Source organism: Amblyomma maculatum, chromosome 3 (assembly GCF_055883805.1).
Source record: "Amblyomma maculatum isolate TAMU_Amacu chromosome 3, ASM5588380v1, whole genome shotgun sequence".
Lineage (NCBI taxonomy): Eukaryota > Metazoa > Arthropoda > Arachnida > Ixodida > Ixodidae > Amblyomma > Amblyomma maculatum.
The window spans coordinates 25,016,347-25,128,207 of NC_139346.1; the positions used below are offsets into that span (position 1 = coordinate 25,016,347).

The 111,861-nt window shown below is 46.7% G+C and overlaps 2 protein-coding genes and 1 pseudogene across 2 annotated transcripts; 2 read left to right on the top strand and 1 right to left on the bottom strand.

Moving 5' to 3' along the window:
- Window positions 1-818: 818 nt before the first annotated feature.
- Window positions 819-2,037, bottom strand: LOC146194365 (uncharacterized; annotated as a pseudogene).
- Window positions 2,038-25,857: 23,820 nt separating this feature from the next.
- On the top strand, window positions 25,858-92,400 carry LOC146194366 (glutathione S-transferase 1-like). The gene is made up of 6 exons (XM_084597380.1): window positions 25,858-26,021; window positions 28,171-28,267; window positions 47,519-47,577; window positions 78,971-79,112; window positions 86,371-86,541; window positions 92,122-92,400. Exons 1-6 carry the CDS (start codon window positions 25,978-25,980, stop codon window positions 92,254-92,256), a joined length of 648 nt encoding a protein of 215 aa, XP_084453506.1. The 5' UTR covers window positions 25,858-25,977; the 3' UTR covers window positions 92,257-92,400.
- A 9,538-nt stretch (window positions 92,401-101,938) lies between these two features.
- On the top strand, window positions 101,939-110,111 carry LOC146194367 (uncharacterized). The gene is made up of 2 exons (XM_084597379.1): window positions 101,939-102,053; window positions 105,757-110,111. Exon 2 carries the CDS (start codon window positions 106,129-106,131, stop codon window positions 108,997-108,999), a length of 2,871 nt encoding a protein of 956 aa, XP_084453505.1. The 5' UTR covers window positions 101,939-102,053; window positions 105,757-106,128; the 3' UTR covers window positions 109,000-110,111.
- Window positions 110,112-111,861: the final 1,750 nt, after the last annotated feature.

A 111,861-nucleotide genomic window follows, 5' to 3' on the forward strand; every position in this document is an offset into this window, starting at 1 on the left:
CACTGACAACAAGATACAAAAGTATTGCCTCCTTTATATTCATGCAGTCCTTATATATAAGTTCGAGCGCGGAAGGCCTCAGACCCTTGTCAAATACTGGTGGGGGTCTCAGACCCCTGAGCCCTGGGTTAGATTTAAGCCCTGACGGGCACAGGCAAACAACCCGGAATTAACGCATTAAAGATATGTCAGGTGCGAACGACCTACGTGGAGCGACTAAACTTAAATGTACAACGGTACAACTTTATCACATAAAATGCCATCCTCGTACTCGGTGATTCCGAGGGATCAGAAAAGCCAATTTACTTGCTTTTTTTCTTGTTTTCTATCGCAGGAAGCGCTAATGTGAACGAATAAAAAAGGAAACATGCCTATGAGCCCAGTATTGCACAGAAATACACGATGTAAAGCAATCTATAGTCAGTTTTATCGTGGGAAATTAGCCCAGGACGAGCAGACACAAGGCCGTAGATCACACGTACGAGCTCTGATTTTCAACTCGCTTATTTACCAGATAGCAAAGCGCGAGAAATCGGAAAAACTAGCCTGAAAAGCCTGTGTGTTCTCCCCCCATGCATATTCCCTTTTTTTTAGCACCTCAACACGACCACCAGCCGATTTCGTCGCTTCTTTTTCCAACAGCGGCGCTCGAACTGACTGCGATGCGCCTCCCTCCTACGCCGCGCAGCGAAGCAGACAGCCAACTTTTCTCCTCCGGATGGATGGATGGGTAAGGCTGAACTCTGAATCGGGCGGCGGCGTCACAAGCCACCTAGCCATGAGTAGTAATAGAGTTTGGACCTATTCTTGCCTTGCTTTCAGCCACCTAATCTTCGTTTGGTTATTTGCACCCTTTTAAAGTCAATTTTTCCTCCATTATCCTTAAACCCCAATGCTTTGGCTAAATCTGCCCCATTGCCTTAAACTATATGACAGAGCCCTTTACAGAAAATTATTAAGTGTTCAGCCATTTCCTCATCCTCCGCACTCACCCTGCACAGCGTGTCTATCTCCTGGTACTTGACTCGGTACGTCTTAGTCCGCAATACTCCTGTCCTAGCCTCGAACAACAATGAGCTGCCCCTAGAATTATCGTAAATGTTTTCTTTGGCTATTTCCGGCTTGAAAGTTCTGTAGATTTCCAATGCTGATTTGGTCTCTATCCCTGTTTTCCACAGACCCCTCTCTGTTTCTTTAACCTTTTTCTTAATTGATTATTCCTGGCTGGTCCCCCTACTGCTGTCCAAATATTTGCTTGCCCATTTTCTTGTGCGCTTTCTCCATCTTGTGTCAACATTCCTCATGTAGAGGTAGCTGAAGACTTTTCTAGCCCACCGCTTTTCTCCCATTTTTCTCAATCGTTGCTCAGATGCTATCTTGCTGCCAGCTTCTCTGCTCTCAAAAGAAGACCATCCCAGGTCACCCTGCACACCTTGGTTTGGCGTATTCCCATGAGCTCCCAAAGCAAGCCTACCCACCCCGCGCTGCTTAATTTCCAACCGTGTTCGGACCTCTCATCTCATACACAGGACTGCATTGGCAAAAGTTTGACTAGGAGCCATCACCCCTTTCCAAATCCCTCGCACCACTTCATACCTATTGTAATTCCACAGTGCCTTGTTTTTCATGACGGCTGCGTTTCTGCTTCCCTTAGCTGCCAAATATTTTCCATGCTCCGTTAGATATTCAGCTCCATTATTTATCCACACCCCAAGATACTTGTACTTATCCACTACTTCCAGCATGTCCTCCTGTATCTTATGTTCGCCGGCCTCATTATGCATAAAAATTATGACTGCCGATTTTTCTTTGCTAAACGGCAGATCTAACTTATCTCCCTCTATACTGCAGATATCCATCAACTCCTGCAAATCTACCTTGTTGTCAGCCATCAGTACTATATCATCTGCATACATCAGTCCTGGTAATGACTTGGATAAATTCTCCTTGCTTGAGTAAGGAAAGGTTGAAGCCAAGTCCACTTCCCTCTAGTTTAGCCCCTAATCCTTGCAGGTACAGCATGAACAACATAGGGGACGGGACATGCTTGTCTAAGCCCCCGCTTTACCTCTACAGGCTTCAACACCTTTTTTTTCCATTTTATTAGCACCTGGTTATCCTTATAAATATCTTTTAAAAGACTGGTTACTCCACTTTCCACACCTAACACATCCAGAATTCTCCATAAGTCTTCTTGAAGTTCACTGTCATAGGCTCCTTTGATATCCAGAAAAGCTAGCCATAGGGGTCTGTGTTTCTTTTCTGCTGCCTCAATACACTGTGTCAATGAGAACAAATTGTCCTCTAACCTCCTTTGTTTCCGGAAACCATTCTGCTGCTCTCTACCCATGCCTGCAGTCTGTCCTTTATAATCGGCATCACCACCCTAGCTGTAGACCACTGATGTTACTGTTATGGGACGGTAGTTGCCTATGTCAGCTTTGTCTCCCTTTCCCTTATATATCATGCTCATCCTACTTAGTGTCCATTCATCAGGAACTTTGCCATCAATTAACATTTTGCTCACCACCTCTCTTAACGTTTCCTTAGACTTTGGGCCCAATGCCTTTAATAACATAATAGGGATACCATGTGGGCTTGCTGATGTGCTACTTGATACTCTCTTCTCGGCTCTTTCCCACTCTCTTTGTCCAATTGAAACAATTGCACTAACAGGTCTATCCTCCTCTACTAAGGCACCCACGACGATTCTTTGTTCTTTAAACTTTTCTGACATCATTAGTCGTGTATGTTCTATTTGCTTTCCCCTTCTGGCCGGATACCTTGATCTGATCGGATATTAGTATTCGACGGCAGCGCCGCGCGCGGCCAACCGCTCTTTTTTTTTTTTTTTGCCTCAGCGCCTCCCAGCGAAACGCGCCCCGCTCTTGCCACTACAAAGCCTTCTAGAACACTACAACCGGACTCTGCAATGTCTCTCCTCCTTTATCCTCCACATTTTCTATCTCCGCGACGCTCACGTACCTCGGGCCCTTAGCAACGCTGTTGCTAGTGGCTCGAGTTTTCATAGCAACAGCGATGCCGTTGCTAATGGCCCGACTTGGCTAACCCTAAATTTTGACGTCACTTCCGCCACACTTTCTCCAATGCATTGGGAATGGCAAGGGCCTCTCCTCAGTTGTTTTCTTCCTCCATGCCCGTGGGTGACCGTGGGAGGAGCTTCGCGGTGTCAACTTCAACCATTTATTTCGAAATAAGGAATGCGTCTAGGGCGCCCGAATTTCATAAATATAATAATAAGGTCCAGTATTATCTGCCAGACTACAATACTAATATCGTTACGCTGAAAGCCTTCGTGGAAAACGGGGCGTCGGGAACACCGTGTCAGCAGTCAGTCGTCTCGCGCGCGCCACTTCGTCCTTCTTCCCTAGCGCATCTTCATCTTTTCAGCTCGTTATATTTCCCGCCTGCGCAGCCGAAGCCCGCCTGGAGAGTTACGAGGTCTCACGAGAGTGGCAGGGCTTCAAGCGCGCAACATGTGATCAGTCTTTTTCGAACGACGGCCTGTTGTAGTGAGGCGCGTGCAAGCTCGTAGGTCACATCACTGATGCAGTTAATGATCACGTAAGGTCCACCGTAGTGAGCCAACAATTTCTGGTTAAGGCCACGCCTTCGTAGCGGTCGCCAAAGCCTGACAGCATCGCCCGGAGCGTAGGTAACGTGCCGACTGCGTTTATCGCAGCATTCCTTGGAGCGGTCCTGCGAAGCAGTGATCCGCAGGCGCGCCACTCGCCGAGCTTCTTCTGCGAGACATAGGGTTTCAGCGATTTTTATAGGGAGAACGGCAATATGATGTCCAGGGTGGTGGCCGGGCGTACAGAAGAAAGGGCTATAACCCGTAGTCTCATGAGTGGCTTTATTGAAGGCATATGTGGCAAAAGGCAGGGTGGTGTCCGCATGCTACGTATACATTGAAATCATATTTGTCAACGTCCTGTTTATGTGCTCTGTCAAACCGTTCGTTGGCGGGTGATAAGGTGTGGAGGGATGAAAATTCGTTGCATATAGACTCAGGAGCTCCTCGAGAACATCCGCCGTGAACTGACGGCCCACGTCACTTATCAGAACCCGTGGTGGTCCATGGCGTAAGATAACTGAGCGGAACAGAAACTGCGAAACTTGATGGGCTGTAGCTGATGAGATAGCCGCCGTTTCACAGAACCGAGTAAGATAATCGGCGCAAACGACAATACAGCGGTAGCCAAAGGAAGACTGGAAATGGACCCAGCATGATCGATGCCAACTTGCTCCACGCTGGGAGGTGGCGCAGGGTGCAACAGCCCAGTGGGAGCAACTGTAAGGTTTTTGTAGAATTGACAGTGTGTACAACTGGCCACATATTTGTCAATGGTCGATCGCACCTTCGGCCAATAAAAGCCGTGCACGGCGCGATGACCAGACGTCATTTCGAAACATCGAAATTTCGCGCAACAAATTTGAAACACGTGACTAATTCTGAGAACCCATCAGAGAAAAACATATGGCACCCAACGGCGGCCATGTGTGTCGAGAATAGGGCCCCTGGAACAATGTGTACGCAGAAGCGAGTGGATGCAATCATTCGAGACACGTCTCGGCGCATCATGGACGACGAGGAAAATGATAAGCCGTGCCCTGCGGCTTTGAGTATGCACGAACAGAACAAAACATTCGTGCCACTGCTTAGATTATTATTCTTGTTACAAATAAACTGATAAGGCCGCATGCCTGCCGCTGTTGGCAGCAACAAACAAAGCTTAGCGTAGTTCCCCCCCCCCCCCCCCCCCCCTATCCAATATGTTTTCATTTCATTTATTTCCTATCAGGGCTGTTCGGTGTTAGAGAGGAGTGGATTGTAAAAAAAAAGATAGAGTATGTGTACTAGGCAAGTTAATGAAGATGATGAAATACGGCAGATTTGAAGCCTTCTGGTACGGTGATGGACACGAAGGAGGCGGGAAAGTGGTTTTAGTCTGTGCTGTCATTGAAACAAAAGATTCAAAATCAAGATTAGTTTTACAGCTTGGCGCCAAATTTGAATATGCGGTAAATCCGGAATGAAAGATAAGTAGGAGTAATAAAAATTGATTGCTTCTGATTTTTATTGCTAAAATAAATGTGAAAAAGAGATAAAGAAATTTCACGGCGTAAAGAAAGATAAGGAAGGTTTAATGTTTTTTTTTTTCATAAGTGTTATGCTGGTAAAGCGAGAATAATTGGACAGAATGAAAAGAGCAGAGAAATTTCGGATGGATTCGATGGCTTGTATGAGTGATTTATGGCGGAATCCCAAGCAAAATAGGCGTACTAAGTTTCGGATGTACAAGATACTTGTATAGCAGTACTTTCAGGGTCATTGGAGCAAGGGAAGCCAAGCGTTCGGTTAGTAGTAAGATGTTCGACATGCGTTTCCCATGTGAGGTTATTATCAATCTATACGCCAAGGAGCTTATAATCAGAGACATACGTTAAAGTCCAGTCAATAAGAAAATAGGTGCATGAAGACTCCTATACTAGGCATTGCACAAAGCGAAAATGTTATCCGATTGAAGAGTGTGTAGTACATAAGAGGGGTTAGATATTTGCCGATATAATATGAAATCATCTGCGCTGTCTTATTGCGAGTCAATAGAATTACAAAGATTGTTAATCATATCATATTGTCACGTAGTGGTTACAAGGCCGTTGGCATCAAAAGAAGACACAGGCTTGATGGTATTGAAATTAACTCTTTATTGGGCTGACTCGCGCCCGCAAAAGAACTAAGCAACTCGGCGGCGGCGATAGCAACAAACGCGCTCGTCGATCGTCGAACAAAGAATGCCCGTCGCACTCGTCAACGCTCAATTCAAAGGCTGCTCAGAACAATGTAGATAACGTCGCAAACTGCTACTAGCACAACCTGGAACATTGCAGGAACATACGCAAGTGATCGGAATCTTCGAGACAGATCTCGGCGCATCTTTCGCGACAAAGAAAATGATAACGCATCGTATCGCGACAACGAGCATGAACAAACACGGGAAACAGAATTGATACGCGTGCCAGGATCACAGTGATAAGCCCGCATGCCGGCGGCTGTTAAAAAACAACAAATACAGTTTTGAAGGTTTCGCGGTATTACTCCCCCCTTAAAAAACATCGCCTCGATGTTCTAAAATAATCAAAGCAACTTAAATAGAAACATTACAAAGTTTACACACAACGGATTCTTTAACGCGCGTATTAAGGTTTCAGACGAACAACATGTACGATTTCTGGGCGCGCGCGTCGCCGTTGTGATGTTGTCGTACCGTCGGGAATGACTTCGTCAGCAATTTTTAGATCTATGTGCGTGCTTTCATTTAACTCAACTTGTCACTTCACCAACCAGACAAACAGCAGATTCGGCTAACACGCTAGATTTGATCCTAACGACCCATCCGGAACTTGTATCTCCCATTATATGTCTTCCAGGTATAAGTGATCATTCCATGCTGCACTTCGAGATAACAGTTTCATCTCCACGGGCCGTTTCGCGCCAGAAAGTCATTCGTGACTACAGTAAAGCAAACTTCAATGTTATCAACAAAAAACTAGGCAGGTATTTAGACACATATCTGGAAGGCTTCGAACTACGTAGCGTACAGGATAACTGGGAATTATTCAAGATAAAAGTGCAGGAACTCACCGAGGAACATGTGCCTGTTCGACGCATCTCATCTAATACTAATACTCCATGGTTTAACCGAACACTTAAACGTCTCTTGAATAAAAAGAAACGCCTTTTTCGTTCCGCAAAAGCAAGTAACCGAAGTGACCGCTGGGAAGCCTATTTTGCAGCAGAAGCCGATTACACGAAAGCTGTACATGGCACAAAAAATTTACTTTTTTAATACCACTTTGCCAAACATGCTATCAAGTAACCCAAAGAAATTCTGGAATGTTGTCAACCCTTCTAAGAATAATGCGATTTCACTTCAGGACGACTCTGGTGAGCCTCTCCACCCAGCAGAATGCCCCGTTGTGCTTAACAAAGTATTTTCACTCAGTTTTATCCCGTCTAATATGATTACGACATGCACTGTGCCGCGCAATAACTTTTGCTGTATGTTTCCTATTATAATTGATTCTGGTGGTATTGGGAAAATAATAGATTCATTAAAAATTTCTTCATCGTGTGGTGTCGACGGCATTAATTCAAAGTTCTTGAAACAAACTAAGATATACTCATCCCTTTATTTAGCAAAAATTTTTCAGCAGTCATTGCAGAATGAAACGCTGCCCTCGGACTGGAAAGTAGGGAAGGTGGTTCCCTTACACAAATCAGGTAACAAATATTCACCTTTGAACTACAGACCCATTTCACTAACAAGCATTCCCTGCAAACTAATGGAACATATTCTCTATTCTAACATATTCAACTTCCTGGAATCAAACTCATTTTTTACTTCGGCCCAGCATGGTTTCCGGCGAACTTATTCTTGTGAAACGCAACTCCTTCTCTTCTCACATTCCCTGCATGTAATTATCGATAAAAATTCACAGGCCGACTGCATATTTCTAGATTTTTCAAAGGCATTTGATAAGGTGAACCACAAACTACTCATGCTTAAGCTTTCTGCTCTAAACCTAGATCATAATGTTTTAGCCTGGCTTGAATGTTTTCTTGCTAATCGTTCACAATATGTAACGCTTAATGACTACGATTCCCCTTTAACTGAAGTAACATCAGGTGTCCCCCAAGGTTCTGTACTAGGCCCACTTCTTTTTTTGATATACATCAATGACTTGCCTAATTGCGTTTCTTCTAACATACACTTATACGCAGATGACTGTGTTTTATATCGTGAAATTTGCACCGAAGACGACAAACACTACCTTCAGACTGATCTCGATAACATTTCTCTTTGGTGTAAAAAATGGCAAATGCAACTAAACCCTCGCAAGTGTGCTTTAATGAGAGTTTCCAGACAAAATACTACTACCTCCGCTTACGCTTTGGATAATATTCAGATTGCACCTGTAACATCATACCGGTACTTGGGTGTTATCATCAGTTCGTCATTATCCTGGAAACCGCATATCGAACTAATTATTAGCAGCGCTAACCGCATGCTAGGGTATTTACGTCGTAACTTCATCAAAGCACCTGTCTCCTTAAAATTACTTCTTTATAAAACACTTGTTCTTCCTAAATTAGAATATGCCGCCCCCCTTTTGGACCCTCATCATGTCTCGCTTTGTACTTCACTGGAACTTGTTCAGAATAATGCAGTTCGTTTTATACTTTCTAATTTTAACCGGACCGCGAGTGTCACAGCTATGAAATCTAACTTTTCCTTACCGTCTCTCGCACAACGTAGAAAATTTTTACGCCTATGCTTTTTTCATAAAATTTATCATCACCAGTTACTGCACTCTCGTTTTATCACTACACCCCCCTATCGCTCTTCTCGTGTCGACCATCAACATAAGACTGGATCTATTTTTTGCCGTACTGACACTTTTTTGCATTCTTTCATTCCTCGCACATCGAAAGAGTGGAACCACCTTCCCGCTGCCGTGGCTTGTATACAGGATTATACTGCTTATCGTCAGTCTCTGATGACGATGCTTTTATCTGATGCGAATAGTTAGTTTCTTTGTTGCTTTGTTATTTTCTTAGTTTTTTATTACTTTTTTTTTCTGCTATGTTTGTTCAGTTTCTTGCGTTGCATTTGTTACAGTTGTTGTTTCCGTACTTTTTCGAATACTGTGTGTTGCTACATTTTAACTACGTTGTTGTGCCGCCTTTAACAAAAAATAATTTTTTTCTTGCGTTGTTTGCTTGCCCACTCCCCTCTGTAATGCCTCGGCTCTTGAGGGTGTCGAAAATAAATAAATAAATAGTCCAGTTGTCCCTCGCGGCGAAGGATTTTGTACGGCCCAAAGTATCGACGCAGCAGCTTTTCACTTAGTCCACGGCGGCGAATTGGAGTCCAAACCCTGAGTTGTACTCCTGGGTTGTACTCTGCGTGGCGTCGTCGTAAGTCGTATCGTCGGGTGTCGGTGCGCTGTTGGTCTTTAATACGCAGCCGTGCGAGTCGTCGGGCTTCCTCTGGACGCTGCAGGTTACGTGCTGCAGCATTGCGTCTAGCGTCGTCGTGGGCTCCCTGCCGTACACAAGCTTGAACGGGGCCGCTCTGGTCGTCTCCTGGACTGCCGTGAAGATCACGTACGGTAAGATGGCGTCCCAGGTCTTGTGTTCAGCGTCGACATACATGGCTATCATGTCCGCTATTGTTTTGTTCAGGCGCTCCGTAAGGCCATTGATCTGGGGATGGTACGCAGTTCGTCGATGGCTTGTATGACTGTATTCCAGGATGGCTTGCATCAACTGTGCCGTAAACGCCGTTCCCCTGTCCGTGATGAGCGCTTCCGGGGCGCCGTGTCGCAAGAGAACTTGTTCGACAAAAATTTGGCAACTTCTGCCGCGGTACCATTGGGCAGTGCTTTTGCTTCGCTGTAACGGGTAAAGTAGTCATTGGCCACGATAATCCACTTGTTACCCATAGACGAAGCTGAAAAGGGGCTGAGGAGATACATCCCAATTTTTTGGAAGGACAGGTCTGGGGGCGGAATCGGGTTCAGTAGTCCTGCTGGTCTGATCGGCGGTGTCCTGCGTCGTTGGCACTCGCGACATGTCTTCTTCGGCAGGCAGTCGCGGCCAGTAGTACTTCTCCTGGATTCGCCGCAACGTGCGCGCAAACCCGAGATGGCCTGCTGTGGGCTCGTCGTGCAACGCCTGCAGAATTTCCTGCCGGAGGTTTTTAGGCAGAACAAAAAGCTGCGCGGTCCTTTTGGGTGCGAAGTTCTTCACGACGAGGCCATTGCTTAACGCGAACAATGCTAAATGTAGCCTGAACACAGCAGAAGGGGAAGCGGTCTTTTCTTCTAAGTAATCGGCTAGCGCTTTCAGCTCAGGGTCTCATCGCTGTTGTTCAGCGAAACTGCTGGCGCCTACGGGTCCCAAAAAAGCGTCATCGTCGTCTTCTTTCGCGCCGGCGCATAAACGGGGGCTCGTGACAAGCAGTCTGCATCGGAGTGCTTGCGGCCTGACTTGTAGACGACTGTGATGTCGAAAGGCTCCATCGGGCAAGGTGGCCGGAGGGGTCTTTCAAGTTAGCCAGCCAGCAGAGCGCGTGGTGGTCGCTTATCATCTTGAATGGTCGACCGTAGAGGTATGGACAAAACCTAAAAGTTGCCCAGATGATTGCGAGGCACTCCTTCTCGGTCGTTGAGTAATTGACTTCGGCTTTTGTGAGGGACCTGCTAGTATAGGCGATTACGTTTTCCTGTCCGGCACTCTTCTGGACGAGAACGGCTCCTAGGCCCACACTGCTTGCGTCAGTATGAATTTCGGTCTGGCGTTTTCTAAGTTTCATCTAAGTGGCCAAGTACCGGAGGGGACTGCAGACGGCGCTTAAGTTCGTCGAAGGCTTCTTGCGGCGCTTCCCATTTAATAGGTACGCCAACCTTTGTGAGATGTGTCAACGGTTCGGCGATGCGCGAAAAGTCCCTGACAAATCGTCGATAATAAGCGCACAGCCCAAGGAACCTGCGCACGGCTTTCTTGTCAGCAGGCGGTGGAAATTGTGCGATTGCAGCTGTTTTCTCCGGGTCTGGCCGAACACCGTCCTTGTTAACGATGTGACCTAGGAACCGCCTTTCCTCGTAGGCGAAGTGGCACTTCTCTGGTTTTAAGGTAAAGTCACTATGATTTGATGGCTTCCAACACTGTCTGCAGCCGTTTCGGGGGGTCTTCAAAGTTTGACGAGAAGACAACATCATCCAAGTATAGCCCGCCAGCAGTGTCCATTACTCGTTGAAACATCGCTGGTGCAGAGCAGAGGCCAAATGGCATTACCTTGAACTCGAAAAGGCCGTCCGCTGTGATGAATGCGGTCTTCTAGCGATCTCTTTCGTCGACCTCAATTTGCCAATATCCGCTCTTCAGGTCCATCGATGAGAAGTACCTTGCACTGCAGAGCCGGTCCAGTGTGTCGTCGATGAGGGGAAGTGGGTAGACATCCTTCTTAATTATGCTATTCAAGCGGCGGTATCCGACGCAGAAGCGAAGTGTGCAGTCTTTCTTCTTCAACAAAACGACTGGTGCCGCCCAAGGGCTGCTCGATAGCTGGATCACGTAATCACGAAGCATTTCCTCAACTTGATCGCGTATGGCCTGGCGTTCTCGTGGCGATACACGGTAAGGGCTTTGACGTAGCGGTCGAGTGTTTTCGTCCGTGATGATGCGATGCTTTGCCAACGGAGTTTGACAACGGACCTTTGTATTTGGCCTTCCTGAACATAACCAGGGCGTACGACAACGTAAACAGGGAACTCCTGTGGAACATATTAAAAGAAGGTATAGGTTAGGAGATAAGAGTTCCTACAGGAAATATGCCGGGATATAACAAGGTAGAAAGTACATGGGAAGAGATAAGAAGTACGGACGCTGTCAAGGTATACATGCAAAGGATTAAGACAAGGTTGTCCTCTATCACCGCTGCTGTTCATGCTTTATACATAAGCCTGGAACACGGAGGTTGGTTGGTTGGTTTGGAGGGTTTAACGTCCCGAAGCAATTCAGGCTATGAGAGATGCCGTAGTGGAAGACTCCGGAAATTTCGACTACCTGGGGTTCTTTAACGTGCACTGACATCGCACAGCACATGGGTGCCTTTCTTTTCGCCTCCATCGAAAAGCAGCCGCCGAGGCCGGGATCCGATCCCGCATCCTTTGGAAACAGTAGTGGAACGCCGTAACCACTGCGCCACCCCGGCGGGATACAAGAACGTAACCTAGGTTTCAACCTGTCATATAGATTAGGTGGAAAGGCGGTAGAGCAACGTCTCCCCGGTTTAATATATGCAGACGATATTGTGCTGCTAGCTGAGAGTCAGGAAGAATTGCAAACTATAGTTAAGTATTTCGGAGACGAAGGGGATGCTCTAGGCTTGTTTTAGCGCAGTTAAGTCGGGTCTGATGATTTTCAATGGCTACGCTGATCAGGGTCTTAAAATACAAGGCCATGAAATACCCAGAGTAGCAGAATATAAACATCTCAAAGTATGAGTAAACGAAGGATTGGCATACACTGGAAAGCATGAGCAACCACTTAAGGTCAAAGGGCGCAGAAATGCCGGGATAATGAAGCATAGGGTATTGTGGGGATACAACAGGTATGAGTTACCAAGATACTTTGTTGGGCGAGTTGGTACTTATTCATTATTAATATAAACAGCGCGAACACGAAGACAAGGGACAAGAAACAAGAAAGCCACAGTACAAGCGTTTGTACTGCGGCTTTCTTGTTTCTTGTCCCTTGTCTTCGTGTTCGTGCTGTTTATATTAATAATGAACAGGTATGAGGTTTTGAGAGGTATTTGTAAAGGAATTATGGTGCCCGGGCTTCGGAAATGCGGTTTTGTGCCTAAAATCAGAGGTATAGTTGACATTAGAAACAAATCAGAGATCCGTTGGACGGTTAGCACTAGGTGCCCACAGCAAAACTACAAATGAGGCGGTACAGGGAGATATGGGCTGGGCATCTTTCGAAGTACGGGAAGCTCATAGTAAAATATTATATGAGGAACGCCTGAGGAAATTGGACAGTAACAGATGGGCGGCTAAAGTATTTAAATACCTGTACTTAAAAAGCGTTGACTCACAATGGAGGAAAAGAACTAGGAAACTAACCAGTAAGTATGCTGGTCACAAGGACGGAGAAATAAAGAGCGTTAAGCAACAGGTGAAAAACACGGAAGGTAAAAATTGGATAAATTCGATGGAAAAGAAACAGAGTGTAGAATTATACCGAAAGTGGAAAATGCAGATCAGGAAGGAAGCTTTCTTTGATAACTCAAGAGGCAGTGCCCCACTTTTTGAAGCTAGATCAGGGTGCCTCAGGACACGCAGCTACAAAATGAAATTTAACAATGAAGATGACGCATGTGCTGTATGCGGTAACTCCAGTGAAACAATTGACCATATTATATACTCCAATGTAGTGGTAACCATCCAGAAGTCGATGCAGGTGCAGTCGCTCTTCCTGAAGCTCTGGGGTTTAGAGATATCAGTGGTCGGGTGAATAAGCCGGCGGTGGAAGCTAGCAAAAAACGACTAGAAAATTGATGGCTTAAAAGCAGAAAAGTGACATAATGTTAGTAACGTCGAAACGAAATTCAATAAATAGAATGATGGTATAGTTACTAGGGCACCGTAGTATAGTTAACCAATCTAAAACAATAATTAAGATATAGGGAGAAAAATGAGCATGATAGCTACTGCTACCTCCCCGTTTCAAAGGGGCGCTCCTATATTCCATCCATCCATCGATAGACACCGGTGTCGATATAGTGGCGAACCGCTGTTGTACGTCCCAGCGAAGTTTGGTGGGAGTCGAAGGAGGCGCTTTATCGTTGGAGCAAGACGGCATGCTTGTCGCGCTGCGGTACAGGGGGCAGAGAGGTTGAAAATGTGAGATGGCGTCGAGTCCAATAGGAGGAATGAGAGCGGTAATATGAAGTGCTCTAGGGCCATCAAGAACAGAAGAGGCGTCGCCGGGATCAATGGCATCAACAGTGCTAAGCGATTCTCCTCCAAGTAAAGTCGCGGAAAAAGGAAACGGGTTGGCGACGTACAGAGCGCTAGTATCACCACAAATTGTGAGCGCGGCATGCGGAAGCAATGCCTATTTAAAGGGACAGAACACTGGAATTTAGGTCTCTATTTTTTTTTTTGCCGCAGTGGAAAGGTTGATGTCTAAAATGTTCGATTTCATAACGGTTTTGTTAGAAACGCTGTAGAAAATTTTTACCGAGAATTTTTCGATCAATGCATGCGCTCATTTTTATGTAGTCCGATGCTGGAAACCATGAGCAGCGACCGCGATGACGACTGGTGATCGACAAAAAAGACGTGCCGAAAAAAATATAACTTTCACTCGCCGCCAGACAGCAATCAGAGATTTTTTAGCGCAGAGTAGCGTCCTTTTCAGTTTCGCACTCAACGCTGTTGCGGCACAATAACGCACGCCCTCGTCGACGAAAGTTTTAATGGGCACTGTCATTGCTTCACTGCTGTAGCATCATCTAGTGGCAAAACTGAAAGCATACCTCTCGCGGTGCGCAAGCGGGGGTGGTTTTTATTTAAACACGCACTGGAAAGAGCGCAAAATATAATAAATTATGGCAAGCACTCCGCGAAGGAAAAAGAACAATGTGCCGTTACGAAAATCAGCGATATTTTGGTGACATGTAGTCACGTGGGGGGCTACATTGAAAGTACTGGGGTTTCTCCGCTAGATAGCGCCTCGGTTGTTTTTATGTGGTTTTCAATGGCAAATTAAAATTGTAAAGCCTCTTTTCTTTGATATTGTAGTGCTCGATCTGTACTGTATGAGGCAAGATCTTTTCATCTCCACCACAATCTCATGACATATTTTGGCCAGTGTTCTGTCCCTTTAAATAAGCACAACGATCAGAAGGTGTGTACATGACAGTAGCGTCAGCGAGGGCGGCAGACGTCACTAGGCACAATGACAGACTAGAAAGCAGGGACGCCAGTGTCAGCGGCGAGGATAGGCGCGGCGATAGAAAGAGTTGCTTCAACGATAGTGTCACAAAGTAGCAACAAATCAATGTGAGCACGGGCAAAGTCGTCATCGATGATGGTGTGAAGTTTAGACAAAAAGTCCCATCTGAAAATTACTTCATGAGAGGAGCGGACGGGAACAATGAATTCATTGGTGTGTTTAACGTCCCAAAGCAACTCGGGTTATGAGAGACGCCATATTGGAGGACTGCGGAAATTTCGACCACGCGGGGTTCTTTAACGTGCACTGACATCGTACAGCACATGGGCGCCTTGCTTCTTGCCGCGAGGGAAAAGCGGCCGCTGAGGCCAGGATTCGATCCCGCATCCTTGGGAACAGTAGTCGAGCGCCGTAACCACTGCGCCACCCCGGCGGGGCGATCCAATGGCGTAAGATATGCCTTGTATGATGAGCCGGGCGGTGCACGCATCCAGGGGTCGACTCTGTTCTGCGCTAGCTGTTCGCAGCGAAATATCTGGGAGCGTTGTCGTCACTTGCTTAAGTTTTCTGCACATATGGCGACTAATCACGGACACCACAGTACCAGTGTCAACAAAGGCATCAACAGGAACACCTTCGACGGAAACTTCAATAATATTGGCAGGGCTTCACACGGTTGCTGAGGGCGCAGTTCTTGCCTCCGGAACTTATCGTTGTGAATCTAGCGCACTAACCACTTCTGTATTATTTGTTTGTTCATGCTCGTTGTCGCAAGACGCGGCTTTATCATTTCTTTTGTTGCGGCAGATGATTTGAGATGTGTCTCGAAGGATTCCGGCCATGCGCATGTATTTCTACAATGTTCGCGGTTATGCTAGTCACTGTCCGAGGTTTTATCTAGGTGTTTCTACGCCGCTTTTAAATTGATCGATGACGAGTGAAACGGGCATTCTTAGTTCGATTAGCCCGTTTATTGCTGTCGACGCCGCCGATTGCTTAGTTCTTTTGCGTGCGCAAGTCAGCGCAATAAAGAGTTGATTCCCTTGAAGATCGTCTCCTCATATGTTGCCAACAGCATTTTCGCCACCACGTGACAATATGGTGTTCGGCTCCCTCGTCGTGCCTTGTGGTCATCTGGGTGGCGTCTCATGTCAGTCTCTCCTTCTTCGTGTCTCGTAATCGGGGCGGGGTGATAGTGCGATGGAACGGCGAGGTCACATCGGGTCCGGCAGGCTGGGGATAAGCCAAGAGATGCCTCCTAGACATTCTGCCAACAGCGCAAGAAGACGCAGGGCGCCGAAGCTTCGGGCAAGGATGAGATGAATTGCCTCGCACCTACACCAAATGTAATGTGGCGGATTAAGCATTTCACACTACAATAGATTTATTGACATGCTGCTGCTTCTAGAGCTGGCGTTTCTCAGAGCAGGCGCGAGCCTCTTCATCTTAGCCACTTTCTCGCCCTTGTCATCTTCGCGTTTTCCTCTTCTCGCAATTCCAACTATCCATCCTACAATAGATAAACATATGTTACGAAGTAGCGACGGGCAAAACTAATTTATTTACATGGTAGGGGTAGGTCTCAGAACAGTCAGCGAGCGACCTGATACTGTGAGGGCTCGTGCACGTGCACGAGGCCGCGGACGCCGGTCAGTGACTCAGGGACACTGCCAACCATGTCATGCCGGCGTCGAGTGGCCAGACTCTAGGCATATCTATATTTCGTATCATGGGACGAAAATCTCCATATATAGACAGCCACCGACTGCTCCCGACCTGTGAGAGGGCGAAATCCACGGGGAAGCTAACAAAGGCAGCCGGTGACCGCAGAAACCGGTAAACCCATGAAGATGGGGGCTTAAAAAAGGAAGCGAGCGAGAGAGCGGGGACATGATCGCCGGCAGCGGACGAGACTGTCGAACAGGAGACGAGCAGGGCAGAAGATGGGCTGCGCCACGACCTGCCAACCCGGGTTTAAGCCACCGCTCAAGTTCGGGCCCTGTCATCCTGCCTCCACGCCTTGCAGCTCATCTCCCCCTCCCGCCAGCTGGAGACAAGTAGCGGCAGCCCCAGGCATTCCACCACCAGGCTGTGACGAACATCCAGCCCTCCTTCGGGGTCCGCGCAGCACCACGCAGCCCAGTGACGACGAGCAGCAGCATTCGGCATTCCAGCCCTTCTTCGGAGCCAGTGCAGCACCACGCCAACGCAGCCCAGTGACGGCGAGCCGTAAGCGAGACTGAGCCAGCTGTTTTAATTAAATGTTTAAAATTATATCCCGGTCTGTTCCTCCATCTCCTCATACCCAGTGTGGACCCAGGACCACGTTAAGTAACTCGAGTGATCACATTTGTGTCAGAAGTGGGGTTCACACTTAATGGGGTCATGACAGCTAACATTTGAGCATAAACTGATTATTGCGTTTCATTCCACGCACGTTAAATTATAAATCTTCAACATTTGAACTCACTTCGTGCAGCAGATAGTTTTAAAATGAATTTTTACTATTAATATCGACATCAGCTTTCTGGTCTGGCAACCATTAGCCGCTGACGTGAATATCTCATCCCCACATGGAGGAAGAAAAAAACTAAGGAGAAGCCGTGACGTCACTTTTCGCGACGCCGGCCCGCAACCGGAAAATGCTCTGGCGTCACCTACACATGGGGAAGCTTTTCCCCTCATACTCCTCTGTGTGCCCTTCCCCGTCTGTGCGCTTCGCGCCATCCGACGCCGACGCCGCGAGCCATGCTGCCCCATAGCAACGCATACGCTGTTGCTATTCCCCCCATATCTAGGCTAAAAAAAGCACGTGGCTTCCGGCACGCTTTTCACAATGCATCTGGGATACATGGGGCCTCTCTTCAGTTTTTTCCTTCCTCCATGCATCCCCATGTCTTCCGATATTCGCGGTGTCGGCTGCGCTCTTGCATCGCCGTGGACGCTGGTCAGTGAGAGATTTTTTTTTTCTTCAACAAAAATATTTTATTCGCATATTCTTTTTTCTTTTACAAGCCTTCACTATAATCTGCGACCTTGGTGACGCTCGGACTTGTTTTCGACTTCGTCTAGAGATTGTCGAGGAGGCCGAAATCGATGGCCTCATGCTGTATTATTTAAAGGGACAGAACACTGGAATTTAGGTCTCGAATTTTTGATGCCTAAAATGTTCGATTCCATAACGGTTTTGTTAGAAACGCTGTAGAAAATTTTTACCGAGAATTTTTCGATCAATGCATGGGCCCGTTTTTATGCAGTCCGATGCTGGAAACCACGAGCAGCGACCGTAATGACGACTGGTGGTCGACAAAAAAGACGACCGAAAACAAATATAGCTTTCACTCGCCAGACAATAATCAGGCATTTTTTGCGTAGAGTAACGTCCTTTAGTTTCACACAATGCTGTTGCGACACAATAACACACGCCTCATTGATGAAAGTTTTAGTGGGCACAATCATCGCTTCATTCACAAAATCGCAAATACTGAAGCGCCATCTAGTGGCAACACCTGAACGCATACATCTCGCGGTGCGAGCTTCACAGATTCGCTCAGCTCCCACCAGTGGATGCACTTATTGCTACGCACCGAGCCAATCATGAAACTCGCCTGCGTCACACACCCAACGGGCATCGCCTCCTCACTCGAATCTTTGACGAAGCTAACCTACACTTGCCCATATTGTACCACCTTACAGCACCATGGACAGAAACATTGGTAACAGATTCAAAACCCCTTCCAACCAACACCAAAGGGCCAGGAAGAGATCACCGACAACCCCACATAATTGATACACAAGACCGGCACATCGGTCTCCGCATTTATACCGACGCCGCCCTATATCATGACGATGACACCGGCATCACGTTTGCAACCACCGCTTACTACCAAGAGGGTTCACAGCTGCACGCTACTAGCCACAGTGGTCGCAGGATACTGGTCCGCAACTGAACTCGAATTAACAGCCATCGACGAGGCCCTTCAACACTGCACCAAAGGAACAGATCGTTTCATCCACATCTACACCGACAGTCAAGAGGCTATAAAAACCCTGCAAGCCCGTTTTTACAAGACCTCAGTACAACACAGCATCAAAGAGCGCTGCCGATACCTGCGAGAGACCTCACAAGTCTCGGTACGAATTCATTGGACATCTGGACATCACGCACAAGGAACTGGGAACAGAATGGCCCACGAGGCCGCTGGCGCGCAGCTAGAGGAAGACCGCCGGCATAGCCTTGATGTGGGCCCGTCCAACTCGGACCACCCTTACTGTTCTCCCGTCTCCTTCATCATAGCGGACTCTGTCATAACGCGGCTTAAACATGAGCGGAGGGGTTTGTTGCGGGACCTTGTCCCCGGTATTACTCCTCCGATCCCTTCCGGCCTCTCTCGTCCAGCCCAAGTTCTAACTCACAAGGCGCGAGCCGGTGCAGCGTACACACCGGACATCCTGAGTCAATGGCGCCGAACCAAGATCAGCTGCCCCAACTGCCCTGCTGACTCCGTTGGCCTGCAGCACTTGGTCTGGACCTGTCCTGGCACGGCTGACCTCCGCGCACGCTACACATCTGCTCACCACATTCAGAGTTACGAAGACTGGACAGCCCCCAATACCAACGCCAAGCGCAAGCTTAGTGCCCTGCTAGACTTCATGTCGGAGTCTGGCGCCCTCAACCTCACCTAACCCACCCCCTTCCCCTCTAGGCCTCAGGTCATCATCATGAATAAAGGTTTATGAATGAATGAATGAATGAAGGGAGGGGTGGTTTTTATTTAGGACGCACTGGAGAGAGCGCAAAATATAACAAAATTATGACAAGCACTATTAGAAGAAAAAAGAACAGTGTGCAGTTACGAAAATCAGCGATATTTAACTGACATGTAGTCACGTGGGGTACTACACTGAATATAATAGGGTTTCTCCGCTAGATAGTGCCTCAGTCGTTTTTGTGCGCTTTTCAATTGCAAATTAAAATTGTAAAGCAGCTTTTCTTTGATGTTGTAGTGCTTAATATGTGCTATATGAGGCAACATCTTTTCATCTCCACCATAATCTCATGACAAATTTCGGCCTGTGTTCTGTCCCTTTAAGCAAACAATATTATTCTTACGGTATGAGAGTTAGCTTGTTGAGCAACGAAACGCTCCCGCATATAAAAAAGGCGCATATCCAACGTTTCCTTCCGCTGTGCGCACAGCGAAAATGGGGAGGGGTTAACGCTGTGGTGCTAATTGCTGAGCTACTGCCCGTCTCACTTTCGGTCCAAAACTAAGAGAAAGTTCCAAACAAGCATACGCTGACGCGACAACACACCTTACCACATTAGAGAAGCAGATAAAACATTTGAACGAAGCGGTATGCCTTGACATGCTGTTATATGCGCGTGTTAGTCAGCCGCAATTATATGCGGCTGCTAAAGAATTTTTTTTTGCAAGACTGGGTTCAACCTGCAGGGCTACGGCCAGCGCACGAAAGCATGCGCCGCCACCGCCGTTTCAGTCCCATCTTTGCAAAACCCACCGCGATTCGAATGCGCTTCATTGCCCGCACCGAACAAAAGCCTCCCACCTGCCGCCATCTCCGCGTCTCGCCTCCCACGCAGCTGCGCGCGCGAACGCGACTGACTCTCGATCCAAATGACGTCTCATTAGTGCTTCAACATAAACACAGTAAACATGCACCATTTAGTATTTAGTGTGTGAGCCCTAAACTCCCGCAGGATTGTGCCGATTCACGGATTACGACAGCGCCCCCAGCGCGTTTGCCCACCAGCGGCGCCGACAGCTGCCGGCTAGCGCTCGCCAGACAGTTGGGTCACATCGCCGCTTCCCGCTCAATGTGCACGCGCTTCGTGATGTAAGCAGACGTAGATTTGGGGTCACTAATGCCAGAACCACACTTCATGGACGCGTGCAACCGCTAAAGGTTGCGAATGCGCGCTCCGTACGTAATCGCCGAAACTTGAATCCCGCGTATTCGCGCTAGGCCTACACGTCGCGGAATGGGCCAGTAGTTCGACGCTAATATTACCGGCCAAGATCATTGCTGATGAGAAGGGGGAACATTTCCAGACCTTCAAATTTTTAGATTGGAACAGCAAAAAGATCCGGGCCTCACGACTCCTTACAACGCGCCTTGCAGACCCGTCGAGGTGCCAGCCGTTTTGTATACTCGATGGCGTCCTGAGGAAAAAGCTATTCTTCAGTGGGCCTACTGTGAGCCCTCCACGGATCTTCTTTCATCTGTATATACCATGATCTTCTTTCTCTTGTACATACCATCATCATCGTCCCGCGGCGCCGGCTCCGGCACGCGCTTGGGTTTTGTCCATCGGAATAAACGCCAGACACGGCATCCCTTGCCTTGCCGTCTCGACCTGGCCTTCTTCCACACTACGTTTACTACATGTTGTTCCCCAAAACTTCTGTTGGTCTGTTCTGCGCCGAGTATTGCACGACGATCCCACGTTTTGCGGTGACGTGAAAATGGCGTGAGCGTGAAAACGGATTTTTAGCAGCGGTATTCATGATGCATGGAGGGTATATATAAGTAATTGTGGAGGGAAAACAGAGGTATATGTGATAGAAAGCGAAGCACTTACGCTTGCATTACGAATGGGCTGAAATGAACCGCCCACTGTCAAGAGCCGACTCCTGAAATCTGATTGGCTGACATTGTGTGGCAGGAAATACGCCATGCATAAACATTTAATGATGACGTCAAAATGACATTTCATTCCGTGAGTGATCGGTGTTCTACCATTGCTGTAAATGACCAAAGTTGGGCGCCGCATTTTGAACCACTGATGCGGCCGCGAAATAAACATGGCGAATTCGACGTGCAGTGCAGGCAGCTGTTAGCTCACCGCAGTTTAGTAGAGAGATTGGTGGGCGGTGAAGTAAGCTGACACACCTTGTTGTAATTGCAGAAAGCACTGACACGACGTCATAACGGAACTTTTCAGCTGCGTCATCTTTTAGAGGAATAATAATGAAAACGTGGATTTACAGCCGCACGAGGGTCGTATAGCTACCCTCCCGTTGCAAATGCTTTGCTCTCATAGAGAAACCACTGATACGCGCCGTCGTTGCCAAGCGCAGCAATGTGGCCCGCTAACTCAAGCGGTTGATCTGCGCGAGACTGGGCATTTCAGAGAGCAACAGAAGGGGAAATTGGGCGAGTTGTAGGAATTGTTCATTATAATTTTGTGGGCGCTCTTTAACAAAGAGACAAAGAAAAGAAGAGAAATAAAAACGCCGGTTTCGTTTTTTCTTCTCTTTGTGTTAAACAGCGCCCACCAAACCATCATGAATTTTAGAGAGCACCACGATGCTTTCTAATTATCTGCCTGATCGGTTCTTGAGTACAACCTGAGGGGTCATATAATTCGATGGCTGTGCAGGAACTTCGCGCGACCGGCAGCGAGGGATCACCACAGACTTTCTTAAACGTCGGCCCTAAACACTGCCTTTTTTGCCTTGCACTATGCACTGTCGTGACGCTGGGGCTACGTCGACCCGGCCTTCACTTGGTAGCGTGCAGAGACTCGGGGTTGATGAAGGATTGAATCTTCGAAGTTGGTGAAATATGTACAAGCAGGTTTAATTGCACTTTGAGAAAACTTATTTACAAGATTATTTACAAGAAAAAGAAGGTTACATCAGCAAAATGGCAAGCGTTAAGAGTTCATAGCGAGAAGCGACTGGATGAGCCGTTTACCCAGGGCTCAGAGCGACATTTCGTGCTCTGCAACGTCCTTAAAACCCCCTATGTCCAGCCCCTCTCTGAAGATGCTGACCAACCAAATCCAGGGCACGCCCCTCAGATATCGGCATCCAATCGAACACATCACTGCACTGATGGTCTGAAGCACTGACTGGCCCGGCATTGTTTCGTTGGGCCTGGTCACTTGTTGGCGGGAAAAGCTTGGGAACGGCGAGGAGGTACATTTCTATTCTTCAGCCAAGAATCGATAGGCTGGTTCCGGCAAGTGGATTTACTTCTCAGAAACCCAAGTGCACGTGCGCGCCGCTTACTGCTCCCAGCATTGTCCCTTTCCGGCAATTGCAAATCTTTCCTGCATTCCCGGGAAATCCTCTAATGGCCGTAATCACCTTGCTCCTTTCTTGTCCTGTGCGTCAGCGGACGTGTCACTCTGTCGCCTCCTTTGGACAATAGGCATTCCTTACTTGACCATAGCGCTTCTGGACGGGAAGGGTGAACAATTGAACGAAAGCACTTCCGGCTATTTCCCGCAGGGGGACATTTCTTTGTGTTTTTCTAGACGTTCTCTTGACAGGGTCAATTTGGCATTTGCAGGGTGTCCACAAAGCAAAACAGGCTTACACAAAAGGATTCCTGGAAACAGGCTCACTTAGCGCCCTTGTACCAACAGCACATATCCACAGCACTTATCCATGCCCACAGGCGAACAATAGAGCGCGCAAGTGCGGATGATGCACGGTCGTAACAGCACTCACTGCAGTGTTAATGAATTGAACAGCCTTTCCACGATGGGCAAAGCAAGCAAAAATACTCACAGCTTCAATATTAATAAAGGAAAGTATGTTTCATGTACATGACACATGTTAGATTGCCACATGTGATGTGTTTCATATATAAAGTTTTAATATGCATGCGGGCTCACCATTTGCTTATTTTTTATTAAAAAAAAATAAGTACTCCGGAGCATGCACGCTATGACGATACGCTCTAATCATATGATGTAGTTGACTGGCAATTTGTTTTGATTGCTTTTTTAATACAACCTGAAAATAATCTCCCTTTATTGATTTCCATTTTACCGTTTTGATACGCGCGCGCAGCGTCGCTCTAGCTTCATACCACAATTTCCTCAGTGATCTTTCGCTTTCTTTCCTTATTCTCCGTTTATCCCCCTCTGCACGTGTGCGGTAAGCTGAGAATCGCCTAACTAACCTTCCTGCTATTCTGTTCTTCTGTTTCGCTCTCTTTCTCGAACATCTTTTGCGTTTCGCAAGAGCTTTTCGCACGCTAGCGCATGAAAATTTAACCGATTAGGTGTAAGGCCCAGCGTATGCCACTTCGTGTGTGTGTGTGTGTGTGTGTGTGTGCGTGTGTGTGTGTGTGTGTGGAAGACTTGCGAGCGTTGTCCTCACAGATGGACATCTTCGTCAGTGCTGCTACTTTGGAAATCTGTCGATTTCTTCTGCTTACGACCAAGTCCTTCAAAAATTTTAGTTCCTGCATTTAAAAGCCGCTAAGTGAATGTGAGAGGTCATAGGCGCTTATGAACAGCAATGCTGCTTTCCTATCCCATTTTGCACCGACCCACTGTGAATATTCCATTGCCGTTCTTGCTCTTCAGCTGAAACTCGCGCAGTCTTTCCGTGCGTAGCTGATGCCGAATGTTAATGACACACTAATACCGCAACGCCACAACATACTTCACTTGTCTCACTGCAACCCGAGGCTTCCGAATCACGGAATGCACCGCACTGTATCGGTTCCCGCAGGAGCACCGTCGTTTTTCATACTTGGCGCCAATATATATTAGCAGACGACAGCGCGCTTTTTTTCTGTCACTTCATTTCTCTTTTTCTTCAGAATGCGTAACCCGATTGTGTGCTTGCGTAACCAGGCACCGTCCTACAGCACACGTCACACGTACGTCACGATTTGAACAAAATGGCGAATTGTCGAGAATAGGGCCCTAGGTCTTTACCTAGATGTATCTTCGCCGACGTTAAATTGGGGGCCGACGAGTGCAACGGGCATTCGTATAGTTGGACGACCAACTATACGCTTCCTGCTATCGCAGCATTGTTGCTTCATTTAGTTTGCAGTCGCAAGTCCGCCAAATAAAAATTCTCTTCGGTTCCTGTCTACGGCCTTCTCACCACTACGCGACAGTATATGACTACGATGATACCTGCGTCAGGCAAGCAACGCTGTCTTTTGGTCCCACATGGAGTTGCACTTTTCAATAGGTTAATTAAGCCGCATATATATTACCTGTAGTTTAATAATTTAACGATTATTTGTTGCTCTGTTCACCAATAGTGCTGCCTTTCTTAATAAATCATGTGGTTGCTGTAGTCAGCACACGTGCCTGTCTTTTCTTGTCCTGCCTGCGAGCGCTGTTACGTAAAGCAAAACCCCCCATTCCTGAGCAGAACTGTAATCAGCCGCGAATCATTTTTTTTTCTAGGAAATATTTGTTTGTCTCTTCCATATTGTAGCCTCGCTTTAGCTGGATGAGGGCCGATGCGTCCACCGAGAAAAATGCCTCTGAGAAGCAAGCAAGAGAACACTTGGGGACTTCTACATACAAGAACATATCTCAACCCCCTACTCAAGAGTACCTAATGCAATACAAATAGACACGCAAAAACTGCAAAAACACAGCAAACATCGTTCACATGATCTGGGCATGCCGAAATATAACACAAACACGTCAGGAAGAAAGAGGCTCAGTTGGGACCCGAAAGCTCAGCTTGAACTGGCTGAAGCACGAGGTCCAATGGTCGGAGCAGCGGATGGATATTCCCATTTTGATCTGTTATAAAGTTACTTCAATCAATCAATCTGAGAGAGAGAGAAAAAAAGAGTGCATGCAGGCCATGTACTTGCACTTGATATATTCTGCACATTGTTCGGGGGCCTCGTCTATTGTTTCAGTACGGGCGACTTATTGAAGGCCAGCACAGATTTACATCACACTTAAGCAATACCTTTTCCGACCACTCTGATAAGCACTTTTACACTGAGCGTTTCGGCAATAAAACTAAAAAACCAAAAATGTATTTTATAGCTGGGGCAGCTTTTTACCCGGTGGCCTTGTGTGGCTGCTCCCTATGCAGGTGCCGTATATTCTGCTGCTCGATTCAAGACTTAAGGTAAGGGCAGTTCGTAGCTCGCTTCTGAAAAAAAAAAAAAACGGCCGTGCTTGCTAGGAGGATTCCAAAGAGAAAGCAGCGGTGCGTGCTTCAGGGTCCACAGCAAATAAAACTTGTTTACTCTCTCCTTGTTTGGTGCCATACTATCTGCATGAATGATGAATAGCCAAGAAAAACATTTGCTCTGGTCGCGCGTGTTGATCGCGTTCCGTTATGCTCTGACGGTATTCTTTGCGGCCATGGGAAGCTGCGCGCGACGTATGCTAAGCGACTTCTGGCGGCCGAAAGCTGTCTGCGCCTACTTTTCCGTTCGAAGGCGGAGTGGGTCGAATAGAATCGGAGTGAGGACGATAAGCGCGCCGCGTGGTTGCCTCAGCTATCAACAGCGCGCCCGGATGCTTCTCTCCAGAGCGGACGACATCCTGTTCCTGTCCCGCTTCGCCCTCAGGCGGTGTGTAAATCTTTCTCCATTGTGGCTGCCGCAGTTTAAGGGTTCGCTGTACGGGCGCCCACTGCGCATGTAGCTTCTGGTCAGAGATGTCTATCGTACTGCACCAGCTGAACGCCAGTCCGCCGTGCAGGTAAGTTCTTGTTCGCAATGTGCGCACAATCTCAGCTAGCCCGTGAAAGCAACTCAAATCTCTCCGTTTCTTGTCGAAAAAAAAAAAAAGCGTAAAAGATACGAAGAAATAACCTGTAGTTCTGTAGAAATGACAGAAATTTCTGTAGTTATGTACTAGTCCTGAAATACTGTTTGTAGTTCTGCAGTACTTTTCGGTTAATACACAAACTTCTGATGGCTTTTCTGTTTTTACAAGAGAAGGTAAAGAACTACACCCAAGTTGTGTGGCAACAGTTCTGTAGTTTTTCTCGGCTGCTTTTAATACGAACCCAGGTACCACAAACCACTGACGCAATTTTGGCAGTTCGGACCCGCATAGGAGAACGTCAACGCGCACCAATGGTTTCTGCTGCCCGCGAATGATGCAGAACATGCCTTCGGATGTTAGGTGCGCCTGCGTGGTACGGCAGCCGCTTCTTGTGGAACGCAATGAGGCTGAAGAGATGTTCGTCTGTGCGGCCGCGTTTTTACGAATAAGAGGTTACTTGCATTGGAAGTGGACCTCTTATTGCCCCGGAAAGGTGAAAGAAAGGCAACATGAGTATCACCACCACCGTTGGTTTCTAGACAACTACGACGATCACAGAACTGTTTTTGTGAACCGATTCGGTAGGCTTCCTTGCATTGCCGTCCTCTTCCAAAGGGCGATCATGAAGGTCTTGACGTCGCATGTTGGACAGGAGTAGCAGATAAATAAATAAATGTTTCCATTATTACGCCAAAATTTTTCAGCAACAGAAATGTACTTTGCTGCCAAAACAAATATCAGATTATACTGCCAGAGAGAAATCAAGGATAAATGCTCGCACAGAACAAAATTTTAGAAGGCGTCTGCAGTAGTATAGCAAGCTTCGTTCATGCATCCACTTTATTTTTACTCATCATGCATAGAACAGCAAAACGTTTCTGTTCGGTTCAAGAACCGATGCTTGCACCGAACCATTTTGTGATTAGTGATTTTTTTTAAGTCCCAAAGCGGCGCAGTAGCGAAGGGCGTCGGAAATTTCGACCACCTTGGATTCTTCGACGTGCCCTGACATCGCGCAGCTATGCGCCTAATTTTATCGAAAAGCAGCCGCCGTGGCCGCCATTTGATCACGCGTCTTTGGGCAGTCGACAGCCATAACCACTTAACCGCCGCGGCAGGGTGAGAAATTTTATTCATCATTTTTTCCAAGGGTGCAGTGGTAGTGAGGGCCTGAAATGACTTGCCTTGAATTTGTTCGCCCGAAGAAGGTGTAGGCAAACCGACCAATGATAGTTCGTTCTTCATTTCATGCTACCTGTAACTTAACAACCCTTCAGATGTTACCTGCCGCGCTGGTTTACGGCGCTCGACTTCTGTGGCCAATGATGCGGGATCGAATCCTGGCCGCTTTTCGGTAGAGGCGATAAGCAGGGCGCCCATGTGCTGTGCGATGTCAGTGTAAGCTAAAGAACCCCAAGTGGTCGAAATTTTCAGAGTTCTCCACTATGACGTCTATCATATCCACAGTTGCTTTGGGAATCCCACAAACCAAACCTTCAGATGTATTCGACTGCTGAACCCACTGACGCGGGATGAAATTCCATGAAAGCAAGCGTCAGTGTACGCTAGAAAAACCCCAGATGTTCGAAACTTCCGGAGTCTTACACTACGGCCTTCCTCATCACCTGAGTCGCTTTGGACATTAAGTCAAACAAAAGTCTGCTTTTTCTGTGCATTCAATATGTGTCTCGTTTGCATTCCTTAGGCCTAAGTTGCTGAAAGTTCGAGGGTTTCTTGCTTTGCACACCAGGTTAAGTTCACAAGTGTACGTCAGAATTTCGATGCACATCAAAAAGTTTGAGTACTCAGGGAGTTTTGGTCCGCATTTGTAGCGATGAAATTAACGTCTTCGCGGCCGTGGCTGACAATGGCCAAGCCTCAAATAAATGGCGCGCAAATAAGGGGGATTTTTAAAAGGAAAACTGCCCCTGCGTTGGCGGCCAGTGACTTGAACTCGTAGCCTTCCGAATCTTTCTTGACCAAAAAGGATAGCGCAGGTTGCTCGCTTTAAAAACTACGCACCACGCAAAACCAGTTTCTAGCCTCAGTTCCGGGATGACAAAGTTGATTCGGAATGCAGGGCTGTTCGCATCGTCGCCAGACTGGTCGGGATTGTGCTTGAGCTCAAAGATGTCAACTTGCTGGCTAAAGAACAGATGCAAGAGGCATTTCTGAAGGTGAGTACTACACGTGGTTAGTTTTAATATGTGATAATTTCGGTGACATCGCGACGTAACCCTACTACTACGAAATTGTGCGTCGTCTGACATTAAGCAGCATGCAGGAGCAGGATTGCCAGATAGAATATATAATGCAGGTAAAGATCGTAGACAACCCAACGAGGCTTGCGCTTTTCCACTCGAAACCGGCCTTATGGATCTCGACAATGCAGTGTAGAACCACTGCGTTGTGAAAACAATTTCTTAAACCAAATCTTTTATGAGGTAGTTCGAATGCAGCTGCTTAAAGGAAATCTCTAAGGAGAAAGGAGTTAGGAACCATTTGATAGTATTCATCATATGCGGGCCGCAATTCAATGCGAGAAGTATAGCCTTCAACGTTATTACCAATACCATAATGGTTGAACCGCTTATCCTGAATCTACAGGGACTTGAATATTTGAGGGCTGGGATTTAAAACATTCTTATGGAAAATCTACTACCCCCTTCGAGCTGAAATAACGTTCACAAAGTAGTAAAATATAGTCTACGTTATCTGATAAGTCAGTCAACATCGGTACTTGCCTAGATTTTCCGAAATCGAGAAAAAACTGCTCTCGGTGGCGTGCACAATTTTCGCAGAAGAGAGTCGAAAAGCTATTTTGACATGGTGCGTCATCTGTCGGGCAGCGAGGCGAGCGCGCCAACGGCCGGGATGGAGCTTGCCTCATTGCTCGACAGATGACGCACCATGTCGAAGCAGCGTTTCGACTCTCTTCTGCGAAAATTGTGCACGCCACCGAGAGCAGTTTTTTCTCGATTTCGGAAAATCTAGGCAAGTAACGATCTTGAATCACCTATCAGATAACGTAGACGATATTTTGATACTTTGTGAACATTATTTCGGCTCGAATTGGGTAGTAGATTTTGCATAGGAATTTTTTAAATCGCAGCCCCCAAATATTCAAGTCCCTGTACACGTAGTTTTCGAAGATTCCGGGGATTGATTTATTGCCTCTTCAGTTTTAGTAACGCAGTAGTCGACTAACCGCTTTTATAATGCACTTTAGAAGTATTGGCTCCTACTCATGGAACTTGTTTCTTGTTTAGCGTATATTTGCGCTTTCCCAGGACCCACAGAATAGAAATCCATTTTAGGTTTTATTACTCTTCTGCGTCTTCTCTCTTGCCGTTCATACCACCGCGAGCGCAAAAGTAAATAAAAATCCAACACTTGTGGAGTGCGCTCTCCATGCACGATATACGCGTGACACTGTGAATATTTCTTATCTTTGTGTTACTCTATGTGCAATTTTACTCTTCAATATGATGCGAAAGCGCAAGGAGCCCGGTGAGTCGGTTTGCCGCCATTGTTGGCGGGTTGCATTCGGTAGGTACTTCTTTTGTGTTTGTGGTGGCAACCATGACACGTGTGGAAAAATTAAGGCGTATGATTACACATGTCACAGGATACATGGTAGCTGTTCATAATGTAATGTCATGACAGTTAGGCTTGCGGACTTCTCCCAGAAACGTAGAGAAAGTGGTCACTGAGTCCACTATCGCGGGGGAGATTCCGGAGGAGCGGCCAGGGTCAAGGGGCAGCTTGAAGCGGACTTATTTATGGCGGCCGCCGCTCTTCAGAAGTGGCATGCAAACCCATGGGAACGGGCGATGCCGCCGGTTCGGTGCTTTCCGATTCTCGGAAAATGGCCCCAGAGTCGCGCATTGGCCGCGAGGCAGACAGACGGATCAGTTAGAAGGAACAGCGTAAGCGCAGTGGTTGTGGGATCGGCGCTAACTGCTCTGTTTCCTGCTTTGAGTGGAGAGAGTGCGCACGGCCATAAATCTCCGAAACGCGGCGAAGCACGGGCTGGGGAGAATGCGGGACAGAGGAAGCCGTTGACATGTCTTCTTGGAAAGGCGCTCGGTCGTACGTCCCTTTGAAACAGCCGCCCGCGCGCAACCGACCAAGGGCAGCGATGGAAATGTTTGGGCCTGTTTGCGTGGGTGTGTGTATTGGAAGGGCAGTCGCTGCCGTGTTTATCTTTGCCACTACTTGGCACCTCTTGCGTGAGCTGAAGGAAGATTTTGCAGAGAGCGTAAAACGGGATGTGTGCTGCTTAGTGCGTGCTTTGTGTTTTACTGAATATGCGTAAGAGAGAGGCACATATGTGGCACAGTGATTGGCCAGCCCATGTTAAAGCATTGCATGCTATTGGCCACAAACTTGCCCGTCTTTGATTGGTCTACGCACTAACTGGAAAATTTGGGAAAGTGAATTAAGAAGCATTTTGGGAAAGCGGATGAAGGAGCATTTTGGAGGCCCAAGTTCGGACGACGGGAGAGTTCAGACGGGTTGTCCGAGGAGGGAGACTAGCCTTACGTAGGTATCCAGGGACTCCGGCCTAAAATGTAGTAGAAGGCCAAGGCCTGACTGCTAGCCTCTGACCTCTGAGCGTCCACCCACATTACTTGTACGGTCTCCGAAGCGGAGGCCAACGTCTGCCGCGCTGCAACAGTCACCCATTACAGTTTAGCCTTTTATGTCATTATGTCGCCCCTGACGACATTGTAAAATATGATGTAAATAAATGTTTATGGTCCACAAGGAATGTTCTCACCTCCGCGCCGCAATGTGTCGCTGAGCCACGGACACAGCGGTGGTCACCAACACTACTCTGTGCGAAAGAAGGCAGAAGAAAAGTGGAAGAAATACTTGCCGTACAGCGAAGCCATTCGCTTCAAAAATAACTTTGACCAAGCGATAGTGTGGTCTCTAGCGATGAATATGTGTATGGCGAGACATACGACTACGCTTGGCAGGTGATTTGTTGTCACGACAAGCATTTAACGGCTCATCATATCTAACCTAGTGGTTACAGCTACTATATATAATGCAGTGCAGAAGAGTAGTATGTGTGAGTCATGTGGCAGTCATGAGCCGTAGTCATGCTGCAGGTCATGTTTGTGGGTTTAAGTCCCTAAGCGACTCAGGCTATGAGACGCCGTAGTGGAGGACTCCGGAAATTTCGACCACCTGGGGTTCTTTAACGTGCACTGAGAACGCATAGCACACGACGCCTTGCTTATCGCCTCCGTCGAAAGCGGCCACTGCGGCCGGCATTCAATCCCGCATCCTTGGGCGCAATAGTCGAGCGCCCTAACGACTGCACCGGCACGGCGGGGCCTGCAGGTCATGAGTGACTCAATAGACTTGTTTTAATCAATGAATCAATTAACACTGATTTCTCCATGCTGACGACGTATATGACGAGATAAAGAAGCGACACCTGATGACTGTATTATTTACACAGGTGGTTCAATTGCTTTTATAAGCTCAACCCACCCTCACTTGAACACCACTCCAACTTACCTTACGATACCAAATCAACTCTTGCCTTCGAACTGCAAGCTATCTTAAACGCCATAGAAGCGTTACATGCCGGCCCTACGTTTAAAAAAGTACACATAATGACTCACTCCAAAGAAGCTCAACACTATAGCCAAACGGGCGAGTTAGTGGAGCATATTGGATGGAAAAACAGCACAAAAGAAGAACACCACAGCAAAGAAACACAAGACGAGCTGTAGTATTCGTCTTTCGCGCTGTTTTCATCCAAAGAAGCCCTAAAGCATTTAAAGAAACACCATGACATTCTTAGAGTCGCACAGACTATACATGCTGCTTGTCACTGTTACCCAGTGACTACAATCATTCACTGGGTTCAAGGCAACACAAATTTGAATACCAATGCAGCAGACGTGCTTCTTCATGCAGCAGATGTGTCGCAACCTATTCATGATTCCTTGCCACCGGATTCACTTCTGACCCATTTGACATCATCAGCATCCGTCAGGAAGCGTACACGTGCTCTAATTCGCCCGCGTACATACCCCCTTCCCCCCAATCTAACAAGGGTGGAGGAGGTATCTCTGAGACGGCTGAGAGTTGGAGTGACTCTAACACCCGCCGTTCGACACCAGTGGCAAAGTCCTACAATTCCAGTTCCCGACAAATGCCTACACTATGAAGAGCCCGCTTGCGACACCACTGTCCGGCATCTGATATCAACATGCCCATGAACTTCGCATATGCGCAAGACCATTCTATAAAAAGCTGGACTTTGACCGACTAATGACTCTCATTTCCACTTATGGATAACAAACAGCATTTATGCACGCAGTTTGTGACTTCTAGCACATAGCTGCACTCCACACATTTCTGTGACTCTGCCGTGTGGCAAACTTAGCGCCATAAATAAATAAATAAAAACGGGCGGCCATAGAGATAAGGCTTAAATTTCATGGTTGCCCACACAACCGCAAGCAATTCCTATTCCGTAGTGGAACAGTTTGTCTCAGCGCGGGAGAGCGTGCGGCTGGCATACGAGATGATCTTTTCGACGCCAGCTTGGTGCTGAATGAGTACAGCGCCGAGGCCGATATTGCTGGCGTCGGTGTGTACTTCGGTGTCAGCGTCTTCATGAAAGTGCGCAAGAACAGGAGTTGTTTGCAGTCGCCTGCGCAGCTTCGCAAAAGCCTCTTGTTGCTCGGAACCCCACACGAACTGTGTATCATCGCGCGTGAGGCGAGTTAGTGGTGCGGCAACCTTGGAAAAATCTGCGATGAAGCGGCAGTAGTACGCGCCGAGACCCAGGAAGCGTTTCAGACTTCTCTTTATGGCAGGAACGGGAAATTTGGCGACAGCAGAAGTCTTGTCGGGGTCTGGCCTCACGCCAGCAGCGCTCACCAGATGACCGAGAAACTTCAACTCTTTGTAGCCAAAGTGGCACTTCTCGGGCTTGAGCCTCAGGTCAGCTGACCGGTGGGCATCTAATACTGCGCGCAGGCGTTCAAGGTATTTGCTAAAGGTTTCAGAGAACACGACAACGTCACTGAGATAAACTAAACAAACTTGCCATTTCAGGCCGGCGAGAACCGTGTCCATCATGCGCGGAAAAGTAGCCGGCGCTGAACATAGGCCGAAAGGAAGCACCTTAAACTTGTACAGTCCACGTGGGGTGACGAAGGCTGTTTTCTCGCGGTCCCGCTCATTGATCTCAATTTGCCCGTCATCATCATCATCATCAGCCTGACTATACCCACTGCAGGGCGAAGGCCTCTCCCATATTTCTCCACTTAACTCGGCTCTGTGCTAGCTGCATCCACTTGACCCCTGCGAACTTCTTAACCTCATCCGCCCACCTAACTTTCTGCCGCCCCCTGCTACGCTTTCCTTCCCTTGGAATCTAGTTTGTTACCCTAAGCGACCATCGGTTATCCTCTCTTCGCACTACATGTCTTGCCCATGTCCATTTCTTCTTAATTTCCACTAGTATGTCGGTAACCTGAGTTATTTCTCTGACCCACTCTGCACGCTTCCTATCTCTTGACGTTACCCCTACCATTTTTCGTTCCATAACCCTCTGGGTTGTCCTCAACTTAAGTAGAACTCTCTTGGTTAGCCTCCACGTTTCAGCCTCATAGGTGAGTACAGGTAAGATGCAACTGTTATATACTTTCCTCTTTAGCGATACCGGCAAGCTGCTAGTCATAATATGTGAGTGCTTGCCAAATGCGCTCAACCCCAATCTTATTCTTCTTGTTATTTCCTTTTCATGGTCCGGATCTGCGGTTACTACCTGTCCTAAGTAGACATATTCGCCTACTACTTCCAGTACTTCGCTACCTAATGTAGACTGCTGTTCCTTCCCGAGGCTGTTAAACATTACCTTAGTCTTCTGCATATTGATTTTCAAGCCTACCTTTCTACTTTTCCTGTCTAAGTCACCAATCATTATTTGCAGTTCATCCCCCGAGTAGCTTAGCAAGGCAATGTCATCAGCAAATCGCGGATTACTGAGGTATTCTCCATCTACCCTTATCCCTAACTGCTCCCATTCCAAGTCTCTGAATACTTCCTCTAAGCAAGCTGTGAATAGTACTGGGGAGATCGTGTCTCCCTGCCTAGCACCTTTCTTTATGGGAATTTTGTTACTTTATGCAGAACTATGGTTGCTGTGCAGCCACTATATATATCTTCCAGCACTTTCACGTACGGTTCGTCTACCCTCTGATTACGCAATGCCTGCATCACCGCCGAGGTTTCAACTGAGTCAAATGCTTTTTCGTAATCAATGAATGCTATGTATAAGGGCTGGTTTATTCCGAGAATTTTTCTATCACCTGGTTGATGGTATGGATATGATCGATAGTAGACAGGGGCGTAGCCAGGGGGAGGGCTTATGGGGCTTCAGCCCCCCACGAAATTTTTTCGTACTCTCATACAGCGCAGACCAAAACAACCACCAGAGCCGGAAATCAATCGTGACTTTGTCTCCAATATGTCTTTTTCCCGCTCAAAAAGAGATGTTGGCGGGAATAAAAAAGCGAAAGGTGCATTTAGTTTTCTGAAATCGTTCATCGGACCATACAAAGGAGACAAGCCATACTATCAGACAAGCTGACAAAGCACGCAGAGATGGAATGCGTGAAGAAGTAAAAACCTTAAAAAAATGCTAGGAGGGAGCGTGACGCCACATGCGCAATCTCCGCGGGCCAAACTCGCTCTTCTGATGCCGCGCTGTCTTCTCCTTCTCGGGCCTCTTGTTCGCACTGAATCTCGGCGTTTTTAGCCGCTATTTATGCTCCGGTGGAAAGTCTGTCAAAGTGGTCTGCTGATCGTAACACTTAGTTTGCTAGGGTGCAGATGCCACATTATAATCAAAGTTATAAGCACACTGGGGAGAATGCAGGCAACCATTTCATCTGCGGGTCCGTCAGGAAGACTACGTATTCAAATAATGTTAATTGTATGGCTGAAAAACTGTCTATGATGATTTTCAGTTCTGCATTTCCTAACTTAAGCAAGTAAAATTCATCTCAAACAATACACCCGTAGGATACTCGATGGAGTGAAAGCTCCGGGCGGTACTATTCTTCCGTGCAACCTATGCATCCCGGCATGCAGAATTTATGGCGCAGTTGAGCGCTGACATGTTAGTGATAGGTATCTCGATACGGAAGAGGCTGAGCAGCAGCGTCAGTCCCCTCGAAAAAAATTTCTGGCTACGCCACTGATAGTAGAGTACCGTTTCCGAAAACCTTCTTGATCCTTTGCTTGATTGTAGTCTAGGGTTGTCTTGATTCTATTAGGGATTACCTTAGCAAATACCATATACGTAACATACAGTAAGCTGATTGGTCTGTAATTTTTAAGGTCCTTAGAGTCCCCTTTCTTATGAATGAGGATAATGTTTGCATTCTTCCATGGTTCCGATACCGTCGATGACACCAGGCATTGCGTAACAGGGTGGCCAGCTTTTCTAACACGATATCGCCTCCGTCCTTCAGCAAATCTGTAGTTATCTGATCCTCTCCAGCTGATTTCCCCCTTTTCATAGTTTCTAATGTTTTCTTGACCTCGTCCTTCGTAACTGGTGGAACGTCTGTTTTTCCCTACCGTCAATCTCCTTACGGTCCTGACTACTTTGGCTACTGTAGAGATCTGTATAAAACTCCGCGGCTACTTTGACTATCTTGTCCATATTCGTGACGACCTTGCCCTCCTTGTCCCTTATCGCATACATCTGGTTTCTGCCTATGCCCAATTTCTTCTTTACCGCTTTAAGGCTTCCCCCGTTCTTTACAGCATGCTCAAGTTTCCCCATGTTATACTTCCTTATATCGGCCACCTTGCGCTTATTGATTAGCTTTGATATCCAGGCACATGCTCGCCCAATGTCCATATACTTGTCACACGAACCACTTGGTGTACATTTACGAGCACTTACAAGACACCGTTTTCATCCACTCAGCAAGATTCTGGATGAGAGGCCGGACTGCAGTTTTACAAGTGCACTCCGCTGCCATCAGTCGCATGTACCGACAGGATATGCCCTCCCATATCGTCCCACCCAACCACCATGGACGATGGATACACCTTTGGTGCACCTTCGTGTTCCCGGAATACTAAAGAAATCAATGGTACCAATTAGTGAACTCAAACAACTTACTCTGGCATATATCTGGTCAGAATATCCCAATTATATTCACGTATACACCGATGGATCTGTGTCAGCACAGGCATCCGCTGCAGCTGTGGTCATACCAGCTCAGAAAACGACTCTGCATTTCCTTTGGGGACATACCTCTACATCAACCGCTGCCGAACTTGTAGCCATTCGGGAATCTATTAGTTACATATGTGGGGAACCACCTCAAAAATGGTGTATATTCACAGACTCGAAGACTGCATTACAAATTTTGGAAAACTTCTTACGCCACACTGCCTATCAGTCCCTGGCACTAAACATTATGGAGCTCATCACATTTGCCCAGCTGCAAGGCCACATGATAATGTTTCAATGGATCCCTGCCCACTGCGGCCTCCATGGGAATGAGCAGGCCGATGTTGAAGGGAAAAGCGCACTCATCAATGGCTTCCAAACAGCTTTGCCTTTTACAAGATCGGATACGACGTGTCTTCTGAAAAGTTGTATGAATATTGCTACAGCAGCTTACTGGGCTCATCCAGACGCCCGACACATCCGTCTAAGAGGGCTCGATCGAACATTTAAATTTAATTTTCCGCGTGATATTCCGCGTCATCAGGCATGCTTGATACATAGACTTCGTTTAAACGTGGCTTTCACGCGCAAGTACTTACATTTAATTGGGCAGATGGACTCACCGGAATGTTCAACTTGTGGCATCCCAGAGACTGTGGACCATGTATAATTAGTGTGCCCAGCGTATGCGAACGAAAGAAATGTGCTAGCTGCTTCCTTGAAGCGTTTGGACAAGAGGCCTCTGTCGGAGGAACTGCTGCTGGGCGCTTGGCAGGACAAGGGGAAGGGCGTCCAGGCGGTGCGTGCTCTTTGCCGTTATTTGAGCACCAGCGGACTTGATTCGCGCTTGTTAAGCAAGCTGCTGTGTCTGTATATATATTTCATATGCCTTCTCCTACATCGTCACCCATCATGACCTTCTTTCTTCTCTCCTTCCCCTTCCCCAGTGCAGAGTAGCAGGCCAGATTTGAATTATTCGGGCCAACCTCTCTGCCTTTTCCTATCTATCTATCTATCTATCTATCTATCTATCTATCTATCTATCTATCTATCTATCTATCTATCTGTCTGTCTGTCTGTCTGTCTGTCTGTCTGTCTGTCTGTCTGTCTGTCTGTCTGTCTGTCTGTCTGTCTGTCTGTCTGTCTGTCTGTCTGTCTGTCTGTCTGTCTGTCTGTCTGTCTGTCTGTCTGTCTGTCTGTCTGTCTGTCTGTCTGTCTGTCTGTCTGTCTGTCTGTCTGTCTGTCTGTCTGTCTGTCTGTCTGTCTGTCTGTCTGTCTGTCTGTCTGTCTGTCTGTCTGTCTGTCTGTCTGTCTGTCTGTCTGTCTGTCTGTCTGTCTGTCTGTCTGTCTGTCTGTCTGTCTGTCTGTCTGTCTGTCTGTCTGTCTGTCTGTCTGTCTGTCTGTCTGTCTGTCTGTCTGTCTGTCTGTCTGTCTGTCTGTCTGTCTGTCTGTCTGTCTGTCTGTCTGTCTGTCTGTCTGTCTGTCTGTCTGTCTGTCTGTCTGTCTGTCTGTCTGTCTGTCTGTCTGTCTGTCTGTCTGTCTGTCTGTCTGTCTGTCTGTCTGTCTGTCTGTCTGTCTGTCTGTCTGTCTGTCTGTCTGTCTGTCTGTCTGTCTATCTATCTATCTATCTATCTATCTATCTATCTATCTATCTATCTATCTATCTATCTATCTATCTATCTATCTATCTATCTATCTATCTATCTATCTATCTATCTATCTATCTATCTATCTATCTATCTATCTATCTATCTATCTATCTATCTATCTATCTATCTATCTATCTATCTATCTATCTATCTATCTATCTATCTATCTATCTATCTATCTATCTATCTATCTATCTATCTATCTATCTATCTATCTATCTATCTATCTATCTATCTATCTATCTATCTATCTATCTATCTATCTATCTATCTATCTATCTATCTATCTATCTATCTATCTATCTATCTATCTATCTATCTATCTATCTATCTATCTATCTATCTATCTATCTATCTATCTATCTATCTATCTATCTATCTATCTATCTATCTATCTATCTATCTATCTATCTATCTATCTATCTATCTATCTATCTATCTATCTATCTATCTATCTATCTATCTATCTATCTATCTATCTATCTATCTATCTATCTATCTATCTATCTATCTATCTATCTATCTATCTATCTATCTATCTATCTATCTATCTATCTATCTATCTATCTATCTATCTATCTATCTATCTATCTATCTATCTATCTATCTATCTATCTATCTATCTATCTATCTATCTATCTATCTATCTATCTATCTATCTATCTATCTATCTATCTATCTATCTATCTATCTATCTATCTATCTATCTATCTATCTATCTATCTATCTATCTATCTATCTATCTATCTATCTATCTATCTATCTATCTATCTATCTATCTATCTATCTATCTATCTATCTATCTATCTATCTATCTATCTATCTATCTATCTATCTATCTATCTATCTATCTATCTATCTATCTATCTATCTATCTATCTATCTATCTATCTATCTATCTATCTATCTATCTATCTATCTATCTATCTATCTATCTATCTATCTATCTATCTATCTATCTATCTATCTATCTATCTATCTATCTATCTATCTATCTATCTATCTATCTATCTATCTATCTATCTATCTATCTATCTATCTATCTATCTATCTATCTATCTATCTATCTATCTATCTATCTATCTATCTATCTATCTATCTATCTATCTATCTATCTATCTATCTATCTATCTATCTATCTATCTATCTATCTATCTATCTATCTATCTATCTATCTATCTATCTATCTATCTATCTATCTATCTATCTATCTATCTATCTATCTATCTATCTATCTATCTATCTATCTATCTATCTATTCAATCTGGTCTGTTGGATTGGAAGCTTTCATACTCTGGCGTTTCTTAATCAAATCTTTCGTCTCCTTAAACAGCTTACCGATGTCCTCTCTAACTATCCTACCGCCTACTTCTACCGCACATTCAGTAATGATAGCTCTGAAATTATTGTTCATTGCTTCAGGGTAATGTCGCCATTCTCGTTTAGAGCTGAATATCTATTCTGTAGCGAGATCCTGAGCTCTTCTGCCCTCCCCCTCACCGCTAATTCGTTGATGGGTTTCTTTCTTACTAATTTGTTGCGTTCCTTTTTCAGAATTAGGCTAATTCGGGACCTCACCATGCTGTGGTTACTGCATCGCACTTTCCCGATTACCTCTACATCTTGCATAATGGAGGGGGTTGAACGCATTATAAAGTCTTCATTTTTCATTTTAGTCTCCCCGCTAGGATTTTTCCATGTCCATTTCCGTTTCTTCCGTTTGCTGAAGAAGGTATTCATGATTTTTAAGTTATTTCGCTCTGCAAACTCAACTAGTAACCCCCCCCCCCCCCCCTGCTATTCTTAGAAGCAATGCCATAGTCACCTACTGCCTGGCCTCCTGCCTGCTTTTTCCCTACCTTGGCAGTGAAGTCACCCATTAGTACAGTATACTGCGTCTTTACTTTTCGCATTGCCGATTCTGCATCTTCGTAGAAGCTTTCAACTGCCTGGTCATCATAACTACATGTGGGTGCGTAGGCCTGTACAACCTTCAGTTTATATCTCTTATTAAGCCTAATAATGATGCCTGCCACCCTCTCATTAATACTATAGAATTCATCTATATTACCCGCTATATACTTATTGACAAGGAAACCCGTTGTCGCCTCTACTAGTTGTAGTAGAGGAAACTAGTTGTCGCCTCTCTGGTAAACTTCGATAACACAGTACATGCCCATCCTTCAGTACAGTATATGCCTCATTCGGCCTCCTAACCTCACTAAGCCCTATGATATCACATTTCATACCCTCTAGTTCCTCTAACAGCACTGCTAAATTAGCTTCACTAGCTAGGGTTCTAGCGTTAAACGTTGCCAGGGTCAGTTTCCAATGGCGGCCTGTCCAGCAGAGCCAGGTATTCTAGCACCCCCTGCTGCGTCACAGGTCTGAGCGCCGCCATGGTCAGTTGTTCCGCAGCCGCTGGTGACTGAGGGCCGGGGTTTTATGGAGCTTATCATAGGAGGTTGCGGCCAATTACTTCACCAGGGTGGCCAACTCCTGTTCTGGTGAGGGAGTGTGTTGCCGGAGGTGTTCACCGGCATCAGGTGAACACCTGCGGCATCAGGTGAACACAGGTGAATCTGTCAGTACCCGGTCTTTAAGTCTATTGTGGAGAAGTACTGGGCACGACGAAGCCTGTCGAGCGAATCGTCGATACGGGGAAGCGGGTAGATGTCTTTTTTAGTGATGTCGTTCAACTTTCGATGATCAACACAGAAGCGAAGGGTCCCATCCTTTTTCTTTACCGGCATGACTGGGGACGACCACGGGCTGTTGGACGGTTGTATGACGCCATCACAAAGCGTCTCCTGAACCTGTGTCTGAATCGCTTCACGTTCCGTCGTTGAGATACGGTACGGCTGCTGGCGGATAGGGCGGGCGTCGGCGGGATTAATGATTCGGTGTTTAACAAGAGGCATTTGCCGTACGTTCGATGAGGTACCGAAACAAGCACCGTATTCTAGTAGGAGAGCTCGTAGGTCACGCTTCTGTGTTTCCGAGAGGTCCGGACTAATGTCAAAATGGTCAAGGGGCGGGTGCACAGTGCTAACAGCTGCAAATGTAAAACATTCAAAAACATCCGCTAAAGAGTCGGCGAATGCGATGGAAGTAGCAGAAAAAAGATTCCGGGGTTCGTTGGTGAAATTAGTCACCAGGAGCTCAGCCCGGCCGTCGCGGAGGTGAATGAGGCTGCGCGCTGTACAGATGCCGTGGGTGAGCCAAAGAGACTGGTTGCCTTCTGCGACAGCAGGCCCGTCACGCTGGTCGTCACAGGTAACAGGCACAAAAATACTGGCGCGCGGCGGAATCAAAACGCTCTCGGCGGAAATTCGAAGGGTGGCGCGGCGTTGGCGATTATCGATGTCAGTATCAGAAGCTTTCTTGGTCGAAAATGTCACTGTACGCTTCCGGAGGTCGATAATAGCTCCATACTCCCGGAGAAAATCAACACCATGGATACAGTCACGGGAGCAGTCAGGTTTAACGAGGAAGCTGACAGCGAACGTGGAGCTGTGAATTTGAACTCTTGCCGCGTACACGCCGCTCAGAGTTACGACATGTCCACAAGCGGTGAGAATCTGCGTGTCAGACAATGGAGTCATTACTTTTTAAGCAGTGCCGCTAACTTCCAACTTAAAATTGAATAATCAGCGCCAGTGTGCACCAATGCGCTAACCTTATAGCCGTCGATAACCATGGGTATGTCCAGCGAGAATCGATCTTCAAGCGTCGGAACTGTCGTCGGTGCCGTAAACTCTTGGTCGCCCAGAGGTCTCGTTGTCGGAGGGTCTTCGTTACGTCGATTGCAAGCGGCCTCACCCCCGAAGGTCGCTGTGTTTAGTTTTCCCGACGGGGACGTGGCTACCGTCGCTGCGCCATCCAAGAGGATCTGTACTGCGGCGATGGTCGGTGTGGAGACGGGGAGCGTGACTGCCGCTGGGAAGTTGACACCATGCGCTGCTGGGCTAAGTAGTCCTCAATCTCACGTGGTCGCTAGCCTAATGGAGGGCGGCGCATGTCGATGGGGAATCGTGTAGTCCCAGCTGTCGATACAGATACAGATACAGATGATCTGGTTCCCCGCAATGGCAGCACAGGCTTTGACGATTTGGGGCGCGCCACAGGTCCGCCTTCGGCTGGGGAGGTCGTCGGTTGTCGATGCACGGCTTAGTTCGTGCGGAATAGAGTGAGCCTTGATCGGGCGGCTGTAATGGCGTCGTAGTAGGCGCAGGGCGTCGCAACATATCTGCACACGTTCGACGATGGTACTACGCGTGGAAAAATGTGGCGGATCAGCAGGCGGTACCGAAGGCCTCATTTGCTTGAAGCTCTTCGCGGACACTGCCAGCTATAGAATCTACCATCGGCCGAAAAGCTTCTGGAGCTCTTCTCTTAAAACATAGCGAATGATGTCGCGTAGATTCTCGGTGGGCCCGAAGGCTGAAAGCGGCTCCGCAACCGAAGCGGTGAGTACCGGCCTGTCGTAAGTGATAGATCGCTGCTGGAGCACCCGTTTCATTGTGTCAGCTTCCGCAAGAAACCCGGCAACCGTGATCGGTGGATTACGCAAGAGACCAGCAAACAGTTGTTCTTTAACATCAGGTGGCAGACCATTCTGTCTTCAGGCATGGCCGGGTCGGATCGTCGGAAGAGCCGGGTCATGTCCTCCTCATACGCGGTTGAAGTCTCGTTCGTCATCTTCATACGAGACTCTAAAGCTCTTTCTGCGCGTTCTCACCGATCCGCACTGGTATAAGTCTCAAGGATGCGCTGGCAGAACTCACGCAGAACTCAACTTCCAGGCTGAAGAAGACGTTTCTAAGCTTGGCGGCGTCGTCCGAATGATTAAATGAGACGACCCGTTCAAACTGGATGAGCCAGTCTTGGACGTCTTCATTCTGACTGCCGTGGAAGGGCTGAGGCACTCGCGGGTTCTGCAAGGTGTAGTAACCTGGAGCTTGCATGGAAGGTCGTGGGGCGGCTGTGGTGCTGAACTCCAACGGCCCGTGCTCAGGGGGTAGGCCTTGATTCCCCTGTCTAGCACGGTGCACAGGGGTGTCGACTCGCACAGAAGTTGAGTCCTGGGCGTGCGGAGGTTTACGGGACATATACTGGGATCGATACCCAGCACCACCACCAAAATATGTCACGGAAAACAGGTATACGCTTGAACTAAAAAGACAGGCGAGGCTTTATCAACAAGCAGCGTTCCGCCGACAGCGCGTGAACCCGCTTCAATGTCCGTTTCTTTCAGGCGCCACCTGAGAACACCAGGTGGTATTATCTTCGTGATAGGACAATTTACATGTCAACTGATCAAGGTGATACACACCTACACCTCGTGGCGTTCCTCAGGGAAGAAGTTTAAGTTCAACCCTCTTCAAAATGTCTTCTTGGTTTGAACAGTTTCTTGCCACCTATTGTTGAAATCTCTCTCTACCCAGATGACATCTGTGTATGGTGTACCGGGCGAAACAGGCACATTGTGCATGCTTGATTACAGAGAGAGGTTTTCACTGTATTACTCTAAAATAAGCGAGGTCTTGTGATACCTCCAGAAAAGTGCGCATCAATTTCATTTTCACGACGTGATCTTTCCCATTACGTGCTGAAAGTTGCTAGCACCTTTCTAGCACCTACCAAACATTTCTAGGTGTGACCTTTGATAAGTCTCTTTCGTGTTCACCACACGTTCAAAAACTTAAGATCAAACGCTCCTCATACGTGTCTATATTTAGTATTATTTCAGCAAAGATTTTTCTTAGGACTTTATGGAGCACTTTGTGAAGGCCTTCTGCGCTATAGTCTCCCTGTTCTTCAAAGCCTCTCGCAAGCAAGTATAAAACTGATTGAAGCCATACAAGCAAAAGCTATGAGAGTCTGCCTCGGTCTTCCAAAGAACACCTCCACAATGGGTACTCTGGCGGAGAGAAAACGTCTATCTGTAATCATGCTGATACCAGGGGCGCTGCTTCGTGCCCAGCTGCGCTTTGTACCTGAGCCTACACATCCATTTTCAGGGCAAAGTATGACAACATTCTCCCATCTACTTCCTGCGCAACATCAACGCGCAGTCCCGTAATCTTTCCTAGGTTTCATCATCATCATCATCATCATCATCATCATCATCATCATCATCCTCAGCCTGACTATACTGACTGCAAGGCGAAGGCCTCTCCCATATTCCTCCAATTCAAGGTTTGCTTCATGGCAAATTTGAACGACTATACGTGGCATCAAAAGTAAGCTCACACCCTAGAACACGCATTTAAATACTTCACCCTTGAGCACATTTATGCATGCGACAGTCAACATTGCTAAACCTATACTGATGGCTCTTTTACAGCTGTTTCTTCATCAATTAGCGTCTGGATACCATCAATGCATGCCGCAATCTCGACAACACCCAGTCACAGCACTTAAGCTATGGCTACTGAATTAACAGCTCTTGGAGAGGCTATTATATATATTCTATAACAACCCCCTGCAGCATGGGTTATCTTCAGTGATTGTCGCGCTGTACTATAATTGCTTAAGTCATCAAGAATTCAGGAACAGCTCGTCATTGACTTAAATAACCTGCACACTGAGGCCTGCGAGCTGCGTCACCGCATTGTGCTACAGCAGTTACCTGCTCACTTCGGCATCGCTGGCGATGACTACGCCGACGCCGCTGCAAAACTAGTACCCTAAGGGTAATTAAGAATAATTCCAATTCCATTCTCACGAAGAGATGAAGCAAGACTTGTAGCCACTGAACGATGGCATTTGCGGTGCTCTCTGGGGTGTTACCTGGACAATGAACGCCGACCTGTACATCGAATAGATCCCGCTAGCTTCTTTCAAATTCGACACAATTTGAGCAGACGCCATCGTAACTGCCTGCACTGAATTCGCTTGAATGCGTCGTGCACACACTATTTCTTACATAAAATTGGTATAGCCAGCAGCCCTCTGTGCTCTACATGTTATGTGTGACGATTTCGTACATTTAGTAACTTCCAAAGGTTCATTGCACATCGCAGGACATTGCGTAATATTTTAGGCTTATAGCTAAAGGCACAGCTCTGCGCCTTAAACACGTCCTCTGTCCTTGGTGTGATTGGTCTTCGGCTGCGCGAGCCAGAGCCGTTAATAACTTTTCTTAAGGACACAGGCTTGAAAAGACCTTTTGAAACTCATCTGTGTGTGAAAGTGTGTGTCCCGATTATTTTTTTTCATTCATTTGTCCTTCCCCTCTTTGTCACCCTTATCACCTTAGGCTTAGCACCTTAGCACCTTCAGGCTTAGCACCAGACAGACATCTGCTACCATTAAAATCTCTCTCTATCATGAGCATTTCAAAATTTTATATCTGGTTCACGCCTTCAACATAGAAACAGTTTTGACGGAAGAGGAAGATGAGGAGGAAAGGCAGGGAGGTTAATCAGTAAAAGCAACCACTGGGGGAAGGGGATGAGTGGATATAAAAGTTGTGAGAGAGGAATAGTTGAAGTTAGTACAGTCACATAACAGACACGCCACATCACATCACGTCACAGTCATGTCATAGCAAACTCATAGTCATTCGATTAGGCCTGTGGTTCTCATAAAGCGGAGCAGTGCCTGGGAGGCCTTCACCGCAGACGATTGCCGTGGCCAGGGACCTAAAATCTTAATTTCACTCAATGGGCGTCCATCTAGATGCTCCAGCGTACGGCACAGACACTGCCTTTCCTCACTGTATATCCGGCACACACAAAGAATGTGGTCTATAGACTCGTCGCATCCACAGTTTGTACATGCAGGGCTGTTTGCCATGCCTATCATAAAAGAATACGAGTTTGTGAACGCTACACCAACCCACAGGCGGCACAGCAAAGTTTCTTCGCGTCGGGGTAGGCCAGGTGGAAGGCGGAGCTTCAGGTCATGGTCCAAAGATTTTAAGCGGCAGTTCGCAAACTGGGCAGAATTCCACAAGGAGAGTGTGTGTTCCCGCGCAAGTGCGCGAAGCCTGCCCGCTGCGTCTGCCCCGGAAAAGGGAATCGGCACGCAATCGTCGTCTTGGTGGGCTGTTCGTGCGACTTCGTCCGCCCGAAGATTGCCCGCTATGCCGCTGTGTCCTGGAAGCCACTGGAAGATGATGTCATGTCCTCCATTAATTGCACAGTGATGAATTTGTCGTATTTCCGCAACGAGTTGTTCATGAGCTCCACGGTGAAAAGCCGCTTTTAAGGCTTGCAGTGCTGCTTTTGAATCTGCGAAAATAGACCACCGCTGGGGGCTCTGCTGACTGATATGCCTAATTGCGACACGAAGAGCGGTTAGTTTTGCAGCTGTTGAAGAAGTCTGGTGAATTGTTCTAACTTTTATTTTTGTATTAATTGAGGGTATGACCATGGAGCCTGAAGAACACGGCATTCACTGAACCATCGGTGTAGACGTGCAAACGATTTACATGGTACTCATGGAAGTATTCAAGAGTGATTTGTTTTAGTTCTGTCGTCGATAGCTCGACCTTCTTCCTGATCCCGGGTATTGAAAGAAGCACGTGTGGTTTATGCAGGCTCCATAGTGGAGAGGACGGTCTAGATGCGGGTGTAAACTGGGACGGCAATATAGCGCGATGCGCATCGACGGTCTTTGTAAACGATGTACGCGGCCTGGTAATAGGAAGACTGGCCAAATGATGACAGGGAACCCGAGAGACGTGTCGGAAATGTGCCCTCAGGGAGTCAACTGTTAGGTAGGTAGATATGGGATGGTCCTGTGCAATTAAAATGGTAGCAGCCGTAGAGGCACATTTCGGCAATCCCAGGCAGGTTCGCAGAGCTTGAGCTTGAACGCTCTGTAGAATTCCTAAGTTGGTTTCCTTGATATTTCCAAGTGCAGGTAAGCTGTACGAAGAAATCCCATAAATATTGCACGGTACAGTTGGAGCATCGACCGCACGACGCTCCCCATGATTTTCCCCCAATAAAGGCAAGTACGTGAGCAATTGCTGTCAGCCTCTTTTTCATGCATGAAATATGGGGAGTCCACGATATCAGTCAGCAGAGCCCCCAGCGGTGGTCTATTTTCACAGATTCAAAAGCAGCCCTGCAAGCCTTAAAAGCGGCTCTTCGCCGTGGAGCTCATGCACAACTCGTTGCAGAAATACGACAAATTCGTATGGGGAGTAGTGTTGACGGTGCTACAAGTAAATGAACTTGCTGAGCTGCTCCCGAGTGTAAAATTAATGGTTCTGAAATTGTCCATTTTCTACCCTATTCAGCGGTATTATCTCGGAGAGAAAATCTTTGTTACACGAAAAGTTACAGTATAATTAAGGACTTTGAAATGCGAAGTATTCTTAGACATGTACCCAAGTATGTCGTATTTTGTTCCTAGGGACGTGGTACCCAGAGTTTGCCAGCGACTGACGCATACCTGTAAAATATGCAAACATTTACAAGGGCGGTATCATATATAGTGTTTATTTTTGATGTTGATTGCTCAGAAATAACTGAAACATGCTCTTTTTTATCAGGCCCATTTTAGCTCACTGGCTGCTTTCTTTGTTTCAGCTGAACCCAATGCACACCATACCAACTCTTCAAGACGATACTTTTGTTCTTTGGGAAAGGTAAGATGCTGATGCCAGACTCACAGCAGGTAAACATCCAAGAACACTGGTGCTACAATGAGGTATTGGCTAGTAGATACGAACTAATATTAATGCGCGTCAGGAACATAGTAACCACATTGGGTGGCAAACAGTGCACTAGAACATGATAGTGTTACGTGATAGGGATGAGGCTGTAGGTAGCAATCGAAGACGGTGGCATTTCACTTAAATAAACTTTTCATTGCGCTGACTTGCGCCCGCAAAGGACTGAGTAATTCGGCGTCAGCGATAGCAGGAAGCGTACTCGTCGGTCGTCGAAGTACACCCCTGGCACTCGCCAGTGCTCAATTTAAGGCGGGAGGCCATTTTTTCAAAAAAAAAAAAGAACAAGGAACATTGGGACAAAGTGTTAAAAAGTGCTTCACTACATGATCAGCTTCGGGCTGTCCAGGAGGCCCGCGCGGCGGCGGAGAGCTTCGGGCTCTCTGTGCTGACGTGGGAGATGCCCTCTACACCTGGCGCCTTGCCGAGTGTCCTTCAGGACCCCTACTGTGGGAAATAAAGTTTTACCAAACCAAACCAATATCAAGCACACAGAAGAACTTAGTGGTCATTATTAAAGATGCACTTTTTGTATTTAATCAGACAGTTCAAAAAAAAAAGAAAGAAAACTGCTTTACCTTTGTAGCACAAAAATGTGATAAGTACGCATACCACGTCAGCAATCACAACTCTTATACACCTTTCTACAACAAAGATTACGATTGCTGTTATATACTGTTTGCTGTTATATACGCGGCGGAGAGGGTGAAGCGCGGCCTCTACTCTACAGATCACGTGGCAGCCTCCTTCCCCCTCTTTCCCTCGATCGGCTGCTGTGGCAAGAAAGCGCGCGCTGCGTGTGTGTTGGTTGGGTGGGGTTTCGGGGAGAGTGAGTGCGTGTGTGGTGGGAGGATATTTTTGCAGGTCCTGAGTGCGAAATCACATGACACAAAAGTGACGTAGGGTCTATGTCATTTCTGCCCGCCCTACGGGCGTTCAATATATATATTTTTTTTCGTTTTACTGGAGCGAGTGAGAGGGTGGCTGCAAGCTGTTAAGTCCAATGCGCGGGAAGGATGCAAGGAGCCGCTTGGTCGTCGGAGCGGCGCTGCTGGAGGATGGGCGGCAAGCAAAGTACACAGCAGCACACATGCACGCTTTCTGAAAGGATGAAAGGAGAAGCGGGCAGGCTAGCCAACGTAGACAGCGTAGTTACAAACTTGTGACGGCTTGGAGCTGCCCTCGGCAAACCACAGAGCAGTCCTATAGTTTATGTTTTCCTAGCAGTTAGGTATGGGCTGATTTTTGGCCTGAACGGCAGCTTAGGTAGCGCTAAAGATTTGACTTTTTCTGTGTGCGCGTATAGTTCTCAATGGGATGTTTTTGCATCTTGTGTTGCGCCTCTCATGGGAAACAACTATAGAGACGAAAAATTGTCTGCCCATAAGTTAAGCAACATACTGTATAATTTCACAACTTAATTCCAAACATCAACATTTACGCGCCTTTGGAAGATGTTCTCAATCTTAACAGTTATTTCTTTTCTGCCACTACAAAAATGCATCTTTGTGGGCGCGCGTGTGTGCAGATAACCCATGCTCAGGTACTCAGTATATGTGCGGCCCCGCATACGGTCAGTGCCTTCAAGTTTTCATTACAATGAGGTAAGCAAACACACGATCCGTGCAGCGCGCTGCGAAGACGCGGACTCACGACTCCGAGTCCCTGCGTCGCCTCGAATACCAGCCACCCGGTCAAACCAACGGAAGAAAAAGAATGAAAGCAAAACATTGCGAACGCACAGAACCGGCGCTCACTGCAGTCATTGGTTTGAAACCGCGCTGTCTACGTTGCCTAGCCTGCCCGCTTCTCCTTTCATCATTTCAGAAAGCGTGCGTGTGGGCTGCTGTGTGCTTTCTTTGCTGACAGGACGTAGGCTAGGCGCTCCCCCTCTACCAGTTCGAAGCCCCGCTCCGACGGTCAAGTGCCTCCTTTCATCTTTCCCGCGCATTGGACTTAACGCCACCTAGCTTACAGCCACCATCTCGCTCCCTCCAGTAAAACGAAAAAAAAAAAAAATTAACACCCATAGGGCGCGCAACAGTGACGAAGCCCTACGTCACTTTTGTGTCACGTGATTGCGCACGCAGGATCTGCGAAAACAGCCTCCCGTGTGGTGTGTGCAACGAGCTCGAAAGTGCGGGCCGGACGGGCGAAGTGAACGGACGCGTCCAAGAAGAGACGACAGATTGCTCAGGTGAACACTGAGTTGCTTGAACGTGCCCGCGTGACCGAGGAAGCCATTAAACGGTTTACCCTTTGGTCCTCGGTGTTCGCGTTGTTCTTGGGGCCACCACTGTGGTCTGAGCTAGCGGAGAGTTGTTTGCTCTGAGAGAGGAGCCGCAGCCCCGTAGAGAAGCCCAGAATACATAGAGGTGTTTGCTGTTCAATGAACCTAAATAATTACCATAAAATCAAGTGTTGTTTATAATGACAATTACCAGAAAGGGGTTTCAGTAAGGCATGCTTTTAAATCAAATGCAACAAGAAAAAAAGTTATGGTGAATTTTATTTTTGTTGGTTCTTTGCGCAGTCCAATAGAAAGGGAATAAATGGGCAAAATGACTAGATTTTTTATTAGGGGAAGAACGTTACGAATGTTCGCGTAACACGAAATGGCAGTTTCGAGAAAAGGAAGAAAAAAATATTTCGTATAGCTCCTTAGGCCATATAGCGTTTCCCAAGGGGGTTAAAATCGGCTACAGTTTTAACTCAGATCCTCCTTAGTCTTCTCTTAACTTGTTCTTGCCCGTGCGTCTGCTCACTTTTTTTCCTTGCGTTTCTTCCGGCATCGATAGAGAGACGGGAGGATTTGCTAATGCGCTGTTGGTCACCTGTGAAGCAAGCTTTCAAACAATCTTTCACTTTTCCCACATACGTAAAGCGAGTAAATAACAAGGTGAAACCTTAGAAGTACACGAGGCTCCGAGCAGGTACTTTGCTGCTTCTTCAATTCGCGCGGGAAAGCTCCAGTGTGCACCATCTATGTAGCCTAAATGCCATGCGCCCCACTTATTAACGTGCTCTTTTCAATTCAAACGAATATAGACATACATACCTGGAAACAAGTGTGATTATAAACGTAAAAGTTACGAAGTAAAGAAGCAATATTGCTAAAACAAGTAATTTTTTTTTTGGTACAAGGAAGCAGAAACTGTTAGTTTCGCTTTGCCAGACGCGGGTTGCAAATTTGGCTATATTCAGGAAGGTTTTAGTTAAAACCATAATTTTCGCGAGTAATTTAGAAATAACTGATGAATTGGAATTTCAGAACTAAATTTGTCTGCAGGTTCGTCAATTCGTACGGAAAGGTTCTAGTGTATGCAAACTAAATAACAATTATTATGTGGTTTGAAATTAAAATATTAAGACGGCAATCAAGACCGTGAGGACAGGGCAGTATACTTCCGTATTGAAAACCGAAATTGTTAGTGTCGGTTTTGCAGAATGCAAAAGGAGTTACAAATTTGGCTGTATCTTTGGAACGGTTTAATTTAGAACCATAGTTATTTATCAAATCATTAAAGAAATGATTCATTATCGTCACATCAATTACACCCACTGCAGGGCGAAGGACATGCAAGCTGTATCAACTTGTCCCCTGTGAACTTCTTAATCTCATCCGCCTACCTAGCTTACTGCCTCCCCCTGCTACGCTTTCCTTCCCTTGGAATCCAATTTGTTACCCTTCGTGACCATCGGTTATTATCTCTTCGCACTACATGCCCACCCCATGCCTATTTCTTCTTGATTTCCACTAGAATGTCATTAACTCGGGTTATTTCTCTCACTCTGCACGCTTTATATCTCTTACCGTTACCCTTACCATTTTTCGTTCTATAGCCCTCTGCGTTGTTCTCAACTTAAGTAGAACCCTTTTGGTTAGCCTCCACGTTTGAGCCCAATAGGTGAATACAGGTGAGATGCAACTGTTGCATTGGGCGCAAGGACATACCGTGGCGCCACCTCTCGGAAGTGCCCGCATGGCGAAGTGGGATAACGCACGTTGACCTGCTGCTGTGAGATGCTTTCCTGGGCAGTTCAGTTGCGCGTCAGCATTTCGTTCATTTATTTATTTAATTTACACCTCCAACTGTGCCTGTATACGCTTATTTGAGGTATGAGACCCACTAATTCGGCAAAAAAGCACTTCACCGAATTAGAGTTATCGTAGTTGGCGAGCTTTACTGATACGACGACGCGCACCGGCTGCAGCATTTTTGCTGCTATTAAAGATTGTGCGAAAGCTTAAGAAAATAGCAATGCGTTACAAGGTGAACCTGCTTTTCTCGGCGCCATGCAAAATGTCTGGCGTATGCAGCATTTTAGGAAAGAAAAAGGAAAAGCTGGAAGAATTTACGAAAAAAACATGCGTTGAAAGCTACAGCTTTTTCAATTGGTGTGGTGTACGAGATTCCGTTGCTATGTGCCAGTTCCTATATCGGCCAGACTGGCCAATGTGTTAATGACAGAATATGAGAGCATAGGAGGTGTGTGGACAACAATGCAGGCGGTCACCTTGCCGATCACTGCAAGAAATGTAAAAAATGTGGTTGTGATTATGATTGGGGGCTTGAGTGAGATTTTAAATGTGAACCACTGTACGATGAATCAGAGATAAGGGCACGAGCAAAAGACCTGCATGAAAGGGAGGTGGTTGAAGCTTGGCTCATGTCTAGGGGTGGAGAGGGGTGCGTCAGCACTGTCAATTTGCTTGTCACGAAAAGAAATAGCCTTTTTGGACGGTTCAATTTAAATTATTTAGTTTTGTTTTTTTACCCGGTGATGTGCCTACGGTTTCAGTGATCCGTTCACTCTTTTTTTGCGAAGTTATGTGAAGTTGTACCTAAGGTGTTCATTTGTTTTTGTTTTTATGGTTTTACGGTGCTGACTCTGCTATGATGCTTCTACTCTGCTTTTGCTACGACGTTCTGACACTGCTTTTGCTATAATCTTTGTTTATTTTAACCGTTTACACCTCTCTTTGGTTAGGTTAGTGATTTCTGTTGTTTGACTCAGCTTTTGCCACGTTGTTCTGACTCTGCTTTTGCTATGATGATAACTCGGAATTGCTGGTTGTCTAATCTTTTATATTTTCCTTAGTGCCTGTTGATTGCCCCTGAGCTTCGTCGGTTGATAAGGTGACTGTCGTGCTGGCAATGAGTATGCTGTGTTTCTAAATTACTGGTCTTGTGTGATTAGAGGTATAAATTACGGCCTGTTTTTTCAATAAAAATTTACTTTGTAATCTGCGCTAGTCCGGTTTCTATGTGTTCCTTGTGTCCTTGTTTTTTGCGCTCCTGTTCTGCACGATGCTTCACCGACTCGCCCACACAAAGATATTAGTAGAATATTAACCCTTGTGGAGCGCGTCACCATTGATGGCATCTTGCACTTCATTGAGTTTGCTGTCCTATCCTCTTGTGTCCATCACCTCATCTTCTATTGGGATTTCCTCCAAAATGCCTCAGCAGTCATTACGTCTTCCCCTCCCACTATTGAGGTCACTGAATGCAACATTATTGTCGATAGAGAACCACCTTCCGCCCGCTTAGATATGCTTGCCGATCACATCCTCCATCCGGACAACGAAGATATTCTATCTGACGCCGCCACCGATGGCGACGTCCTGATTACATCCAGCCCTCGTCTCCTGTCAAGAGGTATTATCATCATCGTGTCCCTTCTTCGCTTCTCCAGCGGTGTTTCTCTTCTCGCCGCCTTCAACACCACATCAGAGCCCATTCTTCTGCGCCGCGGCTCTACTGTTGCATTAGTTGCTTCCGCCCAGCCTGTCACTCTTCTTCCCATTTCCACCGCCGATTGCTCTGATTCATCCCCTGCCTCGCTCAGTGCAGCACTTCGCCACACAATGAGCACCAACCTGACATCAGACCAGATAGACGCATTGCTCGCTGTATTGAACAAGCACGCAGACTCGTTCGACGTCAATTCTGGCACATTGGATCAAACCGCTGCAGAAACGCATCGCATCTACACCGACGGATCAGGCATAGTTAGACGCCGGCCATATCGTGTGTCCTCAACCGAGAGCAAGGTTATTCAGGGAAATGTTGCTGATAGGTTTGCACGCAACATCATACGACCATCGTCCAGTTCCTGGTCATCGCCTGTTGTGCTAGTGCAAAAGAAAAAACAAAAAAAAAACAGATGGTTCGGTTCCTTTTTGTGTAGATTACCGTGCTTCAAATAGAATCACTCGCAAGGATGTGTATCCCCTTCCTCGAATTGACGACGCCCTCGATTGTTTACAAGGTGCCCAATTTTTCTCCAGCCTTGACTTAAGATCAGGCTACTGGCAGATCCCCATGCATGAAGAGGATAAAGAGAAGACCGCCTTTGCAACACCGGACGGTATGTACGAATTCAATGTAATGCGATTTGGACTCTGCAATGCTCCTGCTACATTTGAGCGCATGATGGACACAGTTTTCGGCGGCCTCAAATGGAAAACATGTCGCTATTACTTAGATGACATCGTCATTTTTTCTTTGTCATTTTCTGATCACCTTACTCGTCTCGATAAAGTTTGACAGCACTTTCCAGCGCTGGCCCACAGCTAAACACGAAGAAATGCCGTTTTGCATCAAAATATATTAAAGTTTTCGGCCATCTCGTAAGCAGCGAAGGAATTAAGCCTGACCCTGAAAAAATCGCTGCTGTGCTGCACTTTCCCCGTCCGACTCGGGTCAAAAATCTCCGCAGTTTCCTCGGCTTGGCATCATACTTCCCAGACTGATTCGCAATTTTGCCTCTATTTCCTCACCATAACATGCGCTTCTTCACAACGACACGCCTTTCATCTGGTCTCCTGCTTGCGAAAAAGCATTTGAAACTCTGAAGCGCGCTTTGACTTCGGGTCATTTTGATGAAAAAGCTACGACTATTTTGCACACTGACGCCAGTAGCCATGGCATTGTTGCTGTCCTTCTGCAACGCCAAGACAGCTCTACACAAAATGTTGTTGCCTATGCAAGTCGATCTCTGAATACTGCGGAACAAAACTACCGAACAAGAATGTCTCGCCGTCGTCTGAGCGGTTCAGAAGTTTCGTCCTTACCTGTACGGCCGTTACTTCACGGTCGTCACTGACCACCACGCCATATGCTGGTTATCTTCTATGAAAAATTTGCACGGTTGTCTCGGGCGGTAAATCCTCCGCCTTATACGACTTCACTGTCACTTACAAATCGGGCAAGAAGCACAAGGAAGCCGACGCTCTCTCTCGGTTGCCCTTTTGCTTCGCCGTCGCAACACATGTCCTCGCATCCCTCTCCTGTCCCAACGGAGTCGCGCCATTTAAACCCTACAGTTATCCAGTCTTTGAGCGACGCCTCTATTGCTCCCACGCCAGATATAGACTGCAGTCTTGCTCACCACCAGAGTGCTGACCCTTACTGTCGAAAGCTGATTGATAGTCTCACTGGTGTTATTAGACCTTCAAATGCCCGTCTCCGTTCTTGGGCTCAACAATTTTATCTTACAGGATGGCACATTATTTTGGCACAACTACAGCCCACTGGGCCACACCTGGGTTCCCGTAATTCATTCCTCCCTGCGCCCTCAAATTCCACAAGCCTTTCACGACGACTCCCCCGCAGGTCACTTTGAATACCACGAAACCTACGACCGCATTAAAAGTCGTTTCTTCTTGCCTGGCCTTTCAACCTCAGTTTTAAAATATATGGCGTCTTGCATCCCTTGTCAACGACGCAAGCGGTCTGTTGCCTCCTGCCGGTCTCTTGCAACCCCTCACATGTCCTTTCAGGCCTTTCGAAGTCGTCCGAGTCGACTTGTATGGACCCTTGCCTTTTACTCCAGCTGGCAACCACTGGGTCGTTACTGCCGTTGACCACTTCACCCGATACGCTGAAACCGCAGCACTTCCTTCCGGCTCCCCTTCCGAAATCGCCAACCCCTTCCTCCACACCCTACTTCTTCGCCACGGCGCCTCTCGCCTCCTCCTCAGCGATCGTGGCAAGTCTTTCCTCTCTACCGTCTTCGCCGCAGGGCTTCATGCTTCAGTCATGGTGCACAAAAGTACATCTCTTTACCACCCTCAGACCAATGGCCTCACAGAACGCTTTCATCGCACCCTTTCTGATATGCTATCCACCTACATTCATCCTCTGCACAGCAACTGGAACTCCTTATTCCCCTTTGTCACCTTCGCCTACAACACTGCCGTTCAACGAACCACCACCTACTCTCCGTTTTTTCTTGTTTATGGCCGCCACCCTACCTTCTCCCTCAAAGCATTTTTCTTCTCAGCTTTCACTCCTTCTGCCGCGCCTTCCCACGAACAGTTCGTGTCTCGTATCGCCCACTGCCGTGATCGTGCCCGCCTTCAAACTGAAGCCACTCAAGCTTCCAGGAAAAGCGACCCATCGCTCAGTGTCTTTCCGCCCTGCAGACGAAGTGCTACTCTGGACTCCTACTCGCATCCCCGGCCTGTGTGAAAAGTTTTTGAGCCGTTTTATTGGCCCGTACATGGTTCTAGAACAAACTTCCCCTGTTAATTATCTCACCACACCTGCACCGCCTGTTCGCGATTGTCGGTGTCGCGGCACCGAGATTGTACACATGTCGCGTTTGAAACACTTTAACCGCCGACCTTGAGATTTATTTTGCGACCAGGATGGTGACTTTCGTTCGGGAGGGGGAATGTTGTTGTTGTTGTTGACCAAATGACATATGGCACATACTCACAGGGGGGGATCGGCCAAGAATTGGGTAGCAAAGAAACATTTTGAAGTATACTTGCATGAAAAAAAAGTGATTTGAGGGGTAGAGGAAAGGAAACAAAAAGGGAAATAAATGAAATGTAAAAAGGCGTAACACACACGGGAGATCACTGTAATTGTAGAACAAGTGATGTTTATATATTTAGCAAGGCGAACGATTTGATTCCAGAAAAAAGTTTGCATGGCGGTGAAAACAGACCTGAGACTGCCAAGGATGGTGGCGCCAAATGATAACAATATCGGCCTACTTAAACTGAGGCCAAGCTGTTGCAATGACCTTCCCATCAACTGTCTTCTCAACGTAGTGAAGCGGCGGCAAAACAATAAAACGTGATGCAATGATTCCTGCTCACCGCAAAATGCGCAGACTGCAGAAAGTGCCAAACCAGACCTGTAAAGATAGAAATTTAAAGGTGGGATACGGCATCGCAGCCTTGTTAGAGAACTCTCAAGTGGCCGTAAATGACATATTTTTCTATTCCAAGAATAATTTAGATGTAGGTAGTCATCAGATCTTAAAAGATGTCAATTTTTCATATGTAATAGAACGTTTCTCTGAAACCTCGCTGCGGTGATGTACGCTGTCGCCGGAAGGATAGATACTACGGGGTCATTGAGGGACTCTTATGCCAAACTATCACCATATTCATTTAAAGTCGCATTGCTGTGGCCTGGTACTCATACCATATGTACAATTTTCGAATGTCTAGGAATCAGGGAGATAAAGGTTTTTACTATTGCAGAATCCACCGACGAAGAGAGGGATGTACACAAGGATAGAGAGTCGGAAATTACAGCCACTTTAGAAAAAGAGGAGTCTAATTTCCGTAAAGCGAGTACCACCGCCAGAAACTCCGCTACAAAAATTGGGGTGAAGTCCGGAAGCCGGACAGAAAAAGACCAGTCTAAATGCGGGCAATATATACCCACACCCGCCTTTTCATTACATTGAGATGCGTCAGTAGCTATTACTAAACTAGCAGAAAGGCTTCTTAAATGATCTTCTGTTTGTTTGTTTGTTTGTGGGGTTTAATGTCCCAAAGCGACTCAGGCTATGAGAGACGCCATAGTGGAGGACTCTGGAAATTTCGACCACCTGTGGTTCTTTAACGTGCACAGACATAGCATAGCACACGGGCGCCACTCCGCTTCGCCTCCAACGAAACGCAGCCGCCGAGGCTGGGATTCGATCCCGCTTCCTTGGGAACTATAGTCGAGCGCCGTAACCACTGCGCCACACCGGCGGGGCAAATGATCTTCTAATAATCCGTTTAGAATAATGGATGATAAGTCTTTAGCATTATCCGGGAATATGTCGTCAAAGACAATTTCAACAGACGACTCGCTGGTTTGTATGGGTAGAATACAAGGAAGGGAAACATTTAAAGGGTCCAGCAAATTTTTGACCTTAACTACCTGCGGGGTGGGAAATTTAGGCCGATGGATACCGAAAAAGGAGGTCGGTTGACAGCAAAACATAGACATTGATCGGTAAAACTGATTCATATATCTTTAGGTACGTCTGAACAGTTATAATTTGTAATCTACATATCAAAGGAGGAATCCGGGCTTCAAGGCCGAGCACATTGTTGGCAACAAATTTTGGAAGTCCAAGACACAACCGAAGCGCTTGTCGCTCCAAGAGAACAAGCGGCCAAATTTTATAAGCTGCTGATCCAGAAAACAAAACGGAACCGAACTCTAAAATTGGACGCACATACATAACATAAACTATTTATAGCACATCTCTCCGCATTCCAGACCGGGGACGACTAATTCGGCGCAACATGCTCACGGCCCGAGCCCCTTTCGTAGCAATATGGTTAATGTGGGGCTGCCATGAAAGATTATCATCCTAAGTGACCCCTAAATACTTTAATGATTTAACCTGAGGTATTATTTGTTGCTGATACATTACAGACATACTTGGATTTTATATACTGAATACAAGGACCGCGCTTTTGTTCACATTTAATGTGAGACGCAAGCCACACAACCAATTCTCAATAGAGTTTAGGTACGTTTGCAAGCGGAGATAAAGTGGTTGAATATCCGATGCAGTTGCAAAAATCGCAATATCATCTGCATATACGTAAGTGCGAACGTCATGATTAACTGGAATTGAGCTGAGTAGTATGTTGAAAAGGACTGGGGAGAGGACTGCTCCTTGCGGCACTCCCCTGGCTTGCTAATATCTCTCAGAATGAACGCCATTTAATGCACAGTAAAACTCGGTTTTGGAAGAATTCAGATATTCAGGCTACTAAATAATGTGGAAACTGAAGAGCTTTTATTTTTGCAATAGAATGGTATGTTCAACACTATCATAGGCTTTTGCTATATCTAGCGTTATCAAGGCAGCGTACATTTTTTGGCGCCGTGCTAAAAGAACTCGACTCTCGAGGTCAGCATGCGCATTCCAGAGAACACTTTTGACGGAAACCAATTTGACAAGGACTGAGGATATTTCCTTGATTCATGAAGTCCGAAATACGTGTGACTCTTTCCATTAATTTTACAATGTTTTATGTTAATGCAATTGGTCTCATATTATCTATGGAAAAGGCACCGCCTTTGTTCCTAAGAAAGGAATTAGTTTGGCAAGTTTCCATTCTGGGTGTTCCAAGCGTGTTTGATGGAATGATTTATTAGCTCTAATAGTGTCAGGTGACTCCTCAAAAATAGTTTAACATTTTTGAAGTTGCGTTGTCAGGAACGGGAGCAGCGGCTGGTAATCTCATAACTATAGGAGAAAACTCAGAAATGGAAATTTGAAGGTCATAATTAATTGGATCCATTGGCATTACAGATATTGAGCATGAAGTAAGTTTAGACAAGAAACGCTTCTCCAGTCCTTTGGCAATTGTTTCAATTGTGTCTATTGCTTCATGGGGAGTCAAAATAAGGGAATGTAAATTTTGTGATTGCGGAATCTTTTTCCGCGAGTGTAAACAAACAAAAAGAGCAGTTCGGTTGCCAGATTTGGACAGGAAATCAAAATGCCTAACATCATACTCGTGCTTCGCTCTGCAACTGTACGCTTAAAAGTAGCTGCAATGAACTCACAATCATGCCAGTTTTTCGGGCAATGGTCGTGGATAAGCTTTTTCCATGCCGCCTTTCTACGTCTGTAATCTCGGGAACAATCAGCATTCCACCAAACAGCTGAATTATTCTCCTTTCAGCTCCGTACCAAGATCTCAGACTTCTTACGGTAATTCTTAATCACCGTGCATAAGCGTTTTGATTTTTGTTCTTCATCCGTGTTAGTCACTGACTCAAGATTAGAGCGTAACGTTAACTGAAAAATATTATAGTTAATAAATGACTGCAACTGAGACGTTGCTGGAATTACAGGGCCATTAACACCAAAAGAAATCGGTATGTGGTCACTAGAGGTGCCACAATCAAGTGTCGACCAATTATTAACAAAACGGCTGGGAGAGGTAAAAGTTAAATCTAACACAGATTGAGTTTGCTTGCTTATGAAAGTGGCCGAACCCGAATTTCTACAGGAAAAGTTGTGTTACCCAATCCCAAAGACGCTTGCCGCAACTATCCGTCTTGTAGTCCCATGCCATATTATGCGAATTAAAATCACCAGCCAGAAGAATTGAGTTCGGACAATTAACTAATAGCAGATCTAGAGGTTTTGTGTCTTGTATACCGCTAGGGAAATAAGCATTCACTAAGGAAAGTGGACAGCGCCCTGGAATTTCAAAAAGTCTAGGGCCAATAAATTACAATCTAGAAAAGATAGCTGGAAAGAAATCTTAGCCCTGTGACAGAATTTTTTAGAGACAAATATAATTAAACCTCCTCCTTTTGATGGGCGATCTTGTCGTAATGAATTATGGTTTTGTAAATAGAAATTCTTATCGGCTGTTAGCCAAGTTTCTTGCAAAATAATTATATGTGAATTATACTGAGAAAAAATGTGAAATAAATCGGTTGAAGCTGTTAGAACTGAACGACAGTTCCACTGGATAACATTTAGGGCCCCTATGATTGCGAAATCTGAGCAGCCGCAACTGCCTGCCCCAAAATATTCTCTTTTGGCTTTGATGCATGCTGATGTTTCTTTGATTTTGGTTGGGACCGCGGAGAAGAATGGTTGGACATAGGAGACCCACGCCGTTTTAGAATTCTTACATCTGATTCCACCATCTCTGCGTCATTAATGTCTCCATCCTCATCTGGAGTAGTCCTGTGAGCCGAAGCAACAGTAGTGCTTTCAAGCAGTTGAGACCTTTCCGAAGGCACGTTTTATATGACAGGGGCTGTTCCTGATTGCAGGGCTTGCGTTAGTTGAACTTCCATAACGTTAGGAAAATACTCTGTGACAGTAGCAACTATTCGGTCGACTATTTTAGTGATTGAGGCTTCCACTGCAGTCATTATCGCCTTTGAGATTGATGCATCCAGAGGCACACCTGATTGGGCTGACACACCTGCATAACCATGCAATCGCACTTTAACTTCTGTTACAGCGTCACGACGCGAACAGCGTTTTCTGTCCATTACTTCCAGAATTTCAAGCTCCTCTTTTCGAGATGAACACTCCAAGGAGTTTGCAGCATGGACTCCACCGCAAAGGCAGCATGTGTCGTTTTGTTGTGGACATGATGACGAATGATGACCATCGCCACATTTGCAACACCGCACGGAGGACTTACAACAACGAGCACTGTCACCATATCGCCAGCAATTAGTTCACTGCAATGGCTTAGATTCAAGAGAATCCACACGAAAGATCAATGGCCATGCTTTTATCTCTGACGGGCGTGAAGTTCCCGCAAATGTGGCAATCACTGACTCTGTTGGTACCCGCGTATTATTAACCTCCCGGCTTCAACGATACACCGCTACCACACCAGCCGCCGAAAGAAGATCGAGAGTCTCAGCTGGAGTTAAAGAACACTGCTCCTGGGACCAATCCTTTTGTTCATTCAAGATGACAAGGGATAAAGCTGCTTACCTGAAGCGATCCAAATGAATTGTATTTAAGTAGATCCGTAACGCAATTGAGGTCTGGAGATCGGCGCACTATTCATCCACGTCCAAACTCCCTCACTTCTGTGATCGAGTCATACAGGAATGCCTGGAGAGCAGCTCGAATAATTCCAAGATTAGTCATTTTGATAAATCCGCCATCCTTGGGTACCAGCGCTACAGGAATGTTTGGAATGCCAGATCGTTGGAGCGCTTCAAGCGGTAGATCATGAGATACAATGAAAGCCAACCAGGGGGAGCTCCCCTGGCCGTGAGACTGTGTAGACATCACTTTACAGCTACAATCTATCTGCGAGCGTTATCAACACGGTAAAAGGCGCAAATGTGCCGGGGAAAAGAGAAAAAGAGGACCAGCCGCCCAATACTTAGCCGATTCACGCTTAGACTGGCAAGTGGGATACCGGGACGACGGCTTCATCTTCTAAATGATGATTCTGGTGCTGCGTAGAGTGTACTTCATCTTCATCTGAGCGTAATCATCATCGGTCATCGTGTCATGCGAAGAAGACGAAGTGTTGATGAGCTGTGGCTAGTCGGTAGCTGCTGCTTCGGCCTATCTGAAATACAAAAGTTAATTTGCTGGTGCGTCCTTCTGCCTCACAATATTCGTCTAATACTTCCAATGCTTCACTTCGTATTGTAAACGGCTGTTCCTTTCCTAGGTTGTTGAACGTTACTTTAGTCTTCTGCATTTTATATTTAGGAGGGAAACCGTCGAGGCCGGAGCCGCATCGCTCTTTGCTGCTCCACCATCCCAGAGGAAAATGGCAGGCGACGGCATTCCAAGCCAATTACGCTGCACTGTTGACTAGAATGCCTCGATGGCCAGGGAGGCGCGAGCATCAACACACCCTATTGTTGACAGGCAGAAGTGCCCCCCCCCCCTCTCGGTTAAAAAAGAAACGAAAATACCATTGTTGCTCCACTTAGAAGATGTAGTTCTGATAGAAAAATAGCAGACGACCCCCCAATTCTTTGCCAGGGGAAACACGCGCCAGTGTTTGCCTTGCGAAGGCTGAGCCGTCCGCGGACAAGGCGGAGCCATTGACATCGGGTCACGTGGTGCTCGTTCTTTCGCGGATTCCAGTGATTCCATCGTATGAATATGTCTTTATTGAGGTTTTCTCCTTCAAGCGTTACCGTGAAGTGCTCCCATTGTAAGTCCCTGAATGCTTCCTCTCAGCAAGCTGTGAATAGCACTGGGAAGTAAAACCAATCCGCCTTTTTCGCGAAGCTGCTCTGCGTATGAGGACCTCTCTCCTGGTTGAAAACGAGCCACCAGTCTCAGCTGCGCATGAGCAGTTCTTGGACTCCGCGATCGACGCAGCCGGAACTGATCTTGGGTCCATTCACAGTTCATATTCGTGACAGTCGTATGTGACAGTAGCCGTAGCTGTCAAGTGCACACTTGGCCATTTCGCCGGCGGCTTCATCTCCTAAGCTAGTTTTGAAACAGTAGCTGACAAATTTTCAACCACTTCCCAAAGGGCACCACACCTTGTGAAAAAATCGGATTGCTGGGCTAGTTGGTGCATTTCACAGAAATGGAAAGATTCCACAGCGCTAAAAAACTCACAAATAGACACACACAGTGCAACGAGCAGCTAGTCTGGCAACGGTGGCTAGACATCCATCCATCTTCAGCCAAGCCAATTTACCAGCCTAGCAGTCGCCAGGTCACAGTTGTGGGAACAACACGTGCGTCTCCATGGATCTGCTCTGCCCGAGCATGACCGTTGTAACGGTTACATGGCGTCAGAAGCTACAGCGGCAGGGTGCTTCTACCGATAAAGTGTCAATGAAAGGAGGCCGTCGTAGAGTTCTTTCTCGTGAGATAGCAGCACGCTTTGCCCGGGCTAGTCGCAAGTGAACAATTCTGACTTATTTCGAGAAATGCGGCCATGTCAGGGAAAGACGTCGCGGGAGTCGCCGCCACTTCGGGACCGGATGCTCAAGGACTACCTACAACTCCTCAGTGGTCTCGGTTCTTTCGTGGACCCGTACAGGATTGTTCTCAAGGATGACGCCCGTGCCGTCATCTAGCCGCCACGCAGGGTGCCACACCTGTTGAAGCAACATCGGAAAGAAGAACTGCAGAGAATGTCTGTACCTGGTATCATCGCAAAAGTGGACTAGCCAACTGAATGGGTGAACCCACTTGTCTTAGTTCGCGAAAAGAATGGCCGTTTCACGATTTGCATGGGCCCTCGCAACATTAATCAGTGCCTCAAGTTTGAGTATTTTCACATGCAGAAGCGCGAAGAGATCGAGGCGGAACTGGCATGTGCAGAGGTGTTCTCAAGGTTAGATGCAAATTTGGGGTTCTACTAGATCCCGCTATATGAGGCCAGTTCTCGCATCTGCACATTCAGCACGCCCTTCGGGCGGTACCGATTCCTCCACATGCCATTTCGTTTGGCGTCAGCTTCCGAGGTATACCAAAACGTTGTCTCAGGTTTTTGAAGACTTTAAAAGTGTTAGAGTTTATGTGGATGATGTGCTTATTTGGGAATCAAACGAGAAGGAGCATGAGCAGCGGCTTCGAGAAGCTCTAAATGCAGCAACAAGGCACGGTATCACATTGAATTCCGACATGACCTCCTGTGTGACAAGATCAGTACAAGAGGCATAGAACCTTCTTCAAATCTTATCAATAGGGTCTTGCAGGTGCCAAAACCCACCTCCAAGCAAGATCTCCAGCGAATTCTCGGCCTAGTCACTTACTTTGGTAAATATCTCCCTCATTTTTCCGAGACTACATTGCTTCGCCAGCTCCTGAAAGACGACCACAGCTTCGTGTGGAGACCTGAACACGCAAAGGAATTCAACAGCATCAAGACTGCTCTCATAAATGCCCCTGTCCTCGCAATCTGTGACCCTAGCAACGAGACAAAAGTCTCAGCAGATTCTTACAGGTATGGACATAGCGCTGTATTGTTCCAATATCATGGATCTGAGTTGCGACCGGTTGCTTATAGTTCAAGGCGTTTAACAGATTGTGCCACCAGGTACTCACAAATTGAGAAGGAAGATCTGGGAACTGTCTATGGCTGGGTAAAGTTTCATGATTTTTATTACGGTAGAAAAAGAACCGATCAGACTGATCACCAACCTTTGATTATGACACCAAGGAAATCTTTAAGTGATACGCCACCAAGATTACAACGCCTCTTTCTCAGGCTTATGAAATGACTACGAATTGTGTTATGTTCTTGGCAAACTTTGTTTTGGCAGACACCCTCTCTCGAGCCCCGGGTGTCCAGGATGAGAACATTCCATCTGATGACCACGATGTCGAAGTTCATGCCATCTCTGTCTGCTCCAGCTTGATGAGTGAAAAAATAAGTAAGAAACTGGTTGAAGATACCATAAAAATACCATAAGTTATCTCCAAAGTTATGAAAGCTCTCATGTACCATCAGCCTTTTATTGGGCAGTTCAAGCCTTTTGCCCCGGAACTGTCAGTGATAGGTGGCATATTTTTTAAAGGCAGCAAAGTTGTCATACCTCAAACTCTCCGAGCAGAAATGTTAAACAGGCTACATGCAGGACATCTAGGTGTAAATAAATGTAAAACTATATTCTTTATGTGCTGGCCAGGAATGTCAGAAGACATTAGGAAGATGATTGAGCGCTCTGAGGCATGCAAGGTTCATTCGGATGCCCAACCAGAAGAGCCTCTGCTATGCGACCACCTCCAGATACACCATAGACGAGAGTGGGTGTGGACTCATGTGAGTTTGCTGGCAAAACCTATGTCGTTGTTTATGACGCCTATTCAAACTATCCTGAAGTTGTGGAGCTCAAGAGTACTGCAGCTCACTCCGTCATTGCCAAGCTTTCCAGTATCTTCTCCATACGTGGCATACCATTCGAGGTTCTGACCGACAATGGACCGTAATTTTCTTCTAATAAATTTGCTTCCTTTGCGGCTAGTTATGACTTCAGACACATCTCTTCAAGCCCGTATTTCCCACGTTCAAATGGGCTTGCTGAGAAAGGTGTGCAGATGATTAAGCAAATAATGAAAACAAAAGACTGGATATGCTGGTGAAGACCTCTACAGAGAACTGCTAAGCTACAGGACATTACCGTCACACTGCGGACGAACGCCAAGTGAAGTGCTGATGGGGCGTCCACTACGCTGTGGACTGCCAGACTACACCACATGTCCAGGTAGCCCTGTGTCACGAAATTGTGCTTGCCCTGTTTCTTTTTTTGTGTGTGCGGCAGCGAGGATGACGCGACCACCCTGTCTGGAATGGGGCATTCACTGCGTCCCCTTTTCTTCTCGGCCTTGAACCCTTTAGTTTGGTAGTGACGAAAGGGCCCCTGAGGGGGTGGGGGGAGGAAAACTCACTACCGGCCGCCCCGTCGCGAACGCGGACCGCGGCGACTGTAGGGCTAGCCACATGTTCGGCGAAATCGGCGAGGCTTTTGTCCCGGCCGCTTCTTGTCTTTTTGTTTATGGAGGGGCTTCTTGGAGGCGTTGAGCGGGCGCATTTCTCGCTTACTAGCCTCATGGCTCGCGTTGCAGGTGGTTTGCTTCGAGGAGGCGGCAGGGTATTGAAGAATTGGTGCGTGTGGTCGGGTGCGTGAGGTCAGCAGGGTGTGCGAGGGCAAGCCAGGGACGGCCAGCGAGTTTAGGCGGGTGTCTGTCGTGGTGAGTGCGGTGACGGCGGCCCCGAAGACGCGTGGCCCCAGACCGCCCGAGTCCACGACATCACTTCGGCTCCGCGGCGAGCATCCTCGGCCCATTGTTTGCTGCGACCGGACCTTACCAGACCACCGCAGCTAAGCCACCAGTTCCCGCCACTCACTCGAACTCTTTTCTGTATCTCTCTCGCTCTTTTTGTCTCATTTGCTTTGATATTGTAGTCATTCCCACGTGAAAAGTTGTATTGTCATCTCTGTGTTTTTGGCCAACTTATGTAAATAGTTGTTGCCTGCTTCGTCCTTCTTTCCTATGCTTATATCCCGTGATTGTTATCTTGTATTGTGCATTGTAACTGTTATCTTTATTTTGTTCTCTTTCTGTGTATATAAGTAAATTTTCTTTTAACCGAACTTGAGTACGTTGAAGCCTCCGGCCAACGACCAAATAGGTGTCGCCCCTATCGCCGGTCAGCGTCCGAATCTAATTTCGCACGCAGGGGGGAGGAGTTGGTCTCTCCACCCCTTCCAACGTAAGGAAAGTGCAACGGTGGGCAGGTTGGCCCGAATAATTATAAATTTGGCGTCGGTCAACCGACCAGCCACCCACAAATATCTTGACAAACTGGCGTCCGCGGACAGGACTTGGTGACCACGATTGGTCTTGGCCGTGAGGCATAGCGTTGAAGTAAGAGTGCGCGCGCTGTCGGAATTGTGAGCCAGGCAGCATGGCTGACTTGGAAAAAATAATCAATCTCGGGAAGCAGCTCGGATTCGAGGGAGCGACCCTCAATCTCGGGAAGCAGCTCGGATTCGAGGGAGCGACCCTTCAGGAGTTCCTTCGTGATGAACGCCCCGGGTATCGCGAGAGCATGAAGGAAGAGCAGCGCCTTCGCGATGAGGAGGAGAGGGACAGGGCGCGTTCCGCTCGTCGGATACTCGAGATGAACACAGAACTGGTACTTCTCTGAGTGAGGAGTGAGAAGTGAGGGTAGCGGGAGCGCTGGCCCAGAGTCCACTTCAATCGAAATGGAAGCGACCGCTCTTTTCACAGGGGTCAGTCTCCATTGATTGTTGGCGCCGTTCAATGATACAACAGATGACTTAGACGCCTACCTGACCCGATTTGAGCGAATCGCTGAGGCGCAGAAGTGGCCGCGGGACCAATAGGCGACAGCTCTAAATACCTGCCTCACAGGAGAAGCGTTAAGCGTTTTTGGCCGCATGCCTGCATCGGACGCGGGTGACTATGAGAAAGTCAAGCAGGCTCCCTGCAGCGGTTTCACTTGGCAGAGGAAGGATTTAGGCCGAAGTTCAGGACAGAAGGTCCCCACGAACACGAACCCCCTCGCACTTTTTCTCCCGATTGGAGAATTATTGGGAGAGGTGGGTGCAGCTTTCCTCGACTGAGAGGAACTACGAGGGCATCAAGGCCCTGCTTTTGACAGAGCAGTTTCTTGGTAACTGCACGCCTGCGATGACTACTGTTCTGAAAGAGAAAACGGCAGGCGATACCAGGGAACTGCTCCAAAGGGCGGATAGTTACGTCACCGCCAGGAGAGCCACCTACTTCGGCAGGTGCGACTGGAGAGTGACGCGCGACACGTGGAGAAAGCTCCCGATACGGGCCGCAAGGGCGACCAGGGAAAGCCGTCACCAGCGACCATGTCACCCGCACTGCGCTGCTACCCTTGCGCACGACCTGGGCATGTCGAGGCGAATTGTGGGGAGAATCGAAGACACCCCAAGCAGGGAAACCGATAGCGCCTGGCAGAGGAAGACGTGTCGGCCTGCATACAAAAGGGCTATTTAGAGCTGGAAGATGGGCAGTTCGTGCCAGTGGTGATTGGCAGCTCAGCCCAAGCTCCCGGAGTCCTATCAGTCGTCGAGGGCCTCATCGTGGGACAAAAGATCAAGGCCTTGCGAGAGACGGGTTGTAATATCGTTATTGTCAACCGAGACCTTGTCGCCGCGTCCCAACTTACGGGCAGACACTTGCCCATTTACCTCGTGGACCGATCAGTCAAAACACTACTCGAGGACACAGAGATTCAGGTGGACACAGCCTACTGTGCAGCGGTGGCGTAGTGGCAGAACATCCGCCTCGCATGCAAGAGGACCGGGGCTCAAATCCCGGTGCCGCGCAATTCTCCACCGGATAAAAAAAAAATCCGCGTGTCGATGGAATTGCATACACAGGTTTGGGGTGCGACCTGATGCCGGTGAACACCTCCGGCAACGCACTCCCTCACCGGAACAGGAGTTGTCTACCCTGGTGCGGTAATTGGCCGCAACCTCCTATGATAAGCTCCATAAAACCCCGGCCCTCAGTCACCAGCGGCTGCGGAACAACTGACCACGGCGGCGGTCAGACCTGTGATGCAGCAGGGGGTGCTAAGAAAGCCTGGCTCCGCTGGACAGGCCGCCATTGGAAACTGAACCTGGCAACGTTTAACGCTAGAACCCTAGCTAGTGAAGCTAGTGAAGCTAGTTTAGCAGTGCTGTTAGAGGAACTAGAGGGCATGAAATGGGATGTCATAGGGCTTAGTGAGGTTAGGAGGCCGAATGAGGCATATACTGTACTGAAGAATGGGCATGTACTGTGTTATCGAGGTTTACCAGAGAGGCGACAACTAGGAGTAGGTTTCCTTGTCAATAAGTATATAGCGGCTAATATAGATGAATTCTATAGTATTAATGAGAGGGTTGCAGGCATCATAATTAGGCTTAATAAGCGGTATAAACTGAAGGTTGTACAGGCCTATGCACCTACATGTAGTTATGATGACCAGGCAGTTGTGAAAGCTTCTATGAAGATGTAGAATCGGCAATGCGAAAAGTAAAGACGCAGTATACTGTACTAATGGGCGACTTCAATGCCAAGGTAGGGAAAAAATAGGCAGGAGACAAGGCAGTAGGTGACTATGGCATTGGTTCTAGGAATAGCAGGGGGGAGTTACTAGTTGAGCTTGCAGAGCGCAAGAATCACGAATACCTTCTTTAGCAAACGGAAGACCCGGAAATGGACATGGAAAAGTCCTAACGGAGAGACTAAAAATGAAATCGACTTCATAATGTGTTCAACCCCCGCCATTGTGCAGGATGTAGAGGTAATCGGGAAAGTGCGATGCAGTGACCACAGGATGGTGAGGTCCCGAATTAGCCTAAATCTGAAGAAGGAACGCAGCAGATTAGTAAGAAAGAAACCCATCAACGAATTAGCGGTGAGGGGAAGGGCAGAAGAGTTCAGGATCTCGCTACAGAATAGGTATTCAGCTCTAACTGAGGATGGCGACATTACCCTAGAGGCAAGGAACAATAATTTCAGAGATATCATTACTGAGTGCGCGGTAGAAGTAGGCGGTAGGATAGTTAGAGAGGATACCGGTAAGCTGTCTAAGGAGACGAAAAATTTGGTTAAGAAACGCCAGAGAATAAAAGCTTCCAATCCAACAGACCGGATCGAATTGGCCGAGATATCAAAGCTAATCAATAAGCGCAAGGTGGGCGATAAAAGGAAGCACAACATGGAGAAAATTGAGCATGCTGTAAAGAACGGGGGAAGCCTTAAAGCGGTAAAGAAGAAATTGGGCATAGGCAAAAACCAGATGTATGCGATAAGGGACAAGGCGGGCAACGTCATCACTAATAATGGACAAGATAGTCAAAGTAGCCGAGGAGTTCTATACAGATCTCTACAGTAGCCAAAGTAGTCAGGACCGTAATGAGATTGGCGGTAGGGAAAAACAGTCAGACGTTCCACCAGTGACGAAGGACGAGGTCAAGAAAGCACTAGAAACTATGAAAAGGGGGAAATCAGCTGGAGAGGATCAGATAACTACTGATTTGCTGAAGGACGGGGGGGATATGGTGCTAGAAAAACTGGCCACCCTGTATACGCAGTGCCTGGTGTCATCGACGGTACCGGAACCATGGAAGAATGCAAACATTATCCTCATTCACAAGAAAGGGGACTCTAAGGACCTTAAAAATTACAGACCAATCAGCTTACTGTCTGTTACGTATAAGGTATTTACTAATGTAATCGCTAATAGAATCAGGGCAACCTTAGACTGCAATCAAGCAAAGGATCAAGCACGGTTTCGGAAACGGTACTCCACTATCGATCATATCCAACCATCAATCAGGTGATAGAAAAATGCTCGGAATATAACCAGCCCTTATACATTGCATTCATTGATCACGAAAAAGCATTTGACTCAGTTGAAACCTCGGCGGTGATGCAGGCATTGCGAAATCAGGGGGTAGACGAGCCGTACGTGAAAACGCTGGAAGATATATATAGTGGCTGCACAGCAACCATAGTTCTGCATAAAGAAAGTAACAAAATTCCGATAAAGAAAGGTGTTAGGCAAGGAGACACAATCTCCCCAGTACTATTCACAGCTTGTTTAGAGGAAGTATTCAGAGACTTGGAATGGGAGCAGTTAGGGATAAGGGTAGGTGGAGAATACCTCAGTAATCTGCGATTTGCTGATGACATTGCCTTGCTAAGGAACTCGGGGGATGAACTGCAAATAATTATTGATGACCTAGACAGGAAAAGTAGAAAGGTAGGCTTGAAAATCAATATGCAGAAGACTAAGGTAATGTTCAACAGCCTCGGGAAGGAACAGCAGTTTACATTAGGTAGCGAAATACTGGAAGTAGCAGGCGAATATGTGTACTTAGGACAGGTAGTAACCGCAGATCCGGACCACGAAAAGGAAATAACAAGAAGAATACGATTGGGATGGAGCGCATTTGGCAAGCACTCGCAGATTATGACTAGCAGCTTACCGGTATCGCTCAAGAGGAAAGTATACAACAGTTGCATCTTGCCTGTACTCACCTATGGGGCTGAAACGTGGAGGCTAACCAAGAGAGTTCTACTTAAGTTGAGGACAACCCAGAGGGCTATGGAACGAAAAATGGTAGGGGTAACATTAAGAGATAGAAAGCGTGCAGAGTGGGTCAAAGAAATAACTCAAGTTACCGACATTCTAGTGGAAATTAAGAAGAAGAAATGGACATGGGCAGTACATGTAGTGCGAAGAGAGGATAACCGATGGTTGCTGAGGGTAACAAGCTGGATTCCAACGGAAGGAAAGCGTAGCAGGGGGCGGCAGAAAGTTAGGTGGGCGGATGAGATTAAGAAGTTCGCAGGGGTCGAGTGGATGCAGCTAGCACAGAACCGGGTTAAGTGGAGAAATATGGGAGAGGCCTTCGCCCTGCAGTGGGTATAATCAGGCTGATGATGATGATGATGATGATGATGATGATGACCCTACTACATGGGAGAGGTGCTGGCCGCATGCATGGGGTCTCCACTGTATGATCTCATCGTCGAGAATATCGATGGCGCAAGGCATCCTTGCGAGCCAGACGTTTCTTGGAAGGGAAGCACCTTGAGCATCGAAGGGGCTGGGATGTGTACATCGGATCCAGTGCATGAGCAGCCAAGCGCCCCGCAGGAGCCCACGTCTGCGGCGGCCGTGACCACGGAACAACAGTACAAACAGCGATCGGAGACGTTCCGCAAGTTACGCGTACCAGCCGCTATTCCGGAACCAGCAAGAGAACCAGAACCACCGCCGTTGTTTTCGCCTGCAGAGGGGAGAGGCAACTATCAGAGGGGACTCTTATACATTTCTGCTAAAGGAGGGCTCGCTCTATCGCCAGTACACGTTAGAGGCGGGCCCATGTGCTTTATAGCTGATCGTACCCTTTCCGCATCGCGACAAAGTTCTCCACCATGCGGACTGATGGCAGGTCACGTGGTACGCAAAAAGACAACTGACCTAATTATAGCTGATGTCTTCTGGGCAAGCGTACACGGTGACATTAATCGTTTTGTTGCGTCCTGCGACATTTGCAAGAAGACAGTGTCATTTCCGGGTCGAGGTCAGTAAGGGAGGAGACGTGCTATAAAAAGCTGCGCTATCGCGACAAGGACAAGTGTGCGTCCAGCTTTTACTTCGTCCTTGTCTCGATAGCGCAGCTTTTTATTTCATTGACTAGCACAACCTGGAATATTCTAGAATCAGGGGCGGGAATTGTTCGAAGATACATCTCGGCGCATCTTGCGCGACATAGAAAATGGAAAAAAAAACGCATCTTGGCGACAATGAGCTCAAGTAAAAAAGAGAACACAAGTTCTTTTCTTGCTGTGCGCGCAAAGCGATAAGGCTGCACGGCAACGGCTGCCAGCAGCAACAGATAAAGATTGCAAGGGTTCGTGGGATTGCTATCTCCTTAAACAATATCGCATTGGCTGCCAGCAGCAACAAGTGTAAAGATTACAAGGGCTTGTGTTATTACTTTCCCCATAAAAAACATCGGCTCGCCTCGATGTTTCAAAATAAAGAGAGAAGATTGTACATAAACATTAGAAGTCAAGCTCCAAGGGCCTTCAGCGCGGGTAATACGTCTTGAAGCGTGCAGCGTGCACAATTTCTGGGTGCGCGCGGCGCGCAGGGATGCTGGCATGCCATCGCGAATGACCGCAACTCTGCGACTCGGCGAAATGCTTTGTATGGGCCGAAGTACCGCTGCAAGAGCTGTTCGCTCAGTTCGCGACGACGAATCGGCGCCAATATCCAGACTTGGTCTCCCTGGTTGCACTCAGAGTCACGTCGTCGCAAGTTGTAGCATCGGGGGTCGGTTCGTTGCTGGTCCTCAATGCACAGTCGGGCAAGTCCTCAGGCTTCCTCTCGATCGCGCTGAAGGTAGGCGGCTACATCGAGGTTGTCCTGTTCTGTGAGGTGCGGAATCATTGCATCGAGCGTGGTCGTGGGCTCCCTGTCATTCACAAATTGGAACGGGGTCGCCCTGGTAGTCTTCTGTACGGCAGTGTTGTAGGCAATCAAGACATTAATGCGTAGATCATGACAATCAGTTATTTAATCGTGTTTTTCTTTTTTTCTTGTTGCCTTGCTATGGGTGTGACGGTCATGTGCAGTTCCTTCTAATCCGTGATTGTTATCTTGTTTCTGTTTGCCTGGTGCTTTTTTATGGCTGAGATATGCTCTTCCTTTAAAACATCATGATTCAAAGTTTTTTGTTGCAATGTTGTATCTCTAATGTACACTGGAGCAAAAAGGTGTCTTTCGCAACAAACTCGGTTGCTAGCAGACGCCCTTTCTGTCCCTCTTTTTTTTCCTGCTTTTGTGTCCTTTGCGCCGTCGTGATTTATATCATGTAGCTTGGCGTCAGATTAGATCAAATAGGTGTCTTAATTAAGCCGTCAAACTCATGGTGCCTGAAATGGTACATGGAGTAAACTAGCAAAAACCCATGCTTGTAACAAGGAAGCATAATGTGCAGTTTAAATGCAATGTCAGTGAGAATTCTTTAGACGATGCAAACTGTTTCAGATAATAGTGAGTGACACTAAGACATAATATTGATAGGTTTGGTTTAGTTTACAGCGTTTAACATCCCAAAGCAACTCAGGCTAGGAGAGACGCCGTAGTGGACGACTTCGGAAAATTAGACTATCTGGGGCTCTTTACCGTTCACTGATATCGCAAAGCATACGGACGCCTATAATCTTTATTGGCGGACTCATATTGAAAATTTACATTGAAAACCTTATCAGAAATTTTGTTTTGGTGCGGAGAAAGTTGCCAAATATGACTAGAGAAATATAATTCGCAAGCACAGTGTGAAGTCCACATCTAATGTGATTGAAATGGAAACTGGAAATATTACATAAGACTTCAGCGTGTTTTATATTTTTACGTTGCGTTGACAATTCCGTGATCACAAAAGAACGTACAGGCGTAGCAGCACTGAAAGGAACTCAAACGCTCAACTTAAAGGCGGCTAGGAAACGTCAAGATAAAGCCACAAACGGTGACTAGCATAACCTGGAACATTGTAGAAACTCACGCGAGTGGCCAGAGTCTTCGACATACATCTCGGCGCGTCTAGCGTGGCAAAGAAAATGATAAAGCAACATCTCGGAACCCTGGAAACAATCACTCAAGTAAACAAATCCTACTGTCAGTATTTTCAGCCCAGAAAAAAGTTTTACGAATTAAAGAAGACTAGAAACCTTTCGTATGCAATGTTGTAGATAGAGTAAACAGCGTCGCAATGTGAATTATGTGGTGCACCTAGTCTCTCTAGGAAACCGAGGAAGACGCACCTTACCGCTTTGTAAGCAGGAGAGCGTGTGAGTTAACAGTGTAAATCCCCGAAAACATCACAAGGGGATTATAGCGCTGACGATGGCATGCCCGCCTCATGCATCGACGCCGAGGTGCAAGCGAAATCCATACGAATGCGCTGCGGTAAAGTATCTTGAGGTGTTCTTAGCGATGATCGACTGAATTTATCGCAGATGAACCCGTATACCAATATTTGTAAATGTTTCAGTATTGAACTTGAGACTTGCAGTACGACGTAATAAGCTTTTTCGACGGCAACGGAAGTGGCTACATAGTGTCGAATCGTGAAGATTACCAAACCAGGTCGAAGACGCTATCCCGAAGACTCAAACTGCGGCACTAGCCAATCACATAAGGTGGAAGTGCCTGATTTCTTCTAGACACCACCATAGTAGTGCATGTGCTACCTTCTCCATCAGCTTGACCGCATAGGATGTGAGTTATACAGGACGGCTTGAGGCAAGATCCGTCACCTCTTTGGCAGGCTTCACGTTGAAACGACAGAAGCCAACTTCCATAACGGATAAACATTGTCAGTCACCCAAACGTGATTGATGTAGGTTAGGAGAGCCTTCTTTTCATCAAGAGACAGACTTTACAGCATTTGGCTAGCGATGCCATCGCTTTTACAAGGTGCTGAACACCGCGGCGTGGGCAACTCAGAGCTGTTTGCAGTTCTCTAGGTGTAAATGACACGAAGCAGGTGGAGGCCCGGGGTCACTCCTAGAATTTACCCATCGGCAAATTCTTCTGACAAGTACGCAAAGCTCATTAAAAGGCGTCCAAGGGCGCGATGCACCAATAAGACTCCTAATGACACCGAATTCCCGTCATCGATGAAAATACACTAATGCCTGCACAGAAAGAAGAAAATCGCGGTCTGCCGCCACATTACAGAATTCAGCTTCTTGAAGGCCGTCTTCAGGGCTCTGTAATCTTTCCTCATCAGTTATCGCTCCGTCCTACTGTGAGTTTCAGATCCATGTCTGAGCATCTTGGCTGGGAATCGGCTGTTATGTTTCTAGAGAGAAAAAGGTCGCATAATACCCTCTCCAGCATAGGACATTTAGCCCAGACACCCAATCTTGCATTAATTGACTACCTAGGAAGCGTTCACTGTTGTGCTGAAAAATGAAAAATATACGCGTTCTAAAAAGGGGTGTACTGCTGAAAGCATAACGTATGGCACCACCTGTGGGCGCGGACTGGATCTAATTGCTGCATTGGCGTACATTGGCCCATAAAGTCTGAGGTCTCACTTTACGGCGGGGTACATTGGACTACAAAAAATTCCGTGGGAGGCATGACCATTTCGTGTCAGGCAAAAATACTAAAATAGTGCAGCGGTGGCGTAGCGTTAGAACATCCGCCTCGCATGCAAGAGGACCGGGGTTCAAATCCCGGTGCCGCGCAATTCTTCACCGGATGAAAAAAAAAAAAAAAAAACTCCGCGTGTTGATGGAATTGCATACACAGGTTTGGGGTGCGACCTGATGCCGGTGAACACCTCCAGCAACGCACTCCCTCACCAGAACAGGAGTTGGCCACCCTGGTGCAGTAATTGGCCGCAACCCTATGATAAGCTTCATAAAACCCCGGCCCTCAGTCACCAGCGGCTGCGGAACAGCTGACCACGGCGGCGGTCAGACCTGTGACGCAGCAGGGGGTGCTAAGAAAGCCTGGCTCCGCTGGACAGGCCAAAATTGGAAACTGACCCTGGCAACGTTTAATGCTAGAACCCTAACTAGTGAAGGTCATGAAATGGGATGTCATAGGGCTTAGTGAGGTTAGGAGGCCGAATGAGGCATATACTGTACTGAAGGATGGGCATGTACTGTGTTATCGAGGCTTACCAGAGAGGCGACAACTAGGAGTAGGTTTCCTTGCCAATAAGTATATAGCGGGTAATATAGATGAATTCTATAGTATTAATGAGAGGGTTGCAGGCTTAATAAGCGGTATAAACTGAAGGTTGTACAGGCCTATGCACCCACATGTAGTTATGATGAGCAGGCAGTTGAAAGCTTCTATGAAGATGTAGAATCGGCAATGCGAAAAGTAAAGACGCAGTATACTGTACTAATGGGCGATTTCAATTCCAAGGTAGGGAAAAAGCAGGCAGGAGACAAGGCAGTAGGTGACTATGGCATTGGTTCTAGGAATAGCAGGGGGGAGTTACTAGTTGAGTTTGCAGAGCGCAATAACTTACGAATCATGAATACCTTCTTCAGCAAACGGAAGAACCGGAAATGGACATGGAAAAGTCCTAACGGAGAGACTAAAAATGAAATCGACTTTATAATGTGTTCAACCCACGCCATTATGCAAGCTGTAGAGGTAATCGGGAAAGTGCGATGCAGTGACCACAGGATGGTGAGGTCCCGAATTAGCCTAAATCTGAAGAAGGAACGCAGCAGATTAGTAAGAAAGAAACCCATCAACGAATTAGCGGTGAGGGGGAGGGCAGAAGAGTTCAGGATCTCGCTACAGAATAGGTATTCAGCTCTAACTGAGGATGGCGACATTACCCTAGAGGCAAGGAACAATAATTTCAGAGATATCATTACTGAGTGCGCGGTAGAAGTAGGCGGTAGGATAGTTAGAGAGGATACCGGTAAGCTGTCTAAGGAGACGAAAAATTTGGTTAAGAAACGCCAGAGAATAAAAGCTTCCAATCCAACAGACCGGATCGAATTGGCCGAGATATCAAAGCTAATCAATAAGCGCAAGGTGGGCGATAAAAGGAAGCACAACATGGAGAAAATTGAGCATGCTGTAAAGAACGGGGGAAGCCTTAAAGCGGTAAAGAAGAAATTGGGCATAGGCAAAAACCAGATGTATGCGATAAGGGACAAGGCGGGCAACGTCATCACTAATAATGGACAAGATAGTCAAAGTAGCCGAGGAGTTCTATACAGATCTCTACAGTAGCCAAAGTAGTCAGGACCGTAATGAGATTGGCGGTAGGGAAAAACAGTCAGACGTTCCACCAGTGACGAAGGACGAGGTCAAGAAAGCACTAGAAACTATGAAAAGGGGGAAATCAGCTGGAGAGGATCAGATAACTACTGATTTGCTGAAGGACGGGGGGGATATGGTGCTAGAAAAACTGGCTACCCTGTATACGCAGTGCCTGGTGTCATCGACGGTACCGGAACCATGGAAGAATGCAAACATTATCCTCATTCACAAGAAAGGGGACTCTAAGGACCTTAAAAATTACAGACCAATCAGCTTACTGTCTGTTACGTATAAGGTATTTACTAAGGTAATCGCTAATAGAATCAGGGCAACCTTAGACTGCAATCAAGCAAAGGATCAAGCAGGGTTTCGGAAACGGTACTCTACTATCGATCATATCCATACCATCAATCAGGTGATAGAAAAATGCTCGGAATATAACCAGCCCTTATACATAGTATTCATTGATTACGAAAAAGCATTTGACTCAGTAGAAACCTCGGCGGTGATGCAGGCATTGCGAAATCAGGGGGTAGACGAGCCGTACGTGAAAGTGCTGGAAGATATATATAGTGGCTGCACAGCAACCATAGTTCTGCATAAAGAAGGTAACAAAATTCCCACAAAGAAAGGTGTTAGACAAGGAGACACAATCTCCCCAGTACTATTCACAGCTTGTTTAGAGGAAGTATTCAGAGACTTGGAATAGGAGCAGTTAGGGATAAGGGTAGATGGAGAATACCTCAGTAATCTGCGATTTGCGGATGACATTGCCTTGCTAAGCGACTCGGGGGAAGAACTGCAAATAATGATTGATGACCTAGACAGGAAAAGTAGAAAGGTTCGCTTGAAAATCAATGTGCAGAAGACTAAGGTAATGTTCAGCAGCCTCGGGAAGGAACAGCAGTTTACATTAGGTAGCGAAATACTGGAAGTAGTAGGCGAATATGTCTACTCAGGACAGGTAGTAACCGCAGATCCGGACCACGAAAAGGAAATAACAAGAAGAATACGATTGGGATGGAGCGCATTTGGCAAGCACTCGCAGATAATGACTAGCAGCTTACCGGCATCGCTCAAGAGGAAAGTATACAACAGTTTCATCTTGCCTGTACTCACCTATGGGGCTGAAACGTGGAGGCTGACCAAGAGAGTTCTACTTAAGTTGAGGACAACCCAGAGGGCTATGGAACGAAAAATGGTAGGGGTAACATTAAGAGATAGAAAGCGTGCAAAGTGGGTCAGAGAAATAACTCAAGTTACCGACATTCTAGTGGAAATTAAGAAGAAGAAATGGACATGGGCAGGACATGTAGTGCGAAGAGAGGATAACCGATGGTCGCTGAGGGTAACAAACTGGATTCCAAGGGAAGGAAAGCGTAGCAGGGGGCGGCAGAAAGTTAGGTGGGCGGATGAGATTAAGAAGTTCGCAGGGGTCAAGTGGATGCAGCTAGCACAGAACCGGGTTAAGTGGAGAAATATGGGAGAGGCCTTCGCCCTGCAGTGGGTATAATCAGGCTGATGATGATGATGATGATGAAAAATACTAAAAAAAATAAAACTGAGATTATAGCTCGGAAGGAAAGCAGAAAGGCTCCCTAGTACTTTTTGCAGTGTTTGTTCTTGTGCTCGGGGCAATTATTAGTGACAACTAGGCCGCATCCACTTTATTGGGTGCAATAGTGTTCCTCTTGTGACACTTCTAACCGCAATGCGCAAAATGTGTGCCCTCATTGTGTGCAGCCGAGCCATCATGAGATACCTCGTGGACATGTACGCACCCGACCACTCCTTATATCCCAAGGACGTCCGCACGAGGGCTCTCATAAACCAGTTTCTCGATTACGACCTCGGCACTTTCTACCGGACTGTCACCGATTACTTTGTGAGTATATACATGAAAAAAAAAACAGCAGTAAACGTTCTATTAATTAAGCCGAACTATGTTTATTATCCTAAGCTTTGTCCTTTAAAGCCGTCTTCGACCAGATATCTTTTTGTGAAAGTAGTACGCACTTATAATATAAAGATAGGTCAATAAGGACAGCTGCAAAAGAACGACATCATAAACACGAGCTCGGCAATGTTCGTGTTTGTGGTGTCTTCTTCGGTCCTCTTTCTTGCTACGCTACCTTTTTATTCTAAGTATGTATCAAAAACTAGTCCAGCAACAAGTTTTGTGAAACTATATAGCAGTAAACACCTGTGCCACTTACATCCCCGTGCTTTTCTGCCAGCAAAAGAATAGTGGCATACACGTGTGCCCGCTTTTTTTTCCCTCTGCCATCTATCGAGTGCTGAAACAATCAGTACAGATTGTTTTCAATTTTTGTTAAATGGTATTGTTGGTGGTCTGTGTGTTTTGGCAAGTGCATTTCGGCTTGGAGCAAGTTGGAATGAAACTAACAGCGAAAAAAATAAATTTCTGAGCAGTTTCTCGCTTGTTAGTTCGTGAGTGCATATATTTACGTGCCCCTAAAACCGACCTTAATGATTCATGGGCGTAGCGTTTTATAGGCTGTGACTAAAGGTGCGTAGAACGGACACGGTAAATATATTTCTCAGCCACGTCGGACGGAGCTGACAGCTTCGTTTTGATGCTGTGGATGGATAGACCCAGTATTTTTATACCCGAGTACGTCAGTTTACAAAGTTCGACATATTCGACGTTTCAAGGGAGTCTCGCATAGGGATCAGGTGTCATGGATACGAGGACTTGTTAACGATCCACTATTGGTCCTAACAAGCAAAATCTAAGTTGGCAATTGCACAAGTGCTAGTCACGCTATGGCTAGCTCGAGCCATAGTTTTTCCTGTGCCTACACACTGCCGAAAATGAGGCGATTGGTGTCCGATGTGCGTATATCGAGGGTGACAATAAACTGGCTAAAACAGACGCTTGGGCAAGTTGTTAATCAGTTTAAAGGCAGCGCTCGTTTGTGTACTTCATACGGGCTCGTCATTTTTACGCTGTCTACCCTCAATGGACAATAAAATGTCCCAGCTTGGGCTGCTGTACGTACATGAATAACAGCGTGCCTCTTGGTTGAACACTGCTGGCACAAGTCGCTGGAAAGCAATGTTGAACTGCAAATGGGCTCCGGCTAATTTTCATGCAAGCTTATATGTTTCTGTTTTTTTTTTCACTGTGTAACGAAGTGCTGACTACATTCCACTTGTGTTGACTTCGGCTAAGCCGTTTGATTGACTCACGCTAACCTCGAACCTGCGGTGGTTTAAACCTCATGCGAGCACAGTTTTAGAAAAGGCCTTACATAAATACTTCAAGAACATCGCTGTTCGTGCGGAAACGGATCATTCGTACTTCCGGCTTTCCGGCTCTACGCATTGCAGAGCAGCGCACCATCGCCTCGACAAGGTCGCTGGTCTTCTCCGCTGTACGAACGTAGGTCTCCAGTAGATTTGGTTTGCCTTTTGCCATGACAGCGAGGTAGAATTTAAAGGAAGCTTTAATGGGAAACATCCTATTCCGTCTCTCTGCATCCAAAGAAAAAGAACTGGCATAGATCGGGTGTTCTGGACGGCGCGAGTTGCGGGTTGTTTCGGAGCTCGACCTTCGGAGGTCGGTACAGTATCAAAGACAGCGCAAATGCTGAGGATAGCTCGCCTACCTTACGAGCAGGTCGAGGTGGCGCCTTAGGGTGAAGCTGTCCGTGATTGCGTGTATACGTCTCGCCGCCACAGCTTGCATGCAACCTGTGCAGGCGATAGCGGTGCTCGCAGTACACAACTCTAAGTGAAGGAAATGATCTGTGTCATTGCTGGGATGCACTAGGAGTGGGCGAACCCTTTTTAGCACATCATCTGTATTATCATGTACTACATCACATTTATTTACTCGCGAAGGCTGAGCTTCATGTACCCGCAGCAAGCGTGATGCGGACATACGTTAGACGTGCCTCATCGACGTCCATTGTACCTTTATCGAGGGTCGAATATGTTCGTCGGATGTTTCCTTTGATAAGTCGTTTTTTATAAAATCGTTCTCAGGTTAGAGTTTGCTGTGCCACAGCAAAATCACAGCAAACAGTGTCACCTTCGGTAATGCAACGCTTAAAATAGGTGTGGAGCAAAAGTAAGAACAGAAAAGCTTATGGTCTGAAGATGGCGGATGTGATGTTCGTTCGCTTATATCCCTATACTCTGCAGAGCTCGGCAACACGACGCTTTAGGCGGCGGTACAAGCAGGTACAAAGGCAGGTCGGCACTAAGCTCTTGTGCGCGAGGTGCCAAGCTATATTCTGTGTCAAGTGGTTTAAACCATACCACCAGTGAATGTATTCCTAAGAGTTCATGAAACACGTCTTGGAAATTCTTTTACGCGTCAAGAGGACAGCGGTAAAAGTACGTATGCACCGCATATTAGGTGTCAGAAAGAGGCTCTGAAGTCAGTGGTGCTTATGCGTAGCACTTTTGTGCGGCGCCACTGTTCTACGTGGCTAGGAATAATAGCATTGGATTTATAGAGTTAGTATATCTATGCAATTCTGTCAACGTTTCTGCGTCCGACATAATAAAATTTCATGTCTTACCGAGTCATGTTCTGGCGAAATTCATTGCTTGTACAGGGGCACGTAATCTCTAAAAAGTGTTCGTTCGCTGCCGGAAACACAGGCGGGAGTGCTTTAGCGAGTCCGCGGCATCCGTTCCGCCCGTGTGTCACTACTGCAGCGACGGTTAGCGGTACACGAATTTGTGGGAAAATGCATTTATTTTTACGCGGTCTGCGAAACAGCTCAACGAGCAGCCTAGATGCGTATCGATCATGCGTGTTTTATCTGGTGGTTCGAATTCCAGCTGTATGGCTAGCGAGGCAACACAGATTACAGCTGCACATTCATGTTAGTACTCGATTTTGCCGAACTATAAAAATGTATAAAGAGCTTGGAAGTTAAATACGCTTTGTACGATGCTCCAAGTTGTTTTCAGTTTTTGTTTTTCTTTTATTCAGTTTCATTTCATATGACGGAGAAAGTTGAGATGAAAGTTGCTAAACCGCAGCTTGAGAGGCCCTCGATTCTTTTTAAATGTGTAACACGGAGAATCACACAGCACTAACATATTGGTACGGACTTGTTCTCAAACAGAGCACGGAGGAAGAAAGAAGGAAGAGGAAGAAGAAGTGTGCGCGCCCGTTCGACCTTTGTCTTGTGGCACTTGTGTCGTTCCCGCTGGCCGTGTGTACCTAGCGTACTGAACCGACTAGAATGTCTCGGTCGCGATGCTAGGGCTTAACAATATATAGTGACACTTCCACACACAGATATAAGACAGAGGTAATGGAACATCACATGTGTTAGTACCCCGCTAATAAAACGAAGCACGGGCCTGCGGAAAAAGTGCTTTCCTTTGATGCGGCGAACACCAATAGTGTCAGGCTGAACAAACGGGTGATCCACGCACACTCAAGTTATGTACACATGCGCATCCACTTGCAGGGCGCGCCGCGAAACGAAAGCTTGTTTGTTCCTGTGCTCCGTTCTATTTTGGGGGCACTAGTACACAGGTTACCTGTCCTCGAAAAACAACCAGTTGCAGCCCACTACAGCTACCCTGAAGCATCTGACCTCAAGAACGTCATAAAACCATACATATTTTTATACATTCATGACACTTTCATTACGAGCAAATTGTTCTCAAGCATTTGTTGGCTGTAGTTTGTCCTGTCTGTTTTAACCTCTCACGTTTCGTAGTGATAAATGGTAGCGTTTTGACGTTCATTAGCGATTTCAAGTTATGTAGAATTATGTTTATTTTTGTTAAAATAGAATGCGCGCAAGAGTCGATATGTGTAAATATCCAGAATTGTTTCACGCGACATCTCTAAAAAACGCGGCCACTATGTTCAATGTAGGAAGCAATGGCCATGATGCATAAAGCCCTTTTCTGCATGGTGAAAATATTAGGATTTTATTGAGTTTTCGTTCTTCTATACGCAAAAGCCATAATTAGCGTGCGATACAAACGATGCGTTATGTACTAGTGGAAGTAGAAAATATGTGTCTATTGTGATTTAACATATTGATTCTGGTGCTGAGCTTCTTCAGGACTAAATTTGTGTGGTTATCCCATTAAAAGGGTTGAGAAATTTACACCAAGAATTTGAAATGAATTCACATGTTTGACTAAACACTGGATCTTCCCGAGCAGCAGCCAAGACCTAAGGTGAATGAACTAATGTCTCAAGGCATGAAGTTTAATCTTCTGCCTGCCTCCTTACATTGTGTTACCTGGAGTCAATCTGTGGTTATCGTTGCTTGGGTGTCGATTTATGACTCGATAAAGTTATGCTTGCGTGACACATCACCAGTGCTTTTTTACATTTATTTATCATTCATTCGAATGCATTATTCGTGCAAACAAGCTGCAGAAGACGGGGTTGCAGCACATTTTTGTTACGTACCTTATGACACTACATAAACATTAATGTTATAATGTGCTTAACAATAATTTGTAATGTGATTTATTTCACTTTTTGTTGTGCCTCGAGGGGATGCAACGGCATCGTGATCAGCCGTGGCAACTTCGACTGCAGGCAAAAATTCTGCAGGATGCGGAGCCTCGTCTTGCCGCGTGGTCTGACAGAGTACACGCGTGATTTCAACAGAGCGCTGGCCCTGAAGGTTATAGCTTTGAGCAGTGAAATGCGAGCCACGGTGCCCCGTAGTGTATGACCTTGGCTGAGAAGCGGTAAATACTTGTGCATCTGCGCAACTCGTGGCAGTTTCTTTTGTTACAGCAATCCATATGCATACAATCGGTAGTTCACCAAGAATGGCTGCCTGTGCACCTTGGATTGGCGCGAAACAAATGTATGGAAAAACATCAACAATCTAGCACCAAGAGTTGCGCATTCGTGTATTGATTTATTCACTTCCACTCCAGACGTCATACCCCATTAGTTTTTGTCGTTTATGTAGCTTTATGTATTTCGCCACCTTTCAGCACCGTGCCCATTGAACATGGGACACCTTTGACACATACATTTTTTACCTATTGCAATTTTTTCAATGAACTTTCTAATGCGTTGGGCTATCAGTGTTAAGGAAGTACATTTTCAGTTTTGATTTGCAACTCTGATGCAAAGCGTTGCATTTTAGCGCGAGAGTTTGAAGTATAATGAGTACCTCTAATTATTTAGCGTGCAAACTCCATGATATCTGGACCGTCTTGCAAATCACCTAGATTAAATGTTTTCCTGAGCGTCACAGTAATTTTTTGAATATCAATAGTAGTATTGAGTCTAAGGATGACGTCAGATAGTCCTAGTTCATCTTTCACTCTCATTCTTGCACAACCATTTGATTCCTGCAGGCGAAGAAATGCCTCAGATTGTCATTGAGTTATTATTTCACCATGAATACTAAGAGAAAGCCGTCTTAAAGGGACAGAACACTGGAATTCAGGTCTCTATTTTTTTTCGCCGCAGTGGAAAGATTGATGTCTAAATTTTCGATATCATAACGGTTTTGTTATAAACGTTGTAAACAATTTTTACCCGGAATTTTTCGATGTAGTCCGATGCTGGAAACCATGATAAGCGACTGCGATGACGACTGGTGGTCGACAAAAAAGACGTACCGAAAAGAAATATAACTTTTACTCGCCAGACAGCAATCAGACAATTTTTTGCGCAGAGTAGCGTCCTTTTCAGTTTCCCACTCAATGCTGTTACAGCGCAATAACGCACGCCATCGTCGACGAAAGTTTTAATGGGCACTGTCATTGCTTCATTCACGAAATGGCAAACACTGTGGCGCCACATAGTGGCAAAACCTGAAAGCATACCTCTCGCGGTGCGAAAGTGGGGGTGATTTTTATTTAAGGATGCACTGGAAAGAGCGCAAAATATAATAAATTATGGCAAGCACTCCTCGAAGAAAAAAGAACAATGTGCAGTTACGAAAATCAGCAATATTTTGGCGACATGTATTCATGTGTGGGGGGGGGGGGGGGGGGGGCTACACAGAGATTACTGGGGTTTCTCCGCTAGATAGCGCCTCGGTTGTTTTTATGCGATTTTCAATGGCAAATTAAAATTGTAAAGCCCTTTTTCTTTGATAAGTGCTCGAAATGTACTAGAAGAGGCAAGATCTTTTTTTCTCCATCATAATCTCATGACATATTTTGGCCAGTGTTCTGTTCCTTTGAGTGGAAACTGTCCTCCACCAAGAAGCATCACTATCTATCAGGGATAAGTGCTAAATGTTTTCGCTATTTGAAGTTCTGGGCTATAACATCTATAGCCAGGGGAGGGGGGAGGAAGAGGGCTGGTGGGCTTTGTCGCGAGCGCTCATCGGTTTAAGAAAGACTCTTGACCATCGTTTAAACTTTCTGCTCTGAATTAACTAAAAGCCACTGTTGTTCGTCAGTTCGAGTTCCTCCCTGTGCGAAAAGGCAGCGAGCTCTCAGAAGTGGCCGCTGTTATGCAGGCGTTCGCAGCTGCGCTTGCAGTCTGCTGCCAGATCTGGGTACTTATTGCCGGTACCGCGTAAAATCTTAAAAAGCTCGTAGTTTACCTCTTATTCCGGCTGCGTCTGCAGTGCCACCTTTAAGTTATTGCAAAAAAAATGTCATTAGAAAAGCATTTCGATATTTTCAGACGTTTAGTCTACGGTATTAGGAAGTTCCCCGAAATAGCTTTTTTCATCACTTTGTGCAGAAGGTGTGTAAAGGCGTATTTATTTATCCCAAGCCAACTTGAGTTTTCAGTGCCGCTATTAGCAGCCGTTTGCGTTTCCTCTGACTAATAGTTTGTAAATATCGCCAGTTCGATTCGTGTGCATACTTTGTTTTAGTTGAAACATCTTCGTCTAAGTCACGAGTTTGTGAGGTAGCTTCGAGGGCGGGTCCTGGTCGATTTTGCCCTCTGCCTTTCTACGCGCCCAGGTTTGCGTGCGTAAACGATCTATTTTTAATTTTGGGTTAAACCGGTCATTTTTTCTGAAACAAGGGCATGCGGATAAGTAAGGGGACCATGCTGCGAAATAACCATCTGTATGCGTCCCAAATGTTTACTAATGTAAGCTAACATGTGACGGAGCACTAGCGCCGCCCGGCACAAAAATGTCCTTAATTTGTTGCTGCACATTATAATGTTAAGCGGTAAACTGCCGTTACAGTACGCGTATCTGCTGAAAGGTGAAGAAAAGTGCCCGAAAAAGGAGGCTGCCTTTCTTACAAGCCTGCGGTCTCTTGAGACAGTGCTCGACGGCAACGCAAAACGTTTCCTGGTCGGCCAGAAGATGACTCTGGCTGACATATCGCTCCTGGAGTCCCTCACCGTTCCCGAGGTAAGACGATCTGCTCAAACATTTCTAGGTGTCCGTCACTTGCAAAAGATGAGCAGGTAGTATTACTAGCAGCGGTCTCAGCACGAAGGTCTACCTGCGCATGCGGACTACGGTAGTCGTCTCGACTGTGAGGCTGCAGGAAGAGAGCGTTGCAGCCATAGCGTACACGAACGTTCTCACAATCTGATAATAGTGGCCTGGCAGGCACAGGTTTCAGCGCCCAGCAAGGTTTTAAAGTTTTGCCCTCACATCACCGTTCGTGCTGCAACAAAAGACGGGGGATCACTTACGTTAACTGTGCTACAGGAGGGCTATACTGCATCTCCCTCTCGTGTAGGGCTCGCATGTCTGTCTAAGCGTACACGAACGTACACGACTCTGCAAACTCGGTGACTGCACTACGACGCAGCCATCAAAACCACTTACTTTTGCGATGTAGCTCAGTAAACCGTATGTCCTCTTCACTAAAAAATCAATTAACAATATGCTTGTGCAGTTCCCGAGCCCCCTCTCCTGTATTGACATTGCTGTTGAGTGCGCTCGTGTAATTCTTTTTTTTTTTGCTAACGTTATCAGACGACATCGAAACTAACCCTGGTCCCGAAGACAACGCTGCTGTACTGGCTGCATTAGAGAAATTAACCGTTGGCCAGACACAATTGATTGCCGAGATACAGGGCTTGAAAACCCAGCTACAGACCTAAACAAAGGAATGACTGAACTAGAAACGCGCTATCAAAGACTTGAACTTTTAAGAACAGATGGATGTAATGCAAGCAAACGCAATAACCATGAATAATAAGATACACGAACTGGAAGCACACCTAGACGACGCAGAAAATAGATCTCGCTGGAATAATCTTATTTTCCATGGCATCGCCGACAAAAGCACTGAAGCATGGGCTGAGTCTGAAAAATTAGTTATTGATATCTGTCAAAATAATCTAGGTCTACGGCTAGAACCTACTGACAAAGAAAGAGCCCATCATCTTGGAAATCGCTCAGCTATTTTAACTCGTCCTGTAATCGTAGAATTCTTGTGGTACAGAACCGAAAACGCTCTTCTATCAAATGGCCGGAGATTGAAAAACACCGATTACAGTATTGGTGAAGACTTTTCCCGCCCCGTTCGACACGCACGGAAGAAACGGCTAACATTTGCCAAAGCACACTCTGACAACTACTCTTTACGTTGCAAAACAATGCATATCGGATAAAAAAGCTACATTTTAGACGCGTCGTCTGATACTGCTAAATAAGTCGCATAGCAGTTGCCTAGTCACCAACCATCAGCGAAACGTCGACCCACCACACCCCGCGATGTTATTTGGTTTTCCATAATATTCACTAACATCCGAAGCTTCCTTCCTAAACGTGAACTTGTATCAAACATCATCTAATCATCCAGGAACAACATACTCATATTAACAGAAACTTGGCTAAAAAGTGATGTAACGGATGCCGACGTCCTAACTGATTTGCCTGATTTAAATGTATATAGAAATGATCAGAAAGATTTGCGGGGGTGGGGGGGGGGGGGGTATCCTTGCTGCATTTTATAGGGATATATATCATGTTCAGTTATTGAAGCCACTTCTGACATCGAATCATTATGGCTCATTTGTTGCACTCCTCCCGTAACAGTACTGCTCGGCGTTTGATACAGACCTCCGCAGGTAACCCGGACTTCCCACGTCATCTCAATATAATACTATTCATAAACTTCTTTCTGCATATCGAAATGCTTACATCCTTCTTTTTTTATTTTTAACTACCCTGACATTGACTGGCAGATCCTAACTAGCTCCTCAATAACATACCATGCAGAAGCAAAGAACTTTATCAAAATGTGTCTAAATTTTAACTTTACCTAGTTAGTGTCACAGCCAATCCGTGTGACACGAGAACCAGCAAACACACTGGGCCTGATATTAACCGATAGCCCGGAAAAACTAACGTCTATCAGTTATCTTGCGGAAATCAGTGGTCACAAAGTCTTACATACTCTGTTTTAATTTCACTCTACTAAAGTACAGGTATCTGAAAAAACAATACGTCTATACGATAAAGGCAGCTATAGCTCAATATCTGAAAATGGTAACACCTTTTTTCCCGAATATGAATCCACATTTCACACTCGCTCAATTCATGAAAACTGGTTAATCTTCAAGAACAAAGTAAACAATCTCACTGATACGTTTGTCCCGATGATTACTTTTCACACTAACCGCAATAAATCCTGGTTTACCTGGCCCTTAAAACACCTATAAAAAAACAACTATTTTTTGCTCCGCCAAATGCATCGACACGCCTGCCGCATGGACGAAATGTTACGAAAACGAAAAATTATACTTACATTCCGTTAGTAATGCCAAACACTCATTTTATCACCACGACTTACAAAACCTACTAATAGGCAATCCAAATCAATTTTGGCAGGACTTAAATCCTGCACACTATTCCCGTATAACGTTAACTAATGACCTGCATGAACCTGTTGCTGATAACGACTGCGCAGATAATTTTAACCAGCATCTGCAGCTGGTAAGGACCTAATCAATTCAAAACTTTTGAAGAATGTGAATACTATTTGTGCAGCCTATTTATGTCCCCTTTTTTCACAATCACTCTCTTTAAGAATCATTTCAGCTGACTGGAAACAGGGCAAGGTCGTTCCAGTCTACAAATCGGGTAAAAGAGACTCACTTTTGAATTACCGCCCCATTCCCTTAACTAGCGTACCATGTAAAATAATGGAACACGTCATATACTCACAAATCGTCAATTTCCTTAATTCAATGAATTTTTCCATCCTTCACAACATGGATTTCGCAAGGACCTCGCATGCGAAACCCAACTAGCACTCTTCCTTCATGGCTTACATGCTAATCTCGACCGTAACATGCAGCCCGACGTCATTTGTCTACATTTTGCAATGCCTTGACGTCATTGGTCCTAACCGGCGACTATTACTAAACTTTTCGCAGCTCTACCTACACCCTAATATTTTGAAAAGGATTGAAGAATTTCTAACTAATGTTTCACAGTCAGTCTATGTTAACGGCCACCTGTCTAAGTCTGTTCCAGTAACATCCGGCGTCCCGCAATGATCTGTCCTTGGTCCCCTTCTATTCTTAATATATATTAAAGACTTGCCATGCATGTTTCCTGCAATATTAGAATGTTCGCGGATGATTCTGTCATTTACCGTACCATTAACAATCGTGATGATAACACACCCTTCAGCCAGATTTGAATAGTGTAATAAACTGTGTAATAATTGGTTGATGTCCTTAATCCTACTAAATGCAAAATGATGTCTTTGTCTGGTCGTCGTACCTCTTATAGCTTTTATTACTGGGTTTCTCATACATCGATTGAGCTAACAGAATCGTACAAATACCCGGGAATCACCGTCTCTCCTAGTCTGTCATAGCACGCATATATTAGTAACATCATTGCAGCATCAAATAAAACACTAGCTTTTCTCACGCATCACCTCCGTCTTACCCCACCTCAGATAAAGCTGCTCGCATGCAAATCACTGGTAAGACCGAAATTAGAATATGCATCTGCCATCAGGAACCCACATCAAGCATATCTATAATCACTGCATTGGAATCTGTTCAAAACTGTCCTGCCCGGTTCATTCACTCCTCGTACTCTTACGACACCAATGCTTCAACTTTGAGAGCGCAATCCGGATTGCCTCTCCTCTCATTTCGTCGCCGCATTGCTAGCCTCGCTCTTTTTAACAAGTTTTTTAAATCTTCTCTGAATCAAGCACCGTACATCACAACCGCAGCACACATATCTCACCGCAGTCACCCAGTGCAAGTTGCACGCCCACCATCGCACACTGCTACTTTTTCTGCTTCGCTCTTTTCTCGAACAGCTTCAGACTAGAACGGCCTCCCATATGACATCGTCGTCATCGCTTGGCCTTCTGTTTTTCAGGCGCGTGTAACAGATCATCTTCAGTGTTAATCATTACTGTTTTTTTTCACATGTTCAGTTGTATTCCCAACCCTTATGTAACAACGCTTGAAAAGGAGTCCTTTAAGAAATAAAACTGAACTGAACTGAAACTGGCTGATGCAATAATGGCTGGTTATATGGGATCACGCAAAAAAATGTAGAAGATAACGTCTATAACGTGAATATCGTGCTGCAGTTTGCTTCTTGTGACAGCACGTGCAGGGAAATGTTTGAGAAGACAATAATTCTTGGCGAGAGTGGCGATAATAAAGCTGGGCTTATGTTAAAGGCTTATATATGTTATCAGAAAGTTGTCCAACCGCTGTATAAGTGATATGTCTCTACATTTGAGTTTTCTGCTGAGTGTGCTTTTAATAACCTGTTGAATGAAACCAACTAGCTCGGCAGCTTTCTCTCCTGAGCATAGTGCACCCAGCGTTGCTACTTCCATGCCTTCCGAAACATACGCGATATTCCCTGTACTCAGTGAACACGACGATGGGTGCTAGAAGAGAAGGTGAAGTCGCAGCTTTGCGCAGAGCATTTGAGATTGGAGGAGTAAATTTTACTCTCTCAGGGTCGTCATGCTATTTAGTTCGAGCAATCAGCCTTACCTCATTCGGTTATAGTCGAATGTGGCTAAACACCTCGAAGCCCCTCACCACAAGGGCGTTATAGGAAATGAGTTTACTTCGCGGTGTCCGGCGTCACTTTGTAGCCTATAAACTGTGGCCGGAAAATGCAGCAGTTGCAGTTTAGAGTGCCTGCATTTCATTCAGAAACATGCTTAGTACCGTAATATTTCACTGATTGTCTCGTGCATGATCGCCTAATTATTTTAGGCGAAACAAAACCGAGATACGAAAATCAGTCTATTTTCAGATTTATGAGGGTCCAGATCACTTGCCTTGAAACTTCGAGGGCTGCGTATGACGTTAGTGGATGCTGCGCCACCTCCTCTCCTTTCACCCACACTGGGCCGGCCAAAGGTAGAGTGTAAACGCGGCAATGCCATTTGAGTTGGCGAACTTCGGTAGACCTGTTTTTTTCCGTTAAAATAATTATTCGTGATCGTCTCATGCGCGAAGGCAGTCCCTCAGCTCTGTTTCTTCAAGTCTGTCAGGATGAACATTACAGAATAGACGGCGAGAACAAGGTTCTGTAGATGAAAAGCATCTGTTTAACTGCAAAAGAGAAGCACTGTATGACCTATGCATCGGCGAGAAGGGCACCTCTTCACTCACATATGAGTATTGAAGACTTTAATCGTACTAAACCTCATCACTAAATTAAGCTAAATGGCAATTCTGCATTGAGCAGGCTTGATAAAAGTCCTCCTCACACCTCAAGCTATGACAGTCCGGAATATTACTTTCAGCACCATCCGTGAATTTGTGAGATCATAGGGCCGTTTTTGAAGTTGTTTGGGCTCTGTGCGCGCATTTGATGACCCTTAGAACGTAAATGTTTTAGCAGCAACAGAAATTTAGAAAAGAAAAACTGAGGCGCAAGTGTTCAGCGACTGCATTCTCGCTAAAGTAGCCGCACCGGAAATGTCGACCTGGGTTTGCTTTTGTTTCATGGTGATATTGTCTTGTGCAGGCCGTGAACTACGACCTCTCACCCTTTCCGAACGTGAAAACATGGTACGAGTGGATCCAGCTGAAGCTGTCGACCGTCAACGAGATCAACACCCAAGGCATAGCACAGTTCCGTGCTTGCCTCAGAATGCAGTGACGACGCGACCTCAAATGCACAAGAGCGTTTGAGTTGGCGTTGTAGAGGTAGCTGAGTAGCATTTGTAGCGCAACCTAGAAAATGCACTGTTGTGCAACGAAAATGTAGCCTTTATTGAAGAACTTAGTTGACTGCACTGCCCAATGTCTAGAAACCTTTCTCAGTATATCATATATCCGAAAACAGATATCGAGCAGTAGCATTGAAGTGGTGCTTGTTAAAGAACTCAAAGAGTGGTCGCGCACACGTGATGGAGGATCATTTTAGTCTAACACTTCAATATGTCGCTGACTGCAAAAGTGCGGCGCACAATTTCCCCTCATTTCCCATGAGCACAAGAATGTTTAGGGGGGGGGGGGGGCTAAAGTGCAGCCCTTTTGATTTGTGGTGAGATCTACAAAAGAATATTTAGGAGTACTGCTACTCACACGCCAGTGAAGTGCGTGAGCAAGAACAAGCCAGGGACCGTCTCTTATCAAAAAATATTTATTTCTGAAAGAGATTGTTTTGGATGTGCAGCACAAGAAACAAGAGTGCCACGGTGTCACAAACCCCCGCCTTTATAGTCAACAGGAGTGCGGGATCCCCTTTACTGTTACTCGTCGTCACTCTATGAGGTTTGAAAAAACTTAAAGGTTAGGCCGGTAAACCCGAGAAGTGCGTGTCGGCGTGTGGTTGAGGAATAAGTTAAAGAAGGTCACTTTCTTTCACAAGCAATTGATGATTTATACATAGTAGTCCAAATATAGAGGAAAACCCGACAATGAACAAAGCACTGTGATAAAAGAAGACTATAAAGATAAGAAAGAAGGTATTCTAGATATAATAAGTAGGGGTTACACAGAAAACACAGCGTAGTATACTGAGCTAGATCAATGTTTAAACAGAGGTGGAAACAATATTCAGTTAACCAACAGTCTGTGGCAAAAAGGAATTCTCACGGCTTTCTTGTTAGACGAGGCGTAGACGTCGCAGAGTTGATCGGTAGCGGCGGCCGTACAGATGAGGGGAACGATCGCGCGCTCGATCAAAAACAAGACGCCTCCCAGAGCGGCCGCGAGAGAGGCCCGGAAGACTGAATGTTCCCAGAGGGCACTGTCGCGTGAGTGCTGCAGTATGCGTTTTTATACTCTTGGCTGGCGGCGCTGTGGCCGCGTCAAGGACGCGCGGTTGCTGCCTCGAACGTCATGTCGAAGCCTGCTCGAATGAGTGGGGAGATCTCCTAAGTTACGCTTTGTATGTGAGGCAGGAGATCCCGTAACTTCCGCTGTATAGGTGAGGCAGCTTGTGACGCACAGTTATTCCACAATCCTAATCCAACGGTGAGGGGGGGGGGGGGGGGGGCATCTTTTCAGCAACAGTTGTAATCTAAATGTATGGTTTATAAAATAAAACGTGCTGCATTATATTTCGTTTATATTGATTTTGCCTCACATGTGGCGTCATTCAGCGTGGATAAAGCGCGTCCACATTCTGCTCTATATCATCATTATTAAACATTCAAGATTCGAACCTCCTTGTTCCAGAGAGGCAACCACCCGGAATCTTTTCTTTATTGCCGTATCTTACATCAAAATCAAATGGTAAAAAAACCAATACAAAAGCCAACTACTGCTGACGTATTTAGGAATAAAAGTTTCTCAAAACAAATAAATCATGAAGAACAGAAATCAATTCAGGCAATTCAACAGGCGTGTCTTAAGCTCGCGTTTTCTTGACCGAACGAACTTGACCCAAGTCGTTTCCTCCATAGACTGCGGAGACCCAGAAGCATGTTTAAATCGTGTCGTACTCCTTCTTCATTTTCGATTGCCAAGAGCCTTATGCCGTAGGGATCCGGGGAAAGGTGTTTTTGACTGTTCGTTGGAGCACATCTCAGTGGAAAAGTGGATCCTAAACAGTTCCGGGACATGTTGATATTGTTTCAGGTTTTTTGTATATTGGGCAGTTATTCATGGGACAAAAATACCTTTTTCATGCAGTCACGACCTAATATGAAGTGTATTCGAATGTAATTTGAAGAAAAAAATTCGTAGATGGGTTAACAGGCATTTGTTTACTCTTGCCCTGTACCTCCACGATAAGGGGAACGGTATATTTTGGAGCCGGTAACAAGGCGTCCATAGTAATATCCCTATATAGCGTTTTGAAATTTTAAGCAAGCACGCGAAGAAAAATTGGACATGGAGTGGCCTAAATGAGAGTACAACCTCTTGCATGTAACGGCTGACAGCACCAAGCAATTCGCTGATGATGAGACCAGACGTTCTGAGAGAAGTCTCTGCTACGACACTGGGATGATAGTGATGAGAGAACTATCCCTTTGATCGAGGAGGAGGCAAAATCCAGAAAGACATTCACTCAAAAATAAATACACACGGCCAAATCCTTTTTTTTCACTGGAAATAAAGAATTAATACGGCGGTTCTCTCCCAGTCTGGTGCCCAGATAAAAACACTCTTTGCACCTCTTACCCCGCCGGGGTGGCGCAGTGGTTACGGCGCTCGACTACTGTTCCCAAGGACGCGGGATCGAATCCCGGCCTCGGTGGCAGCTTTTCGATGGAGGCGAAAAGCAAGGCGCCCGTGTGCTGTGCGTTGTCAGTGCACGTTAAAGAACCCCAGGTGGTCGAAATTTCCGGAGTCCTCCACTACGACGTCTCTCATAGCCTGAGTTGCTTTGGGACGTTAAACCCCACAAACCAAACCAAACCATCTTTGCACCTCTTGAATACTGGTGCACGCAGCACATTCATTTAATTCACGTAATTTAGGTGCGAAGAAAACATTTCGAACGGCGGTACGCGAAAAGATGAATAACTTCCTTCCTTGCATACATCTGCTTTCTTCCTGGTTCTCGAACCATCCTTATTACCGTGCTAACTCGCATCTCAATAACACCATCGCAGCCGGGAGAAATGTTCAGGCATCGTTTCCATGTCGCCATGTTGAAACGAGTTCTTGACCGAGTTTATGAGCAAATTGATTCCAAATTTTGCCAAATGTAGAGATCATTTAGTTATTTCAGATACCCTCATGACACACAGGGCATTATTGACGTCAGTGGTACGTAGTACATATACAATGAAGCCGGCAAAAAAAGAGGTGACGCATACAAATATGTACCTACAAAAATTGATAAGCCTGATGACAAAAAAAAAAAAAGCCTAGCTGCAAGAAAATACGTTCCAAAAAAGCGAAACAATACAGTAGTTGAGAAGAATACTTAAGCCAAAACGAATAAATTCACAAAAATAGCCCAACAAATAGCAAGTAAACACAAACATATTGAACCTTTTGTAGAAACACTGAAAAAGCGACTGGTACGACGACAGAGGGCTATAACTAAAACAAATACGTATGAAAAAAGGAACAGAGATAAATACGCAATATTCAAAACGAAGTGAACAAAATTAGGCTGTGGTAAACCATAATATAATGACAATTTTGTCTTAACGTAATCAGCGTCATTTGCAGGTACAATATCTGGTGGTATGTGGTTCCACTCCGACGATGTTCTTGGACTTACATAATTTATTCCAGCATTACGCCAGTAATGCTGCATCTCTCAGGGCACAACACTGCGATGTCGTCTACATAAGCAAGTATTTTGACGTGAGTGGACTGCAATAGAAAGCATGTAGTACGGTTGTTTTTGTGATGGCTAAGCACGAACAGAGACTAAATAGGCCGCAAACAGAAGAGGCGATAGCAGGCCCCTCCGTTTTACCAGCAAGCGCACTACTAACCTGTCTGTGAGGTAATCATTTATAATAATACGCGTGGTACAGATATGCTATTTTCACGCCTTTGGTGATCCTTCCGCTCCAATTAATGTGCAAAAAATCACAGAACATCATATACAGAAAATCACATCTTGGGAAACGCCTACTAAGGCGTTTTCCAGGTGTAGTTGCCTCATAGCAGTGATCCCCGAGGGCACAGTTCGTGCGACGTTTACGTTTCTACCTACGTACTTTGATTCCGAAACTTTTGTGCGGCCCAACCAATTTCTTTATTAAGCTCTGGAATGTGTTCGCTAAAACTTTCACGAATACTTTATAGTCCGCCTTGGTAAGGCTAATCGGGCAATAGGTCCCCACCAGCAGTCACTTTGTGGGTTACCTGATTTTAAAATTCACTCTATGTGATGAGAGGAGGAGGAGCAAAATATTTATTGTGCTTTTCTTCTTGAGTAGAGCCCTATGTCCAGGGCTCCATGTGTCGCTGCTATCCTGCAGGCTCGCTAGTGCAGCTACCGCTGGTCTTGTTTCAGCCAACATTGTAGCAGTAGCTTAGCCACTGTTTTAAGCCTTCTAAAATTCAGCTTCCAGACCATCAGGGCCGGGAGTTTTGCGTAAGTATGTTCTCTATTGCAGGCTCCCTTTCTGCTGAAGTTGTGGGCACCCAAAAAGGCTCATCTACTACGTCATAAAGTCTAGGCAGAAGAGACAAACATTTAGCCAGGGAAGCCTCGTCCATCCCTTGATTACGGCGCATTGAAGTGATATTTAAATAACTGCTGGATAGCATGAGCATCATTTCTAATTTCACTGCCGTTCTTTACACACCTGATTTCTTTTCGGCAGGTAACATCCTTTTCATCTGTCAAAGCTCGCTTCGGTGGCGTTTCCCTGCCCACAGTTTTTGTGTCCTTGTGGGAACAACGACTGCTTTCGAGGACGTTTTTCACATATCTTTGTTCCTTCGAATACTTCCCAGGGTCGTAGTTCTCCATGCTTATTAAAATTTAAATTGTTCTCGAGTCGCATTTTCTTCATGCTTTTGTCTGGGTCGGTTCGAATGACTCTTTTCAATGGCCCTTCTTTTTATTCACACTTTGAAATGTTCCGACTAAACCGCAACAATGTTTTGTCGTTCCTCAAGCAGCTTCTGAATTTTATCTGCAAAATTTAGGAATTCCTTGCCCGCTAAGAGTTGAATTTCATTGAATTTTCATAGATTCCTGTTTAAGTTTGCCTGTTTGACAGACGTAGTCAGAGATGGCCTGATGTCGGCACTTCTTTCTCTATACCGTATTCAAAACAAAATGTCCTGTTAAAACTGCTTGCAAAACGAACTTGGTAAGTTCTCTCCTGTTTACTTGCCCACTACCGCGACCTAACATGGCCGCTGAAGCCGCTCCTACGGAGCCCGTGATCACACGTCTTTACGCTGTGGCGGCTGAAAGTGAAAAATACTCTACCCCGACTTCATGTGAACTTGTATTCTTGTCTAGCTTAAGGACGCTAGATTGCGTTGAGGGAACTGAAGGAAGGAAGAAAAAGGTACGAAAGTAAACTTGTAAGTAGAAACAAGCAAAAGTACAAAAGCGTTAAACGGGAACAAAATAAGAAATGGGAAACATAAAACGTAAATTAATTAAAGTAAAAGTAAACTTGTTGTAAAAGCAATGAAACTTGGAACGAGCTCGTAATGAAACTTGGCCATCTTCGTGTCTTCTTACTGCAGTTGCGCAAAAATTCAGAAACGCAATTTATAGCTTCGATCAAAATGGTGAGCTTAAGCAGCCAACAATCAATCAAGGAAAAGCAAATAAACAACACGTTACCGTTATTCCGTATTGCCACACGCGCTCACGTAACTGTAAAAAGATCATGGGCCGCGCCGAAGTAAAAGGGGTCTTTTCCGCTTTCGAGAAGCTGCCTAAGGTTTGCAGTTGCTTTAATCCTCGACAAGGAAGAACGGCTATCTGTAAAAAGAATCACAGACTTATGCGTCGGCGTACCATCGGTTTTTTTATCCGACAAAGAAATAAGATTTATATCTGCCAGCAGGTGAAACGTTGTTGACGATAACCTCCTTGACGCCTAGGCCTAGAAAAATATGGGCTTCTGCGCCACGACCTGTCAGTCGTAAGCCAGCGTCTGTTTTGCTTGACTCTCCTTCAATCATCCATGTCCGTTGCGCTGTACCAAGAACTATTTGCGGTGAACTCGTAACGTTTTCGCACCTGTGAGCCTTAATCTAATTTTAAGAGCGTGAGCTTTTACTACTTACGTTTGTACATTTCATGTCCGTCCTAGATTCAAGATGGCGGCCTAGTATGGGATCAACTGCCGTAGCACTGCAGTCTAGCGTTGTCATTGCAACCATGTGACACGCTCATGTAAGCTAAAGTAGTGAGCAAGGTGTGTCCACCATAGTGGTAAAGGTGGCGCGCGGTCATAAGAATGAAATCGTTCACAAGTGACCCCCAGATCATCAGAACGCAGTGACGTCATCACCGCCACATGTATGTCAAGGTGGCTCACCACCATGTATATGACGTCATCACCCAATGGCCACCATGGCTGCGTAACACCATATGTATGACGCCATCACACCACGCGATCACCAAGTAAAACCACCAGTTGAGCTGCATGATGAGTAAGGTCTGACTTCCACACAGGTTCAATCTTCGCACCCGCCCGGGGCTAGCATTTACCCTACGCTGTTGTTCAATGTATTGCCACCCGAACGAGCTCCAAGACTGGACCACTTAGAGCCACCATTGCTGTTAAAATTGGGGTCCACCCATTTGGTCCAGACGGGGGTTCACAGTGGTAACAAAAGATACGATACAATACTGACCACAAAATTATTAGTCTAGTTGAGACCTGGAAAGTGCGAAATATTCGCACCGACGACCTTTGTTCCTCGAAACCATACTGGTGGGCTACCTTCCGAGGGCCGTGAGGGCCAGTTGTCTTAGAGGAACGCCACTTCGGTCCATTGTTACCGCTCTTCAGTAGAACACCCAAAAGGCTTGGCGGCATTTGTAAAAATTTTTTCTGAGGTAGAATTTTCGGATATACAAAATAGGAAACAAGGGTACTCCTCCTTTGTGGCAAAGCCTGAAGCACAACAAAAAGCAACACAGGGACGTGACAGACACACTGGACAAGAATACTCCTGCTCTAGGAATAGCTTTATTCCAAAGGAGATTTGAAGGCTTGCTTTTAAAGTAAAAGTTGCTGCGAATATAAATTTTATTTCATTTTAATTTTTAATGGTGCACGTCTAAAGTGCACAAAGTGAACACCGCACAAGGAGATCCTAGAGTATGAACCATCAGTAGCAGCCTTCACTTGGTAAGGCAGTCTATAAGAATTTAGAATTGAGATTGCGAAATAAAAGCGCTGGGGAGGAACAGTGACAAATTAATTTTGGAGTCATTTTTATTATTAATGTAGGCATATGAATTACGCTAAACAATGCAAAATGCCTACAGGTGTAATAATTACCCAGGCCCAGAATCACAAAAATGTATAGCCAGTTAGGAGCAAAGTGGATTTTTAAATAACAATATCCATCGTCGAAATGAGGACAGAAAATAGGAATTTTCGTCTTGGAGAAATGAAAGAACGTTCAATGGCACAAAAAATGGCTGGGTTTAGGCTTCTAAGATGAGCATGCATTTGAGTTTACAAATTGTCATTATCCTCCTCATACATCCAACAAAACTGGACGTTATTCCTAAGTCTTTGTGGGTGCAGTTGAAGAATTGCTGAATCCAATTCCTTCTCAGTAGCGACACAGCTTACGATATCGATGTGTATTCCAAGTAGCAAGATAATAGTAGAATACGACACGACCACTGACCGCGTCGCCGGCTTTGCGGGGCCCTCTCATGCCGGAGCCATTTCTGGGGGAAAGGAATCTGACCGCGCTGCCGCGTGCTGTTACAATGATGTCTTCCGGTGACGCTGAGAGCGAGCACCTGTCAGGGCACTAGCGGCGCTTTCTGACGTCGTGACCGAGGAAATACCCCATACTTTGTCAGCTGATGCGACAACAAATCATCATCATTATCATCATCAGCCCGACTATACCCATTGCAGGGCGAAGGCCTCTCCCATATTACTCCAACTAATCCGGTCCTAGGCTAACTGCATCCACTTGACCGCTGCGAACTTAACCTCAATCGCCCCGTCAGGATGGCACAGTGGTTGCGGAGCTCGAATACTGTTTCAAGGATGCGGGATCGAATCCCGGACTCAGCGGCCGCTTTTCGATAGAGTCGAAGGGGAAGGCACCCGTGTGCTGACCGATGTCAGCGCACGTTAAGAAACCCCAAATGAACGGAACTCCCGGACTGATACGCTTTAAGACGCTAAACCCTACAAGCCAAACCAACCAAACTAACCTCATTCACTCACCTAACTTTCTGCCTCTCCCTTCTAGGCTTTCCTTCTTTTGTTACTCTCATGAAAATCGGCCATCCTCTCTTCGAGCTACATGCCCTGCCCATGACCATTTCTTATTCTTGATTTCCACTAGGATGCCATTAACTAGAGTTATTTCTCTGACACACTTTGCACGCTTCCTATCTCTTTACGTTACACCTACTATTTTGTGTTCCATAGCCCTCTACGTTGTCCTCAACTTAAGTAGAACTCTCTTGGTTTGCCTCCACGTTTCAGCCCCATAGGTGAGTACAGGTGAGATGCAACGTTTGTATACTTTTCTCTTGAGCTATACTGGTAAGCTGCTAGTAATAATCTGTGAGTACAGCCCAAATTACGCTGCATCGTAATATTATCCTCCTGGTTATTGCTCTTTCATGGTCCGAGTGTGCGGTTGCTACCTGTGTTCTACACATATTCGCCTACCACTTCTAGTGTTTCGCCTCCTATTGTAAACTGGTGTTCCTCTCCTGGGCTGTGGAACATTATCTTAGTCTTCTGCGTATTAATTTTTAGACCGATTTTAATACTTTTCCTTTCTAGGTCATTAATCATTCTCCGAATCCATCCGCTGCGTTACTTTACTTAACAAGGCAATACCATCAGCGAATAGCAGGTTACCGAGGCAGGTTACTGAGGCAGGTTTCCGTTTTCTAAATTGCAGGCCCCTACAAAAGCTCTTATCCCTAACTGCTCCCATTCGAAGTCCCTGAATACTTCCTCGAAGCAAGCGGTGAATAGTACTTATGGGGATTTTATCACTGTCCTTATGCAGACCTACAAATACTAGCTTCAAAAGAAGCCTTTGTCATTGCTTTATGCGAAATCAGATACTAGCTCCAAAACAAGTCTAGCGACTCTCCCTTGCTGAACAGGCGGGCATTACCTGTGTAGCGTTACGTCCTTAGCGCAGGTTACACTAAAGGCACCCGCGATCTGCCACCTGTGGGACTTCAACGATGCTGACGGAAGCAGCGACACGAGCTTCGTCAACGCATGGCTGGAGTTAGAATAGCGGCAGACGAGCTAATGAGTTCCAACTGTACCCAGGCAGCAGGGACAATCTGTGCGCCGAAAATGTGCTCGCTCCCGGCAGCCTCCTCGACAATAGAGGAAATCTATAAAGATGTCTCCAAGCTCCCACATAAGAAAGAAATAAAGAGACGGGTTAGTTGGTGACCAGTATTAGAATGCATCTTGAAACTGCGCAAAAAGACAAGAGACGAGAAAGAAACCAACAAAGCGCGGAACTTAAACTAGTTGGTTACAATGGTGCGTCACATTTTATACATTCATCGCAATCACACTGTGACATAACAAACATCATCACTTAAAACGGATGCGCAGGTGTTTACGGGGAAATCATGCTATCCAGATATGCAAACTCCTTATCAGACAAGTTGATCGAGGTTTTGCTGGCACACCAGCCGGATTCATTCTTAGTACAGTAGGCCTCGTACACTTCTTTTCAGGACTGTTGTCTCGCGGAACCGAGGTGTGCAACTACAGCAGTGGCGGCAATGGTCGCCTACTCCTGCGTGGTGGTCCTGAAGTCTGACGTTTATGCAACGCCAAGTTTGTCCAGCGCAGCTGTTGCCATAGGACAAAGGTATTTTGTATACGACCCCGCTTTTGCACGCTACAAATCTGTCTGCGGGCTTAATACTGCATTCTTCCTTGTGCCTTCTTTGCACCTTACTGCATAGGCCGGCCAGTTTTTGGAGTGTGGTGAAGACCACCGGCACGTCGCTTTCAGAGCCACTTTTTTCAAGCAATGAGAGATGTGGTGGAAATATCGGGTGGCAACAGGTCTCTTGCGTTGTGCTTCTTCTCTGCAGCGGTGCTCGGGTACACCCCTAACTTTACTGGCAAGGACGCCTAGAACAAGTAATTGGGACAGCCTTTTTACCTGCAACCCCACGCTGTGTGACGTTTCGTGATTGAATGTTTTGTCTAGAGCAGCCCATAGGCAGTTTTTTGTAATACCCTTTTTTACGAGCTTGGAATGAGCTGACGGTTGGCTTAAAGAAGCTTCTTTTCGACCAAAGCTGATACCGCCAGCACGCTTGGGATTCGCGGACAACAATGTAGATATCCAGGAATTGCAAGGATCCTAGCGCTGGTACATCATGGGTGAAGCTAAGCCCAAAGGCGCACTCGGAGAAGGTTTCTATAACCCGATGCACTGCAGTTATAGTCCCTCTTGCATAACCTCTTTCAAGAAAATAGCATAATAATCCGAGTAGGTAGTGTCAAGACGCGCTGCAGTTCGATTACCACAGTATGATAAAAATATGTCGCTCAAGAAAGGGCTATGCAAGAAGCAATACAAACGCCACGCTTTTGATGAAGTTCTTTCCTTCAAAGTTAATAATGGTCGAAGAATGATAAAACCGAAAAATTTCTAAAAAGTTATTTACGCTTAGCTTAGGATCCCTGCAATTCCTCCGCGCAACCCAAGTGTGCTGGGGGTATTAGCCTCATTCAAGAAAGCTATTTGCCGCCACCAGTCAGCTCATTCCAAGCTCGTAAAAAGGCGTATTGCAAAAAACTGCCTGTGAGCTGATCTCGACAAGTCCTGTAATAACGAAATGTAACACAGCGTGGGTTTGCAGCTAAAAGGCTGTCCAAATTACATCTGTGCTAGGGGCCCTTTCCATTGAAGCCATTGGTGTACCCGAGCACCACCGCAGGGAAGAAGCACAACACAAGAGACCTGTTGCCTCCCGATATTAAGGCGAAAGCCTGTAATGGCTCACGTTGCCGTGGACAAAATCTGTCCCGCTTATGCGGCGTGCTAATTGGCCGAAGGGGGGTGCGTCCCTGCCATCAGCAATGCCACACTTGAACGTGCGCCAAGGAACGCCACCCGACAGGAGCGATGGTGTACTGTCCAAATTCATATTTGCCGGGGAAAGTGGGAGAAATACCGCGCCTTTCCTTTCCTGTAAACCAATTATAATTATATGTAGCACTGAGACGAGTGCCGACAAGAGGGGTGCCGACAAGAGGCTACCGATGGGAGACAAAAAAAAAAATAGGATAAGAAGAGTATGACTTCAGAGACCCTCTAATTTTAAGGCAATTGATTGATTTATAGGAAGGGAAAGGCGCGGTAACTGTCTCACTCGTTTTCTTCTGGACACCGCAACCACGCCGTAAGAGAAGGGCGGAAGGTGGGAGTGAAAGTGGAAAGAGAGAAAGAGGAGCCGTAGTGGAGGAGTAATTTCGACCACCTGGGGATCTTTAACGTGCGCTGACATCGCACAGCACACGGACGCCTCTTCGTTTCGCCTCCATCGAAACGCAGCCGCCGAGGTCGGGTTCGAACCCGGGTACACCAGCAATGTAGTCGGGCGTCTTACCACTGCACCACCCTGGCGGGGCAATTTTAAGGCGAAAGCCGTTAATGGCTCATACTGTCGTGGACAAAGTGTGTCCCGCTTTTGCGGCGGCTGTCGCGTGGCGTTCCTTGGTGCGCGTTAAAGTGTGGTATTGCAGATGGAAGGAACGCTATACAAGATGACGCTTCTCAGGCTTTCGCCATTCAAGTCGCAAAAGTCCCTCGTAATTATTTCCACCAGATCTCGCACAGCTTGAAAAAGGTGGCTCTGAAAGATGACGTGCTGGTGGTCTTCTACATCATAATCATCCTTAGCCTGATTATACCGACTGCTGGGCAAAGGCTTCTCCCATATTCCTCCAATTAACCCGGTCCTGTGCGAGCTGCATGCACTCGACCCCTGCGAACTTCTTAACCTCATCTGCCCACCTTATTTTCTGCCGCACTCTGCTACGCTTTCCTTCCCTTGGAATCCAGTTTGTTACCCTTCACGATCATCATTTATATTATCTTTGCACTACATGTCCTGCCCCTTCATGAATCACTGCCTTGTAGTGGCGGAGGGGTTTGCGAAACTCGATGAAGTCGTGAGCTCTGCTGTGTAGGGCCACCCCAGATAGACAGGTCACGGCAGAGAGTTCTGACAAAATGGGATTCACTGGAGAAGGTAATGGCAACCCACTCCAGTATTTCCTGCCAAGAAAACCCTATGGCCAGTCACAATACCATTAATGATATGGCGCCGGAAGATGAGCCTCCCAGGTTGGAAGGAGTCCCACATGTTACTGGGGTGAACAAAGGGCGATTCCTAGTAGCTCCAGGACGAATGAAGCGGCTGGGCTAAAGCCAAAAGGACGCTCAGTTGTGGATGTGTCGGGAAGCGACCGGAAAGTCCGATGTTGCAAGGAGATATATCACATAGCAACATGGAATGTAAGATCTATGACGCAAGGTAAACTGGATGTCGTCAAGCGAGAAATGGACAGATTGAACACTGACATCTTGGGTATCAGCGAGCTCAAGAGGACCGGAATGGGAGAATTTAACTCCGGCGACCATCATGTCTTTTATTGTGGGCACGAATCCAAGAGAAGGAATGGGGTCGCTCTCATAGTAAACAGAAGAATGGGCAAAGCAGTGCTAGGGTACAACCCCAAAAACGACTGTAAGGTCCGGCGCGTTGCCGTTTGTATTTTTGAGCATCCTTGACTGGGAAGGAATGTCTCGGCGGGGTGCCGTGGTGCGAACTGCGCGTCTGGTCTGTTTTCAAACACTTCCTAGAAGGAGACCATTAGTTCAAGAATCAAGAGCGCAGGCTCCTCGTTCGGACCCCGCCACACGTGTCCCTTTGTTACGGGAGACGGGAGAGACCCTCCGCTTCCCTCGAGCCGGACCTCATTAACGCGGCTCCCCGTGGTCCCGTCGCCCGAGTGAGAACGGCCGGGGGCCATAAATCCCGCGAGAGGGGTCTGGCTTTCGTCCCGCTGCATAACGTGTAGCTTGCTAGTACACGACTGTCAGTAATCGAAACGGTCAGATAGGCTGCGACGGGTGGCCCACATACGCGGGGAAGAGCTACAGTTACTGTGTTTTTATATTTTTACGTGTGGAAAGGGGCGCGCTCTCGGCTCACCTCCGGAGCGCGGGACGGGCCCCGAGTGTCTTTTGCTGGAGCTACTCCTTGCGTTAGGACGCTCGTGCAGGCGAGCGCCGGGAGTAGCTAGTGGTTGCTTTGGAGCTGGGGCAAGAGGCGCCAGCTCGACTGCGGGGACGCGGAGTCCCTTGTCGCTCTGCTTAGCGGTCGGCGCGGCCGACCACTGCTAGTTTTCCTTTGTGAATTTACTCTTGTACCTCTTATTCTTTTGTATAAAGTTCTCCGGTTGTACACCAAGTTGCTCCACCAACTTACTGGCTTGCTCCACCATCCAGTCACCCCTCAACATCTGAACCAAAAACTTTACTGGCGCAGTCGCGACAGGATTGGTGTGCTGCAGCTCAATCGAGAGACAAGGTGCGTGAAGCATCGGGCGTCGATACGCCGAAGACAACGAGCAGGTACAAGAGGGTGCGTCAAGCATCGGGCGTCAAGGCGCCGAAGACGAGGACGTCAATGAGCAGCGATACGAGCGACACAGAAGCTTGCAAGCGCAAGTGGACGCGTCTGTCGACGGACGCGAGCGGAGCCCTCGAGTAGCAACAACAGCGGACGACTTCAAGCGGCGCCACTTTGACGATCGACGCCATTCCAGTCCGAAAAGAGGACCCGGCGGGCAGCACGGAGTGAGTTCCCTGGTCCCTTTGTTTTCTTGGCGTTCACTGTTTGATGTGGCTGGTGTAGTTAATGCTGACCAGATTTAGGCATCTTAACCCCAACAAGGCACTGACAATGGATAGTGACGGTGACGGGGGAGACGGTGGCGACAAGGGCAGCACTGAGGCGCCGAGACCTCAGTGTGGCCGAAACATTGAAAAGGAGTTAGAGTTGTATGAAAAGAAGATAAGGGCTTTAGAGCTCCAGATGCAACTCATGCTGGCTAACGGGCAAAGTGCGGCGCCTTCGGAGAACGATCGTCTGAGGCAGTACGCTAAGCTACTCGCCGGCGCGTTCCCCAAATTACCAGCGGATGGTGAAGTGCCGGTCTGGTTTGAGTCGGTGGAATGCTCGCTCGAGGCTTTCAGCGTTCCGAAGGAACACTGGGCGCAGCTCGTGTTCCCGATGCTGGCCGAGCGAGTGACCTACTTGTCAACTCGGTTCACCGCCGAGCAGCACCGGGACTACGACAAGCTGAAGGCGGTGGTCCTAGAGGAGCTAAAACTTTCAGCCGCAGAGTACAAAAGGCGGTTTTCTGGGGCCACCAAGCGCCGCGAAGAAACCTGGAAGGCATTTGTCACCCGCCTCCAGAGTTATCTAAATTTTTATTTAATGTCTCGATGCGTGTCATCATTCGATGAGCTTGTAAGGCTATTGGTAGCCGATCAGCTCAAGGCGGGGCTGTCAGAGGAAGCCAACAAATATGTTAAGCTACGCGAAGGAGAGAAGTGGCTGAAGGCGGACGAGATAGCCGCGCTGCTACAAACATATGAGGAAGCCGCTGGAAAGGGCAGCGCTCAGAGGAAAGACGACAGCTTTAAAGCCCCTGACACGCGTCCAAGGGCCAGAGCCGATTCCGCACCTTTGCAGAATTCAGGGTCGGAGCGAGCAGAGAGAACTGGAGGCAGGGCAGGAGGAGAAAGGAAAAGGCCATCGCGATCGAGTGGCTGTTTCCGATGCGGGAGCTGGAGACATTTTGTTGCGAATTGTCCATACGGTGGCGAGAACCCAGCCGACAAGCGAGATGATCCGCCACGCGAGGATAAGTTAACGGCACGCGTGTCGACCCACGATGAGCAAACCACGCGTCCTGCGCTCAGGGACATTAAACTCAGCTGTCGGGAAGCTGTTATCAGCGCCATGGTAGACACTAGCGCTGACATCACTGTCTTGCGTGAGAGCATGGTGCCTGAGGAGTTTGTAACCGCACAGAGGACAATCGATCTCATTTCTGCTTTCGGAGAGAGGGTAGAGGCGAAGCTGGCCATCGTCCCGTTGAGTTTGTATCGTGGTAATTCGTTAATCGAAGCCGGGGAATATTCGACATCGGTGAAGTGCGCGCTCACCGACAAGCTCACGCATACGGATTGCCTAATCTCCGCAGATGCCTGGGAACAGCTGCAGGACTCGGGCGAAATTGGCAGCGAGAGTCGCGTGCAGGCAGTGGTAACGGTGCCGACACCGGATGAAATACCAGATGAATCTGGGCTAGATGCTAGCGCGGAGCCCGTCTTGTTGTCAGAGAATGAAATGCTGCAGGATGCGACAGTTGTCATTAATGCGGTGGAGAAATCACAAGATGACAACGTGATTACTGAGCGTAGCGGGGTGCAGAGGTTTCGGGAGGAGCAGCACGAGGATGAGACTCTGCGTCAGGCCTGGCAGAATGCTAGGCAAGAGAAGGCTGGCATGTCAATTGTAGAGGGAGTCTTGTATCATAGAGACCAGGTGTTAGGTCAGGGGGTGCAGCAGTTAGTACTGCCAAAATCACGACGCGAGGCCGCACTGAGCCTGGCAGTTGATTCCTATTGGGACGGACACATTGGCTTTCGGAAAACTAAAGCTCGCCTAAAGTTAAGTTTCTATTGGCCGGGCATGGAGGCGGACATCCGCAAACACTGCGACAGCTGCCACAGTTGTAAAGTTCGGTCCGACGGCCGGCAAACCGACAGGGTACCGATAGCGCCTCCCCCACGTAAACAGACCTGGACAGGAGATATTGGGGAACCTGGGGGGCTAGCGGAGGCCCCCTATGACTACTTGAAAAACCTTAAACCGCAGCTCGAGATCACGGCCGACATCGCGGAGCTAAGGAGCAGCAAACAGCAAGAGGCTCACGCGTTTCACTACAACAGGCACGCGATGGTGAAAACCTTTCGTGAAGGTGAGGCGGTTCTCGTCTTTGATGACAAGAGACCAAGGAAATTGTACCCGAAGTGGCTCGAGCCGGCGGTAGTGAAAAAGAGATACCGCGAGCAATCGTACTATGTACAAATGAGTGACGGTCGCCGCATGCTAGTGCATGCAAATAAGTTATGTCCCTACATCGGCAGGGTAGACTCAGTGAGAGTCATATTTCAGGATGACAGCGACTTTGGTGAAGTCGAATATACTCCGCAGGGGTATGTTCTCAATTTTGCAGATATCGCTCTGCCACTGACACGCCTAACGGGGAAAGGCTCACCGAATAAGATACCGTGGCCAGATGATGCGGACAAAGGCTTCAGCGCCGTAAAGAGGGCCCTATGCGAGGCTGTTTTGTTGACTACTCCGGACCCGCGAAAGCCGTATCTGCTTTTAGCGGAAGCGTCGGCAGTGGCTGCCGGTGCCTGTTTGGCGCAGCTTTCTGACGACGACACGGAGGCGCCCATAGCCTTCGCCAGACACACGTCAGTTCTAATGCGATGGGCTGCAATCAAAAGGGAGGTTTACGCCGTAATATGGGCGGTAAAGAAATTTGAGACGTGGGTGTTTGCTGCCACCGTAACCGTTGTCACCGATAGCATCCTCTCTCATTCCTTGCGAGTAGTATGCCCCAAAGCGCGAAGCTTACTCGCAGATGCCTTGTCTGAAACCCCCAACGCTTGTTGGAACAGGCCACCGGCTGACATCCCGCAGTGACCGCTGGGGACAGTGGGCCAGGGAATGGTGCGCGAGCAACAAACTGTAATCATTGGATTCGAAGTGTGCACGCCAAAGCCAAACTCAGTAATCCTGTGGACCATCTGTGTGTGTGTATTTTTTTTTTCGCATCATGTGTTTGTGGTTGTATGTGATGAAGGGTCGCGCAGCCATGCTCACCGGCTTCCATAGCTGGCGTGAGCTGCAGGACTCAACCGCCACTTGCCGAACCTTTTTCTTGTTGTTTTGTCTCGGCTTATCTTTCAATAGATTACCCGAGTCTTGGGGGGAAGGTGTAAGGTCCGGCGCGTTGCCGTTTTTATTTTTGAGCATCCTTGACTGGGAAGGAATGTCTCGGCGGGGTGCCGTGGTGCGAACTGCGCGTCTGGTTTGTTTTCAAACACTTCCTAGAAGGAGACCATTAGTTCAAGAATCAAGAGCGCAGGCTCCTCGTTCGGACCCCGCCACACGTGTCCCTTTGTTACGGGAGACGGGAGAGACCCTCCGCTTCCCTCGAGCCGGACCTCATTAACGCGGCTCCCCGTGGTCCCGTCGCCCGAGTGAGAACGGCCGGGGGCCATAAATCCCGCGAGAGGGGTCTGGCTTTCGTCCCGCTGCATAACGTGTAGCTTGCTAGTACACGACTGTCAGTAAGCGAAACGGTCGGATAGGCTGCGACGGGTGGCCCACATACGCGGGGAAGAGCTACAGTTACTGTGTTTTTATATTTTTACGTGTGGAAAGGGGCGCGCTCTCGGCTCACCTCCGGAGCGCGGGACGGGCCCCGAGTGTCTTTTGCTGGAGCTACTCCTTGCGTTAGGACGCTCGTGCTGGCGAGCGCCGGGAGTAGCTAGTGGTTGCTTTGGAGCTGGGGCAAGAGGCGCCAGCTCGACTGCGGGGACGCGGAGTCCCTTGTCGCTCTGCTTAGCGGTCGGCGCGGCCGACCACTGCTAGTTTTCCTTTGTGAATTTACTCTTGTACCTCTTATTCTTTTGTATAAAGTTCTCCGGTTGTACACCAAGTTGCTCCACCAACTTACTGGCATTGCTCCACCATCCAGTCACCCATCAACATCCGAACCAAAAACTTTACTACGACCGAATGATTTCACTTCGGATTCAAGGTCACCCTTTCAACATAACAGTTATCCAAGTCTATGCACCAACCACTACTGCTGAAGAAGCTGACGTTGAGAGATTTTATGCGGACCTACAATGCCTCTTAGACCGCACCCCATCATCAGAGGTCGTTTTTCTCATAGGAGACTGGAATGCTAAGGTCGGGAGTGAAGAAATATCCGGAATTATAGGCAAGTTCGGGCTTGGCGAGCCAAATGAAGCTGGGCAGAGGCTAGTAGAGTTTTGTCAAGAAAACAACCTGACCATAGCGAATACTCATTTTCAACAGCACAAGAGGCGCCTGTACACATGGACTTCACCGGACGGTCTGTACAGGAATCAGATCGATTATATTCTTTGCCGGAAGAGATGGAGAAGCGCTATACAAGCAGTAAAAACAAGGCCTGGGGCCGATTGTGGCACCGATCATCAGCTTCTTGTAGCCAAAATTAAGCTTCGATTGAGGAAAATGCAGAAAACTAGAAGGCCTTTCAGGCAGGATCTGGATCAAATTCCATTAGAATATGCTGTGGAAGTGAGGAATCGATTTCAAGAATTAGATCTGAAGACAGAGAGCCTGAAGAGATGTGGACTGATGTTAGTGATATAATACAAAACGGTGCTGCTAAGGTAGTTCCAAAGCAAAAGAAATGCAAGAAAGCAAACTGGTTATCTGAAGAGGCTTTGCAAATAGCTGAGGAAAGGAGGATGGTAAATGTTATGGGGAAAAGAGAAAGATACAGTTCTCAATGCGGAATTTCAGAAAATAGCAAGGAGAGATAAGAATGCCTTCCTGAACATACAGTGCCAAGCAGTTGAGGAAAACAGCCAATTAAGGAACACAAGAGCTCTGTATAAGACAATCAAATATATCAAAGGAAGCTTCTGTGCTAAGCTGGGCGTGATAAAGGACAAAGGAGGCAAGGACCTCACTGAAGCCTCAGAGATAAAGAGGTGGCAGGAATACACTGCAGAACTGTACAAGACGGACCCGGATGTGCAAACCCAACATAAGACGGTTGTGATTACTGATCTCGAGCCGGGCATCCTGAAGAGTGAAGTAGAATGGGCCTTAGCCAGCCTTGCTAAGAACAAAGCTAGCAGAATTGATGGCATTCCAGCTAAATTGCTTCAAAACCTCAACCATGACGATGCTGTTAACGTTCTGTATACATTATGTCAGCAAATTTGGACAACCCTGCAGTGGCCACAGGAATACAGGAAGTCACTTTACATCCCCATTCCAAAGAAAACCAGTGCCAAAGATTGTTCCAAGTACCGCACGATCGCGCTTATTACGCATGTAGCAAGGTGATGTTGAAAATCCTCCATGGTAGGCTGCAGCAGTATGTGGATCGGGAGCTTCCGGACGTGCAAGCTGGGTTTTGCAAGGGCAGAAGAACTAGAGACCAAATTGCCAACCATCGCTGGATCATGGAAAAAGCAAGAGAGTTCCAGAAACCCATCTACTTCTGCTTTATTGATTATGCGAAAGCGTTTGACTGCGTAGATCACAGCGGATTGTGGCAAGCTCTCCAAGAGATGGGAGTTCCAATTCGCCTCATCTGTCTCCTCAGGAACCTGTATGAAGGGCAAGAGGCCAGAGTCAGAACTGGGCATGGTCTTAGTGATTGGTTTCCGATTGAGAAAGGAGTGAGGCAAAGCTGCATACTGTCGCCCTGCCTCTTTAACCTATATGCAGAGTGCATCATGAGGAAGGCCGGTCTGGACGAGTCTTCAGCTG

Excerpts from the sequence above, each read along its gene's own strand:
- LOC146194366 (XM_084597380.1), top strand. The coding sequence starts at position 25,978 with ATGTCTATCGTACTGCACCAGCTGAACGCCAGTCCGCCGTGCAG. Across the intron at positions 28,268-47,518 it reads TGCAAGAGGCATTTCTGAAG|CTGAACCCAATGCACACCAT; the intron begins GTGAGTACTACA and ends TCTTTGTTTCAG. Across the intron at positions 79,113-86,370 it reads GGACTGTCACCGATTACTTT|TACGCGTATCTGCTGAAAGG; the intron begins GTGAGTATATAC and ends CTGCCGTTACAG.
- LOC146194367 (XM_084597379.1), top strand. The coding sequence starts at position 106,129 with ATGCTGACCAGATTTAGGCATCTTAACCCCAACAAGGCACTGACAATG.